At 51.6% G+C, this 139,639-nt stretch overlaps 5 protein-coding genes across 10 annotated transcripts; 3 read left to right on the plus strand and 2 right to left on the minus strand.

Annotated features, from left to right (window-relative positions):
* Positions 1–1,904: 1,904 nt before the first annotated feature.
* NPPC (natriuretic peptide C) lies at positions 1,905–6,504 on the plus strand. Its single transcript, XM_053985856.1, has 3 exons — positions 1,905–2,170; positions 3,607–3,910; positions 5,287–6,504. The coding sequence occupies exons 1-2, from the start codon at positions 2,078–2,080 to the stop codon at positions 3,895–3,897; spliced, it is 384 nt and encodes a 127-aa protein (XP_053841831.1). The 5' UTR covers positions 1,905–2,077; the 3' UTR covers positions 3,898–3,910; positions 5,287–6,504.
* A 7,788-nt stretch (positions 6,505–14,292) lies between these two features.
* Positions 14,293–28,553, minus strand: COPS7B (COP9 signalosome subunit 7B). 3 transcript variants are annotated; one of them, XM_053985850.1, is made up of 9 exons: positions 28,477–28,553; positions 26,023–26,418; positions 25,315–25,446; positions 21,945–22,120; positions 20,716–20,791; positions 19,075–19,163; positions 18,283–18,485; positions 16,941–17,046; positions 14,293–15,638 (listed from the first exon to the last, which is right to left on the minus strand). In XM_053985850.1, exons 4-9 carry the CDS (start codon positions 22,104–22,106, stop codon positions 15,480–15,482), a joined length of 795 nt encoding a protein of 264 aa, XP_053841825.1. In that variant the 5' UTR covers positions 22,107–22,120; positions 25,315–25,446; positions 26,023–26,418; positions 28,477–28,553; the 3' UTR covers positions 14,293–15,479. The 3 variants fall into 3 exon arrangements, with proteins under 3 accessions (XP_053841825.1, XP_053841827.1, XP_053841826.1); XM_053985852.1 differs by lacking the exon at positions 28,477–28,553 and having other exon boundaries at positions 26,332–28,278; XM_053985851.1 differs by lacking the exons at positions 25,315–25,446; positions 26,023–26,418; positions 28,477–28,553 and adding an exon at positions 23,999–24,080.
* A 95-nt stretch (positions 28,554–28,648) lies between these two features.
* PDE6D (phosphodiesterase 6D) lies at positions 28,649–63,503 on the plus strand. 2 transcript variants are annotated; one of them, XM_053985853.1, is made up of 5 exons: positions 28,649–28,786; positions 56,198–56,286; positions 59,477–59,602; positions 60,402–60,507; positions 62,871–63,503. In XM_053985853.1, the coding sequence occupies exons 1-5, from the start codon at positions 28,737–28,739 to the stop codon at positions 62,950–62,952; spliced, it is 453 nt and encodes a 150-aa protein (XP_053841828.1). In that variant the 5' UTR covers positions 28,649–28,736; the 3' UTR covers positions 62,953–63,503. The 2 variants fall into 2 exon arrangements, with proteins under 2 accessions (XP_053841828.1, XP_053841829.1); XM_053985854.1 differs by lacking the exon at positions 28,649–28,786 and adding an exon at positions 28,978–29,318.
* A 10,853-nt stretch (positions 63,504–74,356) lies between these two features.
* On the minus strand, positions 74,357–83,355 carry PTMA (prothymosin alpha). Of its 3 annotated transcripts, none has more exons than XM_053985858.1 (5): positions 83,207–83,355; positions 79,070–79,141; positions 78,304–78,397; positions 75,671–75,744; positions 74,357–75,223 (listed from the first exon to the last, which is right to left on the minus strand). In XM_053985858.1, the coding sequence occupies exons 1-5, from the start codon at positions 83,249–83,251 to the stop codon at positions 75,176–75,178; spliced, it is 333 nt and encodes a 110-aa protein (XP_053841833.1). In that variant the 5' UTR covers positions 83,252–83,355; the 3' UTR covers positions 74,357–75,175. The 3 variants fall into 3 exon arrangements, with proteins under 3 accessions (XP_053841833.1, XP_053841834.1, XP_053841832.1); XM_053985859.1 differs by having other exon boundaries at positions 78,310–78,400; XM_053985857.1 differs by having other exon boundaries at positions 78,304–78,400.
* Positions 83,356–112,729: 29,374 nt separating this feature from the next.
* Positions 112,730–116,738, plus strand: LOC128811903 (uncharacterized). Its single transcript, XM_053985848.1, has 6 exons — positions 112,730–112,823; positions 113,082–113,368; positions 113,872–114,301; positions 115,301–115,436; positions 115,602–115,681; positions 115,929–116,738. Exons 2-6 carry the CDS (start codon positions 113,210–113,212, stop codon positions 115,943–115,945), a joined length of 822 nt encoding a protein of 273 aa, XP_053841823.1. The 5' UTR covers positions 112,730–112,823; positions 113,082–113,209; the 3' UTR covers positions 115,946–116,738.
* The last annotated feature ends 22,901 nt before the right edge of the window (positions 116,739–139,639 follow it).

Here is a 139,639-nt window from a genome sequence, read left to right on the forward strand (position 1 = left end):
GAGGTGGCCCTTCCTGCCCACACTGTGACATCTCTCCCCAGCCATCTGCCTCGTCTCCTTCCCCGTCCCGGGTCAACCGGGAGAAGCCAGGGGACAAGCTGCCCACAGCACTAGGGCAGGAGCCAGTGCAACCAGAGCAGTGATGGCAGGATTCTGTGGGGGTTGCTGAGCTGCTGGTGGCCTCGGGCACCCCGACATCCCCAGAGAGATGTCATCTCTCATCCTGTGGAGACCCAGGGCTCAGCTGGTGCTCCCCTTTCCCCTGCAGAAGCCTTGCTGATGGGGGTAGTTGTGCAGAGCTCCCCATTCCTTGCACCCTGGCGAGGCTGGCTGCCACATTCCAGCTACACTTCGTGTGGGACAAGGACTGAACCCCGAGAGGAGGGGCCTCTCTCTGCTCCTTGCCTGCACCCACGGCTCTCTGGCACTCGGGGTCGGCTCTAATCCCGACTCCATCACTTTGCTCTGCCTGCACGCAGACAAATGCCCAAGCACAGCTTCACACTCAAAAAAGTCCAAGTTGTCTCCACCTGGCAGGCACAATGGAAAAAACACCGAGACCTTCTCCTTCCAGCTCCCGTTCACATGGAGCTGAAAAGCCAATCTTGTTGGAAGTGTCCTGTGCCCAGTAGCCTGGGCTGTGGAGGAGGAAACATCTCCCTGCTCCTGAGCAGGGATACTACGGCCCCCCAAAGAGCCATGGTCCCCCAGCAGGGACAGCTTCCCAGAGATTTGTGGAGCAGCAGAGCCCAGAAAGACCAGGATACAGAGCAGGAGGAAAGGACCAGACTGAAACAGACTCCAGGGACAGGGGGAAGAGCAGAGAATGTTTCCCTGCTCTCAGGGAAGGGTTTTGGGGTGCAAATCCAACTTAATGCAATTCAGCCCTGGATGCTCCTGCAAAGAACGGGGTGTCTTTCCTCTGCCCTCATGCCAAGAAGAGCATTTCCTCTGGACAGAGGGCTGGGGATGGTGCTCAGCTCCATCAGCAAAAAGCCAGAGCTCCAGAGCTGCCCAGTGCCAGCCCCAGCAGCAGTAGAGGCACAAATCCTGCCCTGCCAGCCAGGAAAGGGGAAGGCTGAGAGCAAGGGGCTCCTCAAAGGCCCTGTGATCTACTGGGGTTAATCCCAGGATCACACCTTTCTCCTGTAACCTCTAGCTCCGGGAGCAGGTCAGAGGGAGGCCAGGCTGCACAGCCCTTCGGTGGGTCAGCCAGTGAGGTCCTGTCCCCACAAGGGACCCTGTGACACTGACTCTGCCCTGCAGAGGACATCCCCAGGGTGCTTGAAAAGCCCTATCTCCAGGGCCAGGAACACCATCAAGATCCTCCCAGAAGCAGAGAGAGCAGGTCAGCCCCCTGAGCCAAGAGACCCACTTAGGTGCCCTCAAGAAGCACTGCTGTCCCCTCCATCCCTTTGTGTCCCTCACATCCCTGTCACAGAGGGCAGTGGCCCTGCTCCTGGCAAGCAGAGACCTGGGAGCCACAGTTTCTGATTTAATCCTGGATGTGGGGGGAAAAAAAAAAAAAAGTGCTTTTTGTGCTTATTCCTGTCTTTTGGGATGAATCCCGCACCAGGACCACCCCCCGCGTGGCCCGTGTTCCTCCGTGGGAGGTCAGCAGGGCAGTGCGGGGAGCGGAGGGGCCGTGGGGCAGCCGGCAAGGAGAGGGCAGACAGCTTGCAGGGGGGGCCGGGGGCGTTTAGGGGAGGGCGGGGGCATCGAGCCAAATGCCCCCCGCTTTCCCTTTCGGGTCTCCAGCTGCCGGAGCTGGTTGTCTTGTGTCATTTGTTACTGCCAGGGGAGAGGGGATACCACCACCCCCCCTTTAAATTCCTGCTATTGTGGAGTGCAGACCGGGTTGGACCTGGGTATTTAGATGACATCACCGAGCAGGTTGGGTTATAAAATGAATGAAGCAGAAAGCAGCCCAAGTTCACTAGCTCGGCACTTCGCAGGCGGCAGGAGGGACCTCGGGGCTCCGCTCTGAACTTTGACTCCTGTCGGTCCCGTCCTGTCCCCGGGGCTGCCCTCGGCTCCCCGCTGCCCCCCCGAGCCCCCTGCCGCTCGGCCCCGCAGGATGCAGATCTCACCCTTGCTGGCTGGTGGACTTTTACTCGCGCTGCTCTCCGTCAGGCTGGAGGCGAAGCCGGCGTCTCAGCTCCCACAGAAGGTACGGCTGGAGCTTTCTCCGGCTCTTCCTCCTCTCCCGATCCCGCTCAGAGTCCTAACGGCTCAGGGGGAAACGTGGGGTGCCTGTGGGGTGCCAGAGTCAGTGCAAAGAGGGGTTCTTCGCTCCGCATGGGCTGTTTGACTGCAAGGGGGACTCCCTGCTTCTCCAGGCTGTCCCGAACGTCCGGGGACATCCGCCCCAAACCAGAGGCTGAGTGGGACGCGGTGTGCCCCGGAGCCCGCGGGATCGGAGCAGGGGAGGGTGGCAGTGGGCTCCCCGGAGTCACCCTGGAGACCCCTCTGTGCCGGGCACGGGGGAGGGGGAGCAGAGCCGGAGCGGGGCAGGCAGCAGGTGCACGGTGGGACGGGGTGCGAGAGCAGAGCCCTCCGGGCAGTCCTGACCGAACAGGCCGGGCAGGGGCGCAGAGGTGGGTGTCCCTTCCCCGCGTGTCCCATGGGGAAGGGGCGCCCCAAATGAGAGTGTCCCAGGGATCTGGTTGTCCCGAGATGCTGAGGAGGAGGGATGTGCCCGAGGCACCCAGTACCACTGGGTGGTACTGTCCTAAGGTCTGGGCACAGAGATGGGGACACGGTCTGATGAGTGCCCCAGAGCAGCAGTGGGATGGGAGTGGCGCTGTCCCTGTAAGGCACTGGGGTGTAGGCTGAAGAAAAAGTGTTGATACAGGGGGATGTTGGGAAAATGAATGAGGATGAACATTTCCAGGGCTTGGCGGGCAGCAGCTCTGAGCAGGGAGAGAAATGGAAGGCCTGGGAGATGGGGGAACAGTGAGGAAGGAGGTGTGTCCCTCTAATTGTGGGTCAGAATTGGAGGATTGGGAGGACATAGAGAGCATTAACTGGGGGAGGGAGCAGCAGGGAGGAGGAACCCTGATCTCCCCACCACTGCTGGAGACAGTCTGCAAGGCAGTGGTGCACGGGGATCTGTGGGGCAGGACCCCTCCCCATAATCTGAAGAGGTCGTTAAACTGGTGAGGGATGCAGTGACCGAGGGGGTCTTGAAAGGAAGGGACCTGCCAGCTTTCAGGCCCCTTCAGATTATGGGTGGGGGGAGGACAGGATGGAATGGGACGACAGGATAGTGACAGCAGCACAGCTGAGGTGTGCAGCACCACCAGCCCTTTGGAGGGGCGGTGTGGATATGCACTGACCGGGACAGGAAGACACCGCTATGGTGTGGGTTAGGGGGATGCTCTGACCCCAGGGAAGGGAGCACAGATTTAGGGAGGGGAGAAGATGCTCTGGCCACTGCCAGAGCAGGGTGATGGACTGCACTGTCGGGCAGAGACCCAGTCGCGCGTTTGCATCGCAGGGGGGATACACCGACCCCTCTGCGCGTCCCTTACGGGGGATCCCCAACACTCAAGGGGATCGCTGGGGACGGCGGCGCTCTGACCCTCTCCTCCCCCCCCCCCACAGGCCTCCCGCGGGTCGGCGGCGGCGGCGGCGGCGGCGGCAGCGGGTCCGCCCGAGGCGGCGGAGCGGGAGAAAGAGCGGGAGAAGGAGCGGAGCGGCGGCGGCGGCGGCGGCTCGGGCCCGCGGGAGGCGCGGGAGGCGCGGGCCGAGGCGCGGCCGCGGGCGGGCTGGGCTCGGCTGCTGCAGGACCCGCCGGGCCGCCGCCACAAGGGCCTCCACAAGAAGGGCCTGGGCAAGGGCTGCTTCGGGCTCAAGCTGGATCGCATCGGCGCCATGAGCGGCCTCGGATGCTGAGGGACCCCTGGCGGTGAGTGCGCGGCCGGGGCGGGATGGGGTCGGGCCGGGGCCGGGATGGGGCTGGGGGGCTGAGCTCCGGTACCGCGGGGGATGCGGAAGATGCGCTGCCCTGTGAACGCGAGATGCCAGCGCACGGGACTGCAGGTGTTCATCCTGCTGAGCCTCGCAACCTCTGGCTTTGCTGGCGGGCAGAGGAGGACCCCAAAGTTGGCCTTATTCCATTCCCGTCCAGAATCCACCGGCCCTCCCACTGCCTTGCCCTGCAGAAGGGTCAGAGCCCCCAGCTGCTCCCGCAGCAGTTCAAACTGGATTCCCTCTAATTTGAGCTAGACCCTTAGGCTCCGGGGAGGATGCAGGAGGAGCTCCGGTGCAGCCACAGGTTCCTAGTTGCCCCCTCTGCTTGACACACTTAGGTGACCTATGGATAGGGCAGGGTACCCCTAGTGTGCCTGCAGTTGGAGAGTTAATGAGGCTCCTGTCTCAGTCATGCTCCAGTGCTTTTAATTTAAGGAAAAACAATACATAAATTCCCCCCCAGGTGTCTTCTAGGTGTGGTGACGGGCACGAGTAGCACTTCCCTAACTACAGCTTTGTATCTGAGCAAGTTATGGGAAGCTGGGAGAAGTTCCTCCCACAGTGCTTCACAGCCACTGTGTAGCAACCAATGGGTGAAGGAGTGTCACTTCCCCGAAGTGATGGGTTTGGGACAAACATGGCAGTGCCTCCCCTGCCAGGTCTCCCTGCGGGTACTGGGGGCAGTGAGGCACAGTTCTGGCCTGGCCCTGCCAGCAGGACACACACAGATGAACTCACACATCAGGAAGCACTTACCACTGCAGCCCAGGCCACTTGCTCTTCTTCCCACGGCCCAGCCCTGCAGTAACATAACTGGGCACAGAGGGGACTGGATCTCTGCAGGGCGATGGGAATAGCACAACCCAAAGGTGCCTACAGGATGCCAGTGCTGATCTATGGCCTTTCCTGGAGGGGTGGGTGCTGTTTCTCTCCTCCCTCATTTAGAGACTCCTCAATATTGCCAAGTATTGCTAGCTCAGGGCTCCAAGAGGAACACACATACCCCATGTAGGCAGGTCACACCCATTCTCTCTCATTAAACCCATCAGAACAAGGAAAAAAACTCCAATAGACCCAAGGGCAGGAGGAGCAGCAGCTTCCCTCAGCCTCTCCCCTGAACGCCAGCCAGAAAGCAAAGGGTGCACTTCCTTCCTTGCTTTAGCACAGGCAAAAAGCTCAGGGATGGCTTCTGTTGAGTCCAGCATCCCCCAGCCCCAGGCCACGGATACTTTGGCAGGGGTTTTGGCTGGGGATGGGTAAGGGGTGCTGCATAGCAAGTACTAATGGGCACTTTGTTCTTGTTCCTTGCAGGGCTTTGAGTCCATAGTCCACTTTTTCCTACCACGCACAGCCAGGCACATCCCCCAGGCAACACCTAGAGAAGCAGAGACCCCCTTGGAATGGACAAAAGATGTGGTTGTGTTTTTCTTTTTGGTACGAGGAATCATGGCACCAACTGTTTTGGTTTTGTTATTTTTTTAACAAGTGCTCTCTATCTTATATATATTATATATACAAACACTCACCAAGACAAGGGACAGTGCTTTTCCAAGAGACTGATGAAGCCAGCTGTATAACATTGCTGTTTGTAAATTCATGTCATGCATAAATGTATTTATGTTGTAAAGCTATTTATATATTGTTTATAAAGAGATATTTATAAAAAAATTATTTATGTAACTAAATGAAAAGTCAAGCATTGTAACATTTTTTGTCCTAAGTAGTTGAAAAACTTTAAAAAAAAATCATTCCGTGTGGCATTTTGTAACCTGTCTTTATTTATCAAATTCACATACAATTTAAATGTCAGATTGATTGATTTTAACAGAGCTAAAGAAGAAATTGTTCAGATGTTTTAGAAAAGTCAGGAGTGAGAGAAAGGCCAGCTGATATTTTAAGCTTTGATCCCACATGCAAAAGTAAACTTGTACCCAATCCTGTGATGCTCTGATGGACTGAATCCTGCCTGGCACTGCAAGACTCTGCAGACCCCAGCTGAGCTCCCTGCAAGAGCACACAGCCTTGGGCAGCACATCTATGCCCAGATCCCAAATGGCACCCATGGAAATGAGCCCACCATGGTTAACAGCCGAGCCCTGGATCGACAGCAGCGTGACAAGGGCAGCATCTGTCCCAGACGTGCTTTAACTGCTTCTAGCCCAAGCTTCAGCCCAAAACTGCAGGTCTATCGCTGGTGCCGGATGGAGACGCCGTCCCTGCTGCAGCAACAAAGAGCCTGCGCTGGATCTGGCCCCCGGCTGCGCTGGTGGGAGCAGAGCTTTGTGCCAGAGGCACTGCTATTCCAGGATCCAGTGGCCCACTAAGTGTCTTGTTGGTATTCCCATTCACCAGCCCTTTGCCACTAAGCTGTAAAGTCCCTTCCTCCAGTAGAGATTTATTTAACTGTGCCAGGGACAATAAGTAGACAGACCAAAATATCCCGAGAGCTGCCTGGTAAGGATTCATGGACACAGCTGTTGCTACAGCTTCTTGCTATGTAAAGTGCATGAAATAAATCGTTAAAATGACTCGGAGCTCTAAAGGAAACAGCAAGTGAGGGGGCGGGGAGTGCAGTAAACACGGAAACTCCTGCTTGAAGGCTCTTTGGTCTCATTCTTCAAAGAGGCCTTGGAAAAAAAGAGAGTGGCAGGCGCCCAGCCCAGCCGTGACAGGAGTCACAAATTATGCCCTGGCCATTGTAGTGGGCTGGGAAACAACGAGCATTATGTTCTGCTGGGCTCCGGCGCCTAGGACAGGGCAAAGAGAAAGTCACCAAGACCCAGAGGCAAAGCGATCCTTTTCCTTAGCAACCACCAGGAAACCATAGAAACCTCAAGCCAGACTCACCCCAGCTCTGACAGAACACTGGGTGCACAGAACAAGAGGATTCATCCAGACACCTGACAGCTCAATCATCAGGTTAGGAGTGCGTAGGGGATATTTCTGACCTCTCACGAGCACAGCCTCCGTCAGAGACAGGTACCCACCTTGCAGTGCCCACAGGATCCAGCTGGACGAGGAGCAGCAGCTGATGGACCACATAAGATGTTGCCTATGGGGAACAAAATCAAGATCCTGGCAGGGAGGGAGGCAGGATGGGCAAGTGGCAGCTCCCATAGGGAATGGCAACCCACTGTCAGGGCTCTGTAAGGCAAATACACCTGTGAAGGTCGCCCTTCCAGCTCCACACATCTTTAGAGGGAAGGAGGGGCTGTATCAGGAGCTCCTAAACAGATGCCTGTTAGAGGGGATTGTCCGCTGTGAACCTAAAGGACAACAAGGAATCACTTACTGTGCAGACCTTGCAAAGCCAGGTCTGAACAGAGAGGTAAGAAGGTGGTGCTGCAGGTCCTGTTTAAGGTCCTGGTCCTTGAGCATTAAGCCAGAGTAGTGACCATGACAGAGTGACAGGCTGGGATCAAGGTGGGGACAATCCACCTACCAGTTTTGGCTTTCTGCTTCAAGCCAGAGCTGAAATAAAACCACCTGCCTGGTGACAAAGGGGTTGTCCTCAACACAACAGCAGGAACTCAGCCTCAGGAATTCAATCCACATAATTTTACCAGCTAAGTGAGGCAGAACCTGAGATAAGGTTGGGAGATTGAAGATCACAGCCTGAGGTCATGTACAGTCTGGATTCCTGTTTCTCTTCGGCAGCATTGTCCAAGAATAAAAGCACAGCCCACAGCATGGGTCCCTTCCATCCACTGGGCTTCCTGGGAAAAAGCAAGCCCAAGGAAAAGGGCAAAGCTGTATGAAAAAGGCCATTAGCTTGGCAGAGAAGAGCAATCAGAGCTAGAGCTCCTGGTGCAGAGGGAGAGGATAACAGCTTGGTTCCTCACTTTCCTGCTTCTCTTCTGACCAGGGAGTCATCTGTCCCTTAGGACGTGGATTCCCACCAGCAGGACGGGAATATCGTGCCCATGTGTGGTGGAGCTGATGTGCAAGAGAGAAGGCAGCACTCAGGGGTGAAAGAACACTTGGGAAAGCTCAGATCCACTCAACCTCAGTCCCTCCATGGCACAGCCAGACCAGTGGGTCTGACAGGCAGAGAGTGGCACTGCCAGCAGAGGTCAGTTCTCAGAGCACTGATGAACACTTTCCTGCTTCACTGGACAAGCAAGAATGGGAATCAGAAGTGGCTCATTAGAACACAGCAATCACCCAAAATGGCCACAACTGAGTCTCCCTGACAGGGACTCAGTAGAAAACAAGAGCAGCAAGAAAGAGGGGCCACAAGAATGTAATTAAGAGGCAAGGAGGCATCTTGTGCAGCAAAAACAAATTCATCTCGCATCACTGCCTCTCCTGATATCCAGCTAGGTCAGATTCTCACAACATCCCATGAAAGGATCCATGGCCAGCCCTGGAAAACTCCCCTGCTACATCCCAGCCCAGACAGCTTAAGTGAACAGTTGTTCTGGATGCAAGGTGCAGCCTCAGGAGGTAGCATCTGATATCTCAACCACAGTCTCAGACAATAGCCTTTAGCAGAGGTGTGTACACACACCTGGAAGTGAGGGAAGAAGGAGTCCCAGGGTCCCCTGTCAAATTAGGTCAAATTAGCACTCATGGGATGTACGCATTTCCTGCACTACCAGCTGGATGAGCAGTAGCCAATTCAGCTTCCAAGTGGGAACACTTGTGACATGACGTAGGAACAGCCTTGATTTCTCCTCTCCAGGAGCAGCTCCTAGCAGGAGTTGAGCCATAGGCCCCCAGCCTGAAAAAGCACACAGCTCTCTAGTGGAAAAGGACAAAGAGCTTCCTCCAGTGTTGTAGTACAAGTGCCTGGCAAAGCCCAAACAGGCTGGAGCAGACCTTGGAGCACTCACAACAGGGACACTGTTGCCTTCTAATGTGTGGGAAACCTGTTCTGTTCCCCCAGCCCATATTCCATGTTTTTCCTTGGTACCATTCATGCAATTCTTCCCAGGTACTTATTGCTGAAGGGTTACAAAGTCCCATTCTGGTGACAGCAAATCCCAAAGCAATGAAAAAAAAGAGAAGCCCAGAGTCCCAGAGCAGAAGAGCAAAGGAATTTTCCATCTGGAAAGAGACTTGAGGCATGGAGTGGGGACTGCCAGGGGCAGCAACAAACATGCCCCTGCCACTTGCTCCAGGACTTCTCCAAGCATGGGCTGCTTCCCTCAGAATGCAGAAAAACAAAGGGAAGGGATCACAGGTCAACTTCCAGAGGGAGCCTGCACCTGACACAAGCATGATTTAAAAACAAGAAGGGAATTGAATTCAGGCCCCTTCCTGTCAGTCAGCAACTAACCTTGTCAGGAGGGATGGCAGCACTAACCAAATCAGGCAATTCATTAGGTTGGGGCATGCAGCAAAAGCCCACGCTCTCTGGAGCAGAACTACAGTGAAAATCCAGGGTAATGAGTTGCAAACTGCCTTTGTAAATGACACTTCTGCAGCGACTCCGGCAGGATGGGAAAAGAGCTAATAGGAAAATCATTAGGTAGCATCCCTTTGATATTGCTGAAAACAGCACAGGCTATTTTTCCTGCCCCCTCCATAATTAACCTGGTATATTACCCATAATACTCCAGGCTGATAGTCCCACAATGGACCATCTTATCTGCATCAGGGGAAAAGAAGGGTATGCTACATAAAAGGAAGAAGACTTCTGGAAAAGCTTAAAAGGTGCAAGATTTCCCCCCTACCGCACACGCACATCTTCTTCAACTCCATCAGCAACCAACCTCTGCCCAGCCAGGAGACCAAAACTCTGTTACAGTCAGCAGGCAGGAGCAAAGCTGTCCTGGGAAATGCAGCTGATCTGCCCAAGGTTGCTCTCTGCAACAGAGCTGGAAGAGGATGCAGCTCTGTGCTTTGCCCCTTATTTACAAACTGTCCTTGTCCTTGATTTCCTTTACACTAAACCAGGTTGCAGCCTGCGCCTCCTGAGATGCAGAACAGCTCTGAGGAGCAATGCCTACCCACCTGGCTTGTCTGCCAGCAAGGAGAGGTGTCATCTCAAGAGTCGTGATGTAAAAGGTACAGCATCACAGCTGGCAGGTGATCCTGAAGGAACTGGTGCTAACAGCTGCAAAGGTGACAATGAAACACCAAGACGTTACTTGCTGCATCAGCACAGAGCAGCCTTAGGACTGTGCTGATCATGAGACAGTGAGTGAAACATGAGGGCTGGTGAGATAAACAGCATCTTTGGGAAGAATCTGAAGGACAAGAGAACACTACTTCCAAACCTCATGCCCATAAAATACAGCCTATGATCAGACAAGCTCCAAACACCCACAAAGAGGCTGATCCCTGATGGAGCAAGGCTTTGCTAACCCACCACAATCAGCTCTTCTGGAAACACAGAGCTATCATGTGTGACTAGGGCATTTCAAAAATACCCAAATGAGACAGATTCCAAAGGATCTTTGAAGATCTGGAGAGGTGGAAGTGTGTGCCATCTTCTACTAGAATTAGAGCAAGCAAGGACTACTGGCACAAATTCTTTTGTGCTCTGTGGGGAAATACGTATTTCAGGACTGTTAAATGACCTTATGGCATCCCATTACTGCCTGGAATTTCCAGTGTGTATGTATGCATGTTCACTAGAGTAGGGACATCTTTTCTTATCAACAAGAAAATTCTGTGGTCACAGCTACCACACTCAGGCAATTTGCAGTGGGGCATGTCAAGAGATGCACACACTGCACAAAGAAGCATCCGTGCCTGTGGATTCATAGACAGGGAGCAAAGTGCTGCTCTGCCCATTCCTTTGCCTGGCTGACCAATTGGAGAGGGGAGTAGCACCACAGGAATGCTGAGAGGCAGGGTCAGCCCAGGCTAGGGGGTAAACACACACTCTCTTTACCATCACTTACCTCTGGGAGCTCTGTGGGAGGGCCAAACTTGAGGAACTATCAGCAAAATGTCAACAGTCCCTGAGAGACACGGACCTTTGTCATGGAGCAGAATGAAACACATGACATATTCATAAAAACTCTGCTGAGAAATTCAGTCAGAGTGTCAGGCTAAAATTCCATATTAAGAATACAAGGTTGAGGTTACAAGTAGGAACTGAGATCTCTCTAAACTTTAATTTATCTTTCTTGATGTCCCGGGTTACTCTCTCTCAGATTACACAAAAATATGCTATGCAGACTTGGGTTTTGGTTCCCTTGCATTAGGTCAGGTGTTATAGAGGACTTAGTGGGGTGGAAAAAAACAACAGGAAACTTTGTGACCAGGTGCCCAAGATAGAGTTATCTGGGTCTATTGTATTTGTGAGGCAGGCTCTTAGACTTCTCCATTTCCCTATGATTTAGAATAATAAAGAACAAGGCTGTTTTTCTGCATTGCAGTTTGCAACAGACTAAAAATAAGAATCCCCAGCACCAACAGCCCCACAAATGCACAAGTTTGGGCTGTTTTATGGTGCAGGGGTGGGCTTTGTGTGATTTCTGGCTTAGCTGAACTCATGTAACCCTGTACAGAACTGAAAGTTTAGGAAAAGTCTGGCTTGCCCATGTGATTTATGTTCTAATACAGCTATCAAAGATAAGGGCACCATTTCTTCTGTCTTCCCTGCAATGAGTAAGCACAAGCCTGCTTGGCACACGTGGACCAATGCATTTTGCGTTGGATAAGAACACTAAAACCAAAAACACCCTCTGGGTGTCTGCATCCTTTTACATTCTTTCAGGACCTGAAAGATGTTCAGCAAAATTCACTTTGCAGGGCTGGTGGGAAAATGGCCACTTCTTTCCACCACTGTCTTCTGTAAGGAACAAAAGCTTCACTCTCTCCAGCTTCACTCTGGAGAACAGCTCTGCAGGTCCTACTGCTGTATACAATCCACAGAGAGATACCTGCAAGCATCCATGGAATTTCCTAGGGCTGCACAAGATTGATTGCAGGACAGGTCTCAAATCTGAAGACAGAAGAGTCTATCAGCATCACTCCTGCTCTCAACACAAAAGTTAACATTCAACTTAACTAGGAAGGTGAGGAGGGAAGTAAAAGAAGAAGAAATTTTAATCCAAAACTTTTTTTTCTTCTGTTAAAGACTGACATCAGCACTGCTTTATTGTGTTTCAGAATTGCCTGATGTTAGCTGGTATCAAGCGAGTCTCGGCAGGAATGCCAGGGACATTTGTTAGCATGAGGCACAGCTTTAGGGCTAGGGCAGCCTACCAGCACTGCAATCAGCTGAGATCCTCTCTTCCATTTTCCAGCTCAGTGCTCAATTCCATATTAAACAAGCACTACTACAAGTGGAGCTGCAGAACACAAAGCTAGACAATAAAGCCCTGAAGAGCAGAGGGAAGGCAGTTTCCATCCACTTTCTCTCCCTCTGGGTGGAAAAGGCAAACAGAAGTTCAATAGCTCAGTCTGTCCTGCTGCAATCTGGGAGTGAGCTGCAGCTGGAGCATCCCATCGCTGCCATAAACCAAAGCAGGGCAGGATGCTCACCCTGCACCACGGAGCAGCGTCCAGCAGTGCTCAGACAAGCTGTGTTAGCTGCCTCCAGCAGGCACAGGCAACCCATGGGAGATTGCATCAAATCTGCCTCTGCTTCCACCTCCCACTCATCCCCATAGCAGTTCAGCTCCCTGGGCACTCCCCACTTGAAACTGCCCACAATTCAGCCCCTAATTCACACAACTCTGCTCTGAGTTGCTGCCCTTCCTGTAGTCAACAGGATGTCAACAGTCTTTATCTGTTGTCCTTCTCAAACAGCACAGCACCTCCTGCATCCTTGCCCGTTAACAACTCTGCCTTCTGCTTCATTTCTGGAATAGCTTCTAACTTTTTCCTTCAAGCCAGATTCATTAACCAGCTGCTGCAGAGCTGTTTGCTTCCCCCAGGTACTCTGTGCATGTCATTTGTTAATGACTCATCTCAGCCTGGGCTCATTGCAGACATCCCCCTCCTTTTGCAGCACCAAGCCCTTCGCTGGCTCACCAGGAAAGCCAAACATGCAAACAACTCCATCCCCACCAATATCCCAGTCCCTTCTCTGTCATCTGTCACCATCAGACATGGGACAGCTCTTTATTCAAAGTGCTATTTCCTCTCTTGCTGCTTTGCTGATCAAAGGCAATGCGAACCAAAGCGTAAATAAGATCCTCACCCCCAGCCAGGCTTTGAGAACAGCAAAAACATAAGAACAAACTCAAGAACTTCCAACCTCTAAAGAACCTTCAGCAAACTAATGTGACTCCTGTAACTGGCAGGGGAAAAACACCAAGTACACCAAACTCACATCTACATCCCCAGCAGACTGTGGCTTGATGAGGAGCTAAAATGATTCCCAAAGGCATTTGTATTCCTCCTGCCACTTTGCAGGACTGATATTAAAAATGGAAAGGAAAGAGGACCATAGAGCCTCCCTAGTCAAATCCAGTGAGGAAGTGGATGACCAGCACATTGCAGCTATCCACACAGCAAGTTAGAAACAGACACAGTCCATCTCCATCACACAGACTTGAGGACACAGTTTCCTGAGCTGTCAGCTGAATACTGGAAGAAGCTGAAACAGGAGCTAATACTGCCACTGCTTGGGGAACAGTTCCCTTGAGTTACTGGTGAAGGCTTTGTGCTCTGGGCTTATCCACTTAACACCCTTGTTGCATTTCTAGGAGGAGAGAGAGCTGGTAGAAAATCAGAAGCCTGACCAGAACCAAAAGTGTCTGGGACTTGACCCAGAGGAAGCTGGAGGGAGGGTATTTAGATCTTCCTCTCCAGACTGAAAGCTGGTGTGCCTCCACTGCAGGAGAAGAAAAGAAGAGGGATTTACTTTCACACGTGAGCAAGTCCTGTGACTGAGGACTGCAAACACGCAGATGGCAGAGTCCTGGTAGCAGTAAGAGGAAGGCATGTGCATTGCACGAGCAAATGCAGGTGACAGCTGGCTTCAGGACTGGAGCACTGTCACAGTCCTCTGCTTAAACAGCTCCTCTGCCTGCTCAGGAAAAGAGCTTCTCTTTACAGAAGTGAAATGCAGGAGCCAAACTACAAAGCAGCACTCTGCTAGATGCAAAGGAAGGAACTGACTGGCCTAAAAGCACAACTGTGAACCTTCCACAACCAGGCATCAAAGCTGTTTAGGCTCAGGACACGGGGCTCAGCTACCAGCTTTGCCACAGATCCTTCTGCACAAATCTGGACAAAGATGAACTACTGACAAAATGTGAAGAGGCTTCCCTGTCCCCCAGATACATCAGAGAGACCAGTTAGACCTTCGGTCAACATACACCACGAATCAAATAAATGCTCAAGTGAACAAGTGCCATTGGACAACAAGCCTAAAACAGCCTCAAGTCAAGACTCCAGACTCTGACATTAAATCAGCATTTTTAATTTTTTTTAAATGTACTTTTATGAATTGCTGTTCCAATGCTTCCCCCTTAAAAAAAACCCCACACCGTGCCAAACTAGGTGCAAATCACCTGAAGTTAATTTGTAACAAATAAAAAAACCCCACAAAACAAAGGCTGAAATGCTTTAGAATCACAATGTACAAAAAAAAAAAAAAAAAGAGGGAGGAAAATACAACCTGAAAGTGTTGAAAATTCAGAAAGACTCGTCAAGTCCATTGCTTCAGCAAGGGGATGCTGCTGCGACCCCTGCCAGTGGGTCCTGGGCCACCAGCCTGCCTCCATGCCAAACAGGCTCCTCTCCCACTGTCCCCAGCATCCAAGGAAGAGCGAATGCATTACCTTTTGAAGGTATCAATGGGGGAAACAATTCACAAGCAGCTCTGGGAGGTCACATCACATTCAGGAGGAATAGTTCCTAGCATGCCCTAACCACCTGCAAAGTCTGTGTGAAAGAGCAGCCTGCTTCCTCCTTATTGTACTGATGCCTCAGAGATGCAGAACAGTGCTTTAAATCTGTGAGAGATTAAAGGGCTTAGTAAGGGCAGTAAACAGACAGTTAAGTAAACAGCCCAGCACTGGAACTCATCTTCACAGAGCGAGGTAGTGTGAATTTCACCCCAGTTTAAAATAGACAGGGGTAGTGGAAAGGCTGAAGGCTTCCATGTAAAGCAGTTCCTGGCCTAGAAACCTTCCTGTGCTCCCTTTGGGAATAAAAAGATCTGTGTTGATGGCTTCCTCGCTCCCAGCCTGGCTTTGGTAGCCACACTTCAACTGGGATTCACATGCTTGCTATAGAAGCTCTCCCATGATCTGATTCAGTAGAGCAGCTTCCTCAAGGTTAAGCAGCAATGAACTAGCTGGGAGGGAGCAAAACGGTCCACAGATATTTTGTTTTTTTTCCTGCCCCTTTTGGTTAGTCCCTTTCTTTAAAAGTCCCTCTTAACAGGACCAGAACAGGAACACCCTGAAAACTCATAGGAGCTGCACAGTGTAACTTAGCCAGATGCTGCTAACTGGGAGCTGTTCAAACAGGACTTTTACTTGCCAGCTGGGAGGGGACTGGCCCAGAACCCACTGAAAAAGGAGACACAGGCCCTTTTTGCTCCTCCTGTTGTCATTCCTAACTGAATGACATTTAGATGGCATGTTCTAGTGACGGCCGGAGACCAGCCCTTTGACTTTGGACATCTTCTTTGTGGGCTGCCTTTGTTCTGTGTGTGGAGGGCACTCTCGCTCTACCAGCTGCTGTTCCATCTCCTGTGCCGACGACGAGGCTGTAGCTTTTAATGTTTTCTTTATGTTTGTGACCTGGCCAAGAAGAGACAGTGAATCAGCACCTGCTTCTTCCTCCCCTCACAGCAGACACTCTGTTCATAAACATTTTGAAAAACCCCTGGAGTTAAAGAGTGGAGATTATAAAAGAGACTCTCCCAGCAGTAACATGCTCTGCATTTCAGTTTAATAAAGGTAATGTTTCATCCTCATTTACAGACAGAGCTGATAGTATTTCTAGTCTGGAATAACCAGGGATTATTTTTTTTTTCCTAAGAGACAGTGGTACAATATTTTACCACCCTTCTGTCTGGCTGTAGGGACCTACTACTGCCCTGGTGCAGAAGAAGCCATCCTACCATTCTGTTAGCCAGAAGCAGGAAGGGGAAAGGAGACAGTGAAAGAAAAATCTACTCTCAGGACAGAACTCAAAAATCAAAAATGCCATTTGGCCTGTCTGACTACCTGAGACACACGTATTTGCTAAGAAGCAGGAACAGAAATTAGTTTCATGGAAAGCAGCAGTAATGTTTCTGTTACTCTGTCTGAAAAGGAGAGATACAGCACTAAGCACCATTCTCAATTCCCTGGAACTCTGCAGGGCTCACCACAAATACAGTGAGCAAACCTTCAAAAAAACCCCAAGGTTTGGGACTCAGGTGTGCCAACTCCAAGCCAAAGGCATCTGGCAAACCAAATGTGCTGTGGATACGGAACAAGCCTCCAAGCAGATGCAAACATAAACCTGCAGGGATGATAACCCCTGATGCAGTGTTTTGGGAGGCCCATCCCCACCTTCCCAGCGGCCGGAGCCGACGTTCGGACGGACGCAGGGCCGGGCCGGACCGCGGGCTCGTGCTGCCACCTAACGGCGGGAGCGCGCCAGGGCCCGGCCCGACTGGGGGAGCTGCCGCGGGCACTCTCTGCAAAAGCAATCGAGACTCCAGAGACTTCTAACTACACTTCCAGGTTTAACAAAGAGAAGTGTTTTTGAATTCCTGCCTGCCTTGTACGAAGGGAACAGAGTTGCAATGAAGATTTGTGGTAAAAGCACAGTTTTCCTAATGAATCAATACAGGAAACCACAATTAGTGCAGTAACCTAGCCTAAATTTATAAAAAATTATCAAGAGAAATTCCACTCAACTGGATGTCTGATGTTTGTGGTCTTGCACTCAGAAGCAGATGTGTTTTCTTTCTACCCCATGACTGATTTGCATGACTGTTAGCCTTCTTCTGAGAGCCGTGACCATCAACCAGGCATTTATTATAGATTATTTCCTTCAGCAAACAAACATTTATCCCACAGCATAGAGGCCTGAGATGTCTCTGTACCCACCTCCATCTCTACCTGCTGCTGAGTTCGGTGGTGGTTCTCTTTGTACTGGTTGGCTCTAAGTACTTGCTGCTCAATTCCTAAAAGAACTGCTTCACAGCCATCACACCTGCAAGACACAAATTATGTCAAACAGTGTTTACGAATTCTCCCTGGAGCAGCTCAATCAGGCAATCTGAAAAGTCAGGCTCATCTAAAAGTTTAAGAGATTATTAAATTTATACTTCCTGCTTAGAGTTGCAAAAAGCTGGCAAGAAAAAGCTTTGCTGCGTACCCAATGCATTTCTCAGCAGTCTCTGGAGTCTGTGTTACCCTTACCATCAGAGAGTAAGTGCAGGTTCAGTGCACTTTCATCTTCCTTTTCAGACAGAATTACAGCTTAAACAGGATGCAACACAGTATTCAAATGTAAAATTTTAAAATTATAGAAAAAAAGTAATATTGAGATAATCCTCCTGCCTGTTAAGTGTTCAAATGACAAGAGCACTCAGCATGTAACTCAGAACTGGAAAAGACAAAAAGGGAATTGGCAGTGAGTTCACTGTTACCTTCCAAACAATGCTGCAAGGTCCTGGAAGCTGTCAGAGCCCTCCCACTGTGATGGGACTGAGGGAGTTGGAGCAGAGAAGCAAAAAACCTGCCCCCACCACAGGACAGCATATTTGTCCAGCAGTTTAATTACTTTTCATGCACTCATTACCACAGCAACTAGGAAGCAATTCCCAGTCAGCTCAGGACCTGCCATGGACTCCACAGTCTATGCGGGAATTTCTTTAGGTGGGAAGGGAATCCTACAAAAAGATGAGAAACAGCTTCCTGGCAAAGGTACAAAGAGATAATACCACAGTCCCACTATAGCTGCAAACAGGCTGCATTTGCAGGAACAAAGAGAAGACAAAGCCACCTGAAACTTCAAACTTGAAGAGACATCCCATCGAAAGAGCTGTGATTCTCTAGAATTTGCCCACACAGTTCTCAACACAGTGAAAAAGGCTGAAAAGTAACAGTTCTGTCTTCATTATAAAGTGCTGCAGCTCCCACCACAGAACCATGAGTCCAGTTTGGCACCTCTTTCTGCAAAGTCCTCGACTTGCCACTGGGTTCTGCCATGTAAAAGCTACAGTGAGAGCAGAAGCTCACAGTATGGTAAAGCTTGGCTTGATACATAATGCAAATTGAATCCCAGATGGGATTTTGGAAAACTTGCCCAACGGACTCCTCCTCCAAGTGCCTACTTATAGCATAAGACTCCTGATTAATGGAACATAGTGAAATTGAGCCAGCACTTGAAACTGTGAGGACAAGCTATGTACAAGGAACAAGGAGGGTGGAGAGACTGCCTCACCATTCCTGGAGTGTTTTGACAATGTTACTGATGTCCTTCTTCTGAATGTCTCTGCCAATACAAAAATCCACCTCTAACACCTGGTTTCGTTGATCCAACTTCCCTTGGATAATATCTGTGTAAACCGCTTCAATAATGAGATCTTCCAGCTCCCTCAGATTCCTCATATCCAGGTCCTTCAGCAACACAGAATAGGGAATGCACTGAAAATAGCAAGACCAAGAGTAAGTTAACAGTCCTAAAGCAAAAATGAATGGCTAAGTCTCAAAAGGTTGAGACTCAAATGTTTATTGTATCCTACACTTTGACCTGCAGGTGCAGCAGTGACTGATCATGGCAGAACAAATGCTTGCCAGGCTATGAAATATTCTGACACAACTTTGGTAATTCCTGAAGCTTTGGTATAGTATAGCACATTCAAGAAGAAAAAAGGTAAATGGGACTGTAGAAGAAATTAAGAGTGTGGCATAATTTTCTCTAGAACAAAAAGTCAGTGTTTTAAAGAATGATTCTCTGTCTCCAGCAGTGAAAAAAGCCATACAAAGTTTCCCGGACCTTCCTGACCAATCTGGACATCAGTTCAGACACCCCCATGCTTCCCCCATGGAAGTCCACTAAGTCAATATTCCAAATGCACCAGGAGAGAGAACACTGTACCCTACATGTACCTTCCCAGAACAGGATTTTTTGTGAGTACCCATGCAGGCTGGTACAACTTCAGTGCTCTGGAATGGATGCCATTTTCTACAACAAAACCAAGAGACAACAGCTGTCAAACCCCACACATTTTACCTTCATTCGGGAAGCCAGGCTTACGATCGTCAAGTGTTTCAGCTTGTTTTTCTGAGTCGCTGTTAATTCAGGCAGGTTATCTTTGTTTGCTGTTAATGTCAAAAAGACAAGATTCAGGATTTAACTTTGAAAATTACATAATCCAGGCTGCAGAACTTCAGGCTAGTTATGCTACACTACAGCCTGAAATACTGAACACTTCCAGCTAATGTGGGTGCTGGCTGGTGAGCAGAGTGTGCTGCTGCAGATAAATTGGCACAACCAGGGAGAGAAGGGGACAAGTTAAGAACAACTTGGCAATTCCATTCTTATCTGCTTCTTTAGTAATTCTGGTTCTGGAATTATAAGGTAATTCATAACTGGTGCCTGGCCAAAACAGTTGGTCAATGGCTTTGTTTCTACCAAGTAATTTTTATTTCATTAACAAGCTGACAGAAAAAAAAAATCTTCCCCCTTTGCTGAACTGGTTGCAAATACAGCTGGTTTTATTTCCCTGAAGAGCTGCAGAATTTAAAGTGCAAAGTACCAAGCTGAGGAAGAGAGGAGAAATCATTAATCTAGATGGCCACACTGTCACTGTATTATATCCATGTGCCTCATGAATATTTAAAAAGAGAAAGGAAACTGGCAGCCCTCCAAAGCTAAGAAACTCTTTAAAATATCTACTTTAATGGAAATTAGTGTTTCAGGGCCACTCAAGTTCTCCCATCCATCCCACCTCATCCAATGCTCTGCATTTTGACTGCTTTTTCCCCTTTCTCTTTCTTCACTAGAAAAGGAAGAATGAACTGTGCTGTCACACAGTGACACAAGAGCCATGGACAGCAAGCACATCTTCTAATCAGTCACAGAATTCATGAGGTTCATGTTGCTCCACAGACACTGGAATTTCCAGTCCTTGCACTTACAGATGCCACTGCTCCTTACAGGAACTAGATAGCTCATCCACCACCCTGAGAAACAGCACTATGACAGAATTATTTGTCACACTCTGTAATGGTCTGGATGAGGCTGCTACCCACAAATGAAGCATTAAATTGTAGCAGAATGGAAGCATAAGCACCGGAGATAAAAGCACATTTCAACAGATACAAAGATGATTCACACATAGTCTTTCTAAAGCTGGATAAAAGTCATTATTTCAACTTGTATTCTAGCTAAGAAATTATTCACTTTGTTTCAGCAATGCCGTCATGGAATAAAATGTTATCTCACAAACCATATAGATTTTTATAAATAACACAGAACAATTTTGTCTAAGTTTTCTGCAGTTTCCATAACTGGTGTCATCTAAATTTCCATAGAGATGTCTGAAATTTCCCTCTACAGAGGTAAGTGGCCTGTGAACATCAAGGAATTGACTTGGTCAATTGAATTGGTCTGCTGCAGACCAATTCAACCCAGCAGTGCAGTCCCATCCAAACCAGTAGCACCCCAGAGACTCTAACCCTTCCTTTCATTTTTAACAAGCAAAAACCACACATGACCCAGACTCCATACAGACAATGCTCTTCCTAAGAAACTCTTGTTCCTGGATGCTTTCACCCAGCCACACTACAGCAGGCATCTAAGAAAGCAAAGAATTGCCTCTGACAATCCTAAAGGCAACCCAGTCCCACCCTCTGCAAACGGGTCTCTTACCTACATAGTCCCGGTAAGTTCCATAAGCAAACAGGTTCAGCAGCTGGAAATAAGCAGCATTAGACCCCTCAGCAAGCTGGATGGGGAGAAAAGAAAGGTCACACAACCCTGATAGGCACCTTCTCCAGAGAATGGTGTAAGTCTGCACAGGACTTAAGCAGAAAAGCAATTCTATTCCAAGCTGGACCCTTCTAAGGCCTCAAGAGTAGGATATTGCAGCAGTTTTAGAGTCAAGATGATCCAGTCATTTCTATGCACTGGAACTTAACTCCAGTTTGGACTGTCAACTGCTCTGTGTGGCAACTTGGGAGGTAAAAGAAAAAAGCAATTCTTAACTTCAGTTGACAACCTACAGGGCCTGCTCCTCTCATCAGGTGATAAGCAAGCAGGTAATGGGGATGGCTGGTAAGGATCCTGTGAAAGCTAGGACAGCTTACCTGCAGAGCCACCACAGCTTCAAAGCAAAGCAAGCTGGGACACTGTAACTGGAGTGCATTTGAAGGTAACAGCTCTTCTCTTGTCTGCAAACTCTTCACTGGAATAACAGCAGCACCAAGCAGTGATTTTTATTGATGGCGTTTTTAATACCATTAGCCGCACACAAACCCAGGAAAAAAACAGCACTTGTGATTTGATGCTGAATGACCACCGAGGTGCTTTTATGCATATTTAAGAGCCTGTTTGGAAAGCCAAACTTGCTGTGCACTGTGTTACTCCAGCTGCAGAGATACTCAGATTCTTTCATTGTACAAGAGGCAGGAGCTGGCAAAGCACTCTCAGCAAAAGCTCTGGAACTTGCTTTCCACCTTGGTTTGAAATGGTTTGGATTTGGTTACCACCCAGGCCTGATACACTAGACATCTGTTCACAAAGACTTTTGGAGAGCACTGAAGTTCTGCTTTCCAGGACAGTAAAGAAATAGAAAGGGACTTTTTCCTTGTTGGCTGCCAAAGTGCCTTCTTAAAACTGCTACTGTGCTGCTGCCAGGTTTTTGCTGTGTTAGCAATTGCCTTAAGGTAGCAAAGCTTTATATAGGTATTCTTTAACACCTAACATATACAGGCAAAAGCAAGGTCAGCCTCTTATTCAAAAACATCTCTCAAGCCAGGTAAGTTGCAGCAGGCCCTCCTAGCACAGAAATTTCACCCACAGTCTACCTGTGGAAACTTCTGGAGATCCCTTATACTGGTAGTGCAGAAGGGGCATTAGAATAAAAACTCAACTCTTACCTCTTTCACATTTGTTAACTCCAACAGCTCTCCAAAGACATAAACCCCAGGAGCTTCCAGCACTTGATTTATAAGAGCAGTCAGAGCTGAGCCACTTGTTCCTTTGGCTAGTAAAATGAACTGCTCTAGAAGATTGCAGGACGGCTTCTGTTCTCCTGCCATTCTAGGTTTTCAATCTGTCAGCAAAAGAACATAATATTAACACATCCTTTCTCCTCTGCCTGGCAGGGGACCAGAAGGTGCTCAGCAACATTTCAGCTGCCAGCCTTTTCTTCAGCATTCAGGGGGCAGGCCAAAAACCCAGCAGGTTCAACTGCTGATTTAGCTGGGGAGCAAGGATGACTTCCACAATTTCTAAGCAAAATTTCTGTCTGATCAGCTCCCTAAAAGGATCTGCTTTTGCAGATCCCTTCTTATAAGACAGGAGTTTAGATTTCATGTTGTTTTCAGACTTTTCCTTCTAGTGATGCTGCCAAATAATGCCAACTGTAAAGATGCTTATTGATACACTTGACTGACTTTCTCCTTCCTCATTACACAGCTCCAAATCAGCAACCAACATAATTCCCTATGAAGGACTGATGCACCCTATATGCCCACACAGCACACCTTTTCCTTTGACTCTGGCTATTGATACACTGTGTTTCCATAATTCCCATTGAGCCCAAAAGGTAAAAAGAAGTGGGGCCTGTAAGCAGCTCCCCTGTCTGCACTGTGCAGTTCAAGTGCTTGGGGTTAACTGGGAAGCTTAAGTGATAAAAATACCCTTTCTACAAAGGCTCTATTTAAGTCCCTGTAAAGAGAGGTCTTTGTCTTCAGCTGCTGCCTGACATTTCTGGTGTGCACGCTGTCTCCCAGCACCAACATGTTGCTTTTGAAATGTAAATCACTATTTATTAACTAGTTCCACAAAATGAGCTGTTTGTTTACAAACAACTAAGACAAAACTTCCCAAGCATGTTATTCAGAAAGCAAACAAAGAACTTAGCAGATAAGGGAGGTCTTGTGTTATGTTTGTATGGGATAGTTATCAAGCAGAGGGTATAACCTTGATGAAAACCAAACACCAGAGAACCTGTCTGGTTCTGTGTGACCCACATGAGCTGGGCCCACATCCACCCTTGTGGGGGCAGCACAGTCATACAAGGGCTTTGCTGCTTCACCAGGCCTAACCAAATTAAGGCTTGTGAAGGCATCACAGCTTCCTGTGTTAGTCAACTTCTAAAAATACACTTTACTTTGTTCTATTACACCTGCAGGTACAAATGGTCTCAGCTTTAGAGGGCAACCTTTAGCAGTCTCCACACTGAGATATCTCAGCCCCCAAAGTCTCTCTGGGATTCTTTCCACCAGAGGCACAGCACAGCCGGCTGAACAGCACCTCAGCTCTGACCCAGGAACCCCTGCACTACAGAAGGTTCGGTGTGCCTGCCTAACACATCAGTGTGCTCCCTCTGCTCACAGAGAGGGCAATTTCCTCACGAGAGAATATGGATTGACTGTGCTGGGAATGAGGCTCAGATTTCACAGTTCTATTGTCCTCCCTCACAGGTAATCAAACCACACGCTGGTGTATGAGATTACAAAAGACTGGCTGGCTGAATCCATGCTCTGCTGGGAAAGAGATGCCAATTCTCTGCCCCTTTCCAAGTAAATGTTCGGACAACTGCGGTGTTATTGTAACGTGTGTGTGCACACCCGTGTCACAGGGAATACCTCGCTGCTTCCACAACCGACTTATCGCGGTGAGAAGTGACTGAAATACAGCACACGCTCCAACGTAGCTTGTCCAAAGACTACAACAACCCAAGCAGGGGAACAAGCCGGGCTTCTCTTGCGGTCAGGCCTTTCTAAGGTAGCTCACGGAGTTTCAGAGCGGGAAGCGGCCCGCAGACCCTGCAGCAGGAAGGCGGGGGTTTGTCGGCCCTGCCGTTCCCCCCAGACCCCTGGCAGAGCCCTCGGGCCCTACCGAGCCCTGCCGCAGGGGGTAATTTACTGGGAGTCCCTCACCGCCGCCCCTGTTCCCGGGAGGCTTCTCCCAGCCCCGGCATTACCTCTCCGCTCCCGGCCTCCCGTCCCGCCGCTCCCGGCGCCGAACCCGCCGCGCCTCAAGTCGCCATGATGGCGGCACCGGTGTCCGCGCGCGGCTCCTTCCCCAGCGGAACGCGCGGGCCGCGCCGAACGTTCCGCCCGAACGTCCCGCACGGAGCGGGAGCCGCGAGCCGGCATCCCGGGGATACCGGGATGGGGACGGGGCTGGGTGTGCTGGCACCTATAGAGCCATGGTCCAGCAGCCCATGGAGCAAACTTCACTTGCTTATGCTGCAACAACTGCTCTGCTGGGTCCTAGCAGCTGTTCCAGCATAAGCAAGTAAAATCCCTGCCTCTCTTTTAGGGGATACGAGGTCCTGTGGCAGCATCACAGGCGTTTGCACCCCAAAATAACCCGTGCAAAGGGCTGCTGTTGTAAGGCCACTTCGTTATTAGAAGTGGGGCCATTATAAGATTGAATGGTTGCACGGAGCACTGGAACGGACTCGCCAGGGAAGTGATCACAGCCCCAAACCTGGCAGAGCTCAAGGAGGGTTTGGATAACACTCTCAGGCACATGGTGGGATTCTTGGGACTGTCCTGTGCAAGGATGATCCTTGTGAGTCCCTTCCCACTCAGGATATTCTATGATTCTACCAGCTGAGCCTCTCGGGCCAGTCCTCCTGGGAAATAGCAAGAGATGGAGTGAAGATAGAACTGATTCTGAACTCCATAGAAAAATGGTCCATACAAACGATAAACCAAAGGGCAGAGCTCTTGCTGTGACATGGGGGAGCAGGGAGGGAACTGGAAGGGTTAAGATCCTCCCCAGGGCATAGATCAGGAGCCAAAAGATGCTCGAAGGGGTATCAGAATGAGGGTGGAAACAAGAGGGAATTGGGGATTGTTAACCTTCCCAAGGTTTGTAGGCTCATCAATGCCATGTTGTGAATAAAATGTGCCTCTGTTAAAAATCCTTCAGCTGAGAGCAAAGTGCTTCTGGCTTTCAGTCAGCAAGTCTCTGAAGATCAAATCATGGACCAGGAGGGGGGAACTTTCAAGGAATGAACATCAGAAGCTATTAGGGAAACTGATGGGGCTTAGCCTGTGTCTCAGAGCCACGGCCCTAGGGTCCCATCATCCATCAGAGAAGGGGTGTCAGACAAGTGCAGAGATGCAGGTGTTGGAGTGCTGTTGTGACACTCTGGGCTTCACAGCAAATTGGATGTAAAAAAACAGGCCCTGCGCAACAAGGGAACTCAGCCAGGGCTATAACAAGCCAGTCAGTAATTTACTTAAGCCACACTTAGCCCTCATCTGCACAGGGAGGGAGAATTACCTCTTTAATCACATTCTAACCAGGCCCTTCCCCACGGTTCCTGTCATCCTGCAGACATGCTGGAACAGTTGCCTTGGACAAACAGCGTGTGGCCTCTTTCTTCCCAACACTTGCTAAAGCTCCAATTCCAGGCTGAAATAGAAATGGAAATATATGATTGTGAGCTATTTTCCATGGATTCTGCAACCTTTTGCTAGAGCCTGTGGGTAAAAATCATCTGCTAGCCCCATGTAGGTCAGCCAGGAGTCCCTGTCCTGATACCTCCCAACTGTTGACAGCCAGCCTGGCTGGCTGACCTGGACTTTGGAGGACAGTGTCAGCTAAGCTCAGCTTCTGGGACGGATTTTTGTTTTTAAGAGGAAAAATATGTGTATGTCCAGCTGTCTCATTCCCTTTTAAACAGCTATTGCAACCTCTTGCTCCACCCACGCAGCTCTCTGTGTGCCAGGAGATGTTAATCCATTTTATCTTTTAATGTTGGCATTATCTCTTGGCTCACCCCACCTCTTCCCCTTGTGATTCTGCAGTCCAGGTCCCTTTAAGGCAGCACATAATTCACCTTATTTCCCTGCACTGCCACAGTAATGTCCCCAAGCAGTGGGGTCCTGGACCCCCAGACTTTGAGGACACCTGACCTCACCAAGGAGAGGGCCAACAGTGAAAACACTTTTGTGTTTCTAATATTTTTCCTTATATTTCATTACTCACCTGTGTGTGCTTCCACAACCCTTCATGCATTCATCCTCATTCCCTGCAGCTGCCAGCACACACCTCCAGAGCATGATGGAGGGGAGCTCCCAGGCCCTACTGAAAAGTTTCCAAACTCTCTTTATTTCCCAGGATCCAGGGACTAAGCTGCTTGCTGGACTCTCATCTCAGCCAGGCAAGGAGTGATGTCTGGGTGGTTGTAGATGTGAAGTTGTACAGCCTCTTCCATCAGGTTGGGGTGGGATGAAGCCCTGGTTTACTAAAATATCTCCCAGTTATGCTGCTCTGCAGAAACACCAGCTCCTTTACCTGCACCTTGAGAACAGCTGCTGGAGAAGCAGAAAACAGGCTGGAGACATCTTCTCACCTGCAGTGGTTGCTCAGAAGCTGCCACACCTGCCAGAGATGTGAAGGAAAAGCTTTCAATTCCAAGTGGCACCAAAGGATAGAGGGATTTGCAGTAACTTTCTTGCAAGGAGATTTTTAAGATGATGTGCTCAAGAGTGCTGTTTGTGTTAATGCAGCCCAAGGACTTTGAGAGATCCCAGGGTTTTTGTCACTCTGAGTTGTGCCCTGCACTAGTCACAAGAGCTTCACACTTCAGCTATGACCTCTTCTGTGATTTTCAGAAGTTCATGAATGAGAGGCCTGTGCCTCCCTTTGGGAATTCTGAGACTTGGCCAGGAAATGCAAAGGCTCCAACTCGAAACTCCACAAACATCCCTACTCCTGTGCTAGAGAAGCCCTTCAAAGCTGCAAGAATTCCCTTCTATGAAATCCATTTGGTCTCTGGCTCCTTCATCTCTGAGGAGCCTGAACAGGATTGAGTTTCTTCCAACTTCTGTAAACCAGCATGTCCTACTTCTACCTGGCAGGCTCATTTCCTACACACAACCACTTATTTCTGCCTTTTCCAGGTCTGCTTTTGTCTTGCTTGCCTTTTCTCCTCATCAGTCTTTTCTCCTCGGTGATCTTTAGTCCCTCCTCTTTAGACAGCATGCAATTCCACAGCCTAGCTAAAATCCAGGATGGATTCTTAATAAAATATAGATTTATATATTTGCACAGCTCACCCCTGGCACTCTGCCCAGACTCAAAATGACCCCTTCATACACTTAAACTGATGGTGGGAAATTGAGCATGGATCATATACATAAGGAAAATAAATGCTGCCTATTTTTATTATTAAGATCTCTTGTCAGGGATACTGGCAGTGGCCTCGCCCTTATGTATTAAATGCAGCCTTTATTAACACTTACAGTCTCCACTTTTGTACAGTGGGTGATTTGGAGGCAAGCAGAGCCATGAGTGTATTGATGGCACCCTGACTGTTCACTGGTCCTCATTTGAGGACTGGGTTACAACTGCTGGCTTTATTTTTACCATGACTTAATGCTTTTATCAGTTGCACTCAGATTGTTAACAGAGGGGTTAATTAGCTCATGTAAAAGAGCAGCCTGGCTCCTGGGATGTGCTAACAAACCAGACTTTCCCCCCCACAATCAACTCTGCTACACAAACATAAAGGCCATGAAGATGATTAGAGGGCTAGAGCACCTCTTCTATGAGGAAAGGCTGGAAGAATTTGCATTATTCAGCGTGGAGAAGGTTCCAGGGTGACATTATTCAGGCCTTTCTGTCTGTACCTGAAGGGGTCCTACAAGAAAGCTGGAGAGGGACTTTTTACAAAGCAATAGAATTCTAGTGATAGAACAAGAGGAATGGCTTTAAAATGACAGAAGGCAGATTTAGATAGAAGGATGAAAGTATTTCCTCTGAGGGTGCTGAGGCACTGACACAGGTTGCCTGGCAAAACTGTGGATGCCCCATCCCTGAATGTGTTCAAGGCCAGCCTAGATGGTCTTTAAAGTCCCTTTCAACTCAAGCTGATCTGTGATTCAAATTTCTGCAGCATAAAGAAGGATGCCTTTGTTCCAGGGGGTAGCACACTATTTATCTTAAACCTTCTCCACAATGCTGGTCCTGTTGGCTCCGGCCTCGGGACACGCAGAATCACAGAACTGTTAGGTTTGGGAGGGACCTCTGGCGATCATCCAGTCCAACTCCCTGCCGAGGCAGGGTCAGCTGGAGCAGATGACACAGAAGTCGTCCAGGTGGGTTTTCAAGGTCTCCAGCAGAAGCTGCTCCGGGTCTGAGCAGCCGGGTCCCCAGCACCACCCGAATTCAAGGGCGGAGCTCCGCCGAGCAGCCCCAAAGACGAAACCTCGGGACCCCCACTGCGTGGGGAGAAGCGCCAGCCGAGCTCCAGCGGCTCGGGGCCGTTCGGCCGCCGCTGACTAGGCCCGGGACGGCTTCTCGCCCCCTCGACTGCTCCCCGCTGCGGCCTCCCGGGCCCGGGGACCGCCCGCTCCCCCTGCCCGGTCATCCTGCGGCGCCTCCACCGCGGCCACGTCAGGCCCAACCGAAGAATCTCCGCGACCACTGCGCACCCACCCTTGAATGAGGAAGAGCGCTGTCTGATTGGTCAGTAGCGCTGTCATTCCTGCGCCAGAAGGCGGGGCGAGGTGGGGCAGCAGCAGCTGATTGGTCGGCACGGCGGCGGGCGGCCGCTGGCGGCCGCTGGGGTTGGTTGCGCCGGGCAGTGGCGGGTGCGCGGGAGGGAGGGGCGGGGGGTCCCGAGGCTCCGCTGTCACCGCCGCGCTCCCGCCAGGCCCGGCCCAGCCCCGTCCGCCCGCCCGCGGCGCGGCAGGACCATGTCGGCCACAGACGAGCGGGCCAAGGAGATCCTCCGCGGCTTCAAGCTGTATCCTCCGTGCGGGGGCCGTGAGGCGGCGCGGGGGGCGCGGGGATCGGCGTCCCGCTGTGGCGAGGCCCCCGGGGCGGGAGGGAGGTTGCCATGGCAACGCGGGTCTCAATGGCGTCCGCACTCCGGTGGTGGCGGGAGGGTCCCTCAGGGCTGGTACCGGCCCTGAGCCGGCTGGGGCAGGGGGACAGGGAAGGAGGCCTCATGATGCCGGGGCCGGGGTCCCGTCCCGGCCATGTGGGGTGCCGCGGGTGAGGGGGTCCCCGCGGCCAAAGTCCTCAGCCGGGTGGCGGCGACCACCGCCCCTGCCCGGCGCTGAGAGGGGCTGGGCCGGGGGCGGCGGCCCCGGGCAGCCGGAGCCCCCCACCCGCAGCGAGGACAGCTTACAGAGGGCAGGTGAAGTAGCTCTGCGCCAGGAAGATCCGATCCCTTTCCCTCCGGCCTGCCCTTAAAGCACCTCTGCTTGGAAGGGAAATACCTGGTCGTCAGGTGCAGGAGCAGCTAAACACCTTGTTCCTTGTCATACCGTGAGGTACTGGCACATGTGTTGGTCGTGCAGTGTCTTTTATTGCTGACGTATTCTGCGTGTAAATGCCTTTCTGTGCAGCTCGTTTAAAAACTTTTCATGTGGCTTTCAAAAAGCATTCTGATTTTATGCCTGTGGTACCTGGATGTGAATTTAAAGCTGATGAAATGAGATAGATCTGAGCACGGAAGAGAGGCGAGAGCCTTTGTGCACCTTCCAACCCAGGCTTTCAGCAAAGTAGAGAAAGGCTTGACCTAAAGGCCCATGTTCAAACTAAGGGTGTGAGAAATAGAGTAGCTTTATTTTACATGTGGAATATTTTACTGAAGTAAATTCTTCTAAGCTTAGAATGCAAATTCAGGATTGCTATCTTGACCCTTAGACATCAGAATATTGTTATGAGTTGGTTTACATTTCTTTTTTTACAATAGAAAGGACAGAAGTGAAGGAAATATCCTCTTGATTGAAGCCTATTTTTAAACAGGGTGGTGGGGTTTTTTTGTTCTGTGAGATGTTCATAATCTCTATGCCAGCTGTAGCAGGATCTGATTTTCTAGGTTGGATTTAGACAGATAGCTTTTATCAAACTATAAGCAGATGCTTTTCTTAACTTTTTATCACTGCAGTCTCCCCCAGCTGTTAGTACTGCATCTGGTTCCTTTGCTTCTGCGCTGGCACTATTGACAGGTCTTTGTATTTATGAAGATGTAGAATTTTAGCTGTCAAAACATAAATTAAAAACCTTTTGTGCTGGCAATTAGAAGAATAAACTTCTGACAAGACCAGACTAAGCTGTTGGTAAAAGTGAGGAGTGCTTTGAAAGTTAAGCCTAGGGAACAAACTTTTAAGTGCTTTTTACATGTGTTTGTACATAGTCTTTATTGGATAGCAGAATTTACATAAAGGCCTTTGTCCAACTCTGAATGAAATAATACTTTTTGTTGTTTGCTGTCTTAAAGAGAAAATGCATTTTGCTCTTTAAGAGGAAGGATGTCAGACAACTAATTATGATCTCAAGCAGCCATAGCATGGACAAGAAGCTTTATTAGAAGCACTCTGCAGTCTGTGTACAGATCTAGTCTCAAGTCTAGTCTTCCTTTGTTTGTCCTAGCAAAAAAAAAAAAAAAAAATACTTCTGGCAGGACAGTTTAAGTCAAAATCTGGACTGCACTTCTCCAAAAACATGGTAGAGTACGTTGAGAGTTGCCACGGGGGCTGTGTAGTGCAAAGTCTGACAAACAGGAAAGTCTGGAGAAGCATTTCATAACTGAAGCTTTTAGCAAGTTGAAATAGTTGAGAAATATCTATGTTGCCTTTAGTAAACCAGAAGAGAGGCTGAGCAGACATTCCTCATTTGTGAGGAAGCCTTGAGACACCACACCATCCCCACAGGAAACTGCTCGTGCCCGGCTGTGGCCACGCTCCCTGCAAGGGAGACATCAGCTCAGACTTCCCGTCCCTTGTCCAGGGGCAGGCGTCTGTTCCAGAGACAATTGCACTTTAGAGATGCTTTGTCTTCCAGCCAGCCTATTGCTGCATGTACTTGTTTAATTTATAGAAAGGAAGAGAGAAATGTGTTCTGAAAAACTGTTCAGTTTATACTTTGAGTACCTGAAAACTTTCTCCTCTGCTCTCACATGGGAGGGAGTTCAGCTTCACCAATGTAAGCACATCCTACAACCTTAGCACTTCAAACTGAACTTGCTTTTAGCACAAGAGAGGAGCATGGCATTGCACCCAGGGGCTGTGTGTGAGGGATTCCTTGGGAGAGAAGAGCAGTTGCTAGGGCCAGAAGCATCACTGAGGAAGCAGGCTTCCAAAATAATCCCTAATTTTAACACAACAGCAGACACTTGAGCTGGAAGTCCAGTTCACATTGAGTAATCAGGGCTTCCTCAAACAATTCTGTTTACTTGTGGTTCCTGAGAAGGGGTTAATTACATGCTTTCCAACTCATTGGGGCATGCTGGATGATTGGGGCATGTGGAAATTAAATTATAGCCTAAATCCACCCTCTAATTTCAATGCAAAGATAGGTTTTCCTTCCTCTATGACACTAGTGCAGAAACATGTTGTGACTAATGTCCCAAAATCCAAGCCAGGAACATTTACTCCCTCTTCTCATGGATTTTGCTATTTTAAAAATATTAAAACCTAGGGAAATATATTTGATGCTTGCAGGAAAATTAGAATATTATACATTATTACACTTATCCTAGGAATTTTTGTGGCACCAGTTAATATTGAACACTAACAGTCCAATAAATATGGTGCAGAAAATTTTTGAAAGCAGACAACAGAGCTTGTCACTTGTTCAGGGGCAATATTTCCTAACAGAGCTTGTAAGTGTGTTTATCAACAAACTGTTCTGAAGGCACTTGTCTTAACAGCAGTTGTTACACCCAACATAATATCTACAGGTAGTTTAGTGCTATGAAAATGCACTTGTTTGGCTACAAGCAACATCAGTCCAGTTGGTAACTGAAGATCCATTTGTGTGAAGTATTAGCCAAGTCTTATTTCTGCAAGTATTTCTGCACATCTGGTCCCGTGATCTCAAATGCATGAAATTAGATTATGCCTTTTTTTTTTCTCCCTCTGGAAGATGGGAGAGTTACTCTGTCAAGCTGCAGAAGGGCATTTTACTTGAACCTCACTTACCCTTTCAACACATTCTTCAGATCTTGTTCTGTCATTTTATCTTCAGTGTGTATTCTTACGTGCATGTATTTAGCATCCTTTATCAAAAGAAAGTAACACCAATACTTCCCCAACAGTCAAAGTTCAGGATTGTTTTATTTTGATGGCTCCCCCTCAACTACTCCCTTAACAGTTGGTGGGTTGCCTCTTTACCTTTGTTCTGAGATCAACGGCCACAGAATTATTCTTTCAAAATGTGCTAAAGACCCTGTAGATAGTTACCCTGTTTAGTTTGGTTTGGCAGCATTTGGAAAGCATCCATGCTGTAGATTAGAAACATCCAGTCATGGTTTGCAAGAGCAGATTCACATCTAACTCTTGAGGGACCACAGTCCAACTTCTTTAAGCAGTTCTTTCTGTGAGGTTTCAGTCAGAACAGCAAGGAGGAGAAAACCCAAATGAGTTGGTTGATTCTCATAGGATGGTTAAAGTGCCACATCTTGCCTCTCAACACACAGGAGTAAGGACATTTGCTTTCTATTTTAAATCTTACAAGTCAAACAAGATATCACCATCTATTTGCTTCTGTACAGAGAAGTCTTATCAAAATCTCTGTCATTAATTGTCCTGTAGCTGTTTATCAGATTAGGATAAGTTTTTCCATGAACTTCATTTTAAGGCTGTGTAGTAGCCCATTCTTCAGAAGTCTCCTGAAATAAGGTAATACAGTGAATATAAGCAAGAATAGACAATATTAACTGACAGTATTAACTCCAGAACAATTACAGAGTTATGAAACTCATGTTTATGGTCAGTGTAAATATACACCTGTAGCTCAAGCACTCCAACACTTGCAGGTAAAACCTCTCATGTCAAAGGCTGGCCTACTTTCCTACAATCCTCAAAGTTCCTTGTGCAACATCTTCCCAGATCCCAGAGCTTTTTCCAGCTTTATTCTCACAATTGTTTTTCTGCCTAGGAAGTCTTTCTAGCAGAGCATTATTCTCTTTGAAAGGTGGGTAGAGCTGTAGTGAAAATACAGTTATACCAGAATCACTAGGGATATCTATGAACTTTATATTACTCTGCAGACAGAGAAACTTCCAACTTCAGCCTGCTCTGCTGTACACACAGGAACTGAAGTCAATGACAGTCTTGTCCATAATTTCTAGAATAGTCACTGGAATTTTGAGCTACTTTGATGCAGCATTCCAAAGCTGAGCAATCTAATTGGAAGCAACATTGAAATAAGTTTCCAATTTCATTGTTAGGCTGGTAGGTGTTTGGCAGCTTATTCATTTGAAATGCTTACCTGCTGCAGTGTTTACAAAACTAACAAGGTAGCAGCTTTAAATGGCTTAAAGATTCCCCTTTGTTTTGAGGTTTCCTCTGTGCACTTCCTCAGACCTCACTCTGTTAGACTCCTTGCAATGGAATAGAAAGGCAAACCATCAATTTCATGGGTTAAAAGGAGACACTGGCCAGCCAAAAGATGGAACAGGACTTCCCAGAAGCTGGGACGTGTGCTCTGTAAAGACCCAAAGCAGAACTTGCACGTAGCTTGCTCTAATGCAATTTTAAAACACCCTGGAAAACATGAGTTTGTTCTCCCTCATCCATATTTCTGGTTTTTTGAACCCTCTTAACTTTCTACAGAACTTAATATACTTTACAAGCAAGAGTTGTCCACATTCCCAGTTAGTCTGACTGGAACAAATTCCCACCCTGGCAGCATTGAGAGATCTTTGCTTCAGAGACCAGAGTTTCACACAGAAGCTTTAGGCGGGTTGTAGTTGGTAGTTCAATGTCATGATAGTCAAGGTACCTTTACCATATCAGAATTATTTCTAGCATCGACAGAAGTTCTGCACTATGCAGTGATCTCTAGTTTTGGCATGCTAAACACAGAGTCATCATGTTTCTTATGACTGAGTCATGAGGCACATCTGCTAATAAAGTAAGAACAAATTTGGTTTTACCTGCCTGATTCCTGAGTGAACATCAAAAACTTCATGTTCTCCCCTTGTTAACTTTCACTGAAAAAAGTGTAAATATTTAACTCTGCTTAGCCTGTGCTTTGCATTAACTTGATATCTGAGCTACAGTCCGTTGTCTACTTGTCAGGTTGAATGCAATCCCTGTGTAGTGTTGGAAGTGGGGGTTGTGCCCATGGCAGTGGAAGGGGCATCACAGGATACAAATGAGTTGCCAGGTGCCACAGAGAATACATCTGGCATCAACTTAAAAGTGGAGGTTGACATTGGAGTTTGGGTTTTTCTTTTTAATCTGCAATATTGCTTTAGCACTTTGTAGTTACAAATTTATATCTAAGATTTTTCCTTTGATCTCTCCAAAGCCTATCCATCCAGTATTTTACTGGAATTATGGTTTCAGTATTTTTAATTGCTTGCTTGGTGCCAACCTACTGAAGTACTTAAAATAATACAGTTGTCATTAGCAAAATTATTTCCCCTTGTTTCCTTTGTATCATATTAAGATATCAGTTACTCTTTGCATCCTTGGAAGTCATTGCTGCCTTATGCTTCAGCTGTTGTTACAGTATTTGAATTTCCACAGAGCAGAAGATAGTAATTTAATCCATCAAGTGAGAACTGGTAGAACTTCTTCCTCCCCCCCTCCCCCCCCGCTACATTTCCACAGCCAACATACAGGATAAAAGCCAAGCTTCCATAGATATAGAAAAGCAGGGGAGGTATCCAAAAATCCTCAAATTAAACAGATACTGTTCAGAGGAGGGTTTTTTAAAATAGATATCTGATGTGGTTCTTGTGTCTCTGGCAAAAAGAGTTTTCTGTTAGCTAAAGCAGCTGTAGTGTGAAGCTGATTTGACTTGTTCTTACTTGTTTATCTCTGAATTTAGGCTGATCCCAGAAATAATGTTGAGTCAAAATTTTACTTAAAATTTGTAAGACAGCAGGCTACTATATATCTTACATTTATGTAAGAAAAGCCTATTCTATTTCTCTAAGTTGGGAAGTTAAGGCAACTTCAAACTTGAGCTCCGAGTCTCTGTTAAAGATAAACCAGTGCTTTGCTTACATCTAGCAGTCAATGTTTGTATAGAAGTGGGAGGTAGGCTACATTCCCAGGTACAGGGAACAAGCAGAAAACATCATGATCTATGAAGGTCCACATGGCAACATTGAATTTTGTCCTTTTTTTCCTGCGTATTAGTATAGCAGAGTTTATAAAATTCAGTTATTTAAGCACATGAAAGGTGATTTTTGCACATCTGTTGCTTTCACATCTTAAGGAGCACATCATATGTTTATTCTAGATGTGCAATAAACTGCAGTAGCAAGCACAGAATATTAAAAGCTTTTCTCAAGTGCTGCCTTTTTGTCCTGAGACTACATCAGGAGCACTCACAGAAGCAGGTTTGTCATCTGTGTAGCATCACTCCCCGAGCAGTTTGAGGGAGTATCCCCATGCACTCATTGGGCATTACTGTCAGGTTTCCAAAGCCATTTGGCCTCATGCCCAAGCAGACACTGTAGGACTATTGGGAGGCTCTGTCCAGAAGACACCTGACAGCAACCAAGGTTCTCTTAGGAACCAGATCTCAACTGCACATCACTAAATTCTAGTTGACAGCCAAGATTTTCAGTTGTGATTATGAACTCGAGATTCCATTGTCATATTTCTCCTGAACGGAGTTCTCATTGTGACAGAAATGTTTTGTATAGAAGAGACTTAAGGGAAACAGTATCAGATTAGTTCAGTCATGAGTGAGCCTTTGAGTTGATTATGTTCATGACCAGAATTTCAGGCAACATTCTTCTGGAAGAATGGCAGGCTTAGGTAAAAGGAGGAAGGAAAATATTTTTTTAATTTTCAGTCAGTGTTTGGGAAAGCAGTGCAAAAAAGAATATTATTAAGTTTATCCTATATTGAAAGGATAGTAACTAACAGTAGTAGTAGGAGCAGTAGTCTTCCGTTAGAGATTGAGAGTGCAGGGCATTATACTTCGTAATTCTACAGAGGACTGTTTATATGGGTTGGTCTGTATGCTACACTGTACATAACCTTCAGCTACTCTGTAGCAAGTCAGGAGCTTATTTGGTCCTTGAGACAGCTAATTATATCCATCTTTTCTTATTTATCAAGAAAGCAGGGAAGATCATACACTTTACTCACCAGTGAAAGCAGATGGCCTACATGCCTCTTTCCTTCTCTTCACATGACCTAATTTAAGCCTTTTGAGAAAGAAGGCTACACATTCTTGGAATCAAGAGTTCATCTGATGTTTTAAGTGTCAGAAACTTCTGATCAGGGACAGCCTGCTGAGGAAGCAGAGAGTTAATGTCAAGTCACTTCGTTTTGGAAGGTCAAAGGAAATTGTATTTCAGAAGGCAGTGGAAAAGCTGGCTATTTGCACAACTTTAAATTAAAAAAACTATGTATGGGAAAATTCTTACAGAAACCCTCACTAAGGGGGACTCAGTTTTGATTCAAGTGTTGGCATGAACTGTTGCTAACTCTGCTTAAGGGAGTTCTGCAACACCCTCCACTGGTCTTGAAGGAAGTTTTGCAGAGAGAGAAGGGAGAGGAACAACCATTGTCCCCATTAACGTACTGCCATATGGTGAAATAGACCAACCCGTCTGGAAATTGGACACCAAGAAATACCTAGCAGCCTTTAACACAGGTGGATCTTCGGGAGGTACTTTAGATATTTCACTTCCAGTTTAACTCTTTAGAGTAGATTTTAGTGCATTAGACTACTGGCCTGTCATTTAGAGTCCAACTTAAGATTTCACTGTTTCTCTAGTAAAGTTGCTTCCTTTCCCAGAAGCTGAAATAAAGAGGGGAAAAGGTCCTTCTGTTTGTTATTTTGCTTGAACTTTAGTAGCGGTAAAGTGAAATTTAAAAACAGCTCAATTCAGGAAGTGGCATCCTGCTTCTGAACAAAGAGGACATCCAAAAATACCTGCTCTTGCATTCTTCCTGCTCCATGCTTCTGTCACAGCAGCTGTACAGAGCATGGGTTACCATCCCCAGCTGCTTGTTGCCTCATTTTCAGACTCACTAGCCAGGCTGCTCAGATGAGCCCTGCAGCCTCCTGCATGCTGGCTTCAACAACTTCAGTAACAAGCTGAGGAGAAAACCTGTGCTGGTTGGCAGTTTTACCAACAGCTCAGATATTCAACTTGAGGGAGAGAGTAAGAAGCAGCTGGGGAGGGCTGTAAGCAGAGTCCTCTCCAGGCACTGCTGCTGTTGGATGTTATGCCCACAGCCTCAGGTCAGATGAACTCAGAACACAGCCTCTTGCTGTGTTCTCCAGCACTCAGCAGCACCTTATCTGAGGAGGCTTCTCACATGCCATGTTTAGTTATCCAGCACCAATTCTAAAAACCTAGCTTACCATTATTAGTTGAGCATTTTAGCTTCAAATTAGTAAGTCTGTGGTCACATAATTTCTTTTAAGAGAGACGCATTTGAGATAACCTCAGTAGAGTAGTGATTTTCTCTTTGCCCTTGACCTGTGCAAGAAATCCTTAGCATTAATGTGCTGTGTGAACAGTTACTGCCTGGTCACCAGGCAAGGTCACAAACAGAGTCTGGAACCATGCAGCAAGTGCCATTAGAGGCTCTATTCTGTGCAGCTCTCAATGAACCAGACAGAAGAAATCATTGGCTGAAAACCCCATGCAGCCCTGGAGAGCAAATGCATGTTGTTTTTAAATACTCTTTCCAGAAAGAGACAGAGTAGCCAGTAAATTTCTCAATCCCATTTGGGCTGTTCATTTATGGAACCCTCATTAATCCACCAGGCATCATTACAGTTGTATTGTTGCCATTAAAACACTGTATTTAAACAGCTCCAGAAAGGAATTCTTTGTGCTTCCCCCTGTAATTCCTTCAAAGGGAACTGCATTATACTGCTACCACACTGACCTGAAGGGTTAGCTTCACTGGTTCCCTGGTTTTCCAAGTATCTTCCGTTCTACCACTAGAATAAATCCCTTTCCTCTCACCACTGGCAATCCCTCCATGACCACCTTTTCCCCATCTACACAAATTAGAGGGGAGGCATTAATCAGGCAGCAGTAGCTCTACTGCTGATCCTTCAGCCATACTGCCCTCTTTAAAGTTCTCATATAACTAAAGCCCTGCCAGTGGCCAGCTGAAAATGTTTCACAGTTCATGATGGTCTCTCGCACTTGTTTGCACTGATAAAACAGTACCTTGTTTTCCTGTTTAGTAACATTGTCTACATCATTCCTAGTGTTGCCAGTTCTGAAATAGTAAATGCAGTGCATGAGGAAGTAGAATGTTTGGAAAGGTGCAAATTCAAATTAAAAAGGACTATATTTTAATGTAGGCACACCTGTAAAGGGTGCAGATAATGGCAGGTTTTCAGCTTTTTGTGTCTAACTTCCCCACACTGGCATTCACCTTAACATGAATGCTTATGAAGTCCACACTTTGAAACACCAAAATAATATTTTATAAACATATGTATCCTCTGTAAGTGTAGCTTTCCAATAAGTAAATTTTTATTTTCTTACTATTAATACCTATATTGAAAGGATCATCTTGTGAATTACAGCTGATTGTATTTATACATTCAGTCCTTTTTCACAGCGGAAATAAGATATCCCATTGCTTGAGCTGAAAAATATATTAATATATTTTTATTGAAATTGCAAAAATCTGATTTAATGTATTCTGAAAATTTAACATACAGCAACTAGCATGTTAAAATAATAAAATTTAAATCTTAGTATAAACATAACTGTAGATTTTATTAGACAGTGAAAGCTATAAGAGCTGCTTGGAAGCAGAGTAGAGTAATAAAGGTCATTGCCTTTTTTGTCATTTCAGTGGATGTTTCATTACTCTGTCTCCACAATAATGTTGGGTTCTTTGTGGTGGTTTTTTGTTTGTTTGTTTGTTTGTTTTTTGTTTGTTTTTTTTTTTTTGTTTTTTGTTTTTTTTTTTTTGTTTTTTGTTTTTTGGGTTTTTTTTCCCTGAATTCCAATACATGCTAAAGCAGAGAGATGCTGGTTTGGGTGTAGACTCTCTGTCTTCCAGATAATGGTGATCCTGGTGACATGCTCAGAGGTTCACATCAGTGTAGGTCATGTTACTGGAGCTGTAGAGGTTGATCAAAGTAATTTTGGAGAGGAGGTATTTTGCCTCCTCTCAACTGGTTTGGAACTGAATTGTTTCCTTGTACTTTCAGTGTTTTGCTGTAATGCTTTTCCAAACAGCTCTCTCTCTTTTCAGACTGCCTTACTGTTGAACACTGTGTAAAATGTTGGGATGGTTAAATTGTCAAATCACTAGTCCACACTGCCAATTGAAGCACTGCTCATATTCTGGAGATTCCTAAAAAATCACAGTGGTTCTGATATGGAGTCCTTGTTTTTTGAGAGTTCTGCTTCAATCTGCATAAATCCTCATTTATTCCTCCTCTTTGCATCCACTTTGAGCAGCCTCTGGTCCATTTACAAGATTAGTTTCTTCTTGCAACTGCCAATCATTCCCTCCTGGCTGTATTTTCATTTTGCTTTCATTCTTCACTTGGTCTGTACACTCTAAGTTTTCCTCCCTTCTGCAGAAGAGACAAGATAATGAACTTGTTTTCCTTGAATAATCGTAGTCCTGTCAGTTTTAAGTGGAAAACCAAAAACTGTTTGATCTGTATTTGCATCATGTGATCATGCCTGCATAGTACTCCAGAGATAAAACCACTTTAGTGTCTCAGATCCATGACTTTTCTTTCTCTATTAAATAACTATATCTGATTCTCACTTTGGTCTTGTCCTCTGAGATTAGAGGGCCACTGACATCCACCTAAGTATTCACTTCCTTACTGACTCCCTCAGCTTGGCATTGAGGGTGTTCATAATCATTTTCTGCCTGTTTGTGCCTGGAAAAACAGGGTAACTGGCAGTGAGGATGCTCTTCTTGTTTAGTCAGCTCTTCTGGCTGTGAGGGTTGTACAGTTTGCAAGGCTAAAGCATGCCCACTTCTCATGCAGACATAGTCCAAGTTAAAAAAACAACGAGCAAAATTGAAGTATTTGTAGCTCCAGTGACATTCAGGCCAATACTATCCACGGGGACTGTATATCCAAGGAACATATAAGCTAATGCCAGGAAAAGTGTGGCTTGTTCCTCTGCTGTGCTGTGTCAGCAAATAGGAGATTGGCATTTGTCATTGTGGACTTTATGAAAGTGCTTGTTGTAGCTGTTTCTCTGGCTGATTTGAATTTTTATTTTGTTTATTAGGTGTAGAGTGTGAGTGCCAGGGCTAAATGCTGTTTTATATAAAATCTCAATAAGATTAAATCCCCTTGCCATTCTGTAATTAATTTCAAGGATATTGTGTTGTTTTCTCAGAGAACTTGTGGTGATCTCTAGATGCATTCCTGGTTACAGAACAACTCTGGATTGAAACAGTGAGGGATGTGCCCTGTGTGAGATACTGTGGGGCAGTTAAAGGTTGCAGAGGTTCAAAAAAAAGCATAAAGCACCTTTAGGAGAACTGAATGACTTCTGCTCTACCAACTCCAGCATCACATTCCTGCCAGCACAGGTCCACTGGGCACAGCTGGGAGACTGAACAAAGCAGCAGTGCTGTCTTCAGCCAGTATTCTGCTGCAATTGTTAGTTTTCACTCCTGTCATAAACAGAAACCCTTATACACTAATTACCAGAGGTACTGCAGGAGTAGCACTTGTCCCCTGAAGGCTGCAATTGGCATTTGCTTTCAAAGCTGTGTAAAGAGGATCTTTGCGGGATATCATTCATTTTTTCTTTTTCCAGCATTGCTTGTGAGAAAGGGCAAAGGACCCCACCTGGAAAAGGAAGTTCAATTGTCTGGCCTATTTTTCTGAATAATACACTGAGCTGTAATCTCACCTCGAGGGAATACACACCATCTTTATGCCAACTGGCTTGGGCAATATGGAATTAGTTGGTGCCAGGAGTTCTTGAACAGATGTAGCTCCACAGTGTAAATGTACTGCATTGGATAAAGCACCGTCTGTACTTTCATTCCCAGTGTCAAAGAAGAGGTAGCTATGTTGTTGGAAAAAGCTCTAGTCTAGGTAAAACCACATTGTTCACATGCTAAAAATTTATCCAAGTTTAACCATTTCTGCCTGATTTCCCCACTGTACATCCCTTTATCCCAGTTCCAAGTCACTTCAAAGCTTTGGAATTGTACTCTCTTGGTGGAGAATAAAAATATTCAGACAAAGGTTAAATAAGGGATCGTTAGCTCAACTCTAAATTCACTTTGTGCATTAATCTGGATTGACTCTACTGTAGTGACAAATTCCCAGTTAATTCAATTGCCAGAGAAAGGTACTGTTTAAAAATTAACATTGTGTTGAAAAGGTGTTCAGTAAGGGGAGTTCAGACAGAATCTGTGTGTGAATGCAAGAGAAATCCAGTGCTTGACCTTTTATTCCTGCTTTCTCTTGAGACTGCCAGCAAGAATCTCTGAAGTGCTCCCTTTACAATTGATTTTGCTGGTGTGAACACCTGCCTTTTAACAATTAGCATAAAACTCACACGCTCATTTCCTGGAAGGCAGGAGCTATCAGACGTAATGACTGCAGGCTTTATTGATCTGATGGGGAGGATTTGGAGTGCTGACACACAGCCTGAAGGTTCCATGGCCCAATAAAAATCCCTGTGTCCCTGAAGTCCTTTGCACAAATGAATTCTTCCTCTTTTACAGATCTCTCTGAAATGGAGACGTATCTATCTGAAGGCTGAGCTACAGATTTTCCCTACATGTTTTTACAAAGTCTTTTTCAATAGTGATTTTTTTTTTGCTTTGTTCTGTATAGGTGGAAACCCCACTTGACAGCAACACTGGAATCTCCCCTGGCCTAGTTTCTGTTCTCAGCAGCAGAACTTAAAGTATTCCCTCACAGTTTTATTTCTGCTCTTTCCTGATTCCCGGGAAGAGCAAGAGACCAAACAAAAGCAACTTTATATCAGAAATGTAAAAAGTCAAGGGCAGAACTCTCCGTAGGGACACCCGTCTGTCCTTCATGTGAAAGACACCTGTGAACAGCTCTTGATATGAAGATGCCTCCTTTCATGTACCAAACATTCACCAGTTATGTAAGATTGCTGGAGAACAACAGAGTGTCATTTGAATCCCTTAAAATGATGGCTCTTGAAGACTTTTGTGGTAGCTGCAGTTGCTTGTACATCCAGAGTTAAGGATATCTGCCCTCCTGTGCACAGAGGGGTGTTTTAAGGGCAGCTCAGAACAGGATCTCTCCCCAGTAATAGTGCAATGTGCTTGTAGCCTCTTCCAGCCTTTGAGCAGTTAACCAGAAGTAAGAAGTCTTTCAAATGTACAAAATCCTTGATTCTGCCTGGCCAGTCTTCTGATGAAGATTTTTAAAAACCACAGTTCCTCCTGGTTGCTAAATTTGATGTTCAAGGACCTGTGTCAGAGTCCTTGCTAATACAGGTCTATCTGTTGAATTGTTATGTCTTATACACTAAATCTGGCGGATTGTATGTTTGGGTTTTGTTTCATGAAGACTGAGGAAAAGAATTCAATTAAAAGATGGAATATATATTTGTTCTTTGTGGAATGTTTTTTGCCAACAGAAATTACAATAAAATTCTTGAGTAAACAGTATCCACCTGAGAGGTAACCAAGATAGCAGGGCTGTTGACTGCTAACACACTAATCACCTACTTAATGTTAATATATAGCAGTACAGGAATGATTAATAGGAGGCTTTACAAACACAGGTGTCTGGGTAGTACCTACATCCTGTGTGTGTGCACTACATGGTGCTGGTCTCTGACATGGGCAGGAGTGCAGAGGAACAGCAGGAAGAACCTGATGTTGTTGAACTGCTGGACATGCAGCGGTGCCACTGTACTGTGCCTTTTTTATCCTTGGAAATGGAACAAATGAAGGCTCTCTTCAGAGAGGAAGCCTGGTTGAGTTGCGTGGAATTCAGGCACAAAGAATCCAAAAGAATTTTTGCACTATTGAGAATGGCAATAGTGGGTTTTGAAATAGAGCTCTTTTGGATTAATAAGGGAAGCCTTTATGCAAAGTATTACTGTAATTGCAGTTCATGTTCTGATTGCCTTATCAGGGGAGATGCATCCTCAATGGCATCTTTGTTTGTCTTACAATGGAAAGAGATAGAAAATAAGCAATTAAAGCAGACTATAAATCTGAGCATTCAGCTATGCACTTCTAGCTAAGATTATTGGTTAGTTTTTGTATTAAAAAAAAATTATTGCTGTGGTCTGTACTTGCTTTGTAGTATGGCCAGACTGCTAACAAAAGAAAAATGTTCTCTTTGTTTCAACTGTGATCTTTTCTCTCTTCCTGCTTCTCACCCTAAAGCAGTCTTTTATAAGTGTGCACATAGAAATTTGAGGTTAATTATCTCTGTTGTATATTTGTGATCTTTGTTATTGCAATGAACCTTGTAAAGAAATACTCCAGAATCTGACACTGGTAATTTCAAAAATAGGTGGACTTTTCTCTGATTGTGTATCATCTGTTATTTTAGTAGTGAATAGTATATTTTTATGAAAATGAAAAACAAAACCCCTTGCTCCCTATTTTGTGGTCTAGTGCCACCTAGACTTGAGTAAGTCCAACATTAAATTTGTATCTCCCAGGAACAGAAGATTCCCAGGGGAAAATCAGCAGATATCTTTTATATAGTGATAAAGAAATACATTTTCAAAGAAAATGGCCTGGGTTTATCCTGTAATACCTCATAACAGCAATATAATATTAGTAGAAGATTAACATTATTCAGTCATTTAAATGTCAAATCTTTATTGCAAACCAGCATAGATTTTGAGTTAAATCTCAAAGACTCTTGCTTTCTAGTTTTTTCTTTTGTGGCTTTTTTGTTTTTTTTTTTTTTTTGTTTTTTTTTTTTTTTTGTTTTTTTTTTTTTTTTTCCTATGTGTGTGTGTGTATTTGTTGCTTAATCTCCCTGGCCAGTACCGGGGATGTTGTGATCTCCTCGTTGAAGACGTCACGCTGAGAAGATTGGAGTAGAGGAATAAATAGAACAAGTGCTAGAAAGCCAAGCAGCTCATCCTGGTTGAACTAGAATGCACTCCACACAAACTGCCTTCCCCATAGATTCGATTCTCCTAAGTAAAACTCAGTTCCTATTTTGTAGAGTATTTAACCAGCTCATTTGAGGCTCTGCTAAGTATGCTTGCATCGGTTTCTGAAATGTTGTTTTACCTAACTGTGCAACTCAGTAGCCAGTATTTTTTACAGGTTACTCCTCTGGTGGAGAAAGCAGACAAGGGCAATAACTCCCAGGGGGCAAAGAGGCTCAAAATTTGGCTGGTGAGGTTCAGTACAGAGCTTGAGTACTTAAAGTCCTGCTGTATCTGGGCTGGCTGTGTGCAGCTCTATCTCGTTATCATTAGCCTGCATTCCTGACCTGTGCACCAGAGTTAATCTGGGCAGGGGCTGCCAGATCTGTCCAGGCTGATTCTGTGTCTCCAGGTGCCAGGGGTACAGTCACAGTATGTGTCCATGAGACAGGTTTGCTGCTTCTCCTTGGAGCTGGCCTGTGTGGAGCAATAGGGCTGTCAGATGTTTAGACACCCATCCAAAATGGAGGCAATCCAAAAAAACAAATACAGCTTTCTTCATGGCATTTTGTGAAAGGAAGAATGGAGCCCAGTGTTTAGGAGTTCAGTGACAGGTAGATGGCTAAGATTTGAAGGGTTGCCCACTGAAATGTTTTAATTGTTTGTGATAATAAATTGCATAAAAAGAATTGTGCCTTGCACAAGAATGAGTGAAAAAATGAGTCCTTGCCCATACTCAGCAGGATCTGGTGAGGCTGGAACTACTGGGAAGTTTTTCAAGCAAAGTTAAGTTAGGAAAACTGTGCTGCTGGAACTTACTGCTTTTTTCCAGAAGTTTTTTTATTCCAGCACTGTGCTTAGTCTTTGTCCTCCTCTGATCCCAATAGATTCTGAAAGAATGTAATGAAAAAAGGAAACAAGGCAGGATGGAACAGCATGGACATTTCCACACAGTCACTGCTTGCAATCCAGCTCTGGGAAGCTTTAGTGGATACGGAAACAACTAATCCAAAGTACATTTCCCCTACAGCGCAAGGGAATATCTCAGTGTCGCAGGGCCGTTTGTGGATCCTTGTGGAGCTGGTTGGGCATTTGTTCTGAAAGCACAACTCTGCCTAGCACAGAGTTTATTTTTAGTATTTTAACCAAACAGCTTCAAGAGCTGGAAATTTCTCTAAAATTCAAGTACTCAACCACTGTCATCCTGTGTTCAAGGAGTCTGACTTGAGGCTGATGGTGGAGTAATGGTGGTACCAGGCTGTTTGGATTTACTGAAGTAAAATGTGTTTACATTGGTTCATCTCTTAACAGTCATTTAGACTCGTAGTCCTCTCTGAATGTCATTCTGTGCAAAATTGATGGTCTCTTTGTACAAAATGGAGCCTGCCTGTCCTTGCCAGCAGTGAACAGCCATAGCATTTGTCCCAAGACTTTGTCCTTTTAGATTTATTGCTGGCTGCCTTTTGCAAAATTATTGCTGCAGTTCCTGGAGCTGGCAGTTGTGAGGACAATTTGAATACATGGAAAAGTGCTGTGTTTCCAATCATTCACTGGGCTCTTTTACACCTAATGAACTGTGGAAAGAAACTTTGTCTATTAAAGCATGTTAGAAACTTTGTATCAGAGGCATCACTAGTTTTTAGAGTAGTGGAGATTTTTAAGCTTAGGTGGCTACTTGCCTTAAATCAGCAAAAAACAACCTATGGTGTTGACCGTGACCTATACACTGAATTCATTGAAGCACTTTGAGCTGAAAATATACTTGAGTGTCCAGACTTAGAACAGAAAAAGAAAAGAAAATTTTCACAGGAGCTCTAGTTGAATTAGTATGAACTAAGGCAGGAACAAATGCTATATTTTCCCCCATGACTTTCCTATTTTGTATTTCTGGTGGTTTTTTAAGTTGTCTTAAAGAACAAGAATATTATTGATAAGTTTCAGAGGCTTACACATTTTTCTAGTTTAGAACCATTTTGCTTCTATTGTCAGAGGCAACACAGCCATTTTGCTGTCCTGCTTTAATATGGCATTTTAAACACTTAAAACTCTGTATAATTCTGCAAGCAGTCCTCTTTATTTCCTTCTTGCTCCCCGCTTCCATTAGTAATCCTTGGCAGTGATTCAGAACCACCTTGCATTCAAGATAGGGTGACTGAGAAACCAACAAAAGCAAGAGAAACAGAGTGAAGGAAACCACTGGCACCCACCCTACAGCATGATGGCAGCAGTCTGTGCTGCTGCAGTCACTCCAGGTTACAATAAGAGTTTCCATCAGCCAGGGAGCACAGTTCCTGGCTGCCTAAAGAGAGAGGCAGTATTGTCTGTTGAAACACATCTTGAAGCCAAACACCTTTTGAGATGTGTTTCCTCTTCTCTTACTGATTCATTGTGTGGCTGTGGGCAAGTCTTCATGCTTATTTCCCAGTCTCTACAGCAGGCAGCTATTAAAAAGCTACTTTGAGAACATGAGTTGAAGTTTTTGAAGCACAGTGTATTACTAGGTATGGTTTAAGTTACTGATCAGTGAGCTGTACTGTGTTGCCTGTTCAGGGGGGCATCCTTTCTTTCCAGTTAATTGCTGAGTGCCTCTTGTCTGGGGTGGCACTTGGTAGATGACAGTGACAGTGTGAAGCTGTGCACACTGGTAGCGCAGTTCATGCCAAAGCCAAATCTCTCACCAATTTCCAATCTGCATATCTGATCTTAGAAGTACATGATATATTAATGCCTCCAGTAAATTACATATTATTTTCAAATACGTGAAGCTGATAAATCTGGACTATCAGAAGCAGTCTTCAGAGCTCAATAGGCTGGTGTGCTAGAGAGTTCTGTACAAAGAGATGTGAAATGAAGGAGAGAAAAAGAAAGACTAACAGGAGAAAAAAAGCACATAGTCACTACATAAGATCAGGCAGTTGGAAGTCATGGAGGCTTTTTGTGTTGTCAGTTGCTTATTTTACCAGGGGGACAACTTTCAGCCTGAGATACTGCTTGGAGTTGGATGGATAAACAGAACAGCGGGGGGACCTGCTGATGCTCAGCTTTGCCATTCTCAATGAACATCACTTTGCTCAATAGAGAAATTATTGCAGAGGCCTTCAAGGAACAAAGGCATTGACTGGCCACAAGCAGTGCTGATAAAACTGCCTCTTTAGAGCCTTTTAGGATTGCTTTTTCTCCACTTTTCACACAAGGCTACAGGTCATTCAAGTGAAACTGTATGAAAATGCCAGCTAAGCAGCCATGTTTATCCCTTTTAAAAATTTGGTCAAAGAAGTCATTGTTCCTCTGCTCAGGTTTGTGCCCTTTCAATATGGAGAAGTGTGAAGATCCTTTCAGACATAAAAAATCTAATCCTCCAGTGTTGCAAAAATGACATGAAATCAATCCAAGGTTCTTTTTATAAGCAAGCCAATATAATGCATATTTTAAAACAGCTGAATAATTGTATAAAATAAAGAGGCATATTGAGGTTTAAAATGCCTCATTCCATTAAAGCTGATTTTGTTGCATGACTGTCATGACATCAGCTCTGTAAAGAACAATAGCCCATAACAATTTACAGAGAGATAAATTCCTGTGAGCCCTTCTAGCTGCAACCTTATCTATGAAAATGAAGTTATACACCAGAACCCCTTGATAGATTGTTTCCATGAAACTCTGTCTAGTTCACTTATTGCTGAGAACCTTGAAATGTTACCATAATAGTTCAGCTGTGAAGAAATTTTTGTTTTGAAGTAGCTAAGACAAAATAAAGTTATTTCAATTGCTGAATCACTTTCAGTGTTCACTTGCAGAGAGGAAAATTGTTTGATGTGCTAAAATTAAAAAGTGGACAAACTGATTCCAATTTTTGGGGGGTTTAAAGAATTTAACTTAATTTTAAGCATTCTGGATTTGGCTCCTCAATCTGTCCTGCAAGCTGTCTTACCTTTTGATATAGGCCAGGCATCTTCTCTAAGGAAGTTACAGTGTTTTAATTGTATTTTTAGTTTCTCTTGTATACATGGTGTCTCTGTCAGCTTTCTCTGTAGTTACATTCAGTTTTGTTCTGAGCTACAAGCAACCCACTTTAAAATTATGTTCTGATAAAGCCCTATGGATTTTAAAGGTCACATTCTTTTCTCATATGAACACATCATTCCCATTGATTCACCTGCTGTTTCTACAAACTCAGAGTATTACTGATGACATTAATTATGTTAATATTCAAAGGGTTCTTTAGCACAAGCTCAGGCTTTTCTAACATGCTAATTTGTGAGGTGCATTTAAAATGCAGGGAAGATGGGAGGAGTTGGGTGTTACTGCACTGAAAAAGAGAAAATAATTTTCTTTGTGCAATTCCTGGTCCTGCAAGGAATGATGAGTTTTTCCAAGTTATTGATTGTTTTACCAGCTAGATTGTAAAGCAATCTCCAGATGGGATCACATGTTGTTTTTCCTGCTGAGGCATTGGTATAAAGGAGCTCTGTCAAGGCTATTGAGATAAGCAAAAGAAAAGCCTAAAAAACACAGGCAGCAGAAAACAGCAGAAAGCCACTACATTGCTTCAGCTTGCTTTTATTTTGGCACTGTTGTCTGGTTCTAGGAACCTTTTTAACATCTGTCTCTAGAGGAAACAAAGCATATTCTTAATAGTAGCAAACAGATCTGGCACAGAAGGCAGCTTGCTCTCTCTGACAGGGGAATCTGCCCCCCAAGCCAGTGATGTGTGTGTAGATTTGATTTGGAGCTTTTTCCCACTTTGAACATTGTATTCATTGTACCACAAGTACACTTTGGGTTTTACTTTAAATTTTTTGTTAGGGATCTCAGATCTTAGGTATGGAGTTTGGTTTGAGATTGGAAGTGGTTTAGTCTTCCTGGGTTGAGCTTAGTTCCCAGAGGAGTGCCTGGCATGCTCTCCAGGAGCCTTGCTTTGTAGGCTTTGCTGGTGTGCCAGGGTAACAGGGCAGTCTCTTCATCTGCTGCAGGCAGGAGCTGCTCAGGAGTGTCACACACTGCTTTTGCCTGAAAGAATCAAAGGTTACTTGCAAATGCCTAAATCAGTTTTTATTGCTCAGCAGTAACAAAAATTGCTGGACTTTCTAAGAGTTAAGCTTTTTCAGACTAGACTCATCTGAACTTCATCTGACTGCATCTGACTCTTGTTGAAGCAATAGTATCTACATCCCTGATCAGCTGCTTGCAAACCACTATAATTTATTCTTTTTTCCCTTTTTCCCTCCTGATAACCCTTAGCTTCATCCTCAGTAGGTCTGTAACTCTTTCCTTTAAAATGTACATCCATTTGTTTCTTGCTCCTTTGGTTTGAGGGAGAGGGGAAGAGTCATAGAAATGGAAGTCTGGCTTAGTTGGCAATACTTGTGGGTATTACCAAAGAAATAAAACATTCTCTCACCCTGCCTGCCCATGCTGGACACTTCTCCTTCCAGAGTCTAGGAGCTCTCCATCTTCATTGTTTTATTACAAGTACCTGCTTTTGTTAAGACTACTATAAGTGTCACAAATTCTGATTTAAATATTTAAGTTTTGGAGAGATTTCACTGAATATTTTCAGACAGTTAATTGCCAACAGTGAAAATTAAACATTAATTTAAACTCTGCCTTATTTTGCTACCTGATGTCACTAGGATGCTGTGGTGTAGAGATGGGTGTTAGTTGTTCATTTTGATGAAAATACTGAATAATATTTGTGTCTTTCAACCCAAACTGTTTGAAGACACACACGTTTCACTGGTTAAATTTTTTACTAGCAAATGCTGGACGTAGGTTTACTTCATTTCCAGTGTTTGTAGAGGTAAACAGGTTCTGTACTTCTTTAATTTATTGGCACCCCATTGCAGCTGATCTGGCTGTGAACAGACCTAGGCTGCATTTTTGTTACAGACTTCTGCAGTGTGCCTCAACATGAACCCTGCTAAGCTGAAATGTATTCAGAGGCTCAAGCAGAAAATACTTGGTGTGAGCACAGCTCAGCTTCAAAATGGTCACCCAAGGTGCAGGGAGGATGTGACATACAGCAGGGAGTACTGGAGCTTCACTGCCCAGTGGGAATGGTCAGAACTCTGTCTACTTAACACAGTAGAATGGAGCAATATTAATTTCTGCCCTTTTAGCATAATTTATTGCAGCTAAGGTAAGGTTGGCATGGTGTGCAGTAACTTGTGTAACTTTCCAAATATGGGCCAAGAGCAGCTTAATCCAGAACTGTCTGATGGATGTTAAATGGAAATTCGTTGCGTGATACCAGATCTGTGCAAGCACACACAAAGATGTAAGGCAGAAAGTATAAAGGGAAGTACAAAGTATACAAGTATATGATATTTTGTTGATCTTTTTGCTGTGGTGTTGTAGCTGTTAAATATATCCCTCTGATTACATAATTTGCTGTGAAATTACTTTGTTGGTTGCTGAGGATTTTTGCTGCATTTTGTCATGTGGTTCACATTAATCTGTGGATCTCCCTGGCTTCTGTTGCACAGCAATTTGTTCTGTACAGGAGACATTAAAAGCAGGCTCTTTTACAACAAGTGAAGGAGTGCCAGGAGTGCTTTGAAGGGATAATTGGCTTCCTTCCATTTGAGGATTTAATAGAGCACCTTTCCAGCACCTCCCATCATTTTGGGAGCACAGTAATCCATATCTTGTGCATCACTCCAGGAAAGCTGGTGTATAATAGATGAGTTTTTTAAAGGTTCTGCCCCTGTAAGAACTGTCACAGCATGTTTTCTGTTTAATCAGGAACTCAACAAAGTGTGCTGCTTTCTGAAAGCAGAAGTTGACAGTACTATACCCCAAGGCTCCAGTAATGTTTGTGGAATAACTTCCAGTTTTTTTGTGTGTTGGTATTCCTGTACACAGAATGGATGGATGCTCATTCACTAGATTGGATTTTGCACTGAATTTCATCCTTAGGCTAGGAGGAACACTGCCAGCATGTGTACTCGTGGCTTATTAAACAGCAGACAGCAGCATTTCTCATGAGTGTGAAGAGTGATTTCAAGAACCTGAATCAGCAGAATGTCTGTGCATATGCTTAAATTTAAGCACACAATTAGGAGTTCTGTGGAAGAGGGATTTGGGAATTGTAATAAAAAGTGAGAGTAGAGATGTCATAAGGTTACAGGATGAATGGCATGAGTGGAGAAGTGTAAGGCTATTTAGGTGGTCTGCTTCGTAGTCCTGTAGTTTAGTAGTTACTTTGCATAATTTATATTGGTTCTTATTCCTCAGACTGGATTGAAACAACTGAAATGTAAATATTCTTCTGGGAAAATATGTCTGATATAAATATAATCCCTAAAGTTTGATCTTTATTTCCCTGTAAGGTAACATGCTTTCCCATGCCATGACTGCCTGGGTGTGTCTGCTTTTCACAAGAGACCATGTAAAATCAGGAGTGAAGGTTGGTGAGTCCTGATCAGAAGCTTTTTTTGGTCTACAACAGAGATTGTTGTCTGAATTGTTCAGGGCTTTCAGCTCCACCTTCTCCCAGAGGACAGGTCTCATTAACGTGTTACTGTTGAGATGCTGTTTGCACCTGGCAGGTAATGAACTGTTTTTAATGTTGCATTTCATGTGGGGAAAAAAAAAGCTGGTAGGGATGATGAAAGACTGTCCTTCTAGGAGTGGTTATGAACATTAGCTTTGTTTTTAATATGAAATATAAGAATACAGCAGTTCCTGAGGTTTTTAGAATGGTGTAGACATGGACAGCAAGCAATAAAATGAAAAACGGATCATTTTAACAGGAGAAACAATACCTGCTGTTTGCCACTGCCTTTGAGATATTCAAGAAGTGCTAAACATTACAACATACAAATAATAGTCAGGGAGATTGAGGCAGAACTTCTTATAACTCCATACTACTTTAATGATAAATTTTGTTTGTACTCATTCTCTTCCTCAAGGCTACTCTTAATTACAAGTATGGTAATACAAGGCAATCTTTTGCAAGGCTAATACACTGAAAGATAAGGATGTACATTCTGATTTGTTTGAACCAAGTGATCTCTATGACAGATACAAAAAAGAAAGAACTTCTACATCAGAGGTATTCAAGAAAGCAAAATTTGGATTTAGAAATGCACAAACCATTTCCCTTCATCAAGCTAAGCAAAGTAGGCCTATGAGGGAGCTAATTCATGTAAAGTATATAAAGCAAATCAAGTTCCAGCTACTACAAAGCTTTTATGTAAGACTTTGCTGACCCAATAGGTGGTGGAATATAAATAGATCAACAGTACACGCTTCCTTCTGCTGTTCTACCTAATCCTTTCTTGCCTTCAGGATTGAAGAGTATTTGATCTATTGAGTCTTAAATCAGACATCATTTCCAAAAAAAAAACCACCCCAAGCTCCCAAAATACAAATTAATGAAAATTTAATGGTCTAAGAGTGAGAAACTGAATTAGGAATACACTAATGTTATTCCTGCAAACCCCCCCCAACATATACAAACTTCACACAGCTGGAACTGCCTGGCTTCCTACTTGCCCTGTCAAATGGCTTAACATGAACCTCTTCAAAAAGAGTAATTGTATCAGGCCAATATGAATTTACTTTCTCCTTCTCAATAAGGCTTAAAATGCCCTCATCATTCTGCCTGCAGGTCTCCACTGCTCCTCAGGAGGTGGAGCACGCTTTATTTTTAGTATCAACAATATCTCTCCTGCTGGGGTGGAAGAATCTTAAACCAATTAAACACATTAGAAGATAATAGTGTGTGTGGGTTTCGTTCAACATCTCCATTTTCTTCACTCTGGGGTATGTTGTATTACCAGCCTTCCTATCCAAGATGACAGAAATAGTGTTGATAAGCTGCTAACTAGGTAAGCAGTACAGCTGCTGCTTTGTCAGGTATTCCCGTGTCAAGAAATCACTTGTGATGGGGTTTGCTGCTTTTTTTTTTTTTTTAATTCCATTTATACATTATCTCAGTTTTGACTAAAACATTTTCAGATGCCTGTTTCTTTTTAAATGTTTGGGTTTTTTTTAATATTAACCTCTTGTACATGAAGTGTTTTTTCCAATAGAAAGAGATTGTGTGTGTGTCTGTGCTTTTAAAATCTGATGATTTGTTCTTCCCTTTTAATAGTGTTTGGTTACTGGGAAAAAAGTTGTGAACTGGCTAGTGTATTCTGATCCCTTCAGATATGTCTGGGTCCACAAATTTTAACTCTTTGTATGCACTGTGATTGGCAGGTTGATTTTGTTTCTTCATTTGCAGAAGTTGGAAAAGCATGCCCTGAACAGCACATGGATTTGTCACGGTCAGAAAGCCTTTGACTACACTGACATTAAACGTTTATTTATTTGATAAGGAATTTACACAGGCTAGCAATGTTCAGATTGTTTAAATATAAGATATTTTCTAGGAACTGTGGCATGCATTGCTGCATGCATGAGGCATGGTTTCATCAGCAGGGGTAGAGCCTTGAGCTTTTTATTTATTCTTCATCTTGAATTTGACAGTCATAATACAAAGCATGGGGCAGGCTGTCCTGCATGGATTTACTTTTACAGTGGAACATCCATAAACAAAATAAAGCCAGATAGCACTTTATAGATGTCCAACACCCCAAATGTTAACATACATTTTAAATGTTAACATTGTTCAGCACAGCAGCATAACTTGTATCACCTTTCTTGGACTGGATTGGGAGAAATCCTGATAGGGAGAAGTGACAGAGGTCAGTAGTGTACAGTAATGTTTTCTCTCACCAGAAATAGTAGGTTACTAACACTATAACTGTGTCTTTCAAGTAAGGATAATAATTAAGCTGTCAGGCTACTTCTCACTGAAGGGCATTTCTAATATAATACTTTTGAAACTGGTGAGTGTGATTTTAGAGTGCTCCAAAAATTGACAAGGGAAGAGGAATGGGAAGGCAGGGCAAGTCATGGCAAGGAAAAGGAATGGTCCATTAGTTAGAGTACTGATAGAGCAGCTGAGAGGCAGGATCAGTTCCTTTAGAGTGCTGGGTTTGCTGTCCTGGTCAGTGTTTCATTTCCAGTTCAGAGGAACTTGGTTAGTGCTCAGTTTGGCTCTACACAGCCTGCGGCCAAACCTGGGAGCTCATAACTCTGACTGATATTGATAGTGAACAAACAGCAAATAAATACTTGTGAGAGGACCATTTTTTAAAGGTAGTACAGGTTTTTGATAATCAAGTGCCCAATTTACTAAATTACTGTTCAGCTAATAGTTAAAGAGTGTTTGTGTGACAGAGTGTTGGGAAGATAAATGAGTTTGTCAGTGAGATGCTCAGATTGTCTCATTTGTTATTTTCCCCTTGTACGTGGCATTTGATAGATGGCACACTGTTTTCTATGCAAATAGCTTCACCCTGGCTAATTTGTATGTTTGTCTGTGAGAAGATGTATGGAAAAATGGTGGATTTTTTTGGCATTTTAAATTACTGTTGGGGCAGTTCCATCCTGCAGGTTGTGTTGCCTGAGGACATGGAGTTTTTCAGCCAGCACCACATGAAGTGCCCAGCCCTGCTGCAGGTTCTTCTTACCATTCTGCTGTTCATTTTCTCTCTCTGACTTCCCTGCCAGCCCCTGTCTCACTTGGGTTGCTGGCTGGGGAGAGAGCTCCACTTAGCAGCTTCCTGCTAGGATATGGAGGTGCCAAATTGAGCCCTCAGAGGATGCTTTTCATCTTCTGCCCCTTTCTCTTTTACCTTCATCCCAGAACAAGTGGTAGATACAAGGTGTTTGGAGCAAGCCTAGAAGGACTTGAGCAGGCTGCCCTATGTTCCCTCTTTCCATTCGCTAAGTTGTTGCTAAGCTTTATGTGAACAGACCCTGTGCACACATTCTCTTTGTCTTTTCAGTGGGGCATGGAAACTCTGCCCAGCGTTCAGCAAGGGGAAGAATCCTCACATCTCTGCTGAAGCAGCCATCTTCCCTTCCCCTCCTCCACACACATAATTTTAAAACAAATGTTCGTCTGTGATGCAAAATTTGCTAAAGCATCTGTTTCTTCCTGGGAGCTCTGGAAAAATGTGATCAGTGTGATGAGTTTGTGTGAGTCTGCCTGGAAACTGTGTGTTAGAGGATGAGTTCAATATGCAAATCTCCAACAGCTCCTATTTATACCCATGTCGAGGTCCATATTGTCCCTCTTCTGTCTCTCCACCTCCCCAGCCAGTTCCTTGAGCAGTTGTTGTAGGCAGTTGACTGCGAAGGGTGTGCTGCCATAAAGCAGCCAAAGGGAGCTCCTGGAAAGGCTCTGGTTTGTGTGGGCTCATCCCACAGAGCCTGCTCTGTTCAGTCTCTGGCATTGACACTGGTGAATCTCAGAGCCACCCTGAGGAGCTGTGGAGCAGGAGGGCCTGAGGTTTATGGATGGCTTTGTCTCTGTTCAGGATGGCATCATGCAGGTGTGCAGGCTCCTTGTTCTGAGCTGTCAGTGTCTGAGTTACCCTGTGAGAGAGATTTTTCAAAGGTGTACTTAAGGTCATTATTAACTGTCCCTTTGGAAATAGGAATATTTCCTACTTGCCTATAGATTTATTGACTAATTCACTGACTGGGACATTGTGGAAGCTGGCACAGCCTCACTTGCTGAGAGTGAAAAGAGAAGATCTCTCTTTGCTTAGCACTCAGCAGCTGAAAAATTCCCATGAGTGCCAGTTACAAGGTCAACAGCAAGAGAGAACAACCCTTGATATTAATACTTTGTAAGCTAAGAAAACAAGCTGGATTGGATGTTATTCTTTTTCTCATGTTATGTAGAAAGGACTTCTTTTCCTAGCTATTTTCAAATGCTGGAGAAGAGCAATTGTTTGTGTAACAATCTGTTATTGTTAGCAATGTTCTCGCTTCTCTGCAGCACAGTGACACTGCCTTTATCCTTTAGAAGCAGTGGAAAATGATAAATTATGTTAACAAGCTTCAGTCTAAAGTGAAAACTAAATCTGTGGCTATATAACTCTTGTTGCATTCATTCTGGTCAGAGGTTGGTTTGTTTATTTATTCTCAGGGAAAAAGCATCTCTTTTTCTTGGCCTGCTGAGAACCAGAAACCATGACTGAAACTCAGCTGGAGTGGCCTATTTCAGAGCTCAGCAAAGAATACTACACACAGCATTTAGGGATATAGATAGCTTGTTTTCCTTATTTGCTTCCCAATCAGAAATTGGATGAACCTTCGGGATGCAGAAACAGGGAAAATCCTCTGGCAAGGAACAGAAGATCTGTCTGTACCTGGAGTGGAGCATGAAGGTACTGTGTGATTTCACTGTGCATTTGGGGCTGGGTGGTGCTGCATGTCTGGGTCACCTGAGTTGCAAACATACCCCTGCTTTGAAGGACAGATGTCACCTTTGTCTCTTGGGCAAATCATATCACCTCACTGTGCCTCAGATTTTCATTGCAAATAAAACAGGAACTGTCATCTCCATCAGAGGAACTTGGGAAATTAATTAAAACATACTCTGGCCTGAGATTAATGCCCATTGTACAAGGAATAGTTAAGATCTTATCTAGTGCACAGCTCACTCATCCATCTAGAAGATGGATGACTGCAACTGTGACAGATGCAGAGGAGAGCTATTAGGAGAAGCCACTGAAAAAATTACAGATGGGAGGATGGTCTTCCTTGGGAGAAGAGACAAGAAAAGCAGTTCTTGTATGTCTTAGCTAGAAAAGAAATCTGAGGTAGATAGGTTATGCTTAATAAATAGGCTGAGAAGGGGGGGAGACATCCAACAAAGCAGGGTAATCTGATGGTGAATTAAAAGGTGTGGGAAAATGCAATTCTGCTACAGTCCTGCAGCAGAAGCAGTGAGGACAAACAGAATAATTGTTCTAAAATTAAATCCATATGTGTCTTAAAGTCATTATATAGTACTTGTGTGTGTGTGTATGTTCTGTGGCCATTTAGGGTAAATCACAGTCTAGACATAGCAAACTAAGAACCAAATATATAGCAGAGTGAATAAAATACATTTTCTTTAAACAGGACTTCTATTTGCTTTTTAAATATGACTTCTATTTTATTTAAGTACAAGTTTCTTTATAAAATGAACTCTTAAGTTTCAAATCATGATACTGTATTACTACATTAATTTACTACTACCACTTAGATGAAATAAAAACAATATTAATGTGGTACTGGATTGCTGCCAAAGTCTTAGCATTAAACTGACTTAAGTAGTAAAAATCACAGCCTGAGCACCTGAAACTAGAATTAATCATCTAAACCAGCATTTGACAGCAGGAGCTTTTCCAGTCATCTCTATTCAGTGACAGGCCATTTGAAACTGGGAGGCAATTTGGAAGATGCAAATCTGTAAAGTTTGGTTTCTTCCAATATACAAGAAAATCTTGGGTTAAGCTGCTGAGGTGTAGCTCTTACAGAATCCCCCCAGCCAGCTTTCATTCCTGACATACAAATAGTACTTTCATTATCTAAGTAAAGGTGTAGTTTAAAGTGTAAAATCAGTTTGGCTAAGATAACTTGCTTTCTTCGAGGTCCCAAATATTTAAGGTAGCTTTATTTAAACTAAACAAAAACATAATTACATTAATATTTTAATTGAATTTCAGTTTCTAACTAAAAGATTGGACCCAAAATTACTTGTAAATAAGATATGTGTCATTCAACAGTTTCTAATCTAATCAGCATTAAGCATCTGACTAAATGTATGTTAACCATGTAAGTGCTTAAATAAATGTGCAGGTAAAGTACATCCTCAAGTTAACAAAAAGCACTAGTAAATGTAGGATTAGGTCTATGCTTATCTGCATCCCAGCATGTTTTTAAATGGATTTAACTAATGAGAATCAAATTTCCTTCTTTTCTAGTTTTAATAGAAAAAAAAAAAAAAAAACAGAAATAAAAGTAAAATGAGCTTAAAATAAATTATTTCAATTAAAATTTTACTTGATGGTATAAATGTAAATTAAAATGTCTTAAATCAGATGTTTAAAGACAACACAGTCCTACTTTTATTAAAAGTACTTATATGGTAGTTTTATAATATTAAAGGAAATATTCTCAGGACTCTGTCTTGGGGATGAAAGAAATGAAATTACTAAATTGCAGTAGAGTTTTAACTAGTCATTTTACACTTAACTGCAAAGGGATGTTTATCCACAATTGTGTAGTCTGTACTGGTGAGGGCAGTAAAGGATGGTACCATGCAGGTTTTTATGGTGCAAAAAAGCCCATAAAAATAAATAGAGATCTTTTACATTTAAAACTCTTGCCTTACACGTCTAATTTTCTTTTTTATCTTTTTTTTTAATCTTTTTTTTTTTTCTTTTTTTACCAAGCTGTGTACTTCTCCTTGGGAAAAGGATGCTGGCTTACATTCCCTAAGCCTCCAGCTCTTGAGAGTGGTGTCATATCAAGGTCCTACTCCATAGAACTGTTCTACATCAGATAGATTTGCCTGGGGTTTGGGAGACTCCTACATTTATTAAACACCAGCCTGCTCCCTGCTCATGGATGTTTTGATATGCCTTCCATTTTGGAACAGTTTGGCTCATAAAGCACATGCCAGCTGTCTTCCCTCCCCTCTTTATTTCTAAAAAATTCACATGAAACATTTTCTAATACACAGGAAGGAATTATGCACAAGCACACCACTGAAGTTTGACAGGCTTGGGAGGTTTTTACTGGTTTGGCTCCCCCCTCATATTCTCCTGATTAGGACTCTTAATCAGTGTGCTCAAACTGTCCCTTCTCTTACTCCTCCACCTCTAAAAACAATCATTTTGTGAAATATCTACCAGGTACAGTTTGTCACTTGCTGTTGGTGTCTCACCCATTGCAAGAGCCCAGAAACCTGGATTGTCAAATTGCTCTCTTCAACCTTCCAGAGCAGTTCTGGCTTTACAGCCTGGGCAGGTCTCAGTGTTAAGGGAATAGGCATTTACTTCTACAGGACACTTCCCAGAGCGCTGAGATGGCTGAGGAAGTGCTGCTGGGCTGAGAAACACACGTTTGTGGTTTGCTCTGGGAATGCACAGTCTGAAAGGGAAGGAAAAGTGAGAAGGGCTAAGAAGCTTGGTGTGCTAAGCAGCCCTTTGGCTGCCAGTGATCTTCAGCACAATTCTTAAAGTAAAAATTTAAGTTGCATCTTATATTTCAGCTTGAAAAATTATGGGGTTTAGTAAAAAACAACTAAGAACCAGGAGTCTGGTTCTGAGAGATGAGTATTGTATCCCTGGTTCTGTTATAAACTTCATTCTTGGCTGTGGGCAGGGTACGTAAGGTATTTGCATCTTTGATTTCACTCTTGCAAATGTAAAAACAAATGTCAAAACAAAGTCCTTTGTGTTTGCATTTTTCCTGCTGCTATGATCTTGTATTAGTCCTAATCATTATTTCCAAGTATAGGATAATAGTACCTGCAGAAGCTGGATTTTATTGTGTCCAAATAATGCTTTTTTATCTGTTTCACAGCTCGAGTTCCTAAAAAAATCCTGAAATGCAAAGCAGTATCTCGGGAGTTAAACTTTTCTTCAGCAGAACAAATGGAAAAATTCCGTCTGGAACAGAAAGTTTATTTCAAAGGGCAGTGTCTAGAAGGTATGGATGTGCTCTGTGTGCTGCAGCACAGGGACTGACCCCCAGCAGGGCAGGGATTAGAGTGACTAAAATGGGTTGAATGTGGTGATTTTAATTTTTCAGAGTAGCACTGAAGCTCTCATCTTGTCAGGACTAATGGGCCACAGTATTAAGGATTGCATTTCATAAGTGTATTAACACTTTGTTATGTAAGCAAAAAAGCTGGGTAATCATGCCTGAGGGCATAAATCCACCACAGGCTGCCTGAGGCAAGGAAACAGGCTATTTCAGAGTCAGCTATTACTGGAATTCCTGGGTCTTCCTCAGAGTGCCAGGCTGGAGCCTCTGGTTTACCTGGGCTACAGCAGTGCCAGTGACCCCACAACTGCACACCTGACCCCCCTCACTGCAGTGCTGCTCTTAATCTGGGCTGGAGGAGGGGCAGATAAAACATTGAGCTCCATGTCTCTTGGGCAACCAGTTGCACACTTAACCTCAGCTGGATCCCAGGATGTCTGCTGGAGGAGGAGGGTGGTTTCCCTGTTCCCAATTAGGTGTGTTGAAATTTTCACCGAATGCCACAGAAGTGGTGTGACTTCATCAGTACCATCAGCTATTTTAGAAAGGGAGTATGTGCTCTAAGAGGAGGGCAGGGTTCAGTGCAGTTTAAGCTGTACAAATTAATTTAAATGTAAAATGTTGGCAGCCCAGCAGGACAGTTTAGGGAGTTCCCCAGCCTGTCAGGTGAAAAGCAAAAGGACCATTTGTGAATTTTCTTCTTTCGAATGCCTCTGGATTTTTTTTTTTTTTTACTTTGCAGAATGGTTCTTTGAATTTGGTTTTGTGATTCCTAACTCCACAAACACTTGGCAGTCCTTGATAGAGGCAGCACCTGAGTCACAGATGATGCCAGCTAACGTTTTAACGTGAGTGCCTTGGGCTTGCAGAGTCTGAGAGCAGGCAAAGCAAAAGCAGAACGTGGCATTTCCTTGGGGGCAGCGGTGGGAAGGAGAAGAGGGAACTGCTACCAACTCTGAATCACCTCACTACTGTTAGTTGTTGAGAGATAAAAGGGGTTAAGCCAACCTCATTACCTTCCTTCCCATAGGTCCAATTTGCATTAATATGGCAATAAAGGTTTGGAGAAAGTGAAACTGATTCTTTAATAAAGTTGCTTAATTTTTTTGGAAGAAGAATCGTGAAAGGATTTTAAAATGTTTTACAACTTAATACCCCTATCATCCAGGGAAAAAAAAAACCACCAGCTTTTTGAGCCATTTTAAAATCAGCTATTGATCATTGACTCTTGTCCAAGGTAGTTCAGTTCATGCAATATATTACCTGTAGTAGCTGCTCTAGTGTTTGTTTCATCACTGTAATATTTTACTGAGCATTGTGTCTTTAACATTGGCTTATACACATTTAGTGTATATGCATATATACACATTTATATACACTATGCACAGAGTTGTGTCTGGGGCTAAAATACCTTTAACAGGAGGAATCAGGAATCAGTCATTTTACAGTCACCTGCAGGAAGATTCACACAGCCTCCTCACAAAGTCTACTGCTGGCTCTGTGTGCATGTGGGCTCCTGGGCAGGGCAGTGATGCCTCGGATGTGCCACAGTAACACGTGCTGGGCATTGCTTGGTGTGGGCAGCCAGGCTCCAGCTTTGGGGGGATGATGGAAAAGGCTCCTGGAGGGAGGCTCTTGGGAAGGGTAACCATCCTCCCTGTAGTGCTGGACTGCCAGAAACAGAAGGGTTTGGGAACCCTGTTGCCAACAAGAGGCAGACAGGGAACAGCCAGTCTCACTGCAAGGTCACTGTGTCCTCTGGAAGATCTCCCTCTCCAGCATTTTCCCTCTCATTCCCTGTCTGGAGCAAAGCCAGTCACATAGAGGAGGCACTGGGATGGGAGCTACCGTCACTGATTCCCATTCACAGCACGTTTCAAAGAGAGCAGGCTTGGAGGAGAGCACCAATGTTCCAGTAGTGCTCCTGGCACAGCCTGCTCAGAACCTTGGAGGTGCTGCACACACCCTCAGCTCCCAGAGCTGGGCACTGTCAGTACAGGAGGAGCCAGATTTGGGAACCAGAATAAAGAAACAAAGACATCTGACAAGTTGCTTTTGATCATCTCGGGAATTGAAGACATTTTCAGGACTGGGAGTCCAGAGAAGTTAGTTTTCAAATGACCTTGAGGATTTTCCAATGTCCCATTTGTTCCCTGAAGTATGTCCACTTGCAGTGGGGAGCCCAGGTCTCTCTCTCCTATTTAGAGGTATCCTAAAGTCATTCTTGAGGCTTTTCAGTAGAACCCCCCCCCCAGCCCAAAGAAATCCAAAGGGGAATTTATGGCCCAAAGAAGTCATCATTTTACAGCTGCCAAGATTTGGAGAGCCCCATATTTTCTGATATTCCCAAAGACCTCATTTTGGAGGAGAGAATGGAGATGTGATACTTGGTGCTAACCAAGGCACTGTGCATGAAGAGTTCCCAAGATGAGCAAGTATCAGATTGAGGACATTCCCTGACACTTAAGTTCAAGTGTTGTCCACGCCACAGCAAAACCTTACACTCTTAGCAGGTCCAGTGTTACAGACACCAAGAGCCACAGTGGAGGTAGAACTGCTGCTTTGCTTTTCAAGATCCAGGTTGTTTAGATAAGGTCAGATCACATTGCTTAGGTGTCCAGGTGTTATAATGGTCCCAGAGTTCTAATTTTATGTATCAAAATCTCAGAGTTCAGCAAGTTATATCCCCAGAGCTTCTGTCACACCCAAATCCACATTTCCATTGCCATTTGTATAAAAGATGCTTGTGTCTTTGCATTTAAGCACTTCTTAAGGGAAATGACATGTAGGTCGATATAGCTTGCTCAGCACTAGAGGACAGAGAAGGAGAATAGAAAAAAAAAAAAAGAATTCCCATTAGTTTTCACAATTCTTGCAGGAGACAGGGGCCTAAAGGTGTTGGGACTGCTAGTTTATTTTTAGCAGTAGGAGTGAGCAGGAGTTTGCTGTATGAGCACTCTGCAGCCTGAGCAGTACCATACTGAGACAGGGGAGGGATGGGAAGAACATTCCACAGGAATGTGTTTGGGAGATCCCTGAGTCCTGGCTGACCCTGACTAGGACAGTGCTCACTGTGTGCAGCTCCAAACCAAAAAGGTCAGGTTGTCGGGTGGTCAGGGTGGGAGTCCAGGCTTGTGAGAGGGTGGAGAGCAGCAATCACTGTCCATGCATCCTTCTAATGCCTCTTCTTTCTCCTTCTTTCCTCCTGCAGTGGTAATGTTATTATAGAAACCAAATTCTATGACGATGATCTTCTCGTAAGCACTTCCAGAGTGAGACTTTTCTACGTTTGAGATGGGGCTTTTTGGAGCTGTTTTAGTTTTCCTCCATACAGTTCTTGGTGCAGAACCCCCCTGACTATCCAGTGGAAGACACTCCTGTAGGCAGTGACCCTGGGGACCAGCTCAACGTGGGTTGTGACCTTTGCCCATCAGTTCTTTTGCTTTCTTCTCTGACAAGACCAGACCAAATCCTCAGAGATGGGGCCATCTGCTTAGCGATGCCCTCAGGAAGAGAGGCTGCCTCTGAACACAGGCAAACAATGGTCATGCAGAACCAATACTGTAAATTTATGTTAGTCTCATCCTTTCTACTTCTCTGGACCCTGGTATAATCTCCCATTTCCACTCACACCAAACTCTCAATGCTTTGATTTTGGGATTAAGTTAACCTTTTCATTTTTTTCATGTTGTAGATTTTTATCCTTTCGCTGGATTTCTGTGTAACTGGTCCACACATCCTCTTACCCCAAACTTGTAAAATAGACTGTGATATCACCTAATGTAATTAAAACAAATTTCTCAATTAAAACATTCCTACCGTCCAAAGAAGGGAAAAAATGTCAGTTTCATGTGTTTTCCTTTCTGTTACAAAAATGTACCTCAGCAGGCACAAACTCCTATCACTCAAGCCAGCAGCAGAACAGGGCTTTCCACTGGTCTGCCCTTCCCACAACCCCCATCTCTGTTCTCTTCCTCCAACTGGCTGTATCAGAAAGGTGTCCTGACTTCTCTGACCAAGGCTTCTCCTTGGCCTCCCATCTGTCTGTTAATCCTTTGGGGCCAATTGTCCCCTTGTCACCAGTTTCTCGAGCAGCACTGCACACTGTTCTGCTTTTCCAAGTGCCTGGGGACACTCAAGCCCCTCTGGAAAACCCATGTCCCCCTGAGCCCACCAGCATCACTCCTGTACTGGGCTGGGCTCCCTGGAGCTCCACTGGGGCTGCAGTTGCTGACACCGACACTCCCCACGTGTGGAGGCTTCAGTGACACACAGCAGCACTTTTTCTGTGACAGATTTCTCCAGCCCTGCTGGCACTTTTCCCTGCAGTTTGTAATCAGCTCTAGCATGTGGACATTGTGGGAAGGGGCACCTTCAGCTTCTGCTCCTGAACATCACAGGCAGCTGTGTAATCACTCGATGCCTTGGTCAGCCTGTCCTGTTGCTGGGCTTGAGATCCTCAGAGCCACAGGGAAATGAAAGGCATCATTTCACATCCTGGATTAGCCACTGGGTGTGTGTGGGAGGGATACAGAGTAGATATTGTTTAGGGGGTTTGAAGTTGGACCATTAATCCCCATTAGCCATGACAGCAACTTTCTCACCAGACCTCACTGATGGATCCCAACCTGTGGCACCTGCAGGGCAGAGTCTTGTTGGCAGTGTGACCCACCCTATGCCAGGCTTCAAACAGAGACATCAACCAAAACTGCACCCAGCAGAACAACAGCCAGTGAGGGTGGGACCTCTCTCTGAGACACAAAGGTATCCAAAAAGGAAAAATAAAAAAGGTTGAAAGTCTTGAGAGCAGGTGCCTTTGTGTTGTAAGGCAGACACCCTGCTAGACCCACTGCTGGAGGTGTCCAGCAGAGACAGGGAGCAGGCACCACCTCTGCCAAGCTCAGCTACAACCAAGGACTGACCCAGAGCACAGGGACAGATGCTCTCAGTGGTTCTGAGTCTGCCCTGCTGCCTTTTCCTTCTAATGGCCAGTCATATCCTGGGCTGCATCCAAAGCAGCACAGCCAGCAGGTCAAGGGAGATGATTCTCCCCCTCTATCCCACTCTCATGAGACCCCATCTGGAGTGCTGCATCCAGCCCTGGGGTGTTAGTACAGAAAAGACACAGACCTGATGGAGGAGGTGCAGAGAAGGCCACAAAAACGATCAGAGGGAAGGGTCAGCTTGCCAGTGAAGATAGGCTGAGACAGCTGTGGTTGTTCAGCCTGGAGAAGGCTCCAGAGAAACCATTTTGCAGACTTCCAGTACTTGTAGGGCCTGTAAGAGATGGGAACAGACTTTTTAGTAGGGCCCGTAGCTATAGGACAAGGGGCGATGGCTTTAAACTCAAGGAGGATCAATTTAGATTAGATACAAGGAGGGAATTTTTTAGGGTGAGGGTGGTGAAACACTGGAACAGGTTGCCCAGATCAGCTCAGATCAGTGGATCAGCACCTGACCTGGTTGGAGATGTCCCAGCTCAAGGCAGGGGGGGTTGGACCAGGTGACCTTTAAAAGTCCTTTCCAACCCACTTCATTCTGTGAGACAAGCTGTGAATTCCCACACCCCCTTAACCTCCCCGGCGCCTGCGGGACGCGCTCCCTGCGGGGCCGCTCATGCTGGAGGCTCCGCGGGGCTTCAAGTGGCCACCGACACGCGTGGCTGAGGCTCCCGCCGGGTGAGCAGCCCTGGCAGAGGGTCCCGGAGGGACGCGGTGCCTGAGACGGCCCGGGGGGGCCTCCGGAGCCCCTTCCCTCCGCGGCCGCGCCCGCCCTGCCCGGGCCGGCCCAGTCCGCCCAGTCGGAGCCGGCGGGCCCCGCTAGCACGGGTCACTGCCGCCCTCCAGTGGCTCCGTGGGGAATAGCCGGGAGCGGCTCGCCCGCTCCTGTCCTGAGCAGCCTCTCCCAGAACCTGCCCCAGTGCCGGCATCAGCCTCCCTGAAGAACCGGGGGAGCAAACGGCCGGGCCGTAGGGCAGGGGTGACACTGGTGTCTGAGCAGCCACCACCCAAAACTCAGGCAAAGGGCCCCGAGGTGCTCGGAGCCCGTTCTTGGCCCAGGCAGCTGCAGGTACCCTTCCCTGTGAGGCTGATGGGATTTGGGAGCCCTGGGAGAAGGGGCAGGAGACACGGCCATGTCCCATGCCCAAGGCCCAAGCATGGCACAGTCAGATCTTGGCTGCCTTGCATGGGACAGCAAAGGTGCCAGTGAAGGGAAGAGTGGGGCTGGAAAGCGAGAGAGGAGGAGGTCAGGGGTGCGTGTGTCCCCTCTGCCACCAACCATCCATGTCCCTGTGGTAGTTCTGGCTGCAACCTGAGGGCAGTTTCATGCCGCTCTCTGTAAAGTTTGGGGGTCACAAGTGAGTGCAACACAGCAATTCCTCCTCTTATTTACTAAATTCCCACCTGGAAGTTCACAGGCTTGGCAGGCATCTCTGGGCCACCAAGCTGCCCCCAGCCAGGTCCATGTGCAGGGCTGTGCACGAGGGAAAAGCTCCGTGGTGGAAGAGAGGCAACCTTGGCAAGGGCAGGAGACCTGGCAAAGGCCCCTAAGGAGCCTCTCACTACGCAGGACCTTGCCCAAAGCTCAGGCCACTCACGAAACCCCTGGCTCACTTGGAGCTGCTGCCTCCAGACACTTGCTGGAGTTTTCGGCATCGAGCCGGCCAAGCAGCGCTGGGGAGAGGAACTGGCCGGGTTCGGCAGCCGCCGCTGCGGGTGAATCCCAGCCGGCAGCCGCGACCTTCCCGGCTGTTCGCAGCCGGGGCGTTCCGGCCTCGACAGCTCCGAGGGCGGGCACCGCTGCCTCCCGGCCGCCGGCACACGCGGGGCACTTGTTTCTGCGAGAGCCTCGAGGCACGGAACGTGCTCGGCAGGCGGCTCCCTGCCAGATGGAAAGTCGCCACAGGGGACTCGTCCCCCACCTCGGGAGGGCTGTGAGCCACCCTGGCAGCCTTGGAAACCTGGCGGTGAGAGCAGAGCCTGGCACGCAGTCAGGGGCCACACATCGGAAGCGGAGAGAGCTGTGCACAGCTTGGGGGGCTGGCACACAGAGATTTGGGGTGAAGGTCCATCCTTACTACCCTCCAGCCTGGGTGCACTCCAAGCTGGGCTGTTGCACAGCAGCGGGGCAGCGAGGGAGAAAGGTGATGCACAACAGCCTTTTGGCTTCACGGGAGCTCTCTGCATCGTTTTGAGGTCCATCACACCACAAGGCTCCCTGAAGCACGGCTGATGGCAATGGAACCACCCCGCGATGGCTGCAGGGCTGGCTGTGGAGCAGGACCCTGCACCGGATGTATGAGATTCTTCCCTGTGTGCTGCCAGGAAGGTGAGGGGAACAGGGCCGGCTCCTCCTCTCCACGCAAGCACCAGGCTCTCACACCCTCCAGGCTGTCACCCAGCCCGGCTGCTGTGGGAGCCCTCAGCTGCCCGCCCGCCTGGCAGAGCCACCGGGGCTCCCGCTGGCGCGTGCCCCAAATCTGCCCCGCCCGATTAAGGCTCAGGCGGGGCGGCAGAGCCATCCTAATGTGGTTAATGAGCTGGTTCATGAAAGTTGCTGCCGAACAAAAGGCGCACAAACAGCCCAGGGCCACGTTATGTTCGCTGTCTGCTTTGCTACTCTTACCTTCCCGCAGGTGCCGGTGGCACGGGCAGGGCGTGGGGACGGCGAGCAGAGAGCCGTGGCGAGGGGCAGCAACGGGGTCAGCAGCATCTCATCCCATCCCACCCAGTGCCATCCAATTCAGCTGCACTGGGAGGAGACAGGAGGCATAGGAAGGTCTGAGTCCCTCTGCTCCTTTTTGGGGGGCACAGATCCCGCCCCTGGGTTGCCAAATCAGAGCGGGCAGAGCCCCAAGCAGGCACTCAACCACTTGGACACAGGGGTTTCACTGCCAGGTGACTTGAGCACAGTTCCATTTCTCCCCAAGGACAGGAGGAGGGCAGCTGGAGCAAATACAGGATTCAAAACACCCTTTTTTTGGTCCAAGGTGTCCAATTCCTCCTGCCCTAAGGAGCCTCTGGTCACCCACCCTCAGTGCTACAGGGCCTGGGTGCAATCCCTGTTGGGGCTCAGCAGCTGCCTCACCCAGTGCCGGTCTGACATCCACATCCACAGCAGTACTCCAAGAGAGGGGCCAACTATCACCATGGTCCCTTTGGAATATCATTCCATCCTTATGGCATCCAGCTCTGTGCCAAAATCTTTCCTGCACCACCCCCCTACACCAGAATCCTGCCTGCTCTCCCGGCACCTCAGTGCCAGGCAGGGTGCGGAGTGGCAGACACCCAGAAGGGGTGACAGCTGAGACAAGCAGGGGACACAGAGCAAAGGGACGAGAGGACAGTGTAATGGTGCTGGGGCCCTGGTGTCCCCAAAGCCAGGCTGGAAAGGTCTGACATTGCCCTGAATGTGAGAAAGGGGAACAGTGACAAGTCGTGGGAAGGGATCACGCTCTCACCAGGTATGGAAGATGGGCCCCAAGAAGCTGATGGGGATGCAGGAGTGACCTGAAGGCCCTGAGGGTGGGGGACTGACAATGCAGGAGCCACCTGGCTGATAGAGAAGCAAGTGCTCCATGGAGAGAGCAGAGGCCCAATTTCCATGGGAGGAGGTGTCAAACCCGGCAGCTGAGGCCAGATACATTTGGCTCAGGAACTGGGAATGTCTGTGCCCCTTGATGTTTCCCGGAATCCTTGCAGGAAATTCCCTGGCACAGAGCAGGAGCGCGGGGGAGGTAGTTCCGGCTGCCCGGGGCCAGCAGCCACGCTGTGCCGCCTGTTCATGCCCATCACCACCAGCCTGGCCGGCTTTCCTGGCAGGTTGGCCTTGGCAGCACGACCCAGGACAGGGTCCTGGCGTGTCCCCACGGCGCTGCCGTGGCTCTCTGGGCTTCCCCATCCCGCAGCACTAGATGGTGCTGCAAGACAGCGCTGCTGCCCGGCTGCGCAGCGCGGGGGCCGGGCGCGGAGGACGCTGCTTCTGGTCACCGCCTCGGCCGGGAGAGCCACCGGGGGCCAGCTCGGGCCGGCCCCACAGCTGCAGGCCGGCGGGTCACCCGGGGTGGGACGTGCCACCAGCTGTGCCCCAGGAGAGGAGCGGCCCTACCTGTGGGCTGGACATGCTGTTCCTCAGGGCAGCCCGGAGCTGGGATGAGGTGTCCCAGCATATCCACGGGCACCGACACCTCCGTGCCTCACACCTGCCTTCATCCCTCTTTCGACCATGTTCCTGCCAAGCTGGGGATGCACAAGTCCCCAGGGCCGCAGCAAACAGGCCGGTGGGGCTTCCCACGGCCACACACAGTCCCCAGCCTTTGCTGGGGACCTGTCAGCTCTGAGGGGTGCCCATGGCCATCCCACGGAGCTGCACAGAGTGCAGGGAGCACCAGCTCTAGTCCCTGCTTGGGGACAGGTGTCCCATGCTCATCTCTTCCCATGGCACAGTCCCACAGTCCCGGTCCTGCCTGCCGCTCACTTCCCCAGACCCTGCTCCAGAGCTGCAGCCTTCTTCCACAGTCCATCCCAGGGATGGAGCTTCAGGCTGGGGGTGTCCCCAGGGAAGCAGCACATCCTCACCTTGGGAATAAGGATAAGGGGGATTAGCCCAAGATGGGAAACCAGCCAGTCCCTGGAATTGTTGTGGTTTGTTTCAACCAAAATTGGCTCTGCAGCCTGCACTGCACCATCCCTGCAGGGGCTGCACCCCACAGCAGCTGCTCTGAGCCCTTGTGTGCCCTCAGGGCCTCACCTGGTGGCAGAGACAACCCAGTGCAGGCTCTCCAGCCCCACACAGGACCACACTCCTGCCACTCCAGAGAGGGCATTTAGAGCCACATCCCTTCTCTGCCTGTGGATCTAGGGTCTGGCAGTGCCCTGCTGCTGGACAGGGAGCAGGTGCCTTGTACTTGCCATGGGTCATTGTCCTCCTCAGCGTGGTCTGTGGGTCACATGCCCAGTGAGCACTGGAGTCTCCAGCTTTGGGCACAAGCTGCAGCCCCCCTCACACCTCCTGCCCCGAACCCTGACAGAGGGGTGCTGCTTCCCAGCTCCCTGATGGAGCAGGGCCAGGGGCCTGCTCTGCCTGCAGCAAAGGAGAGGAACCCAAGGAGATGCCCACAAAGCCCAGGGCAGAGTGAGCTGGAGGACCCACATCCCCACCCAACACCCAGGCAGAGCCCCTCGCCTTCAGGCCTCTCTGTGGGTAGGAAAGGACACATGTAAAGATCCCATCCCTGTGGGTTCTCCAAGAGCAAATCAGATTGTGCTTTCTCAACCCCCAGCTGTTCCCCTTGCACTGTGCTTTCTTACAAACAGAATGCAGGATCCTCTCCAGGCCCACATCTGCTCTGAAGGACAGCACTGGACACTTACGCCAAGGTCTCTTCCTGGCCCTCACACAGCACAGCACTGTGGAGTGGCCTCTGAGCCCACCAAGCCCTGCTTGCCCACCACCCCTCCTTCTGGGGCTCCCCAGTCAGCCATGAACAGGAGTCACAGCGCTCAGCAGGGTTTGCAAAGCTGAGGGTCTCTCTCAGCCCTTCCTTCTGTTCTCCTGCCCTTTGGAGAGAATCAACTCAGCCAGAGAAGATGGAGCAGCCACAGGCACAAGGATGGAGGATTCACAGGGTCTGCACAGGAGGAGCTCCAGGCACCCCAGCTCTGCTCCCTCTCCAAGGCTCCCACCCCCAGAGGGGGAGAGGATTGAGGTGGTGGCCCCAAGAAGACCTGGCAGTGGGGTAAACACCCAGCTGCGTTTCAGAGCTCAAGGACCTCTATGGGGCTGGGGACGGCCAGGTCCCTCCAACTGCCAAGTCGGGGCCCAGGGACAGAACTGCCCTGGCTCACTGCGGGGGACAGGCTGTGGGGACACAGCGGCCAGGGACGAGACAGGAACGAGATGTCCCACATCTTCAGGCTCTTCAACCTAGGCTGGTCTTCCCTGCCCACACCAGGCAGCTCTTGAGGCAAGTGCACAAACGTTCCTGAGCCATTTAGGAGGCACATACTTGTTGGGTTGAGCCATCACTGGCTAAGGCCCTGGCCTTCCACAGCCCACTCCTGAGGGGCCTATTCCAATTGGACACCTCACATACTGAGCCAGGTGGCAATTGCTCCACCACAGGAGCAGCTCTTCATGTCTATTTTCAACAGCAACCACTCAAAATTGCTTCTGTGTTTGTGAGCTGGAGGAATCACGCCTGGAAGGCAGTTTCACTCGTCAGTCTCTTAAGTTGATGCCAATTATTTGCCCAGTAACTGCCAAATGCCAGATACCAAACTACACCAGTAACCAACCCCAGCCTGTGTCTTGCTTGCAGTCCAAGCCCTGCATTCCCCAAAAGCAGGTTCTCCACCAAGCCCCCAAGGTGCTCCAAATTTCATGAGGGTTGTCGAGATGCAACAAAAAGTTTTGGATGAGCCTAACCAAAAGCTACAGCTGGTGCTCCACTGGAGTGATGCGCATCAGGCCAACCACATGGGAGTTGCTCTCAGTCCACCTGGTTGTTGAGGCCGCACAAAGGTGGCTTCAGCTGAGGTCTAGACACAGCGGAATCCTTGGGAAGGGCTGCCCTTGGTTTAAGTGGCCACCAGAGCACACTGGCACAGCCTGAGTCCCTCCTGGCGCGTACGAGGCTCTCCTGATGCTCCCTCCTGCAGCTCTCCCGATAATTCATGTGGGAGTTACCTCGCCCATCTTCAGAGGTCAGCAGCCAGCCAACACACCTCAGGACAGCTTCATCCACTTGCCTCCACAGTCTCCAGGACCAGTGTGATCAACAGTTCAAGCAGGATTCGGATCCCTCATGACATGTGGTGTCTGCAGGCGAGGGGCGGCGCTGGCAGTTCTGCTCTGCAGGTCACAGTTGAACGTGTGACCTGTGACACAGCTCTGGGTGAGGGCCCCAGCACCACTCCGTGCCTGAAGGCACACGATGGCTGCATGCTCTTCACCTTCTGTCCTGGGCGTCAGCCCCCACAGAGCCCAGCTGTGGCCTCCAGGCAGAGCTGGGATCATCTCCTGAACATCTGAGGCAGGTGAAACTCTCCAGCTCCCAGTGGGCAGAACCTGGCACATGGCCAACTCCTCAGAAGACCATCTCCAAGATCTTCACAGGCACTTTCAGCTGGCACGAGTCCTGCAAGCCTTCTCCTGCTGGGGGGACCTGCTGCTCCTGGTCCCTGTCCCAAGACATTACCCAGGTCAGCAGTCCCTTGAGCAGTCTGGATTCACTCGGCCCTGTGGCACTGGGCACCAAAAAACCACCGTGTTTCACCTACATCCTTCCAGGACCCTGCAGGTGGGAGCCTTTTTCAGAGGAAACACCTCCAACAGGACCACAACTCCTCCATCCTGGGATGACCCCAACTGCTGGCACAGCCCAGCAGCTGAAGGGCCTTTATAGCTCCTGGCAGGGTGTGGCTGCCCCTGATTAGCTGGGACAGGCGGCAGGCAGCAGCTCCTGATTGGCTCAACACGGTCCCCCTCGCGCTGTGATTGGTGGGCTGCTGCTGCAGGGGCTGAGGCAGCAGCAGAGACAAGTGGCAGCACGTGGTTGGCTGTGGGGTGTAGTGCGAGGTGGCAGCACGTGATTGGTCAGAACAGAGTGTTGCTTGGTTGCGATTGGTGGAGGCAGCATGAGGCCGGAAGAGCCAGGTGGCAGCACATGATTGGCTGCTTGGCTGAGCCGCCACGTGCGGATTGGCTGGGAGCCCTGCGAGGGTCCGTGCACTGAGCTGTGCCTCAGCCCGGCCCTGGCACCACCAGAGCACCCCAGGGTCGCGGGGGGGGCAGGGGCAGCCAGAGCCACTGGGAGCAAGGCACGCGAGGGTAGGGATGGGGTGCAGAAACACCAGGGCACCCACGGGTGAGGAAGTGGGGCTCGCCCTCGCCATCACCACTGGCTGCAGGGCTCGCAGCAGGCAGGTGTAGAGCAGGAGCTGCAGGGCTGGGGGTCGCTCTGACCTGCCCACACAGCCCTGGCTGCTCCATGCCCTACCCAACATTAGTATGCCCACCTGGGAGGCTGGGGGCAGCCTCCTCTTTTACCCCACACCAAAATGGACCATACGACCCAAGACCAGCAGGTTTTTGGGGGGCTGTAGGGCAAACAAGTCCTTCTCTGCAATGGGGACAGTAAGGGCACTGCTCCCCCTCTCCACCCCCTGGGCCCTCACACCAGTTTTGTGTGTGCGAGGTCCCATTTCAGGGACACCTGGAGCCAGCCACCTTGTCTACACAGCTGCAGGAGCTTATTTGAATAATTTGCCTTGCAAATCTACAAGTACCAGCTTGAGTCTTGCACCTTGAGCACCCAGGAGCATGGGGCAGCTGTGCTAAGGACACAAGGATGTGGACGCGACTTCCAGCACTGCACAACAAAGCCCCACCCAGGCGCACGGTGACACTGAGCAGAACCGTTTGCCACTCCCATGGGAGGACTGGATAACCAAACCTAGAGCTGCCTCCAGCCCTGCCACAAGCTCCCCTCACCCAGGCAGGGCTGGATAGGGCCTGTGCATGGAGGCAGTAAATCTGATAAGCTATCAGCTAGCACTATTCAGTGGATAATTAAGGTGTAAGTGTAGAATAAGTGACCTGGCTGCTCCTGGGGATCAGGAGAGGCTGTGACCCTTGCAGCCAGTGCATTAAATGCACATCGGTTCATCTTTAAAAAAAAAAAAAAAAAAAAGTAAAATAGGAATCATGCCCCAGCATCCGAACACTGACTGCTGGGATTGCAGCGTGAGAGGAGGAGACGAGACCATCTGGTGAGGCTTTGGCACAGCCTGAATCAGTAGGGAAAGGGGACTCCCTGGAGCCAGGGCGAGGGTCTGGGAGCACAGATACAAAGCAGGTTCTTGCAAACGAACTCCACACACACCTGGCAGAGCAGGCTGAGCTTTTCCAAGCTCCAACACCCTGGAGGAGGAAAAATGAGTTGGAAGGTTAGGAGCAAAGCAGCAGAGGCTAAGGCTAAATTACGGCCATTTTGATTTGTTAGAGCATACAGACAAACCTGAGCCTGTCTCCCCCAAGTCCCAAACCTTCAACTTGACACCCCAGAAATTGCTGGGTGGCCAGTGCAGGCTGGAGCAGTCCCCCAGGACCAATTCTGGTTGAAGCCAATCCCTGCTGACACTGACTCCTGCCCCACTGCCAGCAACACTCAAACAAGCCCCAAGGGAGGGAAGGCATTTACAGACTGAGCCATCCCTACCCTACAACCAGGGGTCAATCACCTGCAGCAGATACTGCTGGGAAGGATTTTGAGGATGGGTTTCTCATCCCCACTACACAAGCCAAACAATCCGCAACGAATTTGGCTGCGGACAGAATTGCTGAGCAAACCATACCCAGGCCTCCACACTCCCTGTCCATGTTTCCCAGTCTAACCCATCCCTACCTTTTGCCAAGGGCAGCCAGAGCATGCAGGATCATGCACAGGCCATGCTGGGGACACTGGTGCAGCTCTCCACAGGAATACAGCCATGGAAAAACACTGTCTCCCCAACCACCACAGCAGCAGGGGGACAGCACAGCCCCCAGACCCTCCCCATCAACACCCTGCACCCCTCTCTCTCTTCCCAGCCCAAGTCCAAAGCAAAGAAAGAAAGGAGATAAAGAAGGGAAGAAAGAAATAAAAAACTAAAACAAATGAAAACTAAAACAAAAAGCAGCAGTTGGGAGGCAGCCTTGTTAGGACAACTCAGCAAAATAAAATTCCGGTTTATTGTTGGACAACATTGTTTCACACATACATCAAACAGGCCAAAAAAAAAAGAAAAAATAAAAATAAACAGCAACTTCATAGACAGAAAAAAAAAAAAAAAGAAAACCTTTTTATCTTTGGCCTTGCCACCTCATACAAACCACGATCTATGGTACAGCTAAAGTACATACACAAAAAAAGTTACTGGAATGCTCAGAATAAGATTGTAATTTCTTTTTTTTTTTTTTTGCATTTTTGTCTTTTTTAATTTTTTTTTTTACAAGGTTTTGTTTTATTCTCCTTTGAGATAATGGTTTGGGCCTGGTCACACCACAAGTAAAGTCAGAGATAGGTAACAAGAGAGATATACACTTCAAAGCCCCCCTTTTGGTCAATCCGAGATCACTTAAAAATGGCGGACCTCCTAACAATATGTACAAAAATATAAAATGTAAATAAAAAATACAAACAAATTCTCCTTTAAAGTACTTTTAAGAAAGAAAGCAGGGCCTTGAAGTTTTGGTGCTTGGGGGGGGAGAGGGTTGGTGGGGGAAGGGGGGTTTTTCTCTCCCCGCTAACGGGCGAATCATTTCCATGTTCGTTGAGTGGCAGCGCCGCGCCGGGGGGCGGGGACGGGGTTCACTCTACTTGGTGAGGATGACCACGGCGGAGGGGGGAGGAAGGGGGTGTGTGAGGGAAAGGGGGCTGCAACGGGAGTCCCAAGGGTGAAGAGGACGCGCTGGCCTTTTTTTGTTGGTTTGTTTTCCTCCTTATTTAAAAAAAAAAAAAATTTTTTTTGCTGCCTAGTCATCTTCATCAGTTTTCTGCTTCTTGGGATCGACGTCGTCATCCTAGGGGGAAAGCAAAGCCATCAGGAGAGGGGATGGGGAGTGGGGCTGCTGGGGGCAGGCAAGAGTCACCCCAAGGCAGGGGAGTTTGGGGTCCCCCTCCTGCCTCACGGACAAGGTCTGAGCACCACAGGTGTTTCCCTCCCTCAGGCAAAATGCTCTCTTTTCAAGGAGCCCCTGAGTGCCCCCACCCCACCGAGGCCTGCCATGAGCATTCCAGGTCTCCCCAGCCCAGGGCTCCGCTGGGCAGGAGCAGACACTCTCCTAACCAGGCCAGTGTATAAAGAGAACTGGGCTGTGTCCCTGGAGAGACTTGGGGAGCACACAGGCAGAGCATCCCAGCCCCAGAGTTAAGCCCAGTCCAGCCCTTCTGGCCCCACTGACACCTTCTCCCCCTCCCAAGCCCTCTGGGGACATGTGTGGCTCTGAGGGGCTGCCTACTCTTCCTACCTCATCATCCTCAGCTGCCCGTTTGCCTGTGGCTCCCTCAGCTTCGTCATCGTCATCACCATCCTCTTCCTCACCTGCATGGAGTACAAAGGGCAGAAATGTGAGACCCTCTGGGAGAGTTCCAGTACCACACAACTCCCCTCTGGGTTTAATCCTGTCTCACCCCCACACTGTGATGCCATGTCCCCCATCTCCCCAGGTGGCACAGACTCTGCTCAGGACAAGAGGTGACAGAGGACACTATGGCTTTCTGGCCATTCCCAAAATGACCTGACCCACCAAAGGGAAAATAAGGATTGGCAGCCTCAAGTCTGATTCACACTGCATTTGTAACACAGACAGTGAGATGGCAAAACCACCACCTACCACAAGTGCCGAAATCACGGCAAAAATGGGGGGGAAAAAAAAGAGAGGAAAAAACTCTTTCTAGTGGCTGCTCTGCCTAACCACTCCAGATTACTTCTGCTTCCCTTCGCAGCTATTAGTCCATCTTTAATGAGTTAAGAGAGCCAGAACGCATTAGTTCTGAGTCAGAACACTTTCTAATTATCAGAACAGCAAACAAATGCTTCCAACTTATCTTACAGCCAGCCAGGAGGATGAGCAGCGAGCTCTGGGCTTTGACCCACTTTGAGCTCAAATAGGCCAGTGGATCAGAACGACTGAGTCCATCACCTTTGGCCAGTTTTGGGGGCTCAGGGGCAAGCCCAGAGGCAGAACAGCTTCTCAGCTGTCGAGACAAGTCTCTTGTGTAACAGGAGACCCTACTAAAACTTAGAGAGTTAAGGTCAGTAAGCTGGCTTTAAACCACTGCCATGAGCCACACGTATGGGCAGCCTGGAGAGCCGGGGGGATTAAGGTCAGCCCATCCTCCCTTCCCCTCTCCCGACGTGTGCCCAGCTGCGGTGTAGCCCATGCAGCGGGAAGGGCCAAGATTAGCTCCCAGTGATGGATCAACACCCCGGCAGCCATCACATGCACTGGGCTGGCCGGCAGGTCAGGTGACAGTGCCAAGCTGATTGGGAGCATTTTTAGTTCTTTGAGCTGCTTTAAGCAAAGCAAATAATGAGATGGGATGGAGAGATGCGAGAGGAAAATATACCCTCAAGCTCTCCTCTGCTGTCAAGCCCCGGGAGTTTGGCTGCAAGTCTTGGCTAAAAAAGCTGATGCAAGCTGGACTTGCTGCCTTTAAATCTCTCTCCTGCAGTGCTCAGGTGCAGCTCTCAGGCAGGGATCGCCCGAGGGCAGCAAGCACGGACAGAGCCCGTGCCAGCAGTCAGAGCCTGTGCCGGATCCCCGCAAGGCAGCGGCGTCTCCAGACACCGTGTGCCAAATCGTGCCTGTGTTTGGTGAGCTGGGAAGAGCAGGGCTGGCACTGCGGGACCAAAGCTCTCTGGGTTTGTCACAGCAGTATCCAAGCAACACTTCCACCCCGCACACACGCCTGCAGCACACGCATCCTCCCTGCTCCTGCCTGAGAGGAGCGGGGAGAGCCACGTATGCCCAATCTCATCCACCCTCAAGTAAGGCTGGGGGGTAAATGGGCTCAGGACAGCACATAGCAGTGCTGCATCTGTCCTCAGGGGTTAAAACCACAAGTTAAAGAGGGTCACAATTCCCAGCTGTTCCTAGTGAAGCAATTCCTACTGAAGGGCACAGCAGGCTGCTGAGAGAGTGCTACCCCAAAGGAGGTGGCTTTCCCAGCTCACACTTTCAGAATAAGCACTGGTTTAATGGTCATTAAATTTTCAGCCCTGTCCCTATATCCCAAAACTAACCAGCAGGTTAGTAGGTCAGCACGTAAACCAAAAATTCACAGGGGATTAACCTAGTAACAGATAATCAGGGGCCCCGAGTTCATCTCAGCATAACAAGAAAGATTTTCTCCTAGCCTTAACAAGCGATAAAAATAAACAATGTTATTCATCCAAGCAGATCTTGGGGAAAAAAAATAATAGCAGGGAGGATGAGAAGTGATTCGGCAAGTCACTGCTGCCAAAACCCATATCTAGGCTAGGTCAGGTCAGGAAGCAGCAGAGGGCAGGCAGGGGGACACGGGACACTGCAGCCATAGAAGGTTCAAAGCAAGCCTATCTACTTCCAGCTGGAGGATCAGGTAAGAGCCACAGGTTCCTCTGCTCGTTTCTACACTGCATCCAGCCTGGGAAAGAGGGCTGCATGAGCCTCTCATCATGCTGCTCCATGAACAAGCATGGTGACACGTCCTCTGTGCCTTGGCCAAGGCATGGTCACCCAGGGCTGTCCCTGTCCCACTGGTCAGCGCTGGTGTCCGCAGCAGCAGCTGTGCTCACAGGAGTCAAGGGCAGATTTTACTACTCGCACGGAAGGGCTAATGCGCTTATTCAGCGCCGCGGTAAGGTGCCGTCTGGCCAGAGGGAGGGAGGAAGGAATCTGCCCTCAACCTGCTGGAAGGGATTCAAGGCTGACTTCACTCCCAGCAGCAGTGGCTCAGGCAAGCAAGGAAGGAGTGAGCCTGGCTGGCAGGCAGGAGCTCTCTGCCCACAGCCGCGAGGGGGAGATGCTGCTCTCTGCTCGCCTCCGCTTCCTGGGAGCCTGCTGTCCAGAGCAGGATACTGCTGTGGGATAGGGGTGGGGGGAACAAACAAAGTTACCATCACCCTCTTCCTCCTCGTCCTCTTCTTCACCACCTTCCTCCTCTTCTTCGTCTACTTCGTTGTCAGCCTCCTGCTCGCCGTTTTCCTCATTCTCCTTGGCAAGACAAAACATCACTTAAAAAAAAATGCACTGGGAAAGGGAAAAGGTGGAAGAGACATTCAGCACAAGTGCGTGTTCCCACCTTTCCTGCCGAAAGCAAAGCACCAGCCCACTGGAGCCCTGGGCACACACCCTGCTTTCTGCTTGCCTCCACGCAACCCAGACAGCCCAGGCATGAAGGATCAAGCCCACAGTAACTTGGGGCTGCAGCTTTGAGACAAAGCCTCTAATGGCTCTCATGACACATTGAAATGTGGCACAGTGTTTTTCCCCCAGCATGTTAAAAGAGGAAACCAACCAGTTTACTTGTACATGATGATGTATTTCCCAGCTCAACTGGTTGTAACACTGTAAATCCTAGTGGGTTTTAAAACTTGTTTCCTCTTTATCCTTGCCCAGGGAAGAGTTGGTACTGGACAGGCTCACACAGCTGTCAGGGAGGGAATCCAAGCCCAGCCCTTCTCTTCTGCACACACATGAACGGCCCACAGGCTGGGAGTGTCTGCAAAACGTGAAGCACCAAAGGCTGGAGGGCTTCGCAGGGCTCAGGGCTGCTATTTACAGGGATCCCCTCTCAACAGTGCTAGGGACAAACTTGCAGTAAAAGCAAGAAGAGAACAAAAAGACAGACTGCCTCTCCCAGCAGATAGCAGCCATACTCACAGCATTGCCGTTAGCTGGTGCATCTCTGCCATTTTCTGTTTCTTCAACAACTTCCTTCTTCTCTTTTAGATCCTGGAAGGAGCAGAAAAGCAGAGAAGTCACCCCAATTCCAGGTGTGTGGGTCAGAGAAGTTGCAGATCAAGTGTGAAAAACACAGTCTGAGAGCGAGAGCAGGCGCTGGTTTCTCTTCGTACAGATTTGTTCTGTGATTTGGTCGCCACGTTCTGGCTCCTCCTTGGGAACGGGAAAACATGGGGGCGAATCTCAATCCAAGTCAGCCTTGCCAGAGCAGCCCTCTAAAAAAGAGACTGCTCTGTTTCACCTCTGAGCTCCCAAACAGACAGAGCTGGCGGCCTGCATATATGTCCAAGAGCAGCAGAGCTGGCTGATTGCCCATCTTAGCACAGTCCACGCAAGCTCCTGCAATGCCATGGAGAGCCGGCAGCCCTGTCCAAAGGATGGGCTCCGCCGTCCTGGGGCTGCGGGCATCCACGGCTGCTCAGTGCCTTCACAGCAGGAACAAATCCCAGAGACTCATTAGCAGAGGCTGTGGTCTCTGCCCTGCCTAGTGAAAATCATACGGCAAATATTACACGCCTGGTCTTTCTCACAGCAGCAGAGAGGAGGCTCCAGCATCCAGCTCACAGCTTAAAGTGTAACAGGATGGGGTGGGGGAAGAAGTCTATTTTTACACTGCTCCAAGAGCCATGCCTGGCTAGTTTGGTTCAAGCCTCCACCGCGAGCAGAGTGGGAACTTGTGTGTTTTTGCTATTGATCACTGTCAAAATGTCATGCCAAGTCGCTCAGCAAACAGGCTGAAAGGATCCAACTTTATGTTCCCGCATTAAGAACACTTGGATTTAACACTGGCATCTCTGCTTGCATCCTCCTCCCCCCTTCTGTTCCTCCATCAACTGGAGTGAGATCCTTCAGCACAGTGAGCACTACCCCAGCCAAGGAAAGCAGGGAGGCCTTTCCCCAGGGCCAGCAGCACAGCCACAGCCGGCTTCAGCAGCGACCATGAGGTGTTTAATAGTTGCTGGAAGCTCCTGCTCCACTGTGGTGGCTTCTCCCCCTCCTGCCGGCGCTTTGCAGCTGCCGGCAGGCACTTTCACTCCCTGGGAGCCACTGCCTCGTGGGAGAACGGCAGGGAAGAGCATGGCCCTGGCTCTGCTAGTGTGATCACTGCTTCCTTCTGGGAGGGTTTCTACCGCCCTGCAGACTGCGCAGGAGGCAGCACAGGCATTTTAGACCACCAGGTTACTTAAATAGACAGATGCTGCTTCCAGAGGCACCCACAGGCTGCCAGTGCACTGAGGAAAGACTTTCCCTGGAACAAAGCTTTGAGGGGGGACAACACCTGTTGATCAAACCTCACCTAAGCAAACCAACCCAAGAGTCTGGAGTAGAACGAACACACAAGCTCCCTTCCTCCTTTCACTGCTGACACACAAATCCCAGGCCACCTCCTCCACACTGCCGAGTTCCACCACAGCTTTACACTGTCAGTGGCTTCCACTGCCCTGTTCCCTGGAGACTGATCACAACCATTTGGCCTCTTATGCATCACTGGGCGACAGCTGCTGCATCACACCAGGCACATGGGCACAAGGGCAACAAAGCAGTTCCCACGTTAAACAGAGCAAATCAAGCAGTCAGAATTTCCACCTCTCAATGTGGCCAACACTTCTTTTTAAAAGAAGTCGTTGACAAACTGCAAGTAATTCTCCCAGTGAAGGAACAGCTCATTCTTGGGCATTCTAGCTGGACAGATCTCCAGCCCTGACCTTTACTGCATCACTGAAAATGCTCTCAGTTTAACCACCATCATGATGCCAGGTCATGAAGTTTGTGGTAGCAACAGGGTTGCAGAGAGCATCAGATTCCCCCTTTTCCTTTCTCAGTCCAACACAAACAGATATGCGCAGGAGCATCCAGACCAAGGGCCGGTGCAGCAGAACTGCTCCGGCGCCAAGACTAGGACAGAGCCTCTAATTATAGGTGTGTCAGGGCTGTTTGTCTATGGAATGAATAGCAGCGGTGTAGAGCCGCATACCACCGGCTCAGAAAGCTCTACCTTCTGCCCTGCTCTCGGCTCGCTTCCGCCTGTGGGAAGCGGGGGAAATCAGGACCCGGGGACGACAGAGGCACCGCCGCAGCCCGCGCCTCCCGCCGCCAGGGGGCTCACCCGCGCCGCCACGCGCGCGGCCGCCATTCAAACCGCGCGCCACTCTCCGCGTCCCGCTGATTGGCCGGCGGCCAGCGCGGCGCCCCGCGGGCTGCCGGGAGCTGTAGTCCCGGCGGGGGCGGCGCGGCAGACTCCGGCTCCCAGGCCCGCACGTGGTGGGCGCCCCGCGGCACCGGCCGGGGGCGGCGCCCGGGCGGGGCGGGAACCCCCTTCCCCCCCCCATCCCCGCCTCCCGGGAGCGTTCCGGACGGCGAGGCGGGACGAGAGCGAGCGGCCTCGGTTCCTCCGCGTTTCTGAGGTGTGGGGGGGTCACCTTGCCGCCGTGCGCGCCTCCGCCCGCCCTGCAGCGCGGACCCTTGTTCGCTCCCAGGAGGGTGAGCCAGAGACGAGGCCCCTTCCCGCACGCGGTAAAAAAGGGCAGGGGAAGGTTAACGGCAAACTTGGCCCCGTTCCCTCGGGGAAGGATGGGGATCGACCCGCCTCGCCGCTTCCCGGCAGCGGGAGAGCCGGAGGCGGCGGGGACCAAGCCGCGGCCCCGGAACGGAGACAGGGCAGGCGGGATGGGGGCATGGCTGCGGGAGCGGGAAACAGAAGTGAAATCGAAATGTGCCAGAAACGGCGTTTTGTTGGTTGTTTTTTATAAACCCTCCTCCCAGTCGGATTTCCCCCCCCCGCCCCAGCCGCGCTTTCCCCGGGAGCGGCGCGACCCGGGGCCACTCGGGGCGCAGGGTAAGGAGGCCGCGGGGCACGTCCCCCGCAGCCTTCTCACGCATTGGCCCCGGTCGGGTCCCCTCGCAACTTTTCCGGCCGTGGCCCCGGGCTCAACGGGGCGCACCGCGGCCGCTCGGGGAGCGCAGTCCCCCCGGGGGACGCTCCGCCGCGACTCGCAGACAAAGGCGTGCGCCGGGAGCCGCAGCGGGGACTCCCGGGAGAGTCTCTCCCGGCTGGAACCGGCGCTCCCCAACCGCTTCCCATCACCTCTAGCAGCGACTCACAAAGTTATCACAGCTGCGAGGAGCTCGGGTCAGGGCCGGCGCCCTCAGCCCCGCCGCCCCAGCACACCGGGGCATCTCCTATTGCGGGGGTACCCCCATCGGGGTAACTCCAAAAATAACAAAAGCCCCGCCGGAACAGCTCAGGATTACCCCCTACTCCTCTTCACCTCCGAAATAGTAACTCCCAATACGGGGCAGTACCTAAACCGCAAATGCCCCCCCCCGTCCTTCCGGGGGGTAACGCCGAAAAAAACAACTGTGTGTCGTCCCCCCCCACCCCCGACTCCAGGGATAACACCGCCACAGCAGACGCCCCTCCCGCATGAACCGGGCGCAACTCCGAAATAGCAACCACCCGCCCACCCCGGTTTTCGGCAGCAACTCCACAACAGACACTGCGCCCCCCCCCACCGTGCGTGTTCCGGAGCGCTTCCCCCCACATCCCCCCGCAGCGTCGGGGCCGAGCGGAACACAAGTTTGACGGGGCTGTCAAGCTCCTGCACCGCGGATTGAATGAGCGAGCGCTGCCGGGTGCCGAGGCACTGCCGTGCGTGTACCCCCCCGGCTCGCCGAACCCCTCCGCAGCGGGATAGCCAGCTACTGTCCTAAGGAAAGGCAGGAGGGAGCGGGACGCGGAGCGGCGGGGCTCGGCAGCACCAGCAAAGGCGGCGAGCACGTTTCCCGCACACTGTAGACAAAGGAACGGCGCTGGCAGCCCCGTACGGCGAGCGCGGCGGCACCGGCTCCGCACCGCGCCGCGCCGCCAACTTCAACGCGAAGGACGGAGGGGGAAGGGGGAGAAACGAGGGGGCGGGACAGGCAGGGGAGAAAAAAAAAAAAAAATTCCGATAAAAAAAAAACAAAAAGGGAAAAACCAAAAATCGCTCGGAAAAAAATATTAAAAGAGGGGCAAAAATAGCCGTGGAGCAGGGCGCGAGGCGGCGGGTCGCTCACCTTGGCGGAGATTTCAGCGCTGGTGTCCACGGCCGCGTCGGACATGGCGGGGGCGTGCGGGGCTGTGTCGCGCGGGGCTGCGGCGGCGCGGGCGGGCGGGCAGAACAATGCCAAGATGGCTTTGCGCGAGCCAGTGGGAACTCACGCGGCGCCGCCGGGCCTCTTATAGAGCCGGGGGGCGGCGCGCGCGCTGCCCCGCGCCGCGCCCCATTGGCCGCGCGCGCCGCGGCCGCCGGGCGCCCATTGGCCGCGGCGCAAACAATGGGGCACGGCCGCTTAAAGGAGCCGGCGAGCGCCGCCACTGCGGCGATGAGTTGGGCCCGGTCTCAGCGTGGCGGGCGCAGAGGGGCGCAGAGCCACGCCCCCCCCTCGCGCTACCTCCGCCCCCGCCGCCTCCGCCCCGCCCCTCCCGCCGAGTTAGGCGGCGGGCGGGAGTGAGGGGGGGAGCTCCCGCCGCGCCTGCGGAGGGGAAATAATAAGAGTTAAAAATAATAACAGTAATGCGGGAGAACCGGCGCTGCCCTACCCCAGCCGCGCTCCCACAGGGCCGCCGGTGGTCCCGGGGCAGCCCCATCCCTTCGGTACCTCGCTATCCCCCCTCGTTCCCTGTGTTTTCGGCGCCCCGCGGAAACTTTGGCCACAACAACCGCGGCCGCCCCTGGGGGGAACGGGGAGGGGCGGCCCGCCCTGCCTGCCGCGCAGAAATGCGGGATTCCCACCCGTTTGCTTATTTTACAGTAAAGAAAAAACGTCCCCAAGCTGCTTCTACTTCCCCCCCCACCCCACCCCAACCTTCTGCGAGTTCAGGCTTTGAAGCGCACCAGGAGCTTTCCTGTGCTCCCCATCCGCCGCTCCCTGTTATATACGGCCGTGCCCTTCGCGCCGCGCCCGCGGGCACCGCGACCGCATCTGTCCCCCCTCACACCGCGGGGTAACAGGGCACCGACGCAGCGAGCGAGGGGACTCAGCCACACTCAAGATGGCGCCGAGAGCCCTTCGTGGGGCGACCACACGGTGTTGCCATCCCCTGGGAGCCGCTCCGTCGCCCACAACGGCCCCGGGGGCGAGACAGAGCCGCGCGTGAATGGTCCCCGGTGCGGAAAGCGCGAATCAAGGGGTGAAGGGGTGGGAAAAACGCCCCTCCAGACGGAGCACAGGGGGGCTGCCACACTCAACATGGCCGCCGAACCGAGGCAGACCTTGTCCTCGGAGGGCGGGATATAGGCATCGAGCAATGTGGATTGGTCAGCAGCGGCAGGCGAACGCTGTACTGACGCTTTGCGGCTTCTTATTGGCTGAGCTGCCTATCTGTCTACGGCGAAGTGGTTTTGAAAACCCGGAGGCGGCTCGGGGCGGAGCTGTGGAGCGGAGTTGAGGCCGGTCGGCCGGGGGCCCGGGTGGGGGCCGCCGCGGGCGGTGGCCGCTGATCCCGGCTACTAGGAGCCGCGCTGACCCGGGGTTGTTCCCTTTACGGCTTCAGGAGAGCTGTGGAGAAGCCATGGTAGTCCCCACACCGCCTGGCACCAGGCGTCGCGGCACGAGGCGTCATGGCGCCGGCGTCCCTTGCCCCATCCCCACACGCGCCCGGCGGCTGGACACAGAGACAGGGCCCGGTTTCCAGGACAAAATGTCCCTCCCACTCAGCGCAGTAGCACAACAAACAGGCTGGTCTGTGCCTGGGCGCACCATGCAGCGTCTTTCTCCTCAGCCTCCGCGTCCTGCCCTTCGTGGGAGCAGCACTGAGGAGATGGCGGTGTGGGGATGGGGATCAGGATCAGGGCCGCGGGGCTGCGGCGGGAGCGGGAAGCAGCGGCACGGCCGAGACCTCACGGCAGCCGCTGACCCTTGGAGTGACCTTGTACCAGGGCCAGCCACCCCCTGCCCTGGTCGTCCCCCGGCCCCAGGGGCTGCGACCCCACGAGCAACTCTCACTTTGGATCGCAGGCGCTCTCGACACAGCAGTGCCCTGCTCACGAAGGTCGGGCACTGCTGGCGTTTTGGGACGATGGATGTCTCACGTTGGGACCTTTTGGGGATGATGGATTTCTCACGTCGGATGTCCCGCTCTGACCTGGCGGCAGGACTGGGCGGGAGCAGGGCGAGAGCTTCTCCATGCACTCAGGGGAAGGAGAGGGCTGTGGAAACCGGGATTTCTGGTTGCTGCTGGCTACGCCTCTCGCTTGGAGTGTTCGAGACAAGGGCAGCTGCTATTCCCGGAGACAGGACTCACAGGGTTTGGGGCAGGTTGCTCTCAGTGCTGGAGGCAGGAGCGCCCTCTGCCACAGCCCAGCCAGGAGCTGGCGGCCGGCGAGTCTCGAAATGTGTCCGAAAGAGGAAAGAAAAAAAAAAAAAAACACCCAAGCCCAGACCCCTCAAAAAAATCACTTCTGTTATAACTTGTGTTTCATGCATGCCTTCTGATCAAACTAGGGATGTTCCTTCGGGCTTGGGGTTCCCACGTTTCAGGAAGAGTTAAAAAAAGAAAATGAGATGTGGGATATTTCAGGAAGAAAATTCGGAATTTAGGAATCCTCAAGGGATGGTCACACCAGGATCTCACAGAGGACAGGGGGCGGGGGGGGGGGGGGGGGAGTTGGTGGTGGGAGGGTTGGAGATTAAAAAAAACAACCAAGCCTGCAATGGAAGCAAAACTGCCTTAAACCACTCCGCATCGGAAATCCATGTATAGCCCTTGCTGCCGTCCCTCTGTGCAGTGGGATAACCGGCTGGCGAGTGCCTGTGAGCGTAAGGCAGGGAGAAGCAGGCTCAGCTCAGCACTTTATGCCTCAGCAGTCAAAAAAGAAACAACAGGAACTGTTGCCTGTAAAAGGCAGCTGCTTCTTTACCTCTTCTCCACCCCTCCGGACTGCCGGGGCTGGGGAGCGGCTCCTCAGGGAGCAGAGGAGAAGGAGGAGGGTGGACTGGGACTTCGCAAAAGTGCCCGAGCATCGGGGACAGAAGTTTCCAGGGTTGAGCTCTCTGCCTGGGACCTCGCTCCGTCTGCGGCAGGCAATTGCTTTGGCAAAGGAGCCGAGGTGCCAGAGGAGGAGGTAGGACTTTTCCCTCCTCACCGGCCGTTTCCCTAGCTCAGCAAGTAGCAGCCTCTCTAATCCCTGGCGAAGATCATGCTGCTCGGGCGATTATTTCATCGCGGCAAGCTGCTCCTCGGAGGAAATTCTCATTACGCTCTTCGGAGAGGCAAGGGAGGGGCGACTGTCACTCAGCTGCTCTGGAAAAAACAGAGGGATGAGCCTGCAGCATCCCCGGGCTCCGGCGCACGAGACGTGGTAGTGTTTCTAGGTCAGGCTGGTGATGCGGGACGTGAAGCCGGCAGAGATGACATCCTGGCTGTGTCACCTTCTGTTCCTCGATGGGCAAGGGTTGCACGCAGGGGCCAGGTTTTCTCTGGAGGAGCAGTGCTGGGGATGGCGGGGGTGGAGGGTGATGGGGAGGTGGGAAGGAGCTTCATGTGCGCTCACAGGAGGGAGGGGAGGTGTGTAGAGAACTGGAATCAGCTCACGATTCCAAAAAGTGTCTTTGAGAGACCTTGGGGCCAAGGCTGAGACCTGGCTGCAGGATCCAGAGACTGCGTTCGAGAGCACCGGCTGCCCCAGCCCAGGGAAGGGCTGATGAGGCTGCCCTCCTCCTCGTGTCCCGGGCTGCTGCTCCTCTGTCCATCCCCATGAACCACGTAAACAGGCAGGAGCGGGGCCCTGTGGCACACTTTAATTAAGGGATGGAGACACTGACTTCGCCTTTCCCCAGAGGATTGCAAAAGGCCCAGGCGGGCCCCACACTGCAGCTCACAGCCATCCCTGCTCCAACACGCGCTCTGCCCCCCACGTTACAACACAGGGCTCTGACTCACCAGCTGTTCCCAGCCCGCTGCTTCCAAGCCTGTAGACATCGCAGGGATCCCTCAGATGGATGTAGGGAGTCTGTCTCCTCTGCACTCCACTGGATGGAGCTGGATGTGGTAGGCAGGACATGGCACGGCCCTTGGGTCTCTGCATAGAGCTCCAGAGTGAGGACAGCATTCTGGAGGAGTTATCCCCTGTGACTGGAGGGTGTGGGAAAGGGAGTGTGACCTCTCCAGATCCTCTGTCCCCAGCAGGCAATGACACTATGGTCCCCTGATGCTCACTGACTTCTCTGTGGCTCTGGGAAGCCCTGCCCTGTCTGGCTGAGATGTGGGGCTAAGGCAGTCCCTTTTCTGCTGCACATGGGTGCTGTCAGGAGCCAGGGCCATGTGGAGGGGGGCAATATATCTCAGCACTGCTGCTAATCCTGCTCCTGGCTACAGGCAGAGTGGGGACCTGATAGGGGGACCAGGGAAGCCTCCAGTTTGGGATGCTGGCTGATCCAGGAAGCCCACAACATCAGGAGTGGATCCGGCATCTCCTCCTGGCTGCCAAGAGCCAGCACTGCTGATGCCATGACCCAGGCACCAGTACTCACATCTCTGTCTTTCCTTGCCTGTGTGTTGGAACAACCTCAACTCATCCCTGAGAGACGGGCAGAGCCCCATGGCAAGGTTTAAAGGCAGGAAAGCTGATTATTGCCTTTCTCTCAAGGGAAAGGTGAGGAGGCCATTGGGGCAACATGCTCCTGGGGCTAGGGGAAGAGACCTGTGTTCCAGGGTGTGGGCTCTGTGAAGCTGGAAAACAGTTGTTTCTCTCTCATTAATGTTTTCTGGTTTTCCCCTGGTTTGAAGGCTGGTTATGACTATGAGCTGTGGATCAGACCCAGAGCAAGGGCCCATGGCATGGCGTTTACACACCCACATCCCGCCCCAGGCCTGGGCCTTTGGCCAGACACAAGGTTTCGCTCCTCAGGGCTTCCGTCCCACTGCTCAAATGATGCATGGAAGAGATTTAAAAGGAGAGAGGAAGGTGGGAGGGAGGAGGCAAGTCAAGATTCTCTTCCCTCCCTCCCTCTTCTCAGCACTTTGCAAACACGGTATCTTTGCAAAGTCTGCTGGAGGAGGGAAAACACCTCCTGCACGTGCCCAAGGCTGGATGTGTGTTTGGGCAGGGATTGCCCCGTGGTATAGCCAGTCCCAGGCACATGACCCTGATTGTGCCCTACTCTCTCTCCCCCTTCCTCATGCTGTCCCCAGCAGGACACCACCCAGAGCCACCCCACAGGAGTCCCCACCCAGCCAGGGCCACGTGTCTGCCCCAAGGTGGCCCTGAAGTGTCAATGGCTACCATCCTGCAAGGACAATTGTGGAGAGCCACCACTACTTCATCTCATTCCTCCTCGGTGTGTTAGCACACCTGGGAGAAGACAGACACAAAACACGCACGCACACACTCACAAAACCAACCCCAAATCTGGATCAGTATCAGAGAGAATTAATTACTGGCTCATGCATATGCAGATGAGAAACTCAGCTGAACCTGGTGGCGCCTTGGGCGGCCCTGCAAAGGAGAATTCCTCTGGAGAGATATAAATCACCGCTCCCTTCTATTGCTTTCCCCATGGAGCGCTACCTCCTGGGGAAGAACTGAACCTTGATTTCCTTTTTTCCCCTCCTTCTTCTTCATTTTCAATCTGCGCGGGGCCCCTGTAATTACAATGGGCTGCTTTAGGGCTTGAGTTATTTATTGGGTAACAGGGACACACCTACCCGGCTCCAGCCGCCTGCCTGCCCGCGTGTTGCAGCTTGTCCTGCCTACCCAGCAGCGCCTGCTGTGCCGTGCTGTGCTGTGCCATGCTGTGCCATGCCGTGCCGTGCTGCTTTAGCTTGAGACAGCACGGGCAGCAGCAGCAAACGGGGACCACCAGCCTTACGTGATCCACTAAAGGCACATTAGTGGTGTAGCCCCTGCGAGCAGGGACAAGAGTCACACTCTTGCTTATTGCAAAACACTGTCTTGCACGCACGTTTGGGATGCCACTGGAACTCACACCACTTATGAAATCCTTGGCCCTATTTTATAGGTAGGTAAAGTGAGCAGGGAGGTCCTTTCCTCAGGGTCATCCCCAGGGATCAGAAGAAGAACTCATCCCTCCAATCAGTGGGTGGCTGGGAAAGAAGGTGCTGGCCCAAGTGCTCAGCTCAAGACTTCAGCTGGTGGGACCTATCCCCTGTGTCTCTGCTTCACTTCCTGGTGGGAATCCTTTGCCCAGCCCCAGCTCTGCATCCCCCTGCCCAACCCCTTTCCCCCCACAGGCAGGCCTGTGCGCTCAGAGGAGACAAGCACTCGGGGCTGGAGACCACATGGCTGGAGGGAATTAAATAATTGATGGACCAGAAGTCTCAAGCAGATACCAAATCTCCAGGGGCAGCATTCGAGAGGCAAAGCAGAGCCCCGGACAAGACCCTTCTCTCTGATATCATGCCAACATATCTCATTCCTGCCTGGGGCTCCTGGTGGGCTGAAGATGTGGGGTGCTGGGGATTGGAGTGCTCCTCCACTCATTTCTCAGCTTGCCCCCCGTGCTGCTGGAGCTGTGGAGGGACTGGCCACCTTCCAGCCCAGCAGGGAGGAGCCAGGGGAAGGAGGCTGCTGCTTCCAGGCTGAAACCCTCCTGCTTGGGGTGGTTCCCATTGAACAACACCTTTGGAGAGAGTGGGCTGAGCAGGGAAGAGGAAAGAAGTCTGCCATATCAAGGTGGGTGCTTGGTTCTTCCCTGTACAAGAATGTGGGGCCATCAGATAGCAGCAAGCTCCACTCCGGTGAAAGGGAGAGCTCTCCTGCCATGGCTGAGCTGTGGCCTCCTTGCTGTGGGAGCATGGAAAATGGCTTTAAAAATTACAGGCAAAAAGCAACTGGGTAAATTCAGCAGAGAAATTGGAAGAAGTTAAATCCAGTGGTCCCACTCCCTGTTCTGGAGGTCCCTCAGTGGCAAAGCCTCAGTGTCTGGGAGAGGGTCACTGCCTAACAGTTCCCCTCCTGCTTCCTGCTCTCAGCATCATGGCAGAGGTGCTGGTGACCCACTGCTGGCCCAGCCACGATGGATATCAGTGGGTCACAAGGTGAAAGGACTCCCCATGCAATAGCCATGGATCACAGGCATCAGCCGTGCAGGGTTGCAGTGGCAAGAGGAACAGGTTTTCCCACCCGAAGCAATGATCAAGAGCTGCAATGGGATTTGCCAGGCTGCAGCATGAAGCATCTCTCTGCATTAGATGTATTTGTCGATATTTTATCCACCAATAAAAGCAGTGCATGACCAAATTGAATATTTAATTTAATATACGCTAACCAGGAGCCGGTTGGCATTGCACCCAATGGAAAATATTTGCTGCCCTCTCTCTCATTTTTAGTGGATTTTTCATGAAAAGTTGTTGATTTTTTTGTTTGTAATTTATTCTTTTTTTTTCCCCCTTTAGGTAATAACAATATGATCTGAAAATGACAATTTTCATTTACCAACTCAGGATTTTAATGAACAAGCTGTTTGAATAACCATTTGGACAACTATTGGAAAAAAAAAAGGAGAGAAGAATGCATTTGAAATCCTCAAAATAGCTCCCCCCTCCACCAACTTCAGTAATTCACAGAAGAGCAGTTCCTTCATTTTTTTCCCCCAGCATACTAGATGAAACATTTGAGAGTGTTTGAAGCTGGCAAGAACTGCATTTCTAGCTACTGATGTCATGAAAATATAAATTGGCAGATTTTTCACGCTGGGTCAACATGTAGCGATAAGCACAATGCCATACCTTTAGGAGCAGTATTTGTTGGTAAACAGATGGGGAGCAGCCCGTAATGTCCAGAGTCAATAATACACAGCCAACGCGCAGTGCCGGAGTGGCTGTCAGAGCAATAAATTGATGATCTTCCTGGTAGAGCCTGGGCCATCCTGGGCTGTCACTGTTGAGCCTGTTGTGGGGAAAATACACGATGTGGAGAATCACAATGAATAATTTAGAGAACATACTTGTTCAACGTTCTTCAACTGCCCATTGACTCATTTCTGCTGCTCCCATTTCAAGCAACTGGAGGAATCCTTCCTATTTTCCATGCCAAATATAGCAGTTTTTCCAGAAATGCTCAAACACACAAGCCAGGAAGTTTCCCTTCTCTGGGTGAGTCACTGGAAGTTCAGGCTGCATTTTCATGATTGCTTCAAGCCGATCGAAATCTGTGCCGCTGCCAAAGGAGCCGTCCAGCTCTGCCGGTGTGCGGCCTCCCTCACTGCTTGTGCAACAAAAGGAAATTAGAGAACGGACTCTGCCTTTTTTCCTTTTTTTTTTTTTTTTTTTTTAATTTTCAACCAGTTTATTTGGCCAACTTGTCTCATGGCTGTGCAGGCTTTAGGGGAGCTTGTCTGGTCTAGGAGATATAAGAATGCTCCTTACACCAGTGGCTAAAAGCAAAGGGGATTTTGGGGAAATGCCATCCCCATGGGGTCACAGAGTCACTCAGCTCAGCTGCAGAGCTTATGGGGTCTCCTAGCCCCAGGATGGGAACACAGGGAAGATCCCTGCCAAGAGATTTTCTTGGGTGGCATTTCTGAGATTCTAGACAAGGACTGGGGACATCGCAACCAATCTTGTTAAGGATGGTCAGGAATCCTACTTCAGTGGAGACACCTGTGATAGGTAGGATTTTGGAGAGAAGAGACATTTTAGCAGGATTATTCTCTTCCTACTTCTTTCCTTTACACCTTCCCGCATCCCTTAGCATTTATTTTAGCTACTGTGCACATTGGTTTCCAAAGAAAAGGAGCCTTTCTCCCATTTTTGCTGCTCATTCCTTTGTAATTGTTGCAAACCCATGGGACCAATTTTAAATTTGGTGGTGACGTGAGGGGGAGATTCTAGATCTTCTTGCAATGTCCTGGAAACAAGTGGCTCAGCAGATGGGGGATACTCACTAGCACCCACCCCAAGAGACCTGCCACTGCAGATGCACTGTCTTCTATAAGTCACCAGAGAATCCATACCAAACACCATGTCTGAAGCATGGCTTTGAAACTACAATGTCCCCATGCTCCCCAAGGGTGCATCTCAGCTTTTCCCAGCTTCACTGGGTGCCCTCCTGCTCCTTCCTTAGTGGGTGTGGGACAAGCATTGCTCTTCCAACACTGTGCCCTGAGATTTTGGGGCTGCAATCCATTTCATGGGGCTCCCATGAGGGTAAACAAGCCTGGTTTGTGTTTCCAGTGCTCTTGGGAGCTGCAGCCTTTGTGGCTGGGGGATCCCCATGGCTCTGTGGCTGCTTTTAAGGAAGAGTAACTGAGGCCAGGAAGTATCTTGCCAGGTGGTGTGGGTTTGCTACAAAGGAACTTGCATCTCTGGTGGGATATTTTTGGAGATCAGCAAAGCAGAACAGGTTGAAAATCCCTGCTCTAGAAACCAGCATTATTTTTTTTCCTTCCTCACAATGTTTGTTCTCTTGTTTTTCAGAGATGGCGCTCACCTCTTTGCAGAGAAGCCTTGCTAACAAGCAATTCCTCTTCCTGCTTTGGAAAGGCATCTCTGCTTGCCTCTGGTCTCTCCCTCCCTCCTCTGATGGAGCCTCATGGCCAGAGTTTGCTCTCACTGGCCCTGATCCAGGCAGGCACTTACACAGGTCACTGCTCCAACTCGAAAGCCAGTGGATCACTCCAAGGCTGCCCTGGGGACTAACAGGCTTTCCTGCTCTATCTCCTGAAGAAGCTGGGGAAGGAAGGGAGTGTCCAAGCTAGGCCAGAGCTGGCTCTGGTGCGTGTCTCTGGGTAAGCTGTTGGAAGTGCTGGGGTAGTCACTGCCGACCCTATGTGGCACTGCTGTCCCCAGGCACTAGCACTGCAGGGTAGCAAAGCCACCAGAGTGGGACATGGCAGCTCCTGGACAGTCCAGGCTGGGAGGGTGCCCACAGACAGCAGCAGACAACTGGCCAGCACCAGTGTTAGATGTCACAGCTCTGTCATGGACTGCTGGCTGCTACTGAGGAAAATTATTCCTTCTAATGGTTTTGCTTCATATCTCCCATATTTCCCATGTGCCAGGGAAGACTGGAGCCAGGACTCCTTGCTATGAAAGCCTCCAGGCAGGACCCACCTCCAGGCAGATGTCACCATCCCTGCCTGCCCTCCTCCTCCCCAGGGTTCTGAGGGGATATGACAAGGAACAGCCACCACTAAACTGTGACTCTCTCGGGTCCCTACAGCTTCTGCCCCACCTTGCATGTATCTCCCATGCAGAGCCAGGCAGGCTTTGGGACACTGATAGTCCCTCTTCGTATCCAGGTGACTCAGGGGATGGGGACAGAGTTTGAGGAGGACATTGCTCACCTGCAGCTCAGCTCAAGCACTTTGGCCACCTTGGTGCCATGGGGACCCCGGCTTCTTCTGCCCCACAATGGGGGCCTGGGTGAGATGCATGAAGCACTCAGGCTGGACACCCAAAATCCACAGCTGAGAGCTGCCACAGGCTGGGCAGTGGGTGCTGCAGGATGCAGCAGACGTGAGGCAGCCAAGCCCCTGTGGATCTGCTGTTTATCTCCACTCACACGCCCATGGTCAGGCTCTGGAAGTGTAAATCATCCTGGCCCTCCCTAGAGATGCCGTGTCCACTCTGGCTGGGACAATGGGGTCCCCACCAGTCAATGGGGTCCCCACCAGTGCTTTCTGCACCCCACATATCCTACAGCAAACATGCCCTGACTGAGGTCTGGTCCTTTAGCACAGCCAGGACTCTGTTCCCATTCCCCTGCTGAACTGCACAGGCTTTGCCCCAGGATGTGAATTTGGGTGCTGGAATTTATCTGCGGCTGTTTTGGCTGTGGCTGAACTCCACCTCCGGGCAATGACATGTTGTTTCCATAGTAGCTAATGGACTGGAGATGGAAGGGGGAAACACATAGCTGCGCTAAAAAGGGACTCGTGAGTAATGTGGTTTCTCCCAGCGCAGAGTAGGAACAACTTTCTAGCACTCGAGGAGCCCCTCCTTCGCCCCTCCTTCGCCCAGCGCCTGTGAAGTGTCAAGAGGAGAGTGTGTGTGTGTGTGCAGAGCTGTGCACGGGGCAGGAGGACAAGGGGGTTCTTGTGGGTGCTTGGGGAGCCTGGGGGGCCACATGGAGGCTGTGCAGGGGCAGCCTGTGCGAGGAGAGGGGACACATGGCAAGCATGAGAGACTGTGGGGAGGGTGCAGCACAAATGCTGGGGACACATAAGGAAAACACGTGCCTGTGTGGGTATCTGGACCCTGTTGTGTGCAGAGGGCAGTTCTTAGAGGAAGGTGGGTGCAGCCTGGGGCAGCCTGGCATTGTGGTGATCTGCTGGATCTGGGGCTGTCACAGGCAGCAGTGTGGCTGGGGTGAGCCAGGCCATGGGTGTCTGAGGGCCCTGCTCACCCATGGGATAATAAAGAGTGACAAGGACAAAATCTGGAAGATGCAAAGAGGCAAAGGGAGAGATCAGGACTCTTTGCCTCTGCTGCACCCCTTATGCAGGCACTGGTGGGTCTTGGTGTAGAGCAGAGGGTCAGTCCTGGCTCTGCTACCAACCCACTCACAGCCTTCCCACCATCCCTGAGTCCAATACCTCTCCAGGAGCAGGGAGAACTGGATTTTCCTCTGTGCAACAGCCCTGGGCTTCCCCCGGCCAGTCGGGCACAGAACCATGGGGCCTCCACCCTTTGATATTTCCATGGACCAAATCTACCCTTGGCGTGAACACCTCCACGTGCAAACTGAGGGCAGATCCTGGGGGCATCCTTGGTGCCCATCTGTGGCTGGCAGCCCTGGCTGCTGTTCCAGCATTTTTCTTCCACTTGCATGTTCCCCAGCTTGTTCGGTTGTGTAGCTCCCGCCGTGTCCGGCTCTTTGTGTTGTTTGCTGTTAAGTAAATCACTGGCAGCTCCCCAGAGCGCTGGGTAATGGCAGGATAATTCCCAGCAAGACCCTGGTAATTCACTTGAAGGAAAGCAGAGCAGAGGAAAACAGCACTATTAGCCATTATCCTGGCCTCTCAAAGGCCTCCTCGCCTGCAGAAACGCTGCATGGTGCTGCAGGCATGCCTGCCACAGCTCCCAGACACTGTGGGCCGTGGGAGGGCCAGGAGCAGCAGAGGGTGCCAGGATTCATCTTTCTCTTGCCATCCTGGACGAGCAGATGAAATGTGGTCAAGTGCCTCCACCTGCCATGGATACAAGGAGGTTGATGTCAGTCCTGGGAGAAGCACCCTGAGGACAGGAGTCAGGTGATGCAAAAGTGCCCATCAGATGGTGCAGACCACAGGATGCTCCAGCTTTAGGTCTCCCACCAAGAACACAGGATGCATGGCTTAACTGAGGTCTCAAGCTGCAGGAGTGACCCTTCAGCCAGGAGTCACCAGGCACCTGCCCTGCTGCTGGCAGGGGTCTGGTAGCCAGAATATGGAGGAGGACAGTCACAATATTCTGGCTTCCATAGCTCCTGGCAGCTTCTCCGGAGCTGGGGGGGCTTTGCTACCCACACCAGCAAAGATCATGTCCCTTCCAGATGGCCTCAGCACCTTTCACACCTCCCTGTTGTTGGAAGCTCCCAATCCTGGCTGGGGCTCAGTGGAAACCGAGAGCATGGTTTCTGCTGGGGCCTTGCCCAGTGGTAGCTCAAGCACCAACCCTGCCCCATGTGCACCTGCAGGATCCGCATCCATGTGCACGTTCTCCAAAAAGCTCAAGCAGTGTTTCTGAGTTGCACAGGCAGGTGTGTGGCACAGTGGGGGCAGACCCTACAAAGAGCCTGGAGGAGGCCTCGAGGTGACAGGCTCCCTGCAGAAGCCACTTGCTTCCTTCCAGCTCTGCAAAGGGGTACTGAACTCCTCTGCAGAACTGCCCCTGAAGTGGCTGTTGGCATTTCTGAGAGAGGCCTCTGTTTGCAGAACTGCTGAACTTCCCCCCCGAGCCTCCCAGCAGCGGGAGCGTGCCTGGAGCCTCTGGCTGCCCCCTGCCTGGCTCCCACAGCAGCACCCGGGAGGGCGAGGTGAGCTCCCGCCCCACCCAAACCCACGCTCAGAGCCCTTGGCATGCGCACACAGACAGGCACCCACACACCGAGGAATGCACACAAAGGTGCACCAGGCTGATAGACATGGATGCAGGTTTTCTGATGCTTCCCATTGGCTGGCTCGAGAGCAAAGTCCTGGCTTTGCCGGCAGCAATAAAGGCTTCCAGGCCAGGCTAGTAGTAAAAGTAGTAAACTTTAAGGGGAAAGGCTTTTCTGACTGTTTCCGCAGTCCTGGTTGCTGCTGTTGCCTGACAAAGGCTTTCCCTCTGTTAACTTTATGCACATTTGGTGCTCATTAAGTGTGTGGGGCTGCAGCTCCAAGCACATGGGGCAGCTCTGCTCCCAAGCACTACAGACTGACCCACCCCCACCTTGCATTCCTGCTCCCATCCAGGTTCCCCTGCCTGGCATCCTAGTGGGATCTGGGAGACCTTCCCCAAAGTGCTATGACCTTGGTTTCATTCCCACATGCTCCCCGGGAGTGGCAAGTCCATGGAGTCATGTTTTGATAGTCCACATCTGCCCATGTTTCCCAGTAATGCCCCTTGCTCTGTGCAGTGGGAAATGAATGACCACAGAAACAGAGGCAGTTCAGGGAGATTGGGAGCAGCCTGTCCCTCTTGGAGAAATTGGTTGCAGCATTTGGACTGTGTCCTGAAGAGGTCCCAGAAGAGGCATTATGGTTGCCCTCAAATGTTTTGAGTCAAAGGAACAAATAACAGTCCTAACTTTGGCTTTCAGGCTCTACCACAGCCTCACACCATGGAGCACCCAAAGACAAGGAGAGCTTATCCTTACCTCTGTAAAGATATCAAAAGTATATCCTGTAGGAAGTCAAGGGCTTGCATCTATTTCAAAGATTCAACAATCATTTCCAGAACAGCCTTGAGGGCAAAGCATTCATCCTCATCACCAGTGACCTCCAACCCAGAGATGCTGTATGGAAAGCATACGACATACTTGGCCGTGGTCACTGGAGATAAATATAGCAAAGCTGTGTGTTCTCTGCTGTTTCCTCAGAGCAAAAGTCCTCCTGCCCAGAGGGCTGTGCTGCTGAGGCAGCCAGAAATGGTGGTGGGAAATGGAGGAGATGCCAGAGATGTGGCCATATCCAGAAGGGCAAGATGAAGGCTTCCAGCTGGAGCAAAGCTTTATGAGGTATGCATCAAGGTGACAACAGAAGATGGGAGTTTACCCCTAAGACACCATCCATTACTGGGATGCCTGCTATCATCAGGCAGGAGGGAGAACCACCATCAGTGCATAGTTCATCCTCCCACCTTTTACCCATCTCAGAGGGTTAGTGACATTCCACCAAGTAACAAGGAAAAGAAGGTTCTCTATGTCCAGAGGTACCTCTCAGTTTATAAGATATCTCAAGACAACCTCTTGGGTCGCAATGCTGGCATAGCTGCCATAAAGCACAGAACAGCACCAATCTAATGGGATTTCCCTTCAGCACAATGATCAGCCTCAGGCTGGGGTTTAGGATTTTGATTGGGAGCAAGTTCTCCAAGTTGTGACCTCCAAGGAAGGCTCTGTTTGGTCTTTTGGGTTGGTGACAGTTCCAGACACGTGTCAAAGATTTATGTATCAGAGAGGCTCCCAGGCCTTTGGTGACTCTAGGCTGGGGTTAGCCACACTTTGGCTCTCTGCCCTTCACTGCTTTACACTACATATCAAGGGATCCCTTGAAGGCAGAGAGGAGGGCAGGCTGGATGAGCTGTCTCCCCAACCCTGATATCAGGGAGTCAATTTGCTCACCTCCGGGTCTTGGTGAAGCAAGTGGAGTGCAGTGCTTTTGGGAGGATCAGACCAGAAAAAATGGCCACCCCTCCCATGTGGCTTCCTTTACACCACAGGCACTTGTGTTTTGCCCACTTACTGCTTCAATGCATGCCAAAGCAAACACCTCTTGCAGCAGGGAACCAAGTCTTGATTTGAAGATAAACCCATAGAGTCTCTCATTAGCTGGTTGGTTCTGGTGATTAATCATGCTTCTTGTGGAGGAAGCCTGATAATTTCTCATGTGAGTTTACCCTGGCTTTAGAATTTGGCCTTTGGTTTGTTGCCTATATGAAAGCATTTAGCATCGAAATAGAGGTAATTAGGCTCCCGAGAGTTTTAATTTAAAAAAACTTTGACTCCTAGTTAAGGGTTTTGTCAGCATAAAGAAAAGGGTCAAAGGACCCCAGATGAAGACAATAGTGGACAATTTTGTTAATGGAGCAATAAAATGACAAATCTCTCGATGTGTAAAGGTGCTAGATTAAAATGGGCGTAGAAGGAGCAATAAGGATATTTTAGCATTGCCTATTCTCATAAGATGTTAACAAAGTCAGGCTGTATGAACATCACCTTCCTTAAGACACTTGTGAGATCAAGCAGCGATAACGATACGCAAAGTGGCCCTAATGCTCTGACTAATGCGGAACTGATAGGAGTGTGAAGTTAGCTGGCAGAGCTAGGTATCCTAGGTATGTGCTGTGGGATACCTGCTTGGAGTAGGTTGAGATGAATATGTACTGTTGGGATTGCTGTAGGGGATCAAAGGGCGTGTCTGAGGGTTTTTTTTCCCAGGGTGAGGTCTCCAAAACCTGTGGTGGATCTTTCCTCTGCCAAGCCAGAGAGATTGGGAACACGATGAGAAAAGGCTGGAGGTTTAACTCTGATAGAACGCACCCCTCATGTCAGCAGCAGGCTGAGAAGTTTGTCTTGTCGGTTTCTCCTCTGTAAATGTTTGGTGCTGTCTACAACAACTGAAATTAGCTTTCCCGTGGCCCTAGGAAAGCACTCATACACCTCTTAGTCTCTGTTTCATTTAGATAACCAGACTAGGCATGTGTGCTCTCGTTCTCTCCCATGCTCAGGCTTCCTTGCAGTGATTCTTTTCTGCCTCTTCTCCCATGTTTCATCTCCATTAAAAACAAAACAAGGCAAGACAAAACAAAACAAAACAAAACTGAACTGAACTGAACTGAACTGAAAATCACAGGTGTGACTTGCATCACCTATGTCATTACTCTCCATTCAAACATCCAAAACCTGTACTACTCCTTGCACTCCTGTATCACAGTAGGAGCTCTGCTTGAGTTATTTGCTCTGACCATTTCCATCCTCCCACCTCATAACTGAAGTCCACAGATTGCTCCTTCCTCCTTCCATTTGACTTGCTAAGATGTTTTATTTGAATGGGTTGAGTTCACCAAAGTAACAAACCACTGAGCAGAACTGTGATGTCCTTATCTCACTACCCATCCTTCCGCCATGTGCCAGCGTTACCAGCCATGAGAAGGATTCAGGAGCATCCGCTGATCCGTGGGGAAGATTCCTGTGTATCAACAGAGGTCATCTATTCCTGAGGCTCGCCTGTAGCTAACTCCTGCAGGAAATACTTTATCCTATTGTATCTCAGAGTTCTCAGTCAAAATGTTCATGGGAACAATGTTGTGGTCACATAGTGACCTTCATGCATCAAACCCAAACATTGTTGCCACAAAAACTGGGCAATTCATTATTTACATTCTGTTAGCTCCGTGTTGGTTAATGCTCAGATTCTCTTCCACTCTTTTGCATGATGCCAGGTTAACAGGTCTGATTTATCCAGTGATCTCATTTGCCTTTTTTATAAATTCTGGCAAAACATTAGCATTTCTCTGATCTTCTTGCAAATAAGGATTAGTAGGGCAGGACACCTCTGCCAGCTCTCCAAGGACTCTTCTGGGCTTGTAAGTATGTGCTCTAATATCTCTAAGCTCTAAGATTCCAGTGGTCTACATGATATCTCATTTGATACAAGTATATCCCCTCCTGGAATTACTTACTGAGCACATCAGCTTTTATGTATCACTTTCAGTTTTACCATCTTCATGATGTTAGGTGGAGGATGTATCACTGCTGTTGCTTCTTTTCTTCTGCTGTCACTTATTTTCTTCTCCATCTACCTGCATTGCTCTTCTGTTGTCCTCACCCTGGCCCAGTATGGACTTTCTCGCTTGTTTTGTTTTTAGCATTTGTAATCAACATCTTGAATTTCCATTTTATTGACTGATTTTTAGTCATTCCTCCTTCCCTTCCACTTGTCACATGTAGCTCTTCGGTTTCCAATTTGCCACTGAATCAGAATGGGCTTGTAGCCAGACCCGTTTCCTCTCTGTTTGCACTGTGACATGCCATATATGAAAAACTCTTTCTGAAGAGCTCACAATATTTTCTCACATTTTTTCTAAATTATTCCTCCCAATCTGAATTCCTCTTCTACTTTCACCTTTGGAAAAATTAACCCTATGGAGCATCACACTTAAATGAGCCAGAACAGCTGTTTTTTTTTTTTTTTTTGCCCAGACCAAGCAGAATCAGGTCAACCAATCAGGACAACCCCTGCCTTCCAGCCCAGCAATTAATTAATCTGTATCTGTCATAACGAGGTCTGAAGTCACATTATTTTTTTGTCCTGTGTGGTTCCTTTCATGTCAGATTATTACCTACAGCTTCAGCAACCTTCATTCTCTGTTTCTTTAACTAGTGGATGTGCCAGACCTTCAGGATGGTCTTCATTCTGGTGTAATTTCTCTGAATAATTTCTCCAGTAGTTTGTTCACCATTCTGCTGTGTGTTAACATCAACAAAGACTTACCAGACGACTTCAAAATTCCACCTGGCCTCACAACTACATCCCTTCTTCCAAGAGAAACCACAGCATGTCCTATAGCTCCTGGGCTATTTAAGCATCTTGGTTTAGTTTTTAGCTCTTAGCCCCAGACTTTAATTCTCCTTCTATAAAGTATAATCTTTTTCTCCAAGTGCCTGTGGCACCATTTGTCTGAGTGCCCAGAGGGTCCCAAATCCATGAGGTCCCCAGGGTGTCTCAGTGCTGGATAAGACGCCCTGGGCACCTTGTGGCACAGGGAACAGGAAGTGTGTGTGGTGTTTAACACCCACCTGGCTGGACTGTGGGGAAAGAAAAGGGACAAGAAAAAGGTGTAATTTCCAGGAGAAATCACTCAGATGGCAAGGGACGTGTGGGAACCTCATAGCCCTGCAGCCAAGAGGCCAAGGTGATGGGCTCTCACCTGGAGCTACAGGCAGTCAGCGGGGGATAAAGGCTAGGGAGAGAAAAAGCCCAGAACATCTCCTGGCAGCTCAGGGAGACCAGGGGAAAACAGAGAGGAGCAAAGCAGCATCCTCCACTCCTCCCTCGTGTGCAGGTAGTCGGGAAGCTGTCGTGATTTAGATCCCAGCCTGGCTAGGCTCAGTGTGCCTTGGCTTGTCAGGAAAGGCTAGCAGCCCAGGGCTGAGGATTGTCTTCTGCAAACAGAGATGGCAGTCTGGGGCTCTAGAGTCCACATGTGTGACAGTCTGCTTGTCCTTCTATGGGATCCTTCTGCTTTGGGGTCTAACAGTCCTCCCTACCCCCTCCAGTGTGTCCCCAAGGACTTTTGCAAAGTTTCCTGTATGGAAAAAAATTCTGCCAGCAGTAGTGTAAGGAAAAACACAACAAATATTTTCTGTGTCCCAGCCTTGGGAGGGGAAGAGGAGGATGAAGAGGATCACAGAGGTGAGAGGGCTCTTGTTTGGGGAGACACACAATCTGCAATTGAGTGTGCTGCTCCCTCGCTGTGACACCAGTCCTTGTCCTCCCAAGCACTGTCTTCTGCAAAGTGAGTTTTCCCATGGTGTCCTCTGTCACCCCAGTGCTGTCCCCAGGAGACCTTTCTCATTCCAGAGCAATGCTGGTAACTCCTGGCCTTCAGGCTGCCAGCCAAAGGCTTGCCAGGCTGCCTGGGCACTCAGGTGAGGGTGGTCTAGCATGATGCTTTCTCTCTCCCTGCACTATGCACTTCATTGCTGGGGAAAGTGAGAAACACAATGTGGAGCCAGCAAAGCCAGGCTGGAAACAACTGCATCCATAAAAGCTGGCAGCTGGGTGTACCAGCTCCCCCCAGGCAGCCCTGCATGGGCTCCAGGCTGTGGCATTAGAGGAGAGACCAAGCTGCTGGTAATCAGCTCATGGCTCAGGCCATCAGGATCAGGACAGAGTCTGAGGGCACAGTGCCGGTTCTTCACCCACTTGTTTTGGTTCCTTCCCCAGCATTTCTTTCCCATAGGCAGCAGGGACCGATGGCATCAGACAACAACAGGAGCAGCTCTGAGGGACTGCTGGAGGGTACCATGCCATGATGCCAATCCATCTCCCTACAATCTGCAGCTAATTCTTAATCTGGCCATGAGCTTTAGGGATTTCCCAGTGCTGACACACTCTACAATTGCAGGAGCATCTGAATTACAGCACCGATCATTCCTCTGCATGAACAGAGCCTCTGTCCCTGCAGCAGAAGGAGGTGGTTTATAGCCTAGATCCTATGTCACCGGCCTCCCCTACATCCACCTCCTTTGTGTATCCCAGCTTCCCAGAGAGGTTCAGATGTAGGCAGTTATTTTTATGGTCTATTTCTTGGTCCTTTGCTCATGCAATGAAAATTAGCAACTCAGAAGCCAGATGGGACAGGTATTCCTGGGTAGGAGCAACTGCTTTCTTTTAGGAACCGAAAAAAGAAATCAAAACCCAACCAACCAACCAACCAACCAAAAAACCCCAACAAACATCAAACCAAGCAAAAAAAAAAAAAAAAAAAAAAAAAAAAAGATTGTAGTTTTTCTTGCTCCAGACTGAGCAAGAAGGGAAGCAGGACAGCCCAGAGGTCTGTCTCCATCACTACCCCATGGCTGCCAGCCTGGATGTCTCTCAGATGTGCAGGGAGCATTGCAGGAGCGGGAACCACAGGATAGACCATGGTCCTCTCATCTCTGACCACTGTCAGCACAGAGATGTCTGAGCTTTTGTATCTAACAGACTTCCACGGATTTTTCTTCCTGCTGTGGGGAGTTCTTCAGGGAGTCCCTGAGTGACCTACACCACCCATTTTGTTTCTCCACCTTCAGTCTTCATTTGCTGCCCCAATAGCTTTTCTGTTGAAGGCAGCAAGAACTGTCACCCCTCCTCACCTTTTCCCTGACACTTGGGATAGTAGTTTAACCTTCTATCATCTCCCCTTGGTGTCTCTTCATCCATGTGGACATCACAGCTATTCTTTCCCTCCACAGAACATCCTTGAAGTGCCACTCTGAGCCTCATCCAGCTCTGGAGGATCCTTAGGAAATATGAAGGCTGGAGTGGCAGGGGCAGGATCTGCCAAGGGCAGGGATGCAAGCTGCAAACTACCTTGTCCTTCATGGAGCAGGGATGCAGGGAAGCAACAATGCAAGCTGCCAGCCACCTCACCCTCTACAGGGCAGGGATACAAGGATGCAGGGAAGCAGGGATGCAGGGGTGCGGGAATGCACACCACCTCATCCTCTGCGAGGCAGTGGCAGGGCTCCTGTTTCGGGAGGCAGTGGGGTTTGCTGTGGGCTTTTGGACCGGCCCCTTGTCCCCTGTCCCCTGTCCCCTGTCCCCTGTCCCCTGTCCCCCCCCGCCCCACGCCGCCACTCGCAAGCGTGGAGCGGGGCGCCCTCTGCCGCGAGAGAGCGGCACTGCCGGGAGCGGGCGGGCGGGGGGCGGCGGGGAGGGGGCGAGGCGACCACCCCCGAGCCTCTCACCCGCTCTCGGCAGCCCCGTTACGACAGCAGGGTAAGCAGCAAGGCAGAATCCCCCCTTCCCTGCACTTGGAAACTCTGGATCCCACTTCTCATGCTCACCCCCAGGCTCCCATTCCCAACCGAGGGTGCTGTGACAAGCCCCCCAGCTGGTGTCCTCCTCCATGTAGGGTGCAGCACCCTGCTGTGGAGCGGGAGCTTTCCCTCCAGGGGAAGGAGGAGAAACGTGTTTGTGCTCCCCAGCTTTTCCTCAAAGGCTCTTTTCAAGCAGCAGCTCCCAAGTGAGAGGTGCTTTGCGGCGTGTCTGGGCTCGTGGTTTTGGCTGCTGAGGACTTTTCCAAGTGCTTTTTGTCTTTGTGGCTCCTTCCCCTGCACCCCGCTGCCTCCCAGCTCTCCTGCAGTCCCTGTCTCTTTCTGGTTCTTTCTCAGAGGAAGTCGTGCCTCCTTCCAAGCATTCCCAAGCTGCTTTATGCACCCTGTTTTGGCAAACTGGCTCCAGCAAAGCTGGCAGTGGTGAGCTGAAACATCACAGCATCCAGCTGGCTGTTCTCCTGTGCTGCCAGAGGATCCTGCATGTCCCTTGTGTGTCCCTGGTCCCTTTTTTGAACCTGAATGTGGCTGTGGATTTGTACTCAAGCCCCAAGCTCCAAACCCGGGCTTGAAGAAACATCCCCTGCGGCTGCCTCCGCTTCCCCAGGGGAACGTCTGGAAGAGCCCGACACCAGCCATGGGCTGATTTATGCCGCCGCCTGAAATAAAGCGTTGCCCGTCCTGCTCTTCATGCTGGGTGAGCCAAGCCCGTTCAAAAACCAGTTCCAGGACGAAACTTCTGTGATCCCTTGGTGTGAACCAGGCCTAGGCAGACAGGTACAGGGGAACACTGCACCCCTGGGCAGGGCATGGGAGAAGTGTTCACAGTGCAGGCACAACAGGGATGGGGGCAGCTGTGGGGGCACATGCCCTGATTCTGCAAGGGATCATGGCCAGAGGCTCCCTGTGACTGGCTTAGAAGAAGGGGAGTGAAGGGGCTTGTAGTAAGTCCTCACCATCTGGGCAGATCTGAGGTCACCACTCCAGGGGTGCAGCACCCCATGGCACCTGGTGGGAAGTGGCACAAAGCAGCAACTCCCCTGTTCATGCCACACACTGGGTGCTTGGAGCAGGGACCCGTCTGCCCCAAATCACAGCCAGGACTTATGTGTCTGTCCCCTTTGTGCTCACAGCCCCCGTGATGTCCACTGCCCCCGCAGCAATCTCCTGCCCTTTCCCCACCCCCACCCCAGCTCCAAAATGCCCTTTGGGGAAGGAGGCGGTGGTCTTTGTGTCCCTTTAAGACGCGGCGATGCTTTGCCAACGCCAGCTGCTCCCCAGCCACACACGCTCCCCTACAATGCCCTTTTCATGCGCAGCGGCCGTCTGAGCAGTGAAATGCCCCTTCAGAGCCGCGCCGTGCCCGTGCCAGCTGTGACTCTCGCAATGCGGGTGCTCTCTCAGCATGGCACAGCGTCCTTGCCAGCTCCGGCGAGAGCGATGCCAGCGAATACCCCCGGACCGCGGCAGCTCTCCCTCGGTGCAAACACGGCATCAGTAGAAGTCGCAGGGCAGCGCAGCTGTCCCGGTCCTCCCAGCATCCCCAGGGATGCGGGTACTGGTCTCTTTTCCCCGGCACTGAATGCCCGTTTCTACTCCAGGTCACCCAGCAGCGCTGCAGTCATAAATCCTGGCCACCTGCCCTCAAGGGCCAGCACAAATGCTGCCTCGTTAGGTTTAGCTAATAAAGCAATAACAACAAGAGAAAAAAGCGAGCTAATCCCCAAGTGCTGGCGCTGGGCTTTGAGGTGCCATATTGCACCAGGGAGAAGCAGCGAGGCAGCCGGGCAGCGGGGAGCCCACAGCCATATGGAACCGACCTCAGGTCTGCTGGGAATTATGGCAGTGATATTTCCAGGGAGAAAGCCGGTGTCCCAGGCCTGGCTGGTTTATTTGCAGCCTCCAGAGAGGCAAGGCAGCACATCCCCAAGCGCAGGGAAGGAGAAGAAATTGGTTCAGGAAGAGAAGCAGCATCACAGGGGATGCTTGTGGGGTTGGAGGGGTGGCTGTGAGCCCCCCTGCCTCATGGGCCTGCTGCTGTGGGCAGAAGGGTGTAAAACCCAGAGCCAGGCATCTCTAAGGGCACCTCTCAAAATGTAGAGTGTGCCTGTCCTTAATGCCTCACAACATAATTTTTCCCCATTAGAATCCCTTCCTAGCCCAAATGCTAGAGCACTTCCAGCCTGACACACCCCACCCCAGCTCTCTTCCCAGCCACAGTCCCTCTGCAGTGTGGTGGCATCATGCCAAGTGCCACAGTGAGTGAATTGTCCCATGGAACACGCAACTGCCTTTCTTCCCAAGGGATTCCTGCAGTGGTGAGTAACAGGTCCCATGGGTGATCCTGCTGCCACACCACTGTGCCTTGGTGCCCTGACCATGGCTCCCCCGGACAGCTGGGCTGAAGTCCATGTGAATGTTGCACCCCACTGGAACAGGATCAGGTTCCCAGTGAAACCCCAGCTGGCCAGGGATGGGCTCTCCAGGTGCACTGGTTGCTTGGACATTTTGGGAGGAAGGTCCCTTCCTTAGTACCCTCTCCAAAGTCTTCCAGATGTGATCAGCCCTGGGACTGCATCCATCCAGGCTGGGACTTCTACACTGAATGATACCCAACGTGAAGCAATGTCCTCATCGTATGCCTCTGCTTCCTCTCTGTCACCATTACGTCACCCTGGGCAAGTATGATGAGCCCACCACTCTTGCTGCAGAGTGCTGTGCTCGTGTCCAGGCTAGAAAGCAGAACATCCTTAACTTGCTGGTCAAGGTGGAGTCACATGTGTTTGTGACAAGGACTGGGGTGTCCCAGCAAAGAAAAGACACTCTGCCCTTAGAGAGACCAATCCTGGATAGAAACACTCCCTGGCACAGAGTGATAGTGGATGCTGGGACTCACTGGCAGTCTTTGGTGCCATGAGCACCAGTGGATGTGGGCACAAAAAGCCAAAAGGAGGCTGGTATGTTGTGACTGCCTAGCAGGGTGTTTGATGAGCTGGAGCTCAAGGCTCTTCATCTCCCACGGGCATATTTCCCAAGGAGAAGTGCATGCTCACCGCTTTCTCCTGAGCTGCAGCCCAGGTTGGTTATGAATAATGTATCAGATAACAGGCGATCGATGTGTCTCACCCGGACCGACTCCTCTCCTCCGGCCTTCCCCCAGCGCCTCTCTCATTCTGCATGGCTGGACCTGTGCCCCTTGTCACTCATTTGCTGGTGGCATCACGCACGGACAGTTGGGACCCAGCCCAGCAGATGAGTGGAGTCAGAGGCGCCAGGAGTGATAGCCAGGCACAGGACCAGTTCCACGGATCATTTCATATTGCATTTCCAGGGAAAAATTTGGCAGGTACAGGATCTTCTACCCTATCAGGGGTTTCCCTGTGAGGCAGAGCTCAACAGCAGTAATCGGTAACTCTCCCCTCCACAGCAGCAGGGATGGGAGTCTCATATCCAGTGACCTCAGCTGGAGGGAATAATGGACCTGGGGATGCACAACCAGTTCAGGAGAAAGAGAAGGTAGAGTCAGCCCATGAGGAGCTGCATGTGATTTGTGAATGGAAGAGCAGTTTCTTGCCACTGCCAGGCCATTTGCTATGGGGACAAATGAGTGACTTTTATTGCATGCACTTCTTGAATGCTGTGTCGCTTGCCAGAGCTCCCCAGTTAAGTGGAAATGGGACACAACCCTTCTCAAAGCCTCCTGAGAGGATGCTGCTGGAGCCTAATGAAATTTGAAGCTAAGGGAGCCAAGCCAGGAGCAGGAGTAAGGGCTGAGACAACCTTGAGCAAAGGGGGATTGGCAGAGGTGGATGCAGATAAGAAACGACTGTTCTTGGTGGGGTGTGTCTGAGCACATATGCCTGGTATTTGCAAATCCAGACTGATTTATCCTGCCTCCAGGACTTTGGCCAAAGAACATCTTGGCAGGAATTTCTTGGTAAGATGTAGAGACAGCTCTGGCCTTGGCAAGGCCAACACTGAGAGACCAGGACCAAGAAAGTCCCTGATCACTTCGACTTCTAGTGGGGTGCAGGCACCAGGACTCCAAGCATCCTCCTCCTCTGCCTCTCCTGCAGCAGCCTATTCATGGGGCTCCCACAGCACCCCTCAGGTAGCTCCCAGACAGTGAGGAGAGCAGCTGGATGCTCCCAAGCCTTAGACTGCTGCACTTCAGCTGGTTCCCATTGCATTTCTAGGTCACTTTGGGGCAGTGTCACTTCTGTCTATCACTCACACAGCCTTGACAGATTCACCTGGATGCAGTCAGATCCTCCATCCCCTTCTGTCTTCTCTAGGAGCTCAGCATCTGGCTCAGCATCTCAAGTTCTCTGTTCCTGAAATGTTTTGGGATCACACCATTACTAGCAGGGCCAAGACTTGATCTCTTGGCAACACTGGAGATTAGCTCCAAGGCCCTGAATTGGCAACAGAAAGAGAGGCAGAGGCTGCTTGGAACTGTTTCCAACTGGGCCAGGCACACAGTCGGCAGAGGATGTAATCCCTCCCCAGGGATGCCACGGTGATCACAGAAGAATTATGAATAGACAAACCTCACAAGCTCCAAGGGTGAGAGCCAGTTCTCAGGACATCCCAGCCACATAAGCTGACCATGCCAGTGACAAGGGACTATAGAGCCAAGTTTGGGCAGCCACACTGACCTGTCACTCCTTAGCACTTCCTGTTGTTGCATGAGGACATTCCTCCATCCAGGTACCAAATGACAATCCCATAACCCCACTGATTCAGAGCCAGGATCAAAACCCATAACCTCACTCCTTCCCAGGGACTCTCCTGCCTCATCCTGTTATGCCTGCACAACTTAACCCACTGTCTGCTCTTCCCAGCTGATGCTGCTTTGCTCCATGCTTCTGAGAGCCTTGGCTCCCTCCCTCTCCTTCTCCTCTCTCAGGGGAAAGTAGTTCCCAAGGTGCTCAGAGCAGCAAGGCCAGAAAACCAGGGCACTTCTCCAGCTCACCTAATTGTTGGTTACTGTCCCTCTCCCTCGGTGCCTAATTAAGTGGAGCAGGAGGAAAGCCCAGGAGAAGCTGCGGAAGGCACAGGAACACGTGTGCACATTACAGAGAGGCTGGTGAGTGTCCTCATCCCCACTGCTTCAAAAACAACAGGAGGAGAATGATGCCAGGGATCAAGCAGGAGCAGTGACTGGACCTTGTGTCTAGACCTGGATGCACACCTGTGATGTGACAAATGCTTCACACATGCTTGTTGCTAAGTGATCTGCAAGACAGCTGTCAGGTTTAGAGCAGAGAACAGAGCTCATCCCAGAGGGGTTGCACTAGGGATGAGCAGGACCAGGGCTGGTGGCCAGGCTCCCTCCTGGGCTCCAGCTCTTGCTTATCTCCCACCCCAAACTTCAAACCACCCCCTTTCTATTAAATTTTTCTCATGGATCCTTGAACCCAGTCCCAGGAGTGCGTGGGACATGAAAGACCATCTTGAAACTGATTTCCTGGCTGCTTCAGCCTTGTAATCCCTTAGAACAGGGTGGAGTTGGATGCTGGTCCAGGGTCAGACTGAAAATCCTTGAACAGATCTGACTCTTTCTCCCATACTTTAGTGAGGATTTCAGAAGAGCTATTTCAGCTTTGAATGCTTGCATCAAATCTATTGCAAGCCAGGGCTGCCTGAACAAGCACCTGGCTGCAGTGTGTTAAGGGGAGGAATCCCACTCCATCAGTGCAACATCTGCGAAGCTGCGGTCCCTGGGAAGACATCTCTGAAGGCAGAGGAAGAGCTGAACTGGTACTGGAGAGAAGCCTGTCCCAGACATGATGCCAGCCCAGCTCCTTGCTGCATTACCACATTCCCATGCTCCAGCAGCTCTGGTTCAGCTCCTGCTCTCAGCTGAGGACAAGCAGCCAGACTGCCGGATTCACCCATGGTGGGGCACATGTGTGTGTGGCACTGTGTGCAGGCGAGCCTTGCCCAACACATGCCTCAGCCCACGAGGGCAGTGAAGGCAGGATCCTGAGCACAGGCAGCACATGGTGCTGGGGTGCTGGAGGTGTGCCCACCTCATGCTTGGCTGTAGCCTTTGGCTCTCCTCCCTGCCTGCCAGTGCATTTTTCCCGATGACAAATAGTCCCTCGATGTCTCCAAGGATCATGATGCTGTTACACTTCTTGCTGAAAGAAGCACTAAGGGCTGGGGTGGGGTTGGGCCTTTCTGGCTCCACATCTCTCTCCTGCAGCCAGCCTGGCCCTGCAGAGCTGCTCTGATGGAAGGTGAAGCAAACTGGCCAGGACCCTGTTTAATAAACCAGGGGGCTACACAGGAAAACTGGAACAAACACTAGCAGGGGCATTTGCTTTGCCAGGATGCTCCAGCCAGCTCCAGGCAAAAAGTTTGAGCAGCCAAATTTTCCCTGCTCAATATTTGTATTTGTTTTATCCCCGTTGCCTGGGCTATAGTGAGGGATTTATCTCCAAGAGAGAAAAGGCAGCTGGATTTGGTGGTATATGTCTTCTTTGGGATCCAGCACATTTTGGGCCATGCATGGCTGAGGGTGAGCTTAATGTGCATGGCCTGAGCTGAGCAACTTCCAACAGCCTTGGGAAGGTTTAAGCAGCAAGGTGAGCCCTGGGGTTGGACAGGACATCCCAAAGCAACATGGCATACTTCCCTGCCTGCATCCCTACCCAAGCAGAGCCCAGGACCCTTCACACACTCAGCACCCACCATGTCCTCTCCCACTTGTGCCAGTGCTGTCAGCCTGGAGACCCGTGTAGCCACAATGAGTTCCCAGATGCACTTCTGAGCAGTTCTGGTTCCACACATGGGCACTGTGACAGAGCTGCGTGCGTTTAAATACACGATCTCGTTAAAGTCTGGGTTTTAACAAGTTGTGAGCACAATGCTGTGTCATCATTAGCACTGTCTGTTGAGGAGCCCCAAGCACTGCTAACCCAGACTGTTCAGCTCTGGGGTTAATTCCAAAGCCAGCCAGCCACAATCCCTCTATGGTTTTACCTACCTGCAAAGGAACAGCAGAAATCCAGAGTCAGGTCAGGTTCCATATAAGAAAATAAAAGACAAATCAAAGAAACCGAGCCTGGATGCAGCCTGTGTATGATGTAGCCTTATTTTTTTTCTATATACCCACGGATCTTCAAGATGGACTTGCCACAGCTGGGTCTGCCCCTCTATGAACAGCCTCAGGAGCCAGCTTGCCCTTGGTGTGGGTCCCTCATAGTGTGTGGATGAGCCCTTTAGAAACCAGTACAGGGTTTGGAGGGCAAGAGCAGTACTGAGGCCTCCTGGATCCTGGCTTTGAATTAGAAGTTTTTTTTTTTTTTTTTGGTAGGTGAGCAGTCTTAACACAGGAGCAGTCTGACTTCTGTGCCTCAGTTTCCCCCTTCCTTCCCACCAGAGGATACCAGCTGCCCAGGCAGAGTCAGACAATTGCAACAGAAGATGTGTGGAGAGGGGAAGAGGCCACAGCATCCAACTCCATATCCGTTGGCATTGCCAGGGGCAATTCTTCCTGAGGGTATGAGACAGCAGCCACACAGCACAGTTTTGAGAGTGGAGTCACCAAGTTAATTCGGCTTTCCAATTAACAACAAGGGAGGTCATTACTGAGCTGCTCATGGCTCTCTGTCCTGACACATTGTTGCCCAGGGCCTGGAGCTTGGCAGTGGAGCAAAGAGGCCGGGCTGGGGGCCCGGGTGAGGCATTCACCCCCTGCCCAGTGAACAAAGCCCAGCGCAAGAGAAATTCACAGCAAACAAGGGGATTGGGATTGGTGTTCCCAGAGGCAGCTGCCTTCCTGCGTGTGCCAGGACACCTCACTTCCCCACTGAGTCCTCCCCTTCCTACAGCCATCCCTAGAGCACCTGAGCACGGCCTTGGAGCTGCCCTGCCCTGCATGCACCTGCACCTGCACAATTCCCAGCTGCACATGGATGCTGCTTGCTGTCCTACCCCTGTAGCTTTGCTCCTGACAGAAGGTGCTCCCAGCGCCGAGAGGTGATGCTTCACATGCAAACCCCAAAATTTATTACAAGAAAACTGGTCAGGAACACTTTGGACTCAAGAGTAGGACAGCAAAGTGCCAAGGCTGACGCATGATGAGGCTGGAAATTTTTTCCCATCAGGGTGGGATTTACAGGGTTTTTCTCTCTGTGGCTGGGTCAATCACATGCCTAGAGCCTGTGAAGACATGATAACCCTGGGCCAAACATGCAGCTACTGAACAGGTGTGACACACTACTGTGAGCATCCCTGGCCATACCTGTCCTGACATCCTAAACACTAAGCGTGCTCCATCAGAGCCACCGAGTCCCAGAATATCCCCCTTCTGCCAGTGCCCTTTATAGCAGCTTTGCTGGGGCTGGAAACACCTTCCAACGGGTGGGAGAGGGTGAAGAGGGATGTTCTCTCACCCACCACCCTGTGGGGTGCAGCCAACAGCAGCTGCCTCCACTGTGCCAGTGCTGGTGTCGGCAAAGGCCGGTTCTCCACCGGCAGCGGGGTCTGGCAGCTCGCGGGGACCCGGCCTGTCTGCAGGACGGGGATGGGATGGGATGGGATGGGATGGGATGGGATGGGATGGGATGGGATGGGATGGGATGGGATGGAATGGGATGGGATGGGATGGGATGGGATGGGATGGGATGGGATGGGATGGGATGGGATGGGATGGGGATGGGATGGGGATGGGGGCCAGCATCCCGGACAAAAGAGCTGGATTATTCGGTACAAGCATACCCCCTGCCGACGAGCTGGAAAAACACAGCTCTCCGGACAACACACCCTCCCCCCGAAAAAAACAACCAAACCCAAACCAGCTACAATCATGGGATAGAGCCGGGCGGGGGAGGGGGGGGGGTGGCTGGGGCAACCCAGAGGTGAAGGCCGGCTGCTGGAGAAGGGCTGGGCACCGGCAAGTGGTTGGAGCCGGGAGTCGCCCACAACAGGAGTGAAAAACCCGCCTACCCCGTCTCGCCAGGCGCGGCATTTACAAGTTTTTTCCTCAAGAGGTTTGCGGTTTCCAGCCTTTCCCACCCGGCCCCTCCGCGCAGCACCCGGGACCCTTCTGAGCCCCCCCCAGCCCCTCAGGCGGGAGGAGCTGGTGGGGCCGTGCCCGGGGCATCCCCGAGGCTGTTTTTTCCGATGCTTGCGGCTGGATTGCACTTTCCTCTCAGCTGTTTGCTTTTCTTTTTCTCTTTCTTTTTTTTTTTTTTTTTTTTTTTTGTTTGTTTATTTCTGCTCCCCCCGCTGCGCGTCTCCCCCCGCAGTGCTGCCCGCCCCGCCAATCCGGGCCCTGCGGGGCTGGGGGGCTCCGGCAGCGGCTTTAAAAGCGGAGCCCTTTGTGCGCCGGAGCCCGCCGGAGCCCCGCACCGGCAGCTGCCGGGGCCGGACCGGGATGTGCCGTGCCGTGCCGTGCCGTGCCGTGCCGTGCCGTGCCGTGCCGTGCCGTGCCGTGCCGTGCCGTGCCGTGCCGTGCCGTCGGCAGCCGCCGCCGCCGCCGCCGGGAGGAGCCCTGGACCTCGCTGCACCGGGACCCGAGCATCCCCCTCGGCAGGTATTTCATCCTTCCCCCTCCGTACCCCAATAAACGTGCCCGGCTTGCCCCGCTCGTCGTTTTGCCGGGTCTGTCCTGGTCGGCTTTTATTATTTATTTACCTCTTTTTTTATTTCGTTCTTTTTTTTTTTTTTTTTTTTTTTCTATACCCGTCTTCCTTCTTCCCTCCCTCGCACCCGCTGGGTTGGGATGGTGGGGCTGAGGGTGTTGTGCTGGGGGCACTGGAGCAGGCTGAGGTGACAGAGCTGCTGGAGCCGGGATGCTGCCCGCTGGTGGATGTGTCGGGGCTCGTTGGGGACAGCTCAGTGTCACTCCTGCTGAGGGTGGGGTGAGCACAGAGCGGCTCCGTGGAGTCTGGCATTGTACGGTGTCTCGAGTGGGTGGGATCAGCACTACTGGTTTCTGCTGCCCCGCACTGGGTGCTCTATAGGCGCCTCTAGACTCTCTTCCCAGTGCCTATGGGCAGACCTTTCCCAAACCCTTTGAAATTTGTCCCTAAACAGTCCTACAGCTCAGCTACCAGCTTTAGGGGGACACCAAACTGGCCTGGGATGTCCCTGCAGCTGCCTTGTCACCAAGTAGTACCACGAAGAGTGGCCGCAAGCAGCGACTGCAGCCGTGCTCTGTCCCCAGCCAGCGCTGCTGAGGCGGGACCTGCCTGCATCCCTCCAGCCCCCAGCTCAGCCCTGCCCCACCTCTGCATTTTGGCGAAAGCTCTGCTGCAGTCCCAAAGCTGTGCCGTGTCCTTGGAAGCAGAAAGGTTTCCTCCTGGGGTGAGCAGTGGTGGCTGGAGCCGGCTAACAGCACCACAGGCACTGGATGTGGGCTGGCATTTCCCATCCTTGTCCCTGACTCCCCACCCCCTGCACTGGGCTTGGGAGGGGATGCACTGGTGGCTCAAGCTGGAGCTGGGAGACTGGGGAGTGGGTTCGGGTACGTGGTGGTGAGTTATTCCCCCGGGCTTGCTCTTTGCTCCTGGCTTCGCAGGAGTTCTGGGAAAGCGTCAGGCTTGACTGGGAAGGGCGAGGGGCCTGGACCTTTGCCCCGTGGGAAGTCACCCAGCGAACCGTTGGTGAACTTGGATGCCATCGCGGCACTTCTCTGCCAAAGCCACCAGCCTTGCGTGAGCAGAGGATGGAGAAGACATCGGTCACAGCCACCCATGGAGCCACCGTTCCTCACCCCTGTTGTTAGAGGGACGCTACTGCCCAGATTGCTGCCTGGAGCGTGACCAAGCAGCCACACAGCGCAAGGCACTCCGGCTGGGCTTGCAGTCCCCCGCAGCACTTGGGATGGGGACGAGCCCTGGCTGGGGACCAAGGGCGGGCGCTCGCCAGCCCCCACGTGCAGGGAGGGAGCCGTTGGTGCAGTTATTTGCATGAGCAAGAGCGAGAGCTGGGGCTGACCGCAGGAACCTGCGGCTGCCGCAGGGGGCCCGGCTGCTCCAGGGGTCCCATTGGCCCCAGGGAACAGCTGAGGGGCTGTTATGCAAATTTAGAGGAGGCAGGAAACCAGTCGGAGGGCGGAGGAGTCTGAATTTCTCCTCTCTCCTTTGAATCACCAGGGCTGACTTCTCTGGCTCCAAGATGCTGTGGTGGTGCCTAATGAGAGCCTTGGCAGGGATCCTTCCAACATGGCATTGCTGTGGCACCTGGGCACTGGCTGGTCCTAGTTCCCGTATCTGGGCAGGGCTGGGCACTGAGTGTCCCCCTGCTCCCAGGCTTGACCTCCGGGAATGGCACAGCCTTGTGGTCTCCACACTGGTTCTGCAACCTCTGTCAGCACAGCCACGACCTACGGCTGTTGTGGGAAGGGGCTGGGAGCAATGTGCGGTGGTGACAGGGTGGGGGGTGGGCTGGTGGTGGGACAGTGTAGGTGCAGTTTTGGGAAAGGACCAATAGTGGCTGTTCTATGCTCAATCTCTGTTCCCAGGGTCCTTCCATGTAAGGCTTCATAACAGCCTCGAGTCACAGTGGGACTGCTGCAGGGCCCGGATGGAGGGGACTCCCCTTTGCCCTGGAAAAGTGGCACTGGCTGCAAGCATGAAATGTCTAAGGATGTGGTCCTGGTATGGTCTCCTGAAAGTCATCCTGGTATCTTCCTTTTGGCACATGCCTGGGGTACTGGGGGTTAGCAGTGGGTTTGGGATCCCAGCCATTCCCCAGGAGGGCAGGAGCTGGTTCTCTCTGCTCTGTCCCCAGACAGTCCTCTTGCACACTGTCCTTTGTCACAGCCCCTTGGCAGCAGCAGAGGATGATGTCCTTGCCCAGGAGTGCCAGAGAAACACCACAGCCCCACACATCCCCCTCACAGGTACAATCACAACCACACTCTGCCCTGCTCTTTGCACTTGGTGACCCAAGCAATGGGCACAGGCCGTGGCTGTTCCTGAGGAATCAGGTGCTGTGGACTGTGATTTCACGTGCCAGACGCCGGGCTGGAGGCAGCAGCCTCCTGCCAGATGCAATAGGAGGAACATGTGTGTGTGTGTATGTGAGCAAGAGAGGCCAGTGCCCGTGGGCAAAGCACACCCAAGCTTCTGCACTTCCTCACTCCACAGGAGGGACATGGGAGTGACAGCTCTGAGTGACAGCCACCACCAAGCACAGCAGTGTGGCCAGCTCGGCAGCATGCCTCTTTCCTGCAGACCAAGCCACAGGTGAGTGGGATGTCACCTACCAAACACTGGGGAGCAGAGCCCAGACCTCAAAGCAGTCTCTGCTATGGTGGGAGGGGACAAGCCTGGCCAGAGCCTGGCATGGCATGGGGAAAAAAATTAGTCACAGCAGCTGAAGGTCCCCATTACCACACACTCTGCCCCAGTGCCTGCTGGAAGTTCCCTGACAGCCAGATTTCCTCTGGCACAGGCGAAGCACTGGGGGTAAATGCCCTTGTGCCAGGAAGATGGGAATCCCAGCAGGATGGGATGTGAACAGCCCCCAGGCTGTTACCTGCAGCAGAAATGCCCTGTAATGATCCTGAAAGCACCTTTGGGTGACAGAGGCCAGGTGCCTGTGACACAGACTGGCAAAACTGTTGCTCCAGTGGGACACAGTAACTGGTTTTGCTCCTCCAGTATGGTGCAAAGGCTGATTCCCTCTGCCCCTCTCTGGGTCCTGGCTCCTGCTGCTGCCATTTGTCCCTGTGCCCTCTTTCCCAGCTGCCTTCCCGTGCTGCAGGGAGGCAGAGTACAGATGAAAATAGACCTACTGCGTCCCCCCTTCCTGCCTGTTTGCTTCCTCCCCTCCTGGCTTTGCCTTTCAGTACAGCTTCCCAGGAAAATAAAGGTCACACCCTTACACTTTGCCTATATATACACACACAAACACACACACACAAACACTCACACACACACACACACACACAAACACACACACAAACACACACACAAACACACACACACAAACACTCACACACACACACAAACACACACACAAACACACACACACAAACACTCACACACACACACAAACACACACACAAACACACACACACTCTCACACAAACACATACACACAAACTCACACACAAACACACAAACACTCACACACACACATGTGTGTGTGGCTGGCGTTCTTCTAATAAACTTTGACCACATTTCCATCCCTGTGGACAGAGGGGCGGCAACCTGCAAACATGCCGAGGTCAATGGGGCTGGCAAAAATGTGCAGCTGGGGGAGGGAGAGAGGCTTTCCCTTCCTTCAGCACAGAGTCAGGCTGCTGCACCGCTCAACCCCTTCTTGGGCGGGGAGAAGCCACACATGGTGCACGCAGCACACCCCACCTGCAGGAAGGGCTTTGATCAGGCTTCACACCTGGGCTGTGCTGCTGTGGGAGCTCCCTGGGGACCCAGGGCATGACTGCCAGCCCCCTCACCTGGGATGGGCCCTGACAGACTCATTCCACAGCCGTGGGGCTCCCAGTGCTGTGCCTATGCCTATGTGCCTGTGCTGTTCGGGCTGGCCCCTGAACCTCTGTCAGCCACAGCCTGCACTCCACACACCCCAGAGAAGCCAAGTTCCACTAACACAGAGGCAGCAAGGTGACATCAAATGTGCTCATCCCACAGCTCCCCCACTCCATTTTCCCTCAAAAAAAAGGCACAACTGCCCAAAATTCCCTGTAGAATCCACCCATCAGTATTTAGGCTGACAACACAGGGGCTGTAGTGATTTGTCTGACATCGTTTTCCAGAGAGTTCCCCTCTGGCCTTGGTGTTATCAGTGTTTCTATGCTCTCTCGGCAGTGGGGTGCCTGGGGTGATGGGGACTCCAGCCTGTACTGTTGGAGCTGCCCATGGGCTGGGGACAATGAGTGGGTAACTCACAGTGCCCCGTGGGATGCTCTTCCTCCACTTCGTTCAGTCTAAAATGTAATTTAATTATTAAAACACACTTTGGGAAGAGCTTCAGGTTGAGCAGGCCAAGGACAAAACCCTCCCAGACTCTATAGCAGTGGTGAGTCTAGGGACTCAAAGCACCTTCACTGCTTGGTGAAGGTGTGACTCTTGTACACGGCCTGGGACAAGTGTTCCTTTCTGTCCCCAGGATGCAGGCAGTGCTCTGGGGGGAGCACAGAGGCACTCGATAGGGGTCAAGCTCACCTTCCTGGGATGTGACTCCTCTGGGGCAGTGGCATCTACTTCTGGGCAAGCAAGGGCTGCTGGGCATAGGGAGATGGCCCCCCAAACACGCTGCTCCGCAGTGCAGGCATGCTGCCTGCAGCAGCCACCCAGCACGAGCCAGCCATCCCTCCGCCCTTCCCTACTGTCACCCGGGCTCCAAATGGGGTTTTATTGCGTCCTGTTTTGCAGCGGCAGCAGGGCCGGGCCGTGGCAGGGCTCTGGCAGGCCGTGTCCCCCCAGCGCCGGCCGGCCGGGCTGTGCTGGGGCGGGGGTGGGCGCAGCTCTGCCCGCTCCCAGCTTGGGCCGCTGGCCGTTAACGCTGGAGCTTTATGCTCCTTATCGCCAGGACGTGGTTTATTCCCAGGAAGGAAGCCAGGCAAGAGCACGCTATTAAAATGCTCCAGTGGCCTTTGCAACGGGAAGCCCTCGGGCTTTGCCAAGCAGATGCCTCAAATTAGGGTAGGGGGATGCAAGGAATGGCCTTTGAGCGCCAGAAGGCTGCCCCAGTGCCCCACATCGCCTCCCTCCCCACTCCCCCACCCCGGGGGGGTCCCTGGGCTGAGCAGAGGGGAGCGCGGTGGCCCCCCCGTCGCGCGGAGGAGGCAGGAAGGGCAGATTGAGTTATCTCCTGTGCCGGGGGGCTGAGGGCGGGCGCTGCGCTGGCACCCAGCCCGGCGGCAATTACTCCAGCGGCAATTACTCCAGCGGCATGGTGCGCTGCGATGATGCCACGCTGCAGGAATGGCAGGGGTGGCTCGCCTCTGTTCCTGGGGCTCCCGCGGGCCGCCAGGCTGGGACTGGGCTCATTCAGCCGTGCCCTGCATCCGGTTCTCCCAGCCCGCGTGAGGAGTCCCACATCTTCCCGGCTGTGCACCCCAGGAATGTGCTGCTCTGGATGTTTCCCCTCCCGGCTGTGGACAGGGAACTTCTGCCTTGCAGTAAGCGTGGGGAGATTCCTGTGACCTGGTGTCCTGGTCCCTTCTTGCTTTGTGCTCGTGAGCAGGATCGAGCTCTCATTTCCACCACACACTGCACATTCCTGGTCTTCCCGGTCACAGAGGGGAGCCTGAAAATGGATCTGAAGGTGAAAAGAAAACGAGTCCCTTGCCTATCCCTCTCCCAGGGGATTGTAGACAGCTATGCTGGTGGGATGTGGTGTGGCACTTTCCAGCCTCTCCTCAACCAGAATTCACTTCTCTTTCCCCAACTACAATATTTATGTCTCTCTGAAAAATATAACTCCTGCCATTGTCCTGCCCTGTGATACCCAGGCAGCAGAACGCAGTCCCTGCCACACTGTGACAGCTGTTTCTTCCCACTGCACTCTCTCTGTCCTGCCTCCCATTTGCCCTGGGCTCCCAGTTGCCCTGGTGGATCCTGAGATTACAGCTTTTGGTGAGCTTCCCTCCCTCACATCCCAGGGTGCTGGCTTAGACTCCCAAAGCTGGGATGCTCACACATCTCTGTCACTTGCTCTGTTTTTCTTCTCCAGCCTTGGCTCTGGGTCAGGGTTTGCTGTTGCTCTACTTCACAGAAGGACCCTCAAGCCCCAGCACTTGTCTAGCACTCAGGGCTCCCCCCCAGTCATATTTCTCCTTGCAGACCCCCATTAGCTCTGCTGCCTGTGCCTGCTGACCGTCCCATGGGATTTCCACATGGGGACGGCCACCTGCCACCCAGCCTGCTTCTGCTGCAGCATGCAGGGAGCTCCTACTGCCCTCAAGTGACCTTGTTTGGGGCCTGATGGGTATTAATCTGTGCTCAACAGGCCACTGGGTGAACAGGCCAGCTGGTACTTGAGGGGTGGAGAGGCATAAGGGTAGCAAAGAGGGAGCTGCTCCTGGACAGATCCGAACCAGGGCTAGAGATACAGGGAGAGCTGAAGCCTGTATTGCAGCACAGGAGAGCAGCTGGTGAGGGGGAAAGGTGACCCTGGTCCCCAGGGCCACCACTGGACCGGGTGCTGGGGGATGTGGCTCTCCTCTCCCGTGCTCCCGGGCGCTGCTGCAGGAGGCTGGCACGCAGCGTCTGCCCGGACGCATCCCGGCGGCGCAGGGCACGGGCAGGCCAGCGATGCCCCGGGTTCATTGCGATGCTGAGCTCCTTCGCAGGGAGGGGACGCAGAACGGAACTGAATATTTAATGCCGACAAAGTGCCTTGATGCTGGTGGCTGGAAGGCGCCAGGGAGGGACTGGAGCCGTGATCAGGGTACTGCTCACTGTGCACAGCTCACGCAGAGCAGGGTGGCACCAGCGTGTCCTCTGCCTTGCTGTTTTGTACCCTCAGCTGATGAGGGTGGATTTATGGGTCGACAGACCTGATTGGCACCCAGCAGGAGCACCATGGGGTAGAGTAGTGGGGCACAACAGGGGCTGGGGGCTCTTGCATGCAAAAGCAGGGGCTGTGAGGCTGAGGATGGCACCAGGCACTCGTCCCAGACTGTTTGCAGTGAGCTGTGCCCTGCACTGCTGCTTGGAATGTTTCTCCTTGGAAGGATATGGGGGGGAGGGGGGCAATACAAGCCCTGTGCAAGGGGAGATGTTTTGCTTGCACCCAGCTTAAAGAATGAGTGGTGCCCAAAACCAGAGTGACCTGGGAATGACTGGTGTGTAGTGGGAGGTGGAAGAGACAGGGCTGTCATTTCCAGGACAAGATAAACCTGAAAGGGGGGACAGAATAAAAACCAGGTGGAATACGAGGGAAGGAGTCAGGAATGCCACGGGCTTCAGAGGACAGGATGAGGCCCTTGCATAGAGTCCATGGCAAGGAGGGCTGGGCAGGGCCAGGGAGCAGCATCCCAGCTATCTCCTGCATTCCCAGCCACACATGCCTTCCAGTGCCACCATTCCCTCCATTTCCCCTCCCTGGGGCACTCGGGGCCATACCCATGGGCACAGGTTGCAGGACAGGGCAGTGGGGACTCCAGGCTCTCCTCCCAGCCCTAATGTTGGTTTCAGTGTGGCCAGTGACTGGGGCACGTCTGGGACTGAAATGCTGGAGAGAGGAAGAAGAGCAGAACCACTCTGTCTGGGGACCCTGCTGCTTGTGCCCATGGGAGGGTCCGGTCCAGCCTGCCTGTGGGCCAGGGCTGTGCCCCCTGCCATGCACTGCAGTCCCCTCTGCTTGCCCTCAGATTCACCCCTCTGCCCTCACACCGAGGGAAAAAATGCGGGACACAGCCTGGATGTACAACATGGATGCCAGATGTGTGTGCCAGATGTATGTGCCCCCACATGCACACTCACACACCCCTGAGCCACACACAGGCTCCCACGCACACCCCCTGGTGCTGATGTGCACAGGTGTGCACACTTGCACACACTCCTGCTGTCACACCCCCACAGCCTGGCACCCTCACAGCCATGCCAGCACACACGGTGCCACGTGTGCAGACACACACCTGCACTGTCACACCTGAGCACATGGCCACCTGTGCCGGCTGTCCTGTCACCACGCACCCACATGCCCATCACATGTGCCATGTGCTCTCCCATGTGCCCCAGTCTGTGCACAGACTGCCACACCGGTGCCCCACTCCTGAGCACACGTGGTCACACCCGCACACAGGGGTGCACACACAGCCCCTGTCCGAGCCTCCCCTGCACAGGTGCTTTGGGCACCACCGCAGGCCGGCTGAACCCCGCACACGGGAGGTGCTGCTTCTACCGGGCTGAGACCGCCACAAGCTCATCGCACGTGGACTCGGGATAGGTCTGAAATGACGCCGCTCGTCAGACACAGCCCGGGCATAGCGGGGGATGCCCGCGGGGTGGGGGACGCCCGTGGGGCGGGGGGACCGGGGAACACGCGTGCCCGGCCGCGGGGCAGGGGCGGACGGGGGCCCTTTGTTCCTGCCTCCGCCGGTCCTCCATGATGTGAAGAGGGCGCGGGTGAGGCCGGCGCTGCGAAATGGCGGCCGGAGGGGCGGGATCGGGGGAGGAGGAGGAGGGGGAAGGGGAAGGCCGGGCGCCCTCCCCGCGCTCGGCGCCGCGCACACAAAAGGCTGCAGGGAAAACACGGAGGGCAGCGGGGGGTGCGGAGTGGCCTCGCCGGGGCCCTCCTGCCCGGCCCTGCCCTCCCAGCTCTGTGTGACCCGCTCCCGCACACGCTCGGCAGGTCCCCGTGCCCGGGCCGCATCCGCGTGTCCCGCACCGCATCCCCGTGCCCGCGGGCCCGTCCCGGTTTGGGGGGCAGTTCGGGGTGCGTGCCCAGTGCCGGCGCGTCGGGACGGCTCCGTTCTGCTCAGCACAGCACAGCCCAGCCCAGCCCAGCTCACGGCACAACCGAGCTCAGCCGTCGGCAGGGTGCCGCCGGTACCGGGACTCCCGGCCGTGCGTGTCCCGGGATTTCCCAGGCAGAGCCGTGCTGCGGCGGGCGGTGAGTCCGGGCACAGGGCGGTTTTGTGCCGGGCTCTTTGTGTGAAGGGGTGACACGGCCGAACACTGGCACCCCACGGCCGGAACCTCCCGGGCAGCGAGAGCCTTTCCCAGCCGCGTGTCAGGAGGACGCGTGGCACCGCTGTGCCCGCTCCCTTTGCCTGTGGGGATGGGGCCGCTCCTGGGGCAGAGGCAGGAGGTGGGGAGGGGACCCGCCGGGGTTCCCCAGCAAGTCTGGGCTCCTTGGCAGGTAGAGCCGGTTTGGAGGAGCTGCGGGGCCGGGGAGGCTCCCGAGCCTCCCGCCCGGGCCAATGGCAGCTCCCCAGGGCGCACAGCACCCACGGGGAACTGGTGGGGAGCCTGGGAGTGACCCATACACGCGGGGCAGACCGGCAGGGGGTATGGGGACAGAAGCCCATAGAGCTGGGAGAGGGATGGACCAGAAATTGCGGGTCTCCCCCTCTCTAGTCTTCCCTCTCATCTCTGCCGCGCCTGCGTGTGCTGAGTTTGTTCGGGTCTCAGCCTCATGAAGTGAGGATGGGGACACGCTGCAGCCCCTACCCCACACCTGCAGGTGTGAGTCGAGCATCTCGCATTCTGGGCAGGTTTGTTGTCGCTGCAGGCTGCGGGCAGGGACACCCAAAAATATGTAGACACAATAGGGGAGGGGGGAGCTGCCCACCTACCCAAATCATACACAGACACACAGACCCTGCAGCTTTTCCGACCTGTGCCTGCTTCCCTGCCAACAGCCCAGCCCCTGCAGCAAAGCCCCCTCCTCCAGCGCCACCGAGGTGCTGATCCACCCCCTTGATCTTCTCCAAGAAAGCGTTGGCACAGGCAGGTGTCACCGTGGCTGTCACTCTCCTCTGACTATGGTGGGGGACTCTGCCTGGCACAGAGGGAGGTGTCCCTTCGTGAACCCCCCTCCATGTCCCTGCGCACGGAGCAGGTTTGTGTCCCCAAAAGGTGACACGGAGGCAGGGCACCATCTGGTGGTGCCTGGGCACAGCACTCGCCAGCCCACACGAGCACTGCCCACCCACACGCGCTCCCAGTGAGGCCCCATGCGCTCTGCACACACGTGCGTGCACCCCGGTGCCCAGAACTCGTGTGTGTGTGTGCACACACGTGCCCAGAGCGCACACACGTACGCACGACCCCACGTGTTAACGCACACCTCCGTGTTTGCACATGCGCTCGCCCGCGCATGGCTGCAGGCACCCGCAGGTGGGTGCCCAGCTGAGCCACCGGTGCCCAGGTGAGCCCACGGGTGCTGGCACAGCCATGGGGCGAGCGCGAGGCTCAGTGCGCCACCTGTGCCACGCGTGTGCCATGTCTGAGCACGCACACACAGGTAGGTGACGTGTGTGCGTGCAGGTGAGTGATACTGTGCCCTCTGAGTTTCAGCCGGGCAGGCAGCACTGAGAAGGTGAACACAGGGCATGCCTGCTGGATTCCCTGCTCCTCTGGGTTAGCAGGGCTGGACTGGCTTTTATTGATAGCAGGGATCGCCCTCCTTGAACCTGGGGAGTCATGTTCAGTTCTGCCCCAAATTCCCTGGGAGGACCTTGGCCCTGTGAACCCTTCCCGCTTGCCCAGGACATAGGCTGAGGTGACCACAGGTGTGAGACATCGCCGTCCATGGAGAGCAAGGACAGGGCACTTCCTGGGGCTCCAAAGCCCGCCAAGGCAGCGGCTGCTTTCCAAGGGGTGTGTTCGGCTGCAGAGGTTTTGGCCGCCAGCCTGGCTCGCACAGCTGGAGAGGGAAAAGCTAAATTTAAAGGTGTCGGGGGGGCTGGGTGAGGCTGGCTGGCATGGGGCTTCTCCCTGGCCGCCTGCACGGGAGGCACGGGCATGTTTTCGCCGCCGCGCCCTTTCTTTCACTGGGGAGGCAGAGGCCTGACGGGGAGAAGCGCCGGTTTCATCAGCGGGAAATGAGGCCGAGGACTGAGCTTGAGCAGTGCCATGTGCCCCAGCAGGGACGTCCCTGCCCCAGTGCTGCCCTGACCTGTTGCATGCACGCACCCCCAGACCCACACACTGCCTAGCAGCTGTACTGCTCACACCCAGCGACACACGTGTCCGCTCGCACAGCTGGACACGTGCACACAGCTGGACACCCTGACACCCCCCCAGACTCCTTCACCTGGGGTCAGCCCCTCCCACATGCACCCCACAGCCCTGATCACACAATTTTTGGGTAATAAAAGTACTATTTGAGGGTATTTACAACTTTTATTTAAAAATCCCTTTCCCAGATAATTTTCAGGGCTGTAATCCAGGCACAAGGTGTGTGTGTGTGAGCCTCTTGTAGACAGGATGAAGATTTAAGAAAACCAATAGCAGGAAAGTAGGGGCTCCATCAGGCCCTGAAAAGTGATTTTGACTGCACTGGCCCCCAGGGTCAGTGAGAGCACCCAAAGTTTGGGGAGCAGGGAGGCATTGAGCCAGTGGGGTGTCTATGATGCCACCCCAGCTCCTGCAGGTACTTGGGAGCTACGTGGGTGCTCCCACCCCCCAACCACCAGACTCGGGACCCGGCAGGCGCCAAGCAGACTTGGGAGTTTGCTAAAATGAAAATAGAAAAAAAGCCTGGGACATCATCCAAAACTGCTGAGTGTTAATTAATTCGTCCCTGTGATGTGATCTGCCCTCAGCCCCAGAACATCCTAACATAGTCACAGCCGTGGCCGCCCTCCCCAGCCTCCCTGCTGGCCACGGCCTTATTTTAGAGAAGAGGTGGTGCAGCTGCTCTCCCAGCCCTTGAACACCCATGGGTGCTGAGGGCCTTGAGATGTGGGTCATGGAAGGAGGGCAGCCGTGCCAGTGTGCGTGTGGCCTTGACTATGGAGCCACAGCCACATCTGCCCTACAGCAGCCTGCCAGCTCCACAAAAAAAACAGCCCAAAATTCCCATGGGAGCTGGGACAGCACAGCAGTGGGACACCCCATCACCCCTGCGAGGTTGGATGGGGTCCCACTCATCCCTTGTTCCCCCCCAAGGTGAAATGAGAGCATCAATATGCTGGGTCTGGCAGGAGTCAGGTGCTGACACCTCCCCTGAGGCTCAAGCAGGGCTGCTTCATTCGCCCATGTCTCACCACCACTGTGACCCAAAAACTCCTCCTGCTCCTACACCCCGTTCTCCTTCAATGTGACAAAAGGCCAGGCACAGCACCCCAGCCTGGCCCTTGACACAGAGTGCAAAGCAGCTCCTTCTGCCTCTGCCTGTTCCTGTCTGACTTTTTATCCCCGAGGTCTGGGGATAAGGGCTGTGGCAATGCTGGTGAGCTGGGGACTGCTCAGGGTCTGACTCTCTGCAGTGGGGACGTTCCAGTGTCACGGGGCTGGAGACAGTGATGCCACCTTGCAGTTTTCTCCACAAATCCCCATCTCTTGAAGTCCTGAGATGGGGGCAAGTGAAGCCAAGCCCAAGCTTTGCCCTGGGAGAGGCTATACCCTGTAAGTGAGAGTGGGACTGGCTTGGGGGGCACCAGCTATTGCTTTTGGGGCTGGGGTTGGGCAGCAGGGAGGGGGAGGCAGGGGCGAGGGGAGCAGGCAGTGCTGTGACTCAGCCGGGGGTGGCAGCGGGTGAGGTGTTTGTGTTTAGTTTCTAACGTTACAGTTTCCACAGCGCCGGGAAGCAGCCCTTGGGGGGCCATGGGGGCCTGGCGACACTGAGGGCGGGATGGGGCAGCAGCTGGACCGGAGAAGCTGTTCTGTAGCTAAGGCCACAACAGCTAAAAATACTGCGGGCCATTGTCACCAGCAACAAAGCCACTGGCGTATTTTCAGCATTATCTCGGTTGCCATCAGCTCTGCCGCCCTCCCGGGAAGTGCTGTGCCCACTCCACCCGGGTACTGCTCTCCAAAGAATTGGACAGGGCCTCCCACCTGGCCCTGGGTGCAGCCACTGTGCCTCAGTTTCCCTCCTGCGCATTGTTCTATGGTGCCACCCCCCATGCCACCACTGTCATCCAACTTCTTTCACCCCACAAAGAGCCCTGAGCTGCCACACTCATCCCCTTCAAATCCACGGTGTCCCCTGCCTCTAATGAGTGCCTGGGGACACATGGCTCACAGGACAGCCATCTCCATCCAGGCAGCTCCAGTCTAGCCCAGGCAGCTGGAAGGGAACAGCAGAGACTGGAAGCAATGAGTTGGCCAAGTGTCACCAGGAGATTGGTGACAGCCCCTCCTCCCTGCTGGGCACCAGCCCTCCTCCTCGGCTCATTCCAGCAGGCAAAGCCAAGAAGGCTGCTAGGCTGCCCAGTCCAGCCATGCTCAGCAGGGAGCTGTCACTGCTCGCCCTGGGTGAAGCGAGTTGGCGCGGTCTCAGCACAGAGACCGGGTGGCCAGGGAGGGCTGTGCCAGGCTGTGCAGGCACTGCCAGCAGCTGGGCACTGCCCCAGCCCCAAACCACCAGGATAACACTGGATTTGTGCAGATTTCCCCACTAAAACAGGCAGTGAGGGGGGTTTAACTTGCCTTTTCCCTGCCAGAGCAGCTCAGCTTCCCTTCCTTCCGCCAAGTCGTTCTCCACCACGGAGAGAACAGATCAGCATCAGCTCCTCTGCAGCAGCTCAGGGAAGGGACGGGGTGGTGGCAGTGACCCAGAACTGGGCTCAGGAGGTGGGTGGCCAGACAGGTTGGATCTGTGGGTGGCCTGTGGCTGCCCACGGGCGCTTTGCCGGGCGGGGGGCACAGCCAAGGCAAGCAAAGAGTCCTAAGCTGGGACTGCTGTGGCCCTGCTGGCATCCCTTCCCAGCCAGCTGGGAAGTTTAGGACCAGGGCCGAACAGGAGGGACTGGTCACCCCTTCCCTGTGCTCCTCAAGTACCTGCTGAACCTCCCTGTCCTCATAACAGCCCCAGCATGTCCCATAGTGCACACTGGGAGACCCTTTTGGTTTGCATGGGGGGTGGCTCTGCACCCCTCTCCCCTGACCCATGCCCCCTTGACATCCTACCCCACTCTTATCTTGGGGTCTTGCTTGCTCCAGCTGCAGATCCTTGAGCAGAGCAATCTCTCCCTACAGCACAGATGGTCCCTGTGGCAAGGGGAAAGGGAGGTGAGACCTGCTTTGTGATAGCCAGGGAGCCACACTTCCCTGGGGGAAGACACATGGATAGGGCTGTGTCCATGGTGGGACTAAATGCTACTGCTGGGGCATCTGTGGCTGGGGTGGGGGGAGGGTCGGTCATCTACACCCCAGAAATGGGAGACCTGAGGGCCACCCCACCAGCAGCACCCCTGGAAGCAGAGACTGAAGAGTGAGTGGAAGAAAGGGGTCTGGTAAGAGCAGAACTCTGCACGTAGGTAGAGGGGGATGCTGGGGAGCAGAGACCAGGAATACGGGAATTATTGTGGGGGGAGCTGTGGGGGCCAGGCAGACCTTGCAGGAGCAGATATCTGGGGCGGGGAGCGGGGGAGACCTGCAGCGAAGTGGGGTGTGTGAGAATACATCCGCCACTGCAGTAGGGATTGAAGGGCGGGGGGGAACCGGGGTCCTTCCTCAGCCTTAGTCCTGGTCCCCGTTCCCCGGCAGCGGGGCGGGGAGCACGCAGCCCCCCCGGCCGGGCCCCGCGGTGGCGGCCCGGGCGAGCAGGAGGCAACGGCGCGGGGCGGGGAGGAGCGGAGGAGAGCGGCGGCACCGAGACCGGTCCCGGCGGCCCGAGCACCGCGGTGGGTCGGTACCCAGCGGGCTCCGGCGGCCCCGGCTCCGTGGCGGCTCCGGTACCTTTGGGCGGCTCCGCACCCGGGCAGCTCGGCACCTCCCGTACCCGCGGGCGGCTCCGGTACTCCTGGCAGGCTCCGGTACCCCGGGTGGCTCCGGTACCATTGGAAGGCTCCGCTGCCCCGTGGCGGCTGCGCACCCCGGAGGCTCCGGTGTCTCGGCTCCGGGCGGAGGCGAAGGAGGCAGCGGCCGCAGCCAGGCAAGCGGGCGGGGGGGGCCGGGCCGGAGCTCAGCCCCCGACTCCCGGGACCCTCGCCCGCGCCCCCTCCGAGGGCAGGGGGGCACCCAGGGAGGATTCGCTGTAGGGTGAATCCGGGGAGGGCAGGGGGTATATACAACCCCCACGCCGAGAGCGGGCCGGATCCGGGATTTGCACAGAACAAAGGACCGTGGAGGGTGTGTATGGAAAAGTACCGGCGGGAGGGGAGCGTTGATTGTCTGCAAACTGGGCTGGGGGCGACGGTGCGTGGTGCAAGGGCTGGTTGTGCCAGGGCAGCATTTCCCCCCCTCCCCGGGCTGAGAGCTGCTCATGGCTGGGGGCTCTGCAGGGAACAGGGATTGCAGCCATCCCCACATCTGAGGGGGTTCTGCCCCCCCCAAGTCATCCTACTTCAGGTTTAATGGTACAGAGGGGCTGCGGGATTTGGGAATTTGCATCTGGGTCAGGGGGTGCAGAGTGCCCGGAGTGCAGCAGGAAGGGGTGAATGTGTAGGTGGGTGTGGGGGTCTTATGCAAGGCATTTGTGGTGCTGTACGAGGTGGGCTTAGGGGTGTTGTGCTTGTAAAGGAGGGCCTGGGAGTGGCTGGGGAGCAGATGGGGGATCTGTGGGGCTGGCATTTGCCACTCTCTGTGCTGGTGGCAGAAACGCCGCCTGTCCTTGCCCACATGATCCGCACACTGCTGTGCCAGCCACCTCTGGGCCCGGCACCCCAGTGCCCTGGCCATGAACCAGGACATGGGGGGACTCTGGGCGGGCTGTGCTGCGCAGGCACCGAGGCTCGGAGTCCTGCAGGAGGGCAGCGCTTCCCCTTACGCCATCTCAGCTGCGTGACCGGGTCTCGCAAGGGGAAGATATTTATAGCACTGCTCCACTAGCCCGAGGTTTGCACGGCCTGGAACAGGGCTGGCAGCTGCTGCCCCCCATCCAGAAGCCTCTGGATGCAGCTGAGCCGGTTCCCCGGCGGGGCTGGAGTGGGTGGGAGCCCGCAGGGCTGAACGGGCTGCATGGAATATGCTGGGGCTCGCTGCCAGGTTACAGGCTCCTGCGTGCTCTGCTGCCTGCAGTGCTGCCTGCAGTGCTGCCTGCAGTGCTGCCTGCAATGCTGCCTGCAATGCTGCCTGCGTGCTGGGTGCTGCGGAGGCCTCACAGGGAGGGTGCAGGGAGCAGCTTTTTCTTTGGCTTGGGCCAGCCAGGCTCTGCCAAAGGAATACACCACTGTGCAAGGATGGGGACAAGAGGGAGAGTTCATGTTTTAACTTTGCCGTGAGACACAGATTGGCCAGAGCTATTGTGGGGGAAGGTGAGAAGGCAGGTGGGACTGCATATCCAGGAGTGTTTTCCACATGCTTTGTCCCTGTGATTCCAACCACCATGCAGTGTTCCCAGACCCCAGCAAAGGGAAATGAGAGGTCAAGGAACTGCCCCGAGTCAATCCATGCTGCTCCATACCCTGTGCATGCCTTCTCTTGGGTCCTGCTGGGGCCAGCAGCACGTGGTGACGGCCAGTGCTGGAACCATGTTCCCTCTTTGTGTCAGATGGTCCCACAGACGTGGTCCTCTCCTGACCAGACATCTGCTCTGCTGATGTCTCCAGGCTCTTGCTTCCCTGGCACAAAGCCTCGCAGTATGTGGGGACGCCTCTGTGCGTGCCCCGGCTCCTCTCCCAGTCTCCCGATCCTCACAGTTTGCACGTGCCATCCAGATGCCATTGCTGTGCTGCTGTCACCACCCCATTCCAGACCCCCTCTTCATCTTTTTTACCCCCTCCACCCAGAAATGCCAGCACCAGGCCAGCAGCTGTGTTGTGCCCTCTTGCTATGCTCATGGGGTGCATGGCATCTGCTCGCTGTTGGGTGAGGGGAAGGAGTGGGGCAGGGAGAGGCAGGAGCAGGAGATCAGGACAGGGGATAAAGCCAGGCCTATTTTTATACTGCAAAGTAATTACCAGAGCTTTCCAATCCTTAATCTGCTGAGAGCACCCTGGTGCGATTGGATCCTTCCCCAAGCCTGGCAACAATTCCCCCATCACACATCTCCTGCGTCAAAGCCCCGTAAACTCCCACACTTGGGCTCACACTGGGATACATGTGCTGCAGAGCTGCCAGCTTGTCTGCCCCCCACTTCCAGCAGCCCCTGGCCCTGGAACAGGCATGGGGACCCTGGCTGAGACCCTGGTTTACAGCTGGGAGGATCTCACCACTGAGCCAGTGGAGTAGGATGCAGCCTTGGCCACCTGGCTCAGCTCATGGTTAGATTTGGGTCCCAGCACTGTGAACACACTAAATCCATGTTTTCCCCATCAGCTGCCTCCCAGGAGGTTTTGGTCGAGATTAGTGGCCTACACAGCACCCTCCAGCACCCATCCAGCTTGGCTTCCCACTGGCACAGACAGGGTTTGGGGTGCGTCTTTCCCGACGGCGCACAGGGAGGTTCTGGATGGCAGCGCCAAGTCTCGGCTGGCTCCTTTCCCGGCCTCTCCCTGTCCTGTCCCTGTGCCAGGGTGTTGCTGAAGAACCTGTTCCATAGCTCCTGCCATGGAGGAGGAAATGACGGGTGGTGTTTGCGGGAACACCTTTCATCCCGGGGCTGGGGGACTGCTTTGCCTCTGCCTCAGTGCAGCTGGCTCCAGGGTACAGCATGGAATCTCAACAGCCCAGGGATGGAGGTGAGGACTTGCCTTCTCCACCCACCCTGTACCCACCAGCTCTCTGACACCTCACCCCAAAGTCAGACTGGGCTGTTCAGCCCTGTTCCATGACAGGGAAAGGGGCTTTTTGTGCTACAATTCTTCTGCTGGGGAGTTCGTAACACTCTTGCCAAGTATTTGGGACTAGCCCTCGATCCATCTGTCGGAGTGCACGGCAGCAGGCACAAAGTAAACTTGGAAGTGTACAGGATGCAGTGCCCGCACAAACGCTGCTGTTCTACAGAAGGACCCAGTGCCTGGGATTGCCTGGGTGAGCCGCCTTCAGGGCATCCCCAGGTGACCCCACCAGTGTCCCTTCCCCCTGCCTGGCAGGGACCCGGCGCCCTGCCTGCGGCAATGGCCATAAAAGGCCCTGAAATGGAGAAGATGGGCGGGGGGGGGGGGGCGGGCTGCTTCTCCAGCCTGAATGGGATCTTCCCGTCTGCCCACGCAGGTCAGGCTTGCCAGGAAGTGGGAATGGGAGGCTGGATGGAGGAGAGCAGCCCTAGCAGCCTGGAGCGGGTTCAGGAGGCTGGGGCACACCGTGCTCCCCTCCACCTCCCCCTGCTTCCCTAGGGGGCACGTTTGGACCATGGCCCGGGATGCCGGGGATCTGCATCGCCTCCCACGAAAGGCCCAGGGGGATAAAGCTGCCTTTTCATCGGCACCTGAGCTGTGGGGCAGTGGGGGCTGGGGGGCGAGGGGCACTCAGCAGGCTCCCCAGCCCGACCCCCACTGCCTCTCCCCAGACAATAGCCACCCTTTGTTGGGGTTTTATGCGTCCGGCCCCCTTCCCCGTGGCCCAGCTGGTGACATTTTACCACCTCCACATTCCCATGGGGATTCAAAGGGCACAGATGCACCGTGAAACCACACAGCACAGCCTCCCCCCTCAATGCTCCCCTGTGCCTCAGCATCCCCAGGGAAGCAAAGACGGGATGCGCAGAGGGGATGCTCACACTGGGAACGTTCCTTTGGAGCTATTTCAAGGGTGACCTGCCAGCCCTTGTGAGTTCCCTCCTTCTCCCTGCCCTTCCCTTGTCATCAGCTCTCCATTCCTTTGTGACTTTTGAGTCACATCCCCATCCCAAGAGGGCTTGGCATGCCAGACCCCCACTGATGGGAGATGAAGGGAGGCAGCGTGGGCACCATTTCCAGGCTGGTGACACTTGACCTTTTGGAGCTGGAGCCGTGTGGGTGGTACCCAACCCTGCCCTGCAGGCACTCGGCTGCCAGGGCAATGCCAGGCAGGGCTGGTGGTGGCAGACCCGGCATTGCCCTGGGCTCCTGGGTGTAGCCGATTGTGGGTGTAGCCAGGCTGTGGGATACACAGTGGCCTCTGTCCCTTCAAGAGAGGTCCCAGCATGCAGGCGTCCAGCCCCTGCTCCTTCCCTCCTGCTCCCAGACTTCTGGGGGCTTTCCCTCAAGGATCTGGGCATATAGCCCAGTTCCTCCCAACCAGTCATTGCCTCCGCAGGGACCTTGGGAAAACAGCCTGTAAACAGGCAGATGGAGAGCGTGAGTCACGGTGACCGAGAGGGAAATAAATGCAGGAGGGGAATTTGCAGCATGCACTGGGTCATGGGGATAAATCCAGCCTCTCCCAGTGATGGTGAGTGGCTGGCACGTAGGTGCTCTCCTGTGGAGCCAGCTGTCCCAGGAAGGGGTGTTTATCCCACTGACTGGAATGTGTGCAGTCAGACTGCAAAACAGATTCAGTCCTCTTCCCCCACCAAAAGCATCCCCTGATCCTTGCCACTTTCATCCCAAGGGATGAGCAGTCGCTGCCCTGGAGGCAGCAGCATTTCAGCACACAGCACCCTGCCCGTAGAGCCGTGCAGATCATTTCCCCGTTGAAAGTCACCCTGCCGTGGTTATTTTTGGCTGCCGGCGGGGCCGGAGGAGCTGGCTCTCTCCCAGCTGCTGCAGCGCGTCCCGTTTGGAATTGCGTCTTGCGTGGTGGGTAGCGCTTGGGTGAGCAGGCAGCATCCTGCTCCCTGCTGCCAAGTACCTGCAGCTGCCTCGCCCTGCGCAAAGCAAGAGTGCAATCTAGTGGCTAATCCCACTGGGGACACCGGTGACACTGGGGATTAACTTCTGCAAAAGCCTCCGGTGACACCGGGCGCCTCTCTGAGCATCACCTTACCATCCCAGCTCGGGGACTGGTAGCCCAGGGTGGTGAGAAGTTTATCGAGGGTCCAAAACCGCTGTCCTTTTCCCTGGCCTCCCTTGAGGCTGGAGGGACATCCAGGGCAGGGAGCCACGGCAGAGTGTGTGCAGGGCCTGGGAGTGTGTTTGCCGAGGTGAGAGGTGCCCTCAGTGGCTGGGGGGGAAGGATGCAGCTCCCGGGGATGAAGGCTGCACGTGGGTTTGCCAGGGGGCAGGAAGCAGCTCACTCCAGGTGCTTCGCCCAGGACATGCACTCACCGGCTCCACCCCGGGAGCACCCAGCCCAAAGCTTTCCGTGCTTCTCCATCAGGAGCCGCTATTGCCGTGCCCCCAACAGTGCATCGCCTCCGTTCCCTGCCCAGCGTGGGGTGGGGACCCGGGGCGGGGCTGGCGTTCCCGGGCGGGGTTGAGGTGCTGCTGAGCGATGCTGAGTTTTGGGGGCGAGGGGTGTTTCCCCCCGAGACCCCCGCGAGGTCCGGCTGGGGCTCATTTCCCGCTCTGCTTCCCCCCCACGCCGTTGGCTGCACTGGGGGTGACGTCCCTAAGATATGCTGATTTATTCGCATTAACCCTTTTCCCGCGGGGCTTGGGGGATCTCGGGGAGGATGTGGCAGTGGGGCGGGGGGACCCCTTCTCTGCCCCGCGGCCCGGGATCCCCCCGCGAACGGCCCCTGCCTCCCTCCCTGCCTGCCCCGCGGGTTGCCGTGGGAACCGCACCGGGTTTCTGATGTCACCGGGGCTGTTGCTACGCGACCGGTCCGCTCGCCCATCCCCGTGTGAGGTCACTGTCGCTATGGCGACGGCGGGGGGGGATGCGGGGCCTCCCCCGGGGCCGGGGGGCGGTCCCGGGGCCGGAGCCGCGGAGCTCCCCCCACGTACCCCCGGGCGGGAGGCGGGCACGAAGGCGGCGAGGGTGGTGTCCTCCCAGGGGAACGGCAAAAGCATTAAAAGAGTGAAAAAAGGAAAATAAAGCTTTGCTTGTTTCTTTTTTTTTTTTTTTTGGCTTGTCCCGAGATACTATTTTTAGAAATCCTGCCGGAAAAGCTGCCTGTGTCGGGAACGTCTTCTCGTTCCACGGGAAACGTGCTTCCCCGTGGAAACAGGCAGCGGTGGGGCTGGGCTCCGTGGGGAGTGGGCACGGGAGGGAGGAGGGATCGGGGGGGCTCAGCCACGTCCCGGTGCTGCAGCCCATTTTCTGCTCTGGTCCCAGAGCGGCGACTCGGAGACCGTGGGTTTTACACCTCCCCAGCTTGCATTCCTGCTGGAGGCGGTTTATCCCTAAACCCTGACATCTGCTCCATGGAAATCGATGGAGCTGATCCTTCCGAGGTACAAATCCCTGCTCCTGTCCTGCCACTGGCTCTGGGACCCCGTCCAGGCTAGGCACCGTCACAGCCAGAGGCTTTGGTCATGGTCCTGCAGGCATGTCCACTCACTGCCCCTTTTTCCTGGGGACCTGCGTCGTCCCTCCCTGCCACCCCCGAGGCTGCTGCCCACTCCGGTGATCCTGCTGGCCATGAAGCCACGGGGATTAGCAGCTTCCTCTGGACAGGGATTTAGCCAAAGCTTCTCAGAGCCACACGGGGCAGGCAGCAGCCAGCTTGGTTGGAGAGAGGGAGATGAGGAAAGCCAGGACATGCAGCCTGAGCCCTCCTAAGGATGCTGAGAAGGAAAGGGGCTTTCCCGGGGTTAACAGCTCAGCATCTCATGGTGGAACCCCGGGCTTGGCCAAACCATGTGTCCTGCAGTGTCTTCCCTTGCTCCTGTGAGCCCTCAGCCTCTGTGTTATTTCCAAAGCTTTGTGGAGACCTTTGAGCCAAAAGTCCCTCCTGTGCGGGCGGGCTGGAGAGGACAGGGGGACGGGAAGGGGCAGACACCGCTCACATGGCACTGCCAGCCAAGATGTAGGACAAGAGCTGGCAGATGGAGGCGGGCAGACAGAGCAGTGTGAGGCTGCACCGAGACGCTCTTTGCTGTGACGGGATCTTGGCTCACTGCTGGTTCAACAGCTGCTGAGCTTCCCAGGGCTGGAGGGCTGCGGGACTCCGGAGGGACAGAGGACATGGGGATGGGAAGCTCGGGTGACTCCCCAGGGAAAGGAGCAGCTGGGGAAAGAGCAGGCAAAGGCTTTCTGCTGAAGTTGTGGAGATGAGGGGTCTGGCTGGAGCTGTGGCTGGGGGATGGAGCGTGGGGGAGGGCGCTCACAGTCCCATCTGGGACATGTTCCTGTCCTGCTGATGGCACGGGACCACCATCTGCACTTCTGCTCTGTCGGACCTCCTGGACCACTGCAGAGACCACAAGGAAAACTACACACCAAGCCTGTCTAAAACTCTGCAGCAGGTGAAGCTGAGAGTGGTAGAAAGCCCCTGCCCACCCTGCCACAGCACATGGGCAAAGTGGGAGCTCCCTCTGAGGGACCCTGGGCCAACTCTGGGCTCTTCAAAGTCCCCTCTGGTGGCCTTATCCTCTGCTAATAGGATCCTCTGGTACCTTATGGGGAGGCTCAGGGGAAAATCTGGCTGCAAGGAAGGGATAGGAAGGATATCCTGTTTCCCTAGGAAAGAAATCATGGTAAAGTAGCCAAGGGAATCATGTCCTGCAGCAGCCAGACCAGAGCAAAGGGCTGCCCTGGGGATTGAGGAGAGCCTGACTGCCCACTGGGAGGTTTGGGGTTAGTCCTGCTGGCACTGAGCCTGTGCAGGACCTACTGGGACCCTCACAGAACCTGTGGTTCAACCCAGGCATTTGCAGGGTCACCATTATCACAGTCCTTATGCTCCCAAACCCTCTGTAGTGGCTCCAGCCTGGCTCGTGCTCCTCACCCAGACTATTATGGGACAGCACAGGATGGTTAAAGCCCTCATCTGCCAGACCCCAGGCAAGGAATCCTGGTCCCCACTGAGCAGCCCCCAGGTGCCCTGTCAGCTGCTGGGGGACAAGGTAGGATCCTCAAGCTCCAGCTCCCCTGCACCCACCTCTTCCACCTGGGAAGAGGTGGCTCCCTTCCAGGAGGGGCTCCCTCTTTCCCAGGGGAAGGGGCTGTGGTTTGTCCGGAGGGTAGAGAGGTGGGAAGCTCTGTCCCTGGCAGAGAATCCCTGCCAGGCAGGGCAGCTCTGTGCACACCTGAGCCAAGTGAGGCTTTTAGAGAAGAGGCAGAAGATGAAACTGGGGAATGAAGCAGAGAAACAAGGATCAAGCTTTAGACACCTCTCCCCTGTTTTACACCTGGAGCAAAAGCAGGAACATTCAAAGCTGGAGGGACGCTGAGAGGAGCTGCTGGCAGGGAGCTGCTGCACAGCTCTTACTCTCGAGCGGGGCACATCCAAAAAAGCCATCATCGCTCCCAGATGCAGGATCACACAGATCTAAGGCTCGGGGACAGGGTCCTGCCATGCCACCACGGCTGGGGACACTGCTCCGGGTCTGGTGCCATCGTGTGGACACACGACACTTGCACGAACCCCTTGTTCCCTTCCCTTGTGGAGAGACCAAGCTTGGCAGCACTGCTCCCCCAGGCTGTACCGAACACCAGAGGGGTTTTTGTCCCACTCCCGCCACCCCAAGTCTCCCAAAACCTTGCCCAGTGTCTGGATCTCCCACTCAGCCATCAGTGCTGTGCCTTCCCTCTCCAACCCATCAACCCCATTGCTGTACCCTACCTGCTCTGGCCCCTAAATTGTGACTACATTGAGGGGTCAAATACCTGCTGATCTGGGGAGGAATCCCCCAAGCCCCCTGGGCAAGGGAAAGGGGGAAAATAAATGACCACAAGTGGCCAGACATGGAAAGATATTATGGGACCGGGGGAACCTGCTCTGCTCCCCAAATCTTAAGAGAGGCTCTCTGCCACGTGTAAACTTTCTCTCCAGATTTTACATACTTTCTTCCCCCATAAACATTCCTTCTTGCCCATTTTCCAGGAAATCCCACACACCTCTCCATGGACAAACCCAGATGTGCTCCAGGCGCCCCTTTTCCCCGGAGGTCACCTTGGCAGCACATCCCCGGGGTGCCCCATCACCGCGCCCAGCCTTGGGGGTCCCGGGGGGCCGCGGTGAGCGGCCACAGCGCGACCACCACCGCTCCAGCCGAGCACGGGGGCGCGGGGAATGCCTGCCCTGCCCGGGAGCCCCGTCCCGGCGGGGCCTGGGCTGGCCCGCGGTGGCCCCGTGGCTGCCGGACACGCCGGAGCTCCCACGCGTTCCCAGCAGAGGGAGCCCAGAGGACGCGAATGGTGGGCGCGGCCGCCCGGCCACGCCACGGCCCGCGGAGGCGAACGGGGACTGTCGCCCCTCCGAGCGGTTCGCAAATGCCCCCAAACCTCCTTCCAGCCGCCACACACCCCGGGCAGAAATCCCGCGTGTGTGTCCCTCCGTGAGCCATCCCTTTCCCGGGGGCTGCATCCCCTGCCAGAGCTCTCCTCCAGCCCTGGCGCCTGTGCAGGGAATTCGAGACCGGACACATCGGAAAACAGCGGCTGTGGCAGCAAGGAGGGTGCTCCCAGACCTCGGGGCAGCCCCGAATGATCGCTCTGGCAAGTGGATTTCCCCCAGTTCAAGCCACCACCCGACACCACATCCAAACTCAGAACACATTGAAGCATCTCTGTTCTGATCACTTTATGGTGGATGTAGTTAGCCCAAATTAATGCAGACGCAAAGCACCAGAAAGGGAGGGTTTGAAATGAGGCTCCTGGTGCTTTTGGAACGTCGGTTCGTGGCATTGCACCAGAAGATTTCCCATTCATACCTCGTCGTTCCACAGGTTTGGGTACTGTTGGACACATTGTTGGTGGGAAAAGGGAGCAGGACGGAAATAACCTGCCAGATGGGGATGGGAGATGGGTGGAGGGAGATTCAGAGAAGAAATATCGGAGTCAATGCTTCATGATGTCAGAGGAAAGTCCCTCCCATTTGCCCAGCATTTGCTCGTTTATTTAAAGCCCATCATTAGCGGCAGCCATGTGGAAGGGGATTTAAACCAGTCCTAAGTGAATTAGGTGCCACATTTTGACCATGTGTCTAATCTACCAAAGTCCTCTCCAAATCCTGCTTTCCACTGAAAACTGCTGCTTTCTTCATCAGCCAGGAGGTCTGGGGGCTCCAGCCCTTCCCCTGCATGAGGGAGATTTGGGCACATGAGAGGCTGGGGCTGAAAGCAGGAGGCTGCCACAGTGTCAACAAGAAGTGGAGAGGCTGTGGGCCAGGGAAAATCATGGAATAATTGGGATCTGGGCCAAACCCAGGCAGACAGTGCCAGGCTGCTACTCAGAACTGCTGCCAGAGCAGTCTGGCACAGACAAGGAGAGGAAATCCCAGCCAGACCTGGAATTTAATCCTGACTTCCTGGTGAAACGGCTGAAAATGTTCAGCTCTTGGGGACTTTGAGGCACAGAAGCAACCAGAGGCCAAGACACTTGTGGGAGGCTGTCAAGCCTGGCTGGGAAACCCCAACATGGCCATCAGGAGGAAAACACTTCTATGGGTTGAGTTTGTGCCCCAGACTCTTCACAGCAGTCCCAGAGATGCTGGAAGCAGGGTATGCATGTCCCAAGCCTTGTGGTGAGACAGCTGAGTTGAAGAAAGTTGCCTGTCCATCTGGGAAACACCTCAAGGAAGGAAGAGAGGAGAAAACAGGAATTTCCTTAGAACTGCTGTGGCAGGCAGGAACACAAAGGGAAATTGAGGCATAGGAGAGTGGACTGATGGGATGGGGTGGGACAGGGTAGCTGAAATGTGTGGATGCAGAGATCCCAACCCTCTCCTCTAGAGCTCCTGGTGAGGGTGGCATTAGGTGGCTGGCAAGTGTAGGGTTAACCCAGCCCATCCCTTCCCAGGTGCTGCCCAGGTGCAGTGGTGCCAGGACTATAAAAGGGCTGGGGGAAGCCTGCAGAAAGGCCAGTGGGGCAGAAGGGAGAGGCTGCTGGCTCCAGGCTTGAAAGGTGGAGGCAGCAGAGCTGTGCTGCCATGCCAGAGCCTGTTCCCTGCCTTGAGAGCTGTTGCCCTGGACAGCACTGGGACTTTTCCTCTGGTATGACTGTGCCAGCCTGATGACTTTCACCCACTTATCACCACTGAAGAGAGGAACTGGACTGGCTGGACCTGTTGTGCTTGTGAGATGTGGGTTTGGGATTGTCCTTAGTGGGTGCAGGTGGGATGTTTAATTATTCCTTCCAGTTTCCTTCAGAGTGTGAAAATCAGGCTGAGCCTCTCCCCTTAGTCCCTCCACTTGGAGAAAAATGTCATCCCTTATTGTCTTCCATCCCCTGGTCTCAGTTAAGGACAGGCTCTGGCATCTTGCTGTGGTCCCCTGGGGTGGGTGTCATTTGGACCTGCCACCCTGCATCTGTCTGTTTAACATGTCAGTGCCTGTGTCCCCATCTCTGCTTCACTCCACCACTGTGCATGTCACCCCATAACCAGGCTGATGTGACTTCACCCTGTGGCTTCTTGT

The sequence above is a fragment of the Vidua macroura genome, chromosome 10 (assembly GCF_024509145.1).
Source record: "Vidua macroura isolate BioBank_ID:100142 chromosome 10, ASM2450914v1, whole genome shotgun sequence".
Taxonomy (NCBI): Eukaryota; Metazoa; Chordata; class Aves; order Passeriformes; family Viduidae; genus Vidua; species Vidua macroura.

Excerpts from the sequence above, each read along its gene's own strand:
- NPPC (XM_053985856.1), top strand. The coding sequence starts at position 2,078 with ATGCAGATCTCACCCTTGCTGGCTGGTGGACTTTTACTCGCGCTGCTC. Across the intron at positions 2,171-3,606 it reads CGTCTCAGCTCCCACAGAAG|GCCTCCCGCGGGTCGGCGGC; the intron begins GTACGGCTGGAG and ends CCCCCCCCACAG.
- COPS7B (XM_053985850.1), bottom strand. The coding sequence starts at position 22,106 with ATGGCAGGAGAACAGAAGCCGTCCTGCAATCTTCTAGAGCAGTTCATT. Across the intron at positions 18,486-19,074 it reads GCCTGGCTTCCCGAATGAAG|TGCATTCCCTATTCTGTGTT; the intron begins GTAAAATGTGTG and ends TGCTATTTTCAG. Across the intron at positions 15,639-16,940 it reads AGCAGCAGGTAGAGATGGAG|GTCACAAACATAAAGAAAAC; the intron begins GTGGGTACAGAG and ends CTTCTTGGCCAG.
- PDE6D (XM_053985853.1), top strand. The coding sequence starts at position 28,737 with ATGTCGGCCACAGACGAGCGGGCCAAGGAGATCCTCCGCGGCTTCAAG. Across the intron at positions 28,787-56,197 it reads ATCCTCCGCGGCTTCAAGCT|AAATTGGATGAACCTTCGGG; the intron begins GTATCCTCCGTG and ends CTTCCCAATCAG. Across the intron at positions 59,603-60,401 it reads CAAAGGGCAGTGTCTAGAAG|AATGGTTCTTTGAATTTGGT; the intron begins GTATGGATGTGC and ends TTTACTTTGCAG.
- PTMA (XM_053985857.1), bottom strand. The coding sequence starts at position 83,251 with ATGTCCGACGCGGCCGTGGACACCAGCGCTGAAATCTCCGCCAAG. Across the intron at positions 75,745-78,303 it reads CGAGGAGGAAGAGGGTGATG|GTGAGGAAGAGGATGGTGAT; the intron begins GTAACTTTGTTT and ends TACTCCATGCAG. Across the intron at positions 75,224-75,670 it reads GGGCAGCTGAGGATGATGAG|GATGACGACGTCGATCCCAA; the intron begins GTAGGAAGAGTA and ends CTTTCCCCCTAG.
- LOC128811903 (XM_053985848.1), top strand. The coding sequence starts at position 113,210 with ATGTGCCGTGCCGTGCCGTGCCGTGCCGTGCCGTGCCGTGCCGTGCCG. Across the intron at positions 113,369-113,871 it reads CCGAGCATCCCCCTCGGCAG|TCCTACAGCTCAGCTACCAG; the intron begins GTATTTCATCCT and ends GTCCCTAAACAG. Across the intron at positions 114,302-115,300 it reads AGACTGGGGAGTGGGTTCGG|GGTCCTTCCATGTAAGGCTT; the intron begins GTACGTGGTGGT and ends CTCTGTTCCCAG.